Source organism: Mytilus californianus, unplaced genomic scaffold, assembly GCF_021869535.1.
Source record: "Mytilus californianus isolate M0D057914Y unplaced genomic scaffold, xbMytCali1.0.p SCAF_5, whole genome shotgun sequence".
NCBI classification, from domain to species: Eukaryota; Metazoa; Mollusca; class Bivalvia; order Mytilida; family Mytilidae; genus Mytilus; species Mytilus californianus.
This window is the reverse complement of record NW_026262701.1, coordinates 110,701,245-110,840,470: the sequence shown is the minus strand read 5'-3', so window position 1 is coordinate 110,840,470 and position 139,226 is coordinate 110,701,245. Positions and strand designations below refer to the sequence as shown.

The window sequence follows — 139,226 nt, the reverse complement described above, 5'->3', positions numbered from 1 at the left end:
TGTCACGTGCTCGTGTGTGTTAAAGCACACGAATGCACTCCATAAAAGTGTTTTCTGCGTGTATTATAAAAATATGAAAATGAGGGGGGGGAGTCTAATTGAAAATATTTCAGACTTCGAAATTACTTTCTCAAAAAAAGGCAGATTGTTTGTCTGTTCTTAATATTTCTTGAATTAATGTCTTTTCTTCCCCTGACGATATCTAAAAACAAATTTAAGGAGGGGGGGGGGGGGGGGGTAAATGTTTGATTCTAAATGTCTTTACAATCGTAAAATTTTCTTCAACGCGGATGAATCAATATTCAGCCAGAAATTTAAATAAAATGTTTGTTTTTTTTTTTATTTAAACTAATTTTCACCTGAGGAAAAAAAAGTGTCGGTGCTTTTACATAATTTTGATTTCGGGTACCAGGTAACACTGCATCCTCGTGTAAGCATTAATTTGATGAAAATCTTACAATTTTTGAAGATTTTTAAATTACAAAAATGTCAATGTCCTGTTTTTAATTATAGATATCAATAATACTGCATTGGAAAGCCCTTGAAACTTGAAAATGATCCTCCGCCTCCATTAAAAACAATGACTAAAGAATGTGATTTGGTGCAAGTCGTCCAAATATATGTTGGATATTAAAAAAGGGACTCCGTGTAGTGGTATTATAATATACTCATTGAAAGCTCTGAGAGTCTCATTAAATTATAGCCTCAGATAATAGCTAGCACTATAGCTGCAATATTATCAAGTCAAAACTTCTTTTTTTTTTACCACATTATTCACATCTTTCCGTATTTATTCTCTGTTCTTTTTAATTCACTAAATTGACAATTTAACAACTAGACGATTCCACAATGTATATAAATAATGCGAGTATAAAATACAGTGGTTGGATTTAATCGAAATTTCGTATTTCAATCATATTATCATCCTGCCCTTAAAACCTGTCCAATGTTTTTTAGAGAAGAACCTCTCATACATAGTGTTCATGCAAATTGGCTACTTCATCTTCAGCATTGTTCACTGAATCAGCATAGGCGGATCTAGGCCCCCTTTAGAGGGACAAATTTGGTTGGTTATATCATCAGTAGGGAATCACTGATCCATGACTGTAACGGACCCCCTAATAAAAACTTCTGGGTCCGCCACTAGCTGGAATGGCTAATTGTTATGCACAAACTTTGAGGAAAATATAAATATTTGGCAAGGATGCCACTTTTTCATTAGGAAGTATCCAATATTTCGTCAATGAAACAAATCCGGAAAAGGGTTGAATCATCATTATCAGAGACATATATACATGTATATATATATGTGTGTCTCTTGTTGAATAATTTGTATATTTATAAAATCTGTATTGCAGATCTTTGATGAAAAAAAATAACCTTTTTAATTAATGACGATTTGAAGCTTGACACAAGAAACAGGTAGGCACCGTTTATAAAATATTTTTCTTTAATACCTATAGATTTAGATTGTATGCCTTTTGGGAGTTTTAAAATATATGTACCCTTATTTGCTAACATCAAGAACAGAGCTCTCCATGGAAGTAAGTATCTATATAGACGCTGGTGTTACTCCAAAAAATGTTAGCGTTCGCTGCCGACGAAACACCTTTCAATATCGTGAATATTTTTTAAACAATACGGATACAGGAATTAGCTAGGAGTTTCCAATTTACTTGGATACCAAAAATTCACTCCCACGTCCATGCATTCAAGAAGAGGATATCTTAAAAACTCATAGGCGTGTTTAACGTTTTGTTTTTGTATTTCATCCAAAGATGCAGACACTCGAATTTTCATTTGGTCTCTGGTGAGAGTTGTCTTTTTCATGATTGGCGATCATACCACATATTTTTATTTATTATAAGGGTGACATTTCTGTGTGTCAACTAATTGTTCTTAATTAAATATTAAGCTGTTACACCGTCACAGGTTACAGGAGAATTTAGCACTTACAGTATGTGTAAGCCCACCACATTCTCATACTGTATGACCTTGTTCTAAGTAAGTAGTGGGAAACTGTGGTTGTTGTTGGTTGCTTTTTGTCATATTAACTTTTGTTTGATACTTGCATTTATAAATGTGTGAGGATCCTGATTTTACACCAACAAACTACACTACTTATAAAAACACCAAAATGTACAATGTGACAGGGATAAACCAGTTTTATCTGCATACAAACGGTATCCTTTGCCTTTCCTAGGACCATGTATCTTAAAGTAAATCAAACAAGTAAAACTGTGAGCTACTGCTCGCTGATGATACCCCCACCGATATATTTCGGTAAACAGGAAGTTGTTGAGTGATGAATCTGAAAACGCATCACACGGTGTAACTTACTTATATAAACCCTGAAACTAAATTTCAGAAATCCTTGTCAAGTAGTTCCTGAGAAAAATGTGACGAAAATATTCATGGGACGGACGGACTGACAGATGGACTGACGGAAGGACAGACAGAGGTAAAACAGTATACCCACACTTTTTTAAAGCGGGGTATAACAACAACAATAAAATGCTACGCTGAGCGCAGCTGGATACGACCGCAGAGGTCTAACCCTGAACTGTTGGGGAAAAATGGACTCAATATTCGCGCTTGATACAGGTCTGAATTTGGATTGTAAATAAATATTTGACACCTAATAGGTTTCTGACACCGAATAACTGTAGTCAAAGAACTCAGAATTGGTTATATGATTTGAATTTATATTCAATTTTTTGCTTTTGTGCAATACACTATGCTGCGAAATTGAACCCCCCAAAAATTTTTTTACCCCCCCCCCCTTTTTTTGGCAAAAAGAAATAATATTTGAAGAAATTTTCTTTTTAATTTCTGAAATCTGAAATGAAAAAAAATATTGCCCCCACAATTTCTTTTTTACCCCTCCCCCCTTTTCCAAAAAAAAATATTTCCCTCAACATATGGTCATAATCTCAATTCAAATTTCCAATGGAGGTTGCAACCATAATTACTAATTTTAATACATCATATAAGTCTTAAAATAGAAAAAAAAATCCCCTCCCCAAATTTTTTGAACCCCCTTATGATCCATCACCCCCAACTCAATTCCAGCCTTCCCTATGTGGAATGGTACCTTACAGTACAATTTCAGAGAGATCCATACACTTGAACACAAGTTATTGTCTGGAAACTAGGAAAATGCTTGTTTTTTGCCCCTTTTTTGGCCCCTAATTTCTAAAAATTTTGAGTCAATTACACCCAAAATCAATCCAAACATTCCCTTTGTGGTATGGAACCTTGTGGTACAATGTCAGAGAGATCCATACACTAACACACAAGTTATTGTCTGGAAGTTACAAAAATGCATATTTTTGGCCCCTAATTCCTTAACTGCTGGTATCATAACCCCCAAAATCAATCCCAACCTTCCTTTTGTGGTATTGAACCTTATGGTAAAATTTCATAGAGATCCATTCACTCAAACTAAAGTTATTGTGCTAAAACCAATGTATCTTCGGACGACAACATCATACCAATATATGACCGTAAAAATTTGTTGTGGTCGTATAAAAACTTCCAGCACTGGATACATTAACCAATATCTCAGGACCACCAAATTGAACAAAATTATAAAAGATTGCAAATAATTTGGAAAGAGGGTTTAAAAAATATTAGTCTAATTGGAGTGTGGTAATGTAGCTATTTATAGCTACTTACTAAAAAGTGTGAATAGAAAAAGAAAATAAAGTGTCTTTATTTACACTTATATCCATTTATCTCTCATACAATGATTATTTTTGTTGTTGTGTAAATAATTGAACATCTTTATAAAACACACTGTTTATTTATTTCCCTCTTTAGAACAAAATCTGCTTCAAACTAATCAATATGTAGATCACAATTGTAACCTTCATCTTCACCAGTTTTCCATCCTAACCTGAAATTATAATGTTATACATTTAGTGAAAAACAAAAGCATTTCAACCTAAAAATTTGAATTGAAATAATCAATGATTGTGTGTTCTTAAAAAGTGGCAGCCCTGTCAGTCTGGACCCCAAAAATCAAGAAGGTCAATGATGTTGTAGTCCTGATTGCAAACTATTAAACAGGTTGTGGTTGTTTTATTCTCTTATTTTAAACTGTCTGGTATTTTATATTGGTATACATGTAGCTGCTCAGTGGCAGATCCAGAACTTTTTGTAAGGGGGGCCCGCTGACTGACCTAAGAAATTTTTTCCCACAAAAGGGGGGGGGGGGGGTCAATCTTAATTACACCTACATGTACGAAAGTATGAAAAATCTGCAAATACATGACTGAATTTCACTGAGACCACACAATTTGTAGTCTGTGTTGTAAAAATGGTCAAAAGCTGTAGGCTATAAAAAATATTTTGAGAACTTGGCAATGTTAATTATAGACAATAATATTTTAATGTTTGTTTATGTACATGTGCACTTGTTTGTATTCTTAAATCTTTTAACTTCCAATTCATTTGAGACAGAGTTACATTTGTAAGTCAATAACAGGAAGAAGAAAGAATATTTTCCATGAAATATTACATGCAACTTTTCTCACAAGTAAAAATAACTATTTGAGTATAACTTTAATATCTTACCTTCTTCATTCATTTTTGTACATATAGTTGATGAAAAGTAATTTGTTACAACACTACAACATGTACAACGTTTTAAAGAACACTATACTCTATAGTAACTGTTTTCACAGTCTGTATGAAAAATTGCAAAAGCAGCTAGGATGTTGGATTCCATGTATTTCCATTGACTGAAATTATATGAAGACATAATATGAAATTCAATATGAACATAACTAGTACTGGATCATTCAAAGCAAAAATAAAATATTGTAGGCTAGCTAAAGGACACATATCTAGAGTGATATAATTTCATGAATGATGGATATTGTTTTGCAATGGTAAATCATTATATGCAAATACAGATATAAAAAAAACCAACACTATATATTAACTAGTTTATAGTTATACCATAGTGAGACTTTTTTACTTTCAATTAGAAATGTTAATTCCACATATTTTACATGATGGTGAACAAGATATATGCTTACTCTTCTTAGATCAAACTCATACAGTTTATCTAAATGGTTCTATCAAAGATATAGATATAAATATGGCTATCATATTATGGATATAATATGGATATGGCTATTATATTATAGAGCTACGGTTCCGCAGATAATTATAACTTAATGATTCTATGTAGTGTTTCAAAAATTTGTTTGTCTTTACATCATTCATTTGTCTTTTTTGTCTTATTGTGTTGTAGATTTTGTTTGACTTAGGTTTTACATGTCCTTTTGATGTCTTCTAGGTGTTTCTTGTTTCTACTATATTGTTTTCAATATATTAATAAGTTAATAAAATTTACATGTATTTAAACAATATCACTGTTGAGTCTACTATTTAAATAAAATTTAAAGACAAACATACATGTACAGACCCTTGATACAAGATGTATGTAGTTTATTATTTACATGTAAAATCATGTCATTTTTCCTAATGTAGTAATTAAACAGATATATTGAAATATTCATACCATACAATTCCTACACGTTTTCAATGATACATCATGTGTTGAAGTACACAAACAACTGGTTATATTATGGTCGCTCATTTGAATAACAATGAAGAGGCATAACATGTGCGTCAAAATGCATAATTTGCACCCGATCTGCAATGATGTTGTCATATAAACATTCGAAAACCTATTAAAGTTTTATCGGACCTTAAGTTTTAAGAAATATCTTATCCAAAAAGGAACAATTGTCAAAAATTCATAAAACCAAGACTTGGTTTTACCAGACATGTGTTTTCGCATCATTTTTAGAAACATTGCAGTTTTTCTCAAGAACCTAAGAAATTTCAATTATCAAAATATGATAACATCAAAATTTTCAACTCAGAGTACCATAAACACTAATCAAATATAAAATTGGGTTGCTCGATTTTCTAAATTCAGACTTTCAAATTGACCACTTACCTCTTTGACTATGACCGGTTTTTTCCAATATGGCGTCTATCCGGAAGTTAGGTAGGCCTGATTAAGATCAATTTAAATGCCATTTTAAAGAAAAAAATAATTACGCTTACTGTTACCTGGTTGATATTTATGCTTTAAATAAGCAAGCATTCTCTAATTAGACTTCAAAAAATTTACTACAAAGAATAGGCTTCCAATACATCCTATTTGGTTATACTTTATGACGATACTTATACCTTTGTATTGTTCAAGTTCATGTTTTTCTCTGATTGCTAATGACGTCTGTACACCAAATCAGTAAGAGTTGTGCTGATAGTTATTTACGTATTCTTAAATTGGCACTTTGTGTCACTTGTCTGTTTGTAAGTTGTTGTTGTGGATTTTACAGAACTGATGGGTTATTTTCTTTCTAACGGTTTTTACAGTTTGTTCTACAGATATATTTTACACCGCTGTCCCAGGTTGGGTGGATGAGTTCTTTACGTTCCTCTCCAAACCCAAGATCATGTACTCCATTAGTTGTCGTTGGGTGCCGTCAGTCGTAATTGTTTTTCGTTTTATGTTATTAAATGAATAAATAGGTAGTTAGTTTTTTTCATTTGTGTTGTTTCACATTTTGTTATCTGGAGTCTTGTAAATATGTTACTAAACAATAAAGGTTGTGCTCGTTGTTTTAAGTCATACAATGCATTCTGTTTGGTTTACGTTATTGTTCTTTGGTCTTTTGGTGCGTGGATAGCTGTTTCAATGGCAATCATACCACATTACCTTATACAAGTGACCGATGATCCATGATGATTATATTTAGAAGATTTGACTTCGAGTCACGAAGAATGTCCCTTTTCTATAATACAATTTTATAGTAACATTCAATGATTATATAAAAGACATGTCGAAAAGTTAACAATATTAGGAAGAGGTAAAACAAAATAATGACGAATCTACAGGTGCTCGAAAAGATTGATAATTATAACGTAATTTTACAGATAAATTTGTACAATATTGTATTGACAATTATTACACATGTCCATATGATATCAACGTAAACTTTATCATATACGATAAATTAAGGTTAAGTTTGATGTTTTATTGATAATTTCATGTTTGACAGCTACAAAAAGGAGAGGATGAGAGTTATAATAAGCATTGCGACGTTTTTAATTTGTGTTATAAAAGTCTCGTCACTTAAAAACTGTAAGTATCTACCGGAAAGGAAACATATGTATTATATTTTTGAGATATGACAAGAATAAAGGATACATAAATTAAGTAGATAGGTTGATTGATTGATGTTTGCTTCACAACGTATCAGCGCAAACAGGCTATAGCATGGCGAATAAATTAAGTAGAAATGCAATAATACGCACGGTCACTGTTGTTTCAAATATTAAAGCATATTATTTATCCAATGGCAAATATTTTCTGGTCACGATTCACTCATATCTTTATCAAATCCATTCATGTTTTTTTAAATATAATGTTTAAGTGACTTATTAAAAGAAATGTCTTTTTTCAGATAATTTTAAACTTGAGTGTGGTGGTAAACCTATACAGATAACAAATGGTGCTATTACGTTGTCATACTATACAACATCACCCATAGACCTCAACACAACATGTACTGTAAGAGTATTTAGTCCTATTTCAAAGTACCCGGCCAACGTTATAGCCTATTTTAGAACATTTGTCACGGATTATAGTCAGAATTGTGTAAATTCACGACTGGAGATATTTGATAGCCTGGAACCCACTGGTAGAGCTATTTCAGGTACCAACCATAAAGCTTTAAATAGAAATTTCAGTTTCAAATAATTTCAGTAAATTATGGGGTTATTATAAAATTTGATATTTACTAAAAATCGATGTGTTTTCTTTCTAGTTTATGAAATGTCCAATATCAAGAGCAAAATATCCATTTCCGTTTCTTTTTTTTTTAACTCTTAAACAATCTCCAAAACAATTTAAATTTCTATTTATTTAAAGTTTTTGTTTTGTCATTTAAGATCAATTTCCCTATATAACATTCTAGTAAATAATTGAATAAGGACCATGATATTTCTGGAATATAAGAGAGATTGCTTAAAAATCTGAATGTGATATGTATACATGCAGTATGAATAGTGAGTATATTCTTATGACATTTCCATATAAAATCATATGATTTATTCCAACAGTATAATAATAATAAGTATACAGTTATTGCATTATTTTTCTATGATTGTAGGACAAAATGGTTTGTGTGGAACAAAAACACGGTTAGCATTATACTATAATTCCTAACAGCCATACATGACCTTCAGGTTCAGAGATGTTAAAAGGATTTCACACTTCCAAATTACTATTACTGCAGCACATACGGGTATGTTTTGAGTTCCCATATGCGTATTTTTGAGATCACATACGGGTAGGTTTTGGGGTTTTATACAAGTAAGTTTTGGGGTCACATACGGGTAGGTTTTAAGGTCAAATACTGTGGTTCAGATAAGGTTTATGATGGTCGACAATAGACAACGGACGTTTAAGGATCACAATGCTGCATAATGGCCTTTGGGCTAGGTGAGCTATAATTAAAAGGTGCGAGTCAGCGAGACAGAAACTCACACCACATTTTAACTAAAATAGTCTTAATTATACGTATTGAGAAATATATTTGTGTTTCTTTGATTGCATTTTGCTATACAAGCATACAAACATACTATAAAAATTTACAATGTGTTTTGATATCTCATAACGTTTTACTTCAAAATTAGTGTTAAAGGTTTAGTTTTTATATAACAAAAATTAATTACATATTGCCTTGATATAGTTACACTTATTTAAACAAATTATTACTCTATCAATTCAACTTGACTGGGTCAGTACTACAACAATTAGATAAATTAGGTAGATAAGTTATGTATCTTTCCTCTCTGCTAACTCTACATACAAAAATACTACACAAAAAAATTGACCAATTGGCAGAAATTGCGCAGAGGTTACATGGACTGCTTTCTGACAAGCTCGACCTGGTGAATCTGATTAAATGATACCTTTTATATTGACAAAACTATCTTACAATCCACAGGTCCGTGTGAAAACAAAGAATTTAAATGCAATAATGGTTTCTGTATAGACAACAGTCTAGTCTGTAATGGGTATAACAACTGTGGAAATCGAGACGACCAGATAACGTGTGATGTATTGGTTCTAACAGCTGGAGCCATTGTTGGTATTGTTTTCGGTTCCTTGGTGACTGTTATAGCAATCCCCTGCTGTATCATATACCTAGTTTGTCGGCCACGACGGAGACGAATGATGTATAGACAAGTGTAATACTGGTAGACAAAGTCGAATTTAATTTTTCTACCTAATTCGTTAAAAGTTTTTAAGTGATATATGTTGTTTAATGCATGTAAACAAGGAATTAAAGATATATTTTAGGAAGTAAAACTGCCCTTTTTTGCCTAATATTTTACAAATTGTTTAAAAAGGGTTATTTTATGTAATATCCAGTATAATTGATTTGAACGAATTTGTGCAAAAGTTGTATCCATTAGCCAAATCGCAAATTCTTTTATTTGCGGATTAATTTATAATTCCACTATACTTTTAAGAATAAGAAAAATGTTTTGAACACTTGATTGTTGAATATAGTATGAACGAATTCTTTGTTGTTCCATGTTTTCAAAATTTAAAAAGATATATCTGGCAATAAATATGAAACTCTACAAGATGGTGGCTCCGTGGATGCTTTGTTGGAGTGTTATATTGACATATTACTTCCATGGTCGGATTCTCTGTGTCTATCTGATTATGTCTTATTCAAGTATATGAGATAATCGATAATGACATGGAATCACGATTTAGGCCTTGAAGGCCAAAATTGCAAAATTAAAGAGCATCGAAATAAAAAAAAATCTTAAAAGGACAGGAAATCTTCTCTGTAAACCGAATGGGTCGCAACCGATATTTCTAATATTTCCTATTAGGTTTGGTATATTTTTGCAAACACAAACCGAGGAGACGGTCGCACGTGTTATACTTTATCATAACATTACCGATACCAATTTTATTGCACCAGATGCACATTTCGACAATTTACGTCTCTTCAGTGATGTACGAGGTCCAAATATTTAGCAGTCCAAAACCTAATATACAAACGTTGAAGAGCTGATAAAACAAAAAAAAACCAAAGTAAAGCAAAACCAGGACAAGGAGTCAGGGCTATGCATGAGGGAGATACATTCCTTAATTTCAAATGATTTCGATATCACTTCTGTACAATATATTTTACAACGTCAAAGTGTTCCATTGTTCGTCAATTTTTAAAGATGTTTATTTCTTGTTATCAACATTATCATTAATTGGAACCAATAATTTCAGGTTTTAAATGTTTCAAGTAATTATACGTCTGGTACAAATAATAATCTAATTACAAAATTAAGGTTCAGGGAATCATTTTTTTTTTTTATAATAAAATTGTTTAAATAAGGGATTTTTTTAAATATAGCAGCTCCTAAAATGCGTCAGCTCTGCCCCACCAATTAGTTTTTATCTTGTGAAAAACACATTAGGAGCTGTCAATTTAATGAATCTTTCTCGTTAATTTGAAATGATATCTTAAAATCAGATTCACATTACAGCAACACTTCCTAAAATGTTGGTTGATTTTGGATTTTTAGAATATAAATTACTGTAACTGAATTTATTTTGATGAACCATGCACGCATTTCGAAAATTATGGAAAAACAGAATTTTAAAAAAAGTTCATAGTTATAGTTGAAAGCTTGCACACTTCTAAAATAGAGGTACAATAAAATATGAAAGACCAAGAAAAATTATACTCAATTAAACCATTGTGGTGACGTCAGCCTATTCATTTACCGTGGATTCTTTTTCTAGAATCAACGCTTCCTAAATCTGCCGCTGAAATTGACTCACCAAATTATATTCAATTGTTTCCTTTGTGTGCCTAATTTCATTAAGTTTAAATTGGCTAATTTACTGATTTCTGTTCACTAATGGAATTAATTTAAAAATTTACCTTTAATTTTTGTAATTGTTATATGCCTTCACTGGGAATCGAACCCTTCCTTGAAATATGTTATGTGCGACTGACATCAACACATCCACGAAACCTCTCGGCTACCAATGGGTTACACTATAGATGTCTATTTTATATATTTAAATAAACGTCTGATATACATCGGTTCATTGGACACACAGGGCTTGTACCTTTATATAGACACAATAGGCAGTCGTATAGTATGAGTTGGTAGCCGCGAGGTTAGCATGGTTAAAATCAATGAGTTAAAGATAGGGATTTGTCGGTTTAGGTTCAATTCCCTGTATTCTCTCTGTTGTTCCAATTCTTAAGTTACCCTGGTTTTTTTCTAATTTTGCATGTTATAGTGGATATTTTTGTAATAATAGCGAGTTTTACCGGTTTTTTTTATTATTATTGGCTATTTCACATGTTTAAAACAAAAATTATTACATTTTATTTGTCAATTTTTGTTTTATAAATATAGTATGATTTCATCTGTTTTACTACATAATTTTACAAAGGTTCGTTCACAAATTCCTATGCGAGAAAATCGTGATGTGCCTAGAGTGCTAGAAAAATTTCGATAACATACTTATTATATATACTTTATATATGCTTTTTGGTCGGGTTGTTGTCTCTTTGACACGTTCCCCATTTCCATTTTCAATTTTATTAGAATTATTTCGAATATGTCTTATTTTGTATAAACAGATAATATTCATATGCCTGGTAATATAAAGATCTTTAAAGGTAGAAGTGTTATATTTGTATTTTGTTAACCAATTAATTGTGATCTGAGATTTATCAATGCATCGTTGGACACGATAACATGGTTATTTAAACTCACTTACAATACCATCTAATTAAGAAAAGGCTTTAATTTTGAAAAGAAATTAACACAATAGTTTAAGTTATAGATACAATGGATAAGCGTAGATTCATGAAAAACAAACCATTCGCCCTCAGGGCTCATGGTTTCTTTTTCAAGAATCCACGCTTATCCATTGTATCATATAACATAAACCACATAAGCAATAAAGAAAGGGTTGTTTTACAAATATACACTTAAGGTTGTATACCCCCACGCACAGATGGCTCTAGCTATATTTGGCAAAACTTTTCTCAAAATTTGTTTTTCAATGCTGTTCAAATTTGTATTTAGTTTTGCCTTCCAACTGTTTTGACTCGAATACTACTGATAAGTAAGCCGTTTGGCGTACAAAATCTTTGATGAGTGTTTATAGATAAATAACAATCAAATAATTATAATTAAACATGTTTAAGCATCATGAAAACAATGTGATAAATTTAAATCAACCTGAGATTATAACATTTTGAATCATCATTAGATAACGCCATCTCACTAGTGTTTTGTTAGATGGTTGATATCAAATATGTGCTACATACTGCTACTTGAATATATATTTATATATCACCATGGTACAGATTGCCCACTATAATCTATAAATATGTCAGATGTCTCTCCATTCATTTTAGACATAACATCTAATATTCCTGCAATTGATGTTTCTTTAACCACAGCTGCATTGGGTCCACCCATGTCTGTCTGTACCCAGCCTGGATGCATGCAGAAACATAGAATTCCTTCTGATTTAAGATCCACATTCATATTTTTTGTCAACATATTCAGAGCTGCCTAAAAGAAATTAAGGAAACAATCTTAAAATATGATTTTTCAATATTTCTGTTCATACAACTTTCATTTGGTTGACCTAGTTGCTATTCATATTACTATCTTAAGCAAGTTAAAACTATCCAGTTATACCCAATTATTCAAATAATGGTCAATGTCCAATGTACAAGAGAGGCGAATGATACCAAAGGGACATTCAAAATTACAAGTCGAAAACAATCTGACAATGTCATGGAAAAAACGAAAAATTATCCGAAAAGACCAACAACAGTATAGTACAGAATACAACATAGAAAACTAAATACCGAACAAATGTATATAAGTTAACTTAAGGATGTACACCTCTGAGGAGCCAAAAATTTCTAGAATTAAACTTTTTTTCTTAACCTAATTTTTGGGTTTATATGACTGTAAAAAAATAATTGGTGAAGAAAAAATCTTATGGTGGTGCACTTCTTTTTTTGCTACGGCCCTTTGAAAGTACACAATTTTGATGAATTTCCCATTTTCATCAATTTTACCTATTTTTTGGCTATTATCGTGAAAAAAATCACAGTTCCACAATTAAACTTTTTTCATACTTTCAATAAAGATGAAGTGGACCAATCTGAATAAATTTAACTAAAAAAAACTATAGGTAGGTGTTAATATAAAAAAGTTTTATCATATTTTGATGCTTTTTTGTGTCAAATTTACCATGCTGACAATTTTGTAAATTTGTGATTTTTCTCAGTTTTAAGAACAAAATGCATATTATTTCAACTTTTTTGTTATAAATGATTGAAAAAATACATATCAAAGAAAACATTATATGGGATGTACATGATTCCGGTAAAATCATTTTTTGTAACCCTCACCCATTTTCTCAAAATTTTGGATAAAAAGACCGACTTGATTGGTCGTAAAATTTGAAAAATTTATTACTCAAAAACTGCTCTTGTAAATACACAATTTTTTCACAGAGTTAAGTTTAATTATAACATTTATAAAATTCATTGATATTTTCAACTTGTATCACATGTTTTGGAAATAATTCCAGAACGAGATTTCAACGAGACTGAAACGTCAGAAGAATACATCCTTAATAAAGGGAGAAAAAAAATTGTCAACATAATTATTCTTCTGTACCTTTAAAGTTACCATTTATCTTTCCTTTACATAAATTAATAAGCTGTAATCTGATGCCTGTACTATGAAATATAATACGACGGGAAAACATCATTACACTCTCTCTCAATATATCTTTTCTATAAAAAATTGAAAACAACACGTTATAAATTTCATGCGTCCGAAGCGCTTTTTTGGATTTAGCTTCACCAGGAACGCTCAAAGCCGAATATTTGAAAGCCATTTGATTATCAAGACCGGCTTGGTTGTATCTACGGTAAGTGAATGAATTCTAATACAAACATGTTTACAATTATGACATCTACAAAATTGAAAATGAATCTCTCGGTGATTAAGAGAATCAAAGATGACAGTTGATAACTGTAAAAAATATATAAAAAGGGAGAGAATGGTCAATATCTAAATTGAACGGTCTTGGTTGGGACTAATCCATAGAAGTAAAGTATGGATAAAGTCGTCATCTTTGATTTTCAACAAAAGATATTTGTATCGTCTTAGTTGGAACAAACCTAAGATGTAAGGTATGGATAAAGGTCTCATCTTTATTGTCAGCAATAGAAATTTGGTGGGTTTTCGTGGCTAAAAAACGTTAGATGTCCGGTATAGATCCTTCACTTTGATAGTAAGCAATAGAAATTTGTAATGTTTTAGTTGGAACACACTTTCGATGACTGATATGGATAAAGTCCCCCACTTTGATTGTCAGCAAAAAAAGTCTATTGTCTTCGTTGGAACACACCGAAGATCACCGGTATTAATAAGTCTTCCACTTAGTCAGCTATTGAAATATTCATGGTCTTGGTTGGAAGAAACCTTAGATATCCGGTATGGATGAATCCCACCATTTTGATTGTCAGCAAAACAAATTTGTATCACCTTAGTTAGAACGAAACTAAAATGTATTGGAGGGATACAATCACCACTTTGTCCGCTATAGAATTTTTAATCGTCTTAGTTGGAGCAAACCTTAGATGCCCTATATGGATAAATTTCGCCAACTTAATGTTAGCAATAGAAATATGTAACGTCTCAGTTGGAACAAACCTTAGATGTCCGGGATGGACAAAGACCTCCTCTTTGATTGTCGGTAATAGAAATTTGTATTGTTAGAACAAACCTTAGATATCTGGTATGGATAAAGTTAACCACTTTGATCTTCAGCAATTGAAATTTGTATCCTCTTAATTGGAACAAACCTTAGATGTTCAGGATGGATAAAGTCAACCACTTTGTCAGCAATAGAAAATTGTAAATTCTTAGTTGCAACATCTTTAGATGTCTGGTATAGATAGTCCGCCTCTTTGTAACTTTTTTTTATTAGAGCGCCACTGATGAGTCTTTTGTAGACGAAACGCGTGTCTAGCATACATTTTAATCCTTGTATTTATGATGAGCGTTTTTATTGTTAGCAATAGAAACTTTATTGATTTAGAGGCAACAAACCTTTAATATTCGGTACGGATAAAGTCAACCACTTTGTCAGCTATAGAAAGAAATTTGTATCGCCATGGTTGGACAAACCTTAGATGTCCGGTATGGATAAAGTCCACCACTTTGATTTTCAGCTATAGAACCCAGTATACTTGACATATTGACAATAGCTGCCCTATTACAGTTCAAACTGGTATATGTTGAGGACTTCGCTGCCTGTTTTATGTATGGTAATAATGCCTACAACAAAATATAAAATGTCACCATTGTTTGCTATAGTAAGATGTTTTTAAATTTCATTTTATTTCAATAAGTTATTTGGCATTCAAGAAATAATTACATTTAATTATTGTAAAATTGACTCCGTTGGTACGTTAGCGGGGTCATCGCAAACAATTTGAAAGTCGATTATCTTATGCTTACCCTTCTAGAGCACCCGAGGTCATCCCCGGTTTTTAATGGGGTTCGTGTTGCTCAGTCTTTAGTTTTTTTTGCTGTGCTTTGTGAACTACTGTTTGTTTTTTGGTCGTTTTTCGTTTTTTTCCATGGTATGGTCAGGTTTTTCCGACTTTGGTATCTTCCATCTCTATTTTAATGACAATTCAGCACATAGTGGTGAAATAATTGAATTAGAATCTATTGATACACCAGCAGGATGATCGCAAATTATTTGAAAGTCTACCGAATTATAATTAAGCATCTTACTGTTCCATTTTTTTAAAAAACATCAATACTAGTGATCAAAAACGATATATTTAGTGACTATAGTAGTGACTTTAACGCAAAATAATATGAAAACTTCACCTGTGACACTAGGATAGGACCAAAGATGTTAACGTCAAATTGTTCTATAAGGGTTTGTTTTTCCAAATTCCCTAAAAACTGTTTCTTGTAGGCAATGCCTGCATTGTTGATCAGCAAGTTAAGTCCCTCCTTAGCTAGATAACCAGCTAATTTTGTTGTGCTTTCTCCACTATCAGCAGGTTTCGTTACGTCTGTTATGAACAGATACAATAATAATTTAATAAAAAGATAAATTACTTCCAAACCAAGACAACAGTTATATGATTGTTGGCAAGTGTTCAATAATGTTCAGATTGTTTGAAGAGCTCTTTTTAAAATTGCCACCTTTTGTAATTAAAATTGCTCTAATACGAGTTACCTGAATTTTTGCATTAGTTAAAAAAACAGGTGAATTCATTTACAAACAAACAAACACGTTCAAATCACCAGCATTTCATTTGATCTTTTGCTTTTGATATTTGAAATGGAATTGACATGAAATAAATAAATCTTGTGGGAAAATGACTGCACTCATATTTGATTCAAAAACTTTACAGCACGAGAAAGGAAGAATTGTCTATAAATAAGAAATTTATTCATTTATGTTTTTCAAAGCTACATTCCCCATCAGGGAAATGAACTCTAATTTCTTTGTAAGACATGAATTAAGATAAAAGGAAAACGTAGTTAAACAATACAGGTTTTTAAGTTTTAAAATGTAAAATAACAAAAATATCGAACTTTGTTGAAAATTCAAAACGGATAGTCCCTTATCAAACGGCAAAGTCAAAAGCTCAAAAACATCAAACAAAAGGAAAACAACTGTCACATTCCCGACCTGGCACAGGCATTTCCCCATGCAGAAAATGTTGGACCAAACCTGGCCCCATAGCCAGCCAAATCTCTCACTCGCATGACAGTCGCATATAATTCCATTATATTGACAACAATGTGTGAGCAAAACAAACAAGACATATTAGGTAAACATGTCAAAAATTGGGGAACAGCAGTCAACATTGTGTTATAAACTGTGTTAATATGAACAAATGAGATGTGGGGTTAACGTCAATGAACATCAACTCAACGACACTAATAAGTAATAGCAAATAGACAAGACTTTAATGCATTTTAGATCTATTATATTTCAAGTTTTAAATAACGTTCATAACAAAAAAAAAACGTTTTTATTCATGCTCAAATACAAGAAAAATAATATTACAAATATTCCTGTTAGTACAATCAAAATAGGCAGACAATTTTGTTTAGGCATTGAACAAGATCATGTCTGTCTGTACTGTTTATGATGTTGATATATAAAATCTTTTATGAAGTACAGTAAACGATATTAAGTGTAGGACGGCGTGATTTTTTATCAGAAGGTTCTGTTTTAACTTTTATTATTCAATACCGTATTATATATTTTTTATTCATATTAATTTTTGTTTAATTTTATACCATTATTTTAAAATGGAGTGCTTTCCTTGTACTGGTCTTTATTGTATTCCATGTGTCGTTAATCTATTGTTCGATATTAAAAAAGGAGAGGGTTGAGATCTCAAAAATTTAAGTTAACCCCGCTACATTTGCATATACCTGTCTAAACTCTCAAGAACCTCGATATAATAGTTATTATTATAATAATATTAAACGCATACATTATAATCGTTATTGGTGCCTCAATCCGAAAACTTTACTCAGTACTCGGGGTACAAAAATGGTGCGCGAAACACCAAATCCTGCATTTTGATTGGTTGAATTTTTAGTCAGAGAACGATAATCGTATTCGAAATTTTTATGACCGAAAGCCCTGATTTCCTAGAACGTGTCAGATATAAGTAATTCTAGATTAGAACGTAGATCTCTAGTAAAATGAAGGAATATAAATAAATTGTAACGGCGACCTATTCTTATAAACATAGAATCATTTTAGGTTGTAATATGCAGGTTGTATACCGATCTCTGTTGACAGGTATAACTAGACAAAAAAGAAGTTACTTAAAGTTTTATGGGATTTGCTCATTGTTGAAGGCCGTACGGTGACCTAAAGTTGTTAATTTCTGTGTCAATTGGTCTATTGTCTCATTGGCAATCATACCACATCTTCTTTTTATATTTACTGAAGAAATTAAAACGGAGTGATACCAGGTACTTCGTTCGGGAAAGCATCTCCTCCTTCGAATGCACAAATCTTCATGTGAATCCGAAATCCTAACGATCAACTGATTTCATCTACGCATTATTGCTGATTTCATGTTGTTTAGTAGTATATGATATGGTTTTCACTTTCAGATTCTGTAGGACTACTGAGGAATACAAAATTGACCTCAGATGTGACGTCATCCGTTAAAGACACCGTTTCAGTGTTGGAGTTTAAGTCATCTATAATTTCATCATGTGTATGAATGAAAATGAATTCTGCCCGAGTAATTTTGGAAAATTATAATGTCAAGGGAATAATTGTTGATGTCTAGGTAAAATCATATTAGCTTTCAAATGGATTTTTTTTTTGTGGCGCATTGTCTTTTCGTTATTTGTTGTCATGGTAATGTGTGTCCTTCTTTTAAATTTTAAGTCTGGTATCTATGATCTTGTATTAATATCTGACTCAAAAGAAGGGCTTCAGAAGAGACTTGATACTTTGTGCACATTCTGCAAAGATAGGTGTATGGAAATAAATGTGAAGAAAACAAAGATTATTATATTCAATAGGAGTGGTAGACTCCTTAATGAAGATTTAAAGACAGGAAATAATTCTATCGAATGTGCTAAACAATACAAATATCTTGGCATAGTCATCCAAAATACTGGAAACTTTAATGAAGCCAGGAAACAATTATTCCAAAAAGGTCAAAAGGCGAGTCTTAAACTGTATAAAGATTTGAAATCATCAAATCCTCCTATTAAAACTCTTTTGCATTTATTTGATCATTGTATACAGCCAATTGTAACGTATGGTTGTGAAAATTGGGGTGTTATTAACATTACTCCTAAAAGGAAAAAAATTATCCCTTTATGACATATTTAAAGATTGGGAGTTTGAGAAATTTAAAATTTTGCAATTATATTATAGGTATAAAAAAGATGTGCACAAACGTAGCAGTCCTGTCTGAACTGGGTAGATATCCTCTTTATATAAATTTGCTAACACATATGTTTATGTATTGGCATAGACTAGAGAATTCCCCATCTGATTTATTGAAAAGTGCTTATGCTGAGTTAAAAATGATTGAGAGTAAAGCTCAAACTATCTCAAATAATTCATGGCTCTCTAATATCATTTTCTACAGCGAAAAATTGGGTATTGACTTAAATATATGTAAAAATTTAGGCAAAAATAAATTAAAAAATTTACTGAAAAAACAGCTCAAATTAAATTTTCAAAATGATTGGGAGAAAATGCGAGATTTTTATTTACAGAATCAAGGCAAATTGGACACTTATTTTTCATTCAAGAGGTCAGTTGACTATGAAAATTATTTAGATTTAAAGCACCCACAAAAACATTTGTTAACAAAATACAGACTCAGCAATCACTGTTTAAGAATAGAAACTGGCAGACATGAACGTTTTATCAATGTATGTGGTAAATATGAAATATTACCTCAACATGAGAGGATATGTTTATATTGTAATTCATATTCTATTGAAAATGAAATGCACTTTCTTCTGGAATGCCCTCTTTACAATAACCTCAGAAGAGATATGACTGATTATATCACAAAATACCCCAGTTCAGTTAATTTAAACAGAAATGATCTTTTTACATGGATCACGAGTAATGAAGATAGCAGTTTTTTATCTATTGTATGTGCATACCTTAATAAAGGCCTGCAACTTAGAAAATCAGAAAATTAGTTAAATACTCTAATAGATAGCAAAATTATCTCCCCTTGACCACTGACCCTTTCCTCATGCATTTGAACTATTATTTTATGTTTCTTTAATCACTCTGTAATGTTTATGTCATGTTGTTATTAATGTTATGCTCTTATTGGGCCCTTTAATTTGGAAAAATAAAAATATTGTGTTGTATTGTATTGTATTGTATGATGAGTGAATCTTCAACTTTTTTTCCTAATTGACTTTTTCTCATATCCATGTTGTATGAGTTAAGTAAAATAATCACAATGTAAGAAAGAAACCAACAGATTGCTTGATAGTTTATGAGTGAAGGATGTTTGACCGATATTTAATAAAAAATAAAAAAATCTCAGGTTTCACCTTTACCGCATGATCAAAATGTCTTTTTCACCTATCAGTTTAATATAAAGATCTTTTAACAATCTGAACAGCTGGAAACTTGCTAGAAAGATGGTTTAAACCATATGGGTCTGGTTGTAAGATCTATTGATCTCTTATTACCTGAACCATTCGCAATGGACCAATGACATTAGTTGTGTATGTTTCCATCATACTTTCACTGTCTGCTTCCTCTAAACCATGTCTTATATTAATGCCAGCGTTGTTTATTAGTAGGTTTAACCCCTCTCCTTCAATGAATGATTCTACCAATTTCGGAAAATTCTCAAATGAAGTAGGCTGTGTCACATCTGTGAAATCGCAGAAAGGAATTTGTGAGAGTCCTCAATATTAAGCAACAAAAATGTATAAAGACTTAATTTTCATATGACAGTTGTTGTCCATTCGTTTGATGTGTTTGTGCTTTTGATTTTGCCATTTGATTAGGGACTTTCCGTTATGAATTTTCCTCGAAGTTCAGTATTTTTGTGATTTAACTTTTTTCTAATCTTTTTAATTTATCTTGCAGAGTCTAAGATTATCCCGTCTGGTCAATATATGCGGTCATATTGACAGGTTAATTTGGCCCTTTAAAAATAACTCCTTCATTTTAACAGCCTTTGACTTATAACTTAAAAGACATTCTGTAATAGTCTCTTATATTTTAAGTTGCCAAGTCTCTTATTATATGACAGAAGATTAAAGTTCCAAAGCGCTGAATCATAATTCGTCTATCCGATATTTAGCATTGTTAACTTTCAGAGATTTAAAATCAAATATTACAATACGATAACTAATTATTTTCCATAGTCTTTGAGCAACATGACTTTTAAAGAGAAATTACACTTTTAGATGTTGTGTCGACTCGAGAAACGTTAACAAGGAAGCCACAATAGATATATAACTTTCTCACTTATATTTTTTACAGTGCAGCCTGTGCATCGTCTGAATAATCTTAAATTCTACGATTAAACATGAAATAGCTATAAGATAATGTTGTCCCGTAAAAGGTTTTCCAATTTTAAAGTTTTAAAGTACAATGTATTAAAAATTAAATGCAAAATGTATGATAATTTGTGACATTGCTGAAAAAGTCCTTTAATATATCAATCGGTTTACATGTGTTTTCTTTTTATCAGGATAGGACATACCTCGTTGAAGCACAAAAGGATTCAAGAAAAAAAACTTTTCCAAAGTTCTGGGTTTTTAAACTTTTCAGACATTTACAAAATAATGAATAACAAAATGCTAATAATTGAAATCAGCAAAATTCAAGAGTGTAACACATTGACTCACAAATCCCCTGAATGTTAAGACAGAATGGTTGGCATTCAAATATACACAGTTCTAATAACAATCAAAGATTTTAAATATATTACATGTTACATATCATCAAACTCAAGTATTTACCTTTCTTGTGTGACGTGTTAGAATATGATCATGAAAATCTTTTTAAAAATGTTTTTACTTTCATTCCTCCTTAATGTGGCCTTTTCTATCGCTTTAAAACCAATCTTATAATTTAAATACACCATTCTACACTTTTCTAAATAAGACTCATCGGTGGAGCTAGAATAAAAATAGTTCAAATATCAAATCAGTCTTTTGAAATCAAAATATTTCCCAAAACATAGTGTTAAATGAAGCCAACCTTCGTGATTTGATTGAATATAATTAGCAAATTTACATCAATGATATTAAATGATAGCACAGGAGTGCTGACTTCTAAACTGGTGACATCTTTCTGGGCGAAACTTCCATCAGTAATGGTATCGACCCAGTGGTTGTAAGAAGTCATCAGAGATATCAAGCTTATAGTTTAAGTACGCCGGAAACGCATTTCGTCTACACAAGACGGTCTATCAAAATAGTTAGAAAACCAAATCAACTATGAAGTTGTGCCAAATTTAGCATATTCCAACTGTGTCTGAGGCTAGACAAACCTTCGCGTTTCGTCGACACACGACATCAGAAGTCATACGTGTCATATTTTAACTTAAAAAATATTTTATATCAGTATTATGTAGTATTTAAAATCAAGTTGGATTATATTGAAACAATAGTAATATGCCAAGGGGTATAAGGGGCAATACAAAATCATTATCAAAGAAGAACATACAAGGGGCCGTCTTAAACTTGCAGTGAGGTGAGAGTATTTTTGCTCCGTGTTGAAAGCCTCACTGTGACTTTGAGATGAATAACAGCAATAAAACCGCTGTTCCTTTGATTTTTGTGTGGTTTTTTTTTATTTTGCTTGCATGTACTGATTTTTTGTCATGGATGGATACCCCATATCCTTTGTTTTTCTATAATACAAAACCATGATCATAAAATAAAAAACCGAAAAAGATAAAAGCTTTCCAAAACACAGGTCAAAATTAACTGACGATTGAACAACGTGAATTGAGTAGTGCAATATGTATATAATAATCATCAAATTGGTGGTTTAAAATCATTTCTTTTTCTTTGGTTCAACTGCTCCCCCTATTTCTGTACTTTATCGATATATAAATCAGTGATTAACAAGGTGACAATTAAACAGAAGTTAATTGTTTTCTACAAAAAAATATATATGAATATAAAAACATCATATATTTTAATTGGCTGTTTTTTTTTTGTCCTTCTTGGTTTATCAGCTCTTCGTTTTTGAATAAGGTTTGGCTTTTCAAATATTTTGGCCTCTGGCATCACTGAAGAGATGTTAATTGTCGACATGCGCATCTGGTGCAGTAAAATCGGTACCGTTAGTGTCAGTATTAATGCTGTAAGTAATAAGTATCACAACTCACCAAGCTTCAAAATTTTTACATTGCTGTGTTTAGAAGCCAGGTCATTTAGATCCTAAAACAAACAATAATGTAATAAACTATAATAAAATATCTTTGTAAGGCTTGTATATGAAATAAATATCCTTCTTGTCTCATATTCAACATTAAACAACACCTATTTACATGTCTAAATTATTTCACGAACAGATTTTAACGAGAATATCATGACAGGAGTTACTATGGAAACTGGAACTGCTAACCCTTCCAGAGCACATGAGTTCATCATTCGTTGAGGTTTGGGTTGCTCCATCTTTAGTTGTTTGTTTGTTGTTTTTCATTTGTTATTTATCTTTTCTCCTTTTGTTTCATTTTTGCCATGATTTTGTCTTTTTTCGTAATCTTATGGTTTTTGGCGGCCTCCTTTGGTATCTTCTTCGTCTTTTTGGATATATTGCATTCAGAGAATTGTTCCTACCTTGAGAACTGAAAAATTAAGTGAATAACTAGTGGATAGCATCTATATTACAATCTGTTATTTATATAAATAATAGAATAAGTTGTGTGGTATACTTCAATAAAAATGAAAACAACAAAGATATACACCAAAAGACATGTAGATGGCAAATGTAGTCTTTCACAACAGACATGTTTTATACATAATGTCAAATTATAAATCATTCAATGTTTTTAAATGTGAATAAATAAACAAAATCAAACAAAGATATGCCATCAACATCAAATTCTCAAAATAACAAACAACTATAACAATAATACTATACAGATACAACACAAAACCGCAAATGCCGAGGTTTCGGACTTGGGACAGGCATATGGATATGTTACGAGGTTAACCAGGTTTTAGTCTCAACCCTCTTGTTTGAACTTTGATCAGTGGATTAACAAAACGTACATTAGAAAACATACAATATAAGCAGTTCAATAGATAATAAAAATACAGTCATCGAAAGTTTCATACAGGAGCGACATACACAGTACGGAAAACGAGAACTTGTATACATGTCCAGAAAAAAACTGAACAGAATTTCAGTGCAGAAAAACCAAAGAAACTTTCAAAAGTGCTTCAAACTATAAATAAGCGAATTGATTTTTATTTTAAAAAATACCAGACTCAGTGATTGAACAACAGCAATAATATGATAAATCAATGCATATATAATCTTAATTTTCATGATACAAAAACAAAAAAATTATTCCAACCTTTATGGGCGTAACTCCTATAAACATGAATAGAATGAATGATGCTTCTCCAAAAAAATCATTATTGCAACGTGAGCTTTTGTCGTCACATTGTGTCCGTCGTTATACAATTCACAATTGAATATTTCCTCTTAAGCCACTGTGCCAACTCAAACCAAACTTGGCAGCGATAATGTACGGAAAGTCCTTCATAAAATTCCTCTTTTCATTCATGTGGACTGGAAAATAAATTTTGCCGCCCGAGTCAATTCTTGAATCTGATTGACCAATTTTCCAATTTCTGGGCAACCCTCCATAAAGATTCTCATTTCCTGGTGATGTGGACACCATGGTGACACGTGCGTTTTAATTAAAGCCTATGCTTTATCCCAGTTTCATCATTGAATCTCATCTAAAACCAAATGGCCAATCCTAACTACTTCTTTGTATGAATTAGTTACGGTAAATTTCCTTTATAAAATATCTTAGTTTCGTTCTGATAGGCTGAAAAACATGGATGCAGGAGGCAATTCCTCGTCACACTCTCGTCCAGAATGCATAATAATTTCAAATTTTGTAAGAAAGCTAATTAAGAGGCCCTCTACAAAATTTCTCACTTCGTACCAATATAGCGGATACATTCAAATCATTCCAAGATTACAGACGTAATCAGCTCTAAAGTATTCAAAGACCAGAACCATAAAGACTAAATAGAAAACTCTAAACTAATCTAGAGCAAACCAAGACGTACCAAATCAAAACAAAATGCAAAGAAACCAACACAAGGAATATACAAAAAAAACTATGTACATATTTTCAAATCTTTAACACCAAAACAATAATAAAGCATTGGTGGTGTCAGCCAGGCAAGCTTTTTGAAATGATGTGAACAAGGTCTGTTAAAAACGCCACAAAAATCACGACATGACGCTAGCGTGGTAAAGGATTCATAATTCAAATCCTACGTGTACAAGTTATATTTTTTCCTTACGTTTCGTTATTTTCTTTATTTGCTTTTTAACTTTTTTTTATTCGAGCGTCGCTGGTGAGCATTCTGTAGACGAACCGCGCGTCTGGCGTACAAAATTTAATCCTGATACCTATGGTGAGTTTATTTGCACTTTTCTGCAATTGCTCAATTATTCCATCTTTTCACTTATGCCACTAATAAATATACTGTATACTGACCTTTGCATTTTCTGGACTTCTGCATGTTGCAAGTAACGTCTTAGGTGGTGACGGCAATCTTAAAAACTGCTTAACAAGTTCTAGTCCTAAACCTCTATTGGCACCCGTGATAAGAACATTTTTCGGCTGAAGTCCCATCTTGTGTAGGTTGTTAAAGTTAAGCGCTATCGGTATTTAACACAGGTGTGAGAATGGTGCGTTCGGATAAAGCACCTTAGAACACATTGGTTATACATAAGTATAAAATGGAAAATTAGGATAACTGATTTGACCATTAGTGGTGTCGTAGGAACCGGTGGGCAAGGGGGAGGTGCCCCTCCACATTCCTCCACAATGTTTGGAATTATTAAAAATGAAAAATGAAAATGAAAGACGACACTGCTATATAAGACTACAGAAAAAAAACAGAAAAGTTTATTTTCAGAATTTTGCCCTACTCTCCTGACTTTTAAATCTACTCCCAATCCACTGAAAGGCCATTTGAACTAAGAGTTCATCACACCTTTTTCACCTTTATTTTCTACTCCTAAGAAATCAATCATACCATTTATGAAAAACATACGCAGCCACTTGTCTGTGGAAAAATAATTTCCTATATAACTTAATATAACACAAGGTACTTAAATCTCATTTTTTTTAAATGACAATCGGTCGCGAACTTTAGTTATATTTCGATTCCTCGGTTGTCTTCCCCACTTACACTTGTCATGCTGTAAATCTACATTGATTATCTACACAATGGTTGTGAGAAGACGAAATAATTACGGTTGACATATTTGAAGGCCTATTTCGAATGATTCCAATAATAGAAATAGGTGTGTTATACACCATTTTGTAGATAATTCAAAGTAGATTTACGGGATGACAAGTTTCAGTGGGATAAAACAACCGCAAAATCGAAATATAACGGAATTTCGCGACCGGGTGACATTTCTCAAATATACAAGTTAGGTACCTTGTGTTATATTAGGTATATAGGAAAATATTTTTTCAGAGACAAGTGCCTGTGAAAACATATATATATATATATATATATATATATATGAAAAACATCGTTTTGAGGATTAGTTACGAAAATCTGTTATTGTCGCGCTGGCACATTTTTGTCGCAAAAGTGAGACATAGCGATCATAGATTACGTCGTCGGCAGCAGCGTCGGCGTCGTCAACATTTAGGTTCAGTCTATGGTTAACGCTTTTCAGTCATCAATAACTTTGTCAAACCTTCAAGGAATTTTATTAAAAAAATTAGACAGCAGCTTGTTTATAACCAAAAGACAGTTTCCAGAGCAAAATTTTGAAAATATTTATTTTCATTTTTCCGTATTTTATTGATAAATGGACTTTTTTACAGTTAACAAGTAGATACAGTCTGAGGTTAAAGTTTGTTACACGTCAATTACTGTGTCAAACCTTCGTAGCATTTTATTAAACTTTCAAATTGGCAGAAGCTTATTTTATGATTAAGAGATGTCTAGAGCAAACTTTTGAAAATGTATGGTGTTTTTTTTTTTCATTTTCAGTATTTTTCTAATAGATGGACTTTGTAAACATTTACAGACATTCTCGGATTAATTTTTTTGACATGACAAATTTGTAAACCTTCGTGGATTGTTATGAAACTTGGACAGAAGCTTATCTTCAAGATAAAAAAATAGCATTCAAAGAAAAAGTTTGCTTTTTTTAAATTTTGTATTTTACTGATAACTTTTACACTGACAGCAACAATCGCAGGCGATACCACAGGGTTTAGCGTAACCTTTATGAATCTTTGAAAAGTTCGAGCTTTAATGTGCCAGTGGCGTAGAAGTAGACTGAACAGTGGGGCAAACAAAAAATTGCCAAAAAGTGGGGGCAAACACATTCCACCTACGCCAGTGTGTGCATCAAATAGTTTTTTAATAAAAGCCATGTCTAGTGTTTTCATTTATAGATAAAACAACTGTTTTGTGGGATACACAATTCTGTTTAAATTTTAACTTTTTGGTATGTTCTATTAACCTTTTGTTTGACCATTGATCGAAAGATGAGATATAAATAAAAACCCATCTAAGCCCCTTTACATGCATATGTGTGCTCGCATCCACAACCTTTTTCCACTAGGGACGATTTACATGTACGGGTTGTCATATTGATAGAGACCAGTCTATTGTTGAAAACTGTGTGGTGATCTCAAGAGATATTTTGGTTATTTGTGTCGTTGGGGCTACTTCGTCGTAAACTCTACGTCCTCATTTATTAATATATGTTGAAACCCCGTTATATGCTTACTATGATTGTCTCAAGTCAGCACGTACGTAGTACATTGCATAGTCATCGTTGCCATCCTACCAAAAAGATAAAGGATACCAAAAGACAATTGACTCACAAGTCGAAGAAAAACAGACAATACAATGGTTACCTAAAAATAACGAACAGATTAACAAAACTTCACAAATCACTACACACTAAACATAAAAGTTGAGAAAAACGAACTCCACATAAAACTCGGGTTGACCCCAGGTGCATGAGTTGAAGGGAAAGCAGTTTCTGCTCCACTTGTGACACACGTCATGTTGCTTATAATAAGTGGCAATCGGGGTTTCATAAGGGAAGAAAATATTTGCATATGTTCTTCGAATTGAGTATCATAAGAATAGCTTAGCTTATATTAGACAACGATGAATGCCATGCATTGATCTGGAAAAAAAAACAACGAACATCATATGGTCCAGATAGCCTAACTTAGTGCAGGCACATAATGTATTGGGGTTAAACCAGTTGTACGTAAGCACAAATTACGTGTACGTTTATGTACTAGTACACATTTTATGTGTTTGTGAAATCTTTGGTTTTGTTAGCGGTAAAAGAATGAAAAAAATTGACCGGTATTAACATTGTCGGCAGTCGTTACTATAAGGAAAAATATGTCTCTAATTCTGATTATATTTAACCAAATGACACGAAGTTCTAGTGAAGGCATTTGTATTCCCAAAGTTTCCAATGTACATAGATCTGCATTTGTGTATGGTTATTTAAAGGTAAATATCAAAACGCACCTTAGCTTAAATGCATATTTACATAATCTAATAATAATGTACAAAACCTGCATTTGCCTGTAGACAAACTTGTTATAGGAAAAATTAACGTGGTCGATAACAATTAACATGTTTAAATGTTCAGGTTTTTAAAGAACATTATAGGATGTTCATATATTAAAAATAGAAATTATTAGCTGTACTAATTCGAAACTGGCATGGACGTAAGAGAGATAACTCTATTACTTTATAAAACGTTTTTGTGATATTTTCTGCGGCACCATCCCTTGATGACCAATTGCTGTTTTATCATAGATTCCATTATCTTGGAATGATATGATGAATATGTTATCTTTCAAAAGTGTGTAATTTATTCTTTTACTTTTTTCTTTGTGTTTGACTGATCTTATTTATAAAAAAAAGTTCAATATACAATAAGGAGGTGTGATGAGTGATTGCGAATGAGACAACTGCATGATCCAACCGAGTCCGTATAACATGGATTTCAGCAACTTTGGGTCACAGTACAACCTTCAATATGAGGAAACTCTAAAGATATAAGATAAAAGGTCCTGAAATGACAACATGGGATATAATTCAAACGAAAAAAAAATAATCAACGACCTGATTTATGGACAAATCATGAACGAAAAACGAATATAACAGACAATATTCAACGACAACCACTGAATTACAGCCTCCTGACTTGGGGCAGGCACATATTGAATGTAGACAGTGCATGGTGTAACAGCAAAATATAAAAAACAAACTGTAAAAATCAGTTGGAACTGGCTTGGCTCATTAGACTGGCCGGAAGCTTAAAAACAACTAACATAAAAGCAAAAGACAAAAAGTACCGATCCAAGAGTACTCACAGTTAGTGAAAGCTAGTTCAAAGCCAATAACAAATAAAAGATTAACCAAGTTTCCCAAACTTAAGTGTCCACCAGTACACATCCAACAGATGTGTGTTAAAGACGTCATGAACGTCTTAGAAAAGAATGACCTTGTGTATAAAGCCATAATGTAAGTACACAGGATGCAGGGCCATAAGTTTTCATAATTCAAAGCAGTACATATAATATATAAAAAAAAAAATAGTAATCTTGTTCAATATAAAAACAAGAAGAAGTGATATGATTGCCATTGAGACAACTCTCCACCACAGACCAAATTACGTAAAAGTAAGCAACACTAATGAGCAAAACCCATACTGCCGCACAGCAAGCGATAAAAGGTCCCGAAAAGGCAATTTCGCGCATTGTTTTTGAACAATATATATATATATATATATATATATATACAACTTGTCTAAACATCAGCCCAACAATGTTAGATCTGTAAATTTGCTTTCGCAAATTTTTAGTTCTTCCCTCGCCGGGATTCGAACTCATGCTACTGAGATATTGTGACACCAAATCGCCTGAACTGAATCCGACGCGCTAGACCTCTCGACCACCTAGGCTTAAAAAAATAAAGCTTTCGATGGCCGGGTGTTACCTTTCCTCGTCAGTTTTAATCTAGCATCGTAATACAGTACATGATATATAAGGCATGAAGATGGAATTGTTACAGATCAGCTGAAATATCTATTGTAAAGGATCCTACAAATTAATGCAAGATACAGTCACAGAAATAATTATATTTATAAGTACGTCTGAACCAGTGACAACTCTACAATCCGATCGATAAATCTGTTGTAGAGTTGTCACTGGTTCAGACGTACTTATAAATATAATTATTTCTGTGACTGTATCTTGCATTATTTTGAGGGATGCTTTACAATAGATATTTCAGCTGATCTGTAACAATTCCATCTTCATGCCTTATATATCATGTACTGTATTACGACGCTAGATTAAAACTGACGAGGAAAGGTAACACCCGGCCACCGAAAGCTATATTTTTTTAAGCCTAGGTAGTCGAGAGGCCTAGCGCGTCGGATACAGTGAAGGCGATTTGGTGTCATGATATCTCAGTAGCATGAGTTCGAATCCCGGCGAGGGAAGAACTAAAAATTTGCGAAAGCAAATTTACAGATCTAACATTGTTGGGCTGATGTTTAGACAAGTTGTATATACAGAATGTACACAGCCATGTATCACCATCACTGCTGGTGATCCGATGGATAAATATGTTGTAGAGTTGTCACTGGTTCAGACGTACTTATATATATATATATATATATATATAAGTCTGAAAATTACATCCAACAGTGTTAGAATTAGACTTTTATGCTGACAAATTTTTGTCCCTCAACGGGATTCGAACTCACACCTTTGATACACTACAGCACCAATCGCTTAGCCTCATGTCCAGCGCTCTAGACCACACGACCACACCCGCTATATAAAAATATAACTTCAATAGTCGTAGTGTTACCTTGTCACGTAAGGCGAATCTAGAGATAGACATAAGACATATATATAGTTGTCACTGGTTCAGACGTACTTATATATATATATATATATATATATGAGCAACAGCTTTACCCCCAAAAAGGTATTTTACACATATAAACATCCTTGTAAACTGATACATTTTGTAGCAGAATATCTTTTTGAGTTAAGATGTTGCTCCGGCATATCTAAAGATTCATTGAAAATTCATAATGAGGATATTTTGGCAGTTTTTGGTGTTTTGCACTAGAAGAAAAAAGTTTGAAACCCTTGTTCTAATATATATAACGAAATATAAAAATATAAATACTAGTACTGCTGTCCGACGGATTAATGACTTATGAACGTCTTACGGAAAGATGTTAAATCGGTCGATAGATTTATATAAAGATTTATATATCGAGACCAAAAAATTGATCAAAGAGGCAAAGAAGTTTTGGATTTTTGCATTAGTAAACAAATAAGAATTTTAAATGGCAGAGTTCTTGGTGATACATTTGGTAATTTTACTTGCTATACCCCCAATGGTGCAAGTGTGGTTGATTATGTTGCTGTGTCGGAAGAAATTCTTGAAAATGTACTGTATTTTAAAGTATCCAGATTTCTTCCCACATTATCTGATTGTCATTGTAAACTTGAGTGGGAATTATCTGCAAAATATTGTGTTCCTGGAGAAAATGATATTCCAATCCAGTTGAAAAATATGACACCTAATTATATCTGGACTGACTGTTCAGCAATAAAATTTCAAGAAACACTTTCTTCAGATACACTACAAAACTACATACTAGAATTCAACAACAGCACAATTCAATTTACTCAGACATCAGTAGATGAAGCATCATCAAAACTTTCAAACATCTTTTTATCAGCAGCAAATCTATCACTTAAACGACCTTTAAAAAAACACACAAACAAACAAAAAAACAAAAAGTGGTTTGACGCAAGTTTACAACAAGCTCGAACTAACTTGCTTAATTATGGAAAAATTTATTCAAGATTTCCATATGATCCAATTATCAAAAACCACTTTTATAAACTGAATCGTGAATACTCCAAACTAAGGAAATATAAATACAAACAATACAAACAATCATTGATTAGTCAGCTGGACTCCTTGCACGAAGAGAATCCAAAACTGTATTGGAACTTAATAAATGAACTACAGGAAAAAAATGAAACTAAAAAAAAATGTGGAGTACAACCATCAACTTTGATATCACATTTCCAAAAGTTGTCACAACTGAAAGGTGAATTTCAAAGTAGATATACAGAGCTATGTGAAAAACTGAAACAGTTAGAAAACTCAAAATGTTTCAACGAGTTGGACTCCGTTATCACTGAGTCTGAAATATCCAAAGCCATTTCACACTTAAAATGCAATAAATCATCAGGCTTGGATAACATTAGTAATAATATGATAAAGAATGGACAGACTTTCCTTTTAAAAAGTTTTCAACAGATGTTTAATACTTGTCTGTCTTCAGGTATATACCCAACATCTTGGGCTGAAGGTTATATTACACCAATTTTTAAAAGCAACGATACAAGTGACCCTAACAATTATAGAGGAATAACAATAACAAGTGCAATTGGAAAGCTTTTTAATAGAATATTAAGTCTAAGACTGGACAAATTTCTTCAGGAACATAATATTATACATGATAGTCAAATTGGATTCACAAGGAAAGCCAGAACTGCAGATCATATGTTTATTTTAAACTGTCTTATTAACAAATACTGTAATTCAAAAGAAGGTAGACTGTTTGCCTGTTTTGTTGATTTTCAGAAGGCTTTTGGTACTGTTATACATACAGGGATCAAGATTAAACTACTAGATATTGGGGCTGGGTCTTATTTTTATAACATTATTAAAAGTATGTATGAAATTAGCAAATCATGTGTCAAAATTCAAAATCAAGTAAGTGATTTTTTCCCATTAGATATTGGAGTCAAACAAGGTGACAACCTCAGTCCGAATTTATTCAAGATATTCATAAATGATTTGCCCAGATATTTGTCAGATACTAGAGACCCAGTTAATGTCAATGACAAAGATCTACATTGTTTAATGTATGCTGATGATATTGTTTTATTATCTACATCAGCTGAAGGACTACGAGAAAAGCTGGGAATGCTTGATAAATTTTGCAAAGATTGGTGTCTCAATGTGAATACTAATAAGACAAAGGTGCTGATTTTCAACAAGGCAGGCAGACATGTAAAACAGATATTCACATTTCAGAATATAAATCTGGAATGTGTTTCAAAATACAAATACCTAGGTTTATATTTAAGCTCATCTGGTTCATTCAGTTATGCTCAAAATGAACTATACAAAAAATCCCTGAAAGCTCATTTCAAATTAAGGAAAGATCTTTTATCACTTAATCCTGATGTAAAAACAAGTATTCATGTTTTTGACCACACTGTAAAACCTATTTTATTATATGGTAGCGAAATATGGGGGATGTTGAATTCTCTTTCCTCTAAATGTAAGAAGGAAGATATATCTTTTGAAAAATTATATTCAGGTTTACCCTGTGAGAAACTTCATATAAAATTTTGTAAATTTATACTTGGGGTACACAAGAAAACAACAAATGCTGCAGTGTTATCTGAACTTGGAAGATTTCCAATATATTTTAATATTATAAAAGGAATGTTATTGTACTGGTATAGATTAGAGAATTTAGGTAATAATTTTCCTCTATTAAAAGAGGCATATACACAATCAAAGACACTACATCACATGAATATAACATCATGGTATGGTTCAATAAATGTTGTTTTTAAAATACTTGGTATTGACTATACAAATGCCATAAATGCTCCATTTTGTGAATCCTTATAAAAATTTAAGAAATATATACAAACCAAGCTATCAATATTGTTTATTAGCTGTTGGAAAAAACAAATAGATAAATTTTCAGACAGTAAACTGAAAACCTACCTTTTATATAAAACAAATTTTGGTTTTGAAAAATATCTAACATTGATCAAGAATTTTGAACTTAGAAGAAGTTTTACTAAATTACGTGTATCTTCTCATAGATTACAAATAGAATTAGGTAGATATCAGGGTATTCCCCGAATTAACAGAATATGTAATAAATGTTCTTCCAATACTGTCGAAGATGAGGCTCATTTTCTATTTGATTGTAACAAATTTGAGGATGATAGAAATTGTATGTTAGCTAGTATTGCACAATATAATTCTTATTTTAATCATATGAACAGTCAAAGCAAAATTATCTGGTTATTTAGTGTAGAAAATGTTGAGTTACTTAAAATAATATGTAATTTTATATACAAACATCTTCCTTAGTGAAGATTAGTTAAAGGAAATCTATGTGTGTATATACATTTGATTGGACATAGAAAATTATATTCATCTGAATATCACAAACATACTAGCCGATTAAAAAAAAAAATAATTGTTAAGATATATTATTTATTCAAATGTTCTCTTATATCCTTGAGGCATCGTCCCCTGGCATCAACTGCATTCAAGTTACCTATGATGCTTCCTTGTTTGCTTTTGATACAGGTAGGAAAGAGACATTTACACACATTTTACATGCCTATGGCCCATAAGGTATCGCCCCCTGGTGTCAGCTGCCTTTAGGAAACCATAATGCTTTCCTATTTGCTGCTGACACAGGATGAGTCATGGACATGTTTAATTTCTACTTTCTTTTTGGCTAATTATTATATATTTAATTGATCCAACTTTTTGTGTACTATACATATGTGGATATCTATTTTTCTTTTTTTCTTTTTGGGCTGCTTGTTTGTTATCTATATCAACCACACTTGCAATAAAATGCATTAGTATTAAAAAAAAACAACATACTATAGATTCTTTATCTACGTATTCTTTAAGAACTTAAATAGTTCTCGTTTAACTTTTTTTTTTTTTTTTATCTCATTGTTTGTATTGTATTATGAAAAAATTATTGATGTTGTAATGTTTATGCCCTTTGGGGCCCATAATTGGAAATAAAAAAAAAAAAAATATCTTATCTTATAATACTTTTTTATTTTCGAATTCAAGGGGGAGAAAATGGCCTTATCATACCTTGTCCTTTTGTACGGTCGATGTGCTTTTCTGATTTACTTTCATAAAAACGCTCAAACCAAGAAATTTGAAAGAAAAGGATGTATGATTACTTGAATATTTTTTGACTGAAGCTACATGCCCTTAAAGAATTTCCAAATGCTCCTACGGTCAACAAGGCGTTATTAAGCTTTTTAAAAATTTTAATGGAAGCAGATTAATTTATCAATAATACAATGCAATATTTTGTCAGAGACATATATTGAATGGATCAGTATTATATATATCTGATTTTGCAGAGACATATGTCTCTGATGACATGAATGGATATATATTGAATTACCAAAAATATTTAAAACCTCTGAATTAACCTATACCAGAAACATATAATACATGTGTATTATATGTTTCTGCCTATACAAAATTTCTTTGAATAGTCCTCTGATTATGCTAGCGCTTGGATATTTATTTCTGAACGCTCAGTAAAAATACGGACGTCGCAGAGGACACCTGTATTTTTTGTAGAATATCTTACCTTACCGCTGAATCTTTCTCCGTCCTTCAGGACAACCTCTTAGTAGAGTGCATTAGTACATACGACCCTCCACCATCCAGAATATCATACAAATATATATATACAGTTTATATACAGGTCCGCAATTGTTTGTTTAATTGCTGTCACTAGTTCTGTTGAATCAGTTAATACTCAATCAGTATACACTTATTTTGAGTGTTTCTTCTGCATACTTATGGTTCTAGCTCTTATACTATGCAGTGCATAGCACAACTTTCTGGAAATTAGTTCACATAGTTGTTCTGTTTTTCTATCCAATAATAAATCTGGTTTCTGATGTCTAAGTTTAGTACAGTCCATAATTAATTGTGTCTGAGTATTTGCAGACAATTTGTAAAAGGAAATGGACGCATCTTTAAGTATATTATCTTCAATTTGATTTATGAAGGGACTTCTTATAGGTTCTAGAACCTTACATTTTAATAGTAGATGTTCAATATCTTCATCTTCATCGTCACAGAGTTTACATAAAGGAGATTCACTTTTTGTAAAGCTAGCACGTTTGATTTGTGTCATAAAAGTTCCAGTGACTAATTTAAGTTTAATCGCAATCGATAGCGCACCTTTTGACGGATTGTTGTCAATATTGAGATCAATAATTGGATGATTTTTTCTTGGTAAAAATATATCACAATTTAAATATGTCAACGTTGGATATGATCTACTGTTTTGAATTATTTTATGGATCCAATACAGATCTACTTTTTTCTGTATGATATTTTTCCATTCAAGTTTCTTCGGTGGATTATCAAGGAATTGAATGATATCAGAAAAGTCATATTTATATAATAATTTCTTGATGGCTATATACCAACTATTGCTATTGTCTGGTTTGATAAGCAGCTGTCTATATGCAAGTTGTTTTTCTTTTGATCTATCATTTTGTCTGCATATGTTATTAAATAAGGTTAGACTTTTTGTGTCAATTTGTGCTTCTATAGGAAGTAAACCTGAGATAACGTAGATTGCTGGATCTGGGGTATTTGGAGGTAATGACAAAATTTTCTTCAATATTGTTTTTTGAAACAGCTCTAATTTTTGCATATTTGTTGAGTTCGGAAGTACTACTTCTAGACCGTACGTTAAGACAGGTTGGATGTATGTCTTATATATTGATACAGATGTTATCGGATCTAGACCGTTATTCCCATGAAAACCGGCTGATAGTAAACTGTATGCTGTTCTGCGAGCTTTTGTGATATTTTGTTCTATATTGTGATTATCTGATTTTGACTTAGTTGTTGAACGAATTATTCCTAAATGTGTGGATTTGTCCAAATTTGGCATTTCTTTGTTATCAAGATTAAAATTCCAATTATGATTAGCTGTTTTCTTTGCTTTGTTCTCTACTTGGATAATGACACTTTTTTGAGGTTGTAGAGTATAATGATGGAGTTGACTGTATTGTAAGGCATGGTTAACCAAAATTTGTAGGTCATAAGGATTATCACTGAGTAGTGCAATGTCATCTGCGCATGCAACAGCATTGATATTGATGTTACCTATCTTACAGCCTAGTGTTGAGTTTTCATATAATGATAACAAGTCTTCTATGTATAGTTTATACAGGTCAGCACTTAACAATCCACCTTGTTTGACCCCTTGATATACTTTGAATTCCTGGGATAGTTGATTCTTCCATTTGATACTACAGCTTGTATTTTTATGAAGTTCGTCAATTATGGACCAAGTTGCTGGGTCTATATCTAGTAAAAATAACTTTCTCATCAGCATATTTATGATGACGACATCAAATGCCGACTTAGCATCGAGTAGCGCAATGTAAAAAGGACTATTACAGTCGGTGTACTCTCTGTATATTTCTTCAAATATAATTGCTGCATTTAATGGGGAAGTATTTGGTGTAAATCCTCTTTGTAGTGGGGATTGTTTTTCAAGTAATATTGGTCTAAAGTCTATTCTGGCGATATATTCAATGATTTTACATAGAATGGGTAACACAACAATTCCTCTATAGTTCTTAGAGTCATTCTTACTTCCTTTGTTTTTAAATATAGGAGATAATAGTCCTAATTTAATTATTTCAGGTAATAATTTATCATGAATAATGTTATTAACCAGACAAAGTAGATAATCTGTGAAGTCATCTCCTGCATTTAGAATATGCTCAATTGACAGACCAAAGATATCTTCTGATTTTCCTGTATTTATAGATTTAATTGCCTCAAGGAGTTCTGATTTTGTTACTATTCTAGGTGAAGTTTGACTGCATAGGTATTTTATTGCTTGATAATCTACATCACATAATTTCTGATGTTTGGAATCATATGTACTATTCTGGATTGGTTCAGCAAGGGTTTTAAAATGATTGTGCCATCCATTAATCACCCCCTCATTTTCATATGTTTTATCTGATACATGTAAATCATTAATAAAGATGTTTTTGTTATTTCTTTGTTTTTTAATAAGTTGGTAAAACAGTCTTTTATTCTGCGTATTTGCAGTTATAATTCTGTCTCTTTCTATATGTTTGCGCTTATTTTCTTCCTTTCTCAGTTCAGTTCTAAATAGTTTTCTAGTTTCCTTTTTTTCTATAACCAGTGGATGTTCAGGGTCATTCGGTCTATCCGCATTTTTCCAATTCTTGTATGCTATTTTATTTTGATGTAAAGTATGTTTAATCTCCTGATTCCATAATTTTAATTTCAGTTTGTTTTTCCCATACGTTTTTTGAGCGGAGCATTTCTTAGCCGTACTTGAAAGCATTTCCATGGTTTGTTCTATTGTGGTCGTAACTGAATTTTGTTGATTCTGTAATTTTTCCTTTAACATAGGAATTTCTTGTGCTATAATATTAGTATATTGATTAATATCAACTTTGTCCCATCTAATTCTTGATTGTACATTACTCTCTAATATGTCATCTTTCTTTAAAAATTTACATGGAAGTGTGATCATGATCGGATGATGATCAGATACATTGGATGCTACATCAGTTAATCTTGAGGTTTTGTGAATGACTTCTGTCTTGTATATGAAGTAGTCGATTTCAGAGATTTCTTCTCCTTTAACATTGATGAAGGTTGGCCCTTTAAAATCTACTTTCATGTTACATTCATCTATCAATTTTTTCAATTTTAATGCTCTTCTTGAGTTATTTATTTTTGAAATATCCTCATTGAAATCTCCTCCAATTACGAGGTTATGTGTAAGCTCATATTTTTGAGTAATCTCAAATAGTTGGTCTATACATTCACTGAACTCTTCAAATTTGTCATTTTCTGCTTTTGTTGGCAGATATGCAGAGACTAATAAAATCGGATTTTTTAGGGCTAGTTCAATACATTGAATTCTATTGTTTCCATCAATTATGGGTTTTACATACTGATCAATTGAGCGGTCCCATATTATGGCCACACCTCCATATCCCCTGACTGATTTTATCAATAAATCACATGTGTTTTTCCCAGAGTTAATCGACTTTCCTTTGCCACAAAAATGTGAATTTAATTCATCTAAGAGATTAAGCTCATGATCGAATAACCAATGCTCTTGAAGTAATATAATATCTACTTGATTTCTCATGTTCTCAATAAATGGGGCTATAGTCTTTACATTTTTACAATTAAAAGATAAAATTCGTAGTTCACTCTGCTGTGGAGTCGTCTTAATAGGAGTTGGGCAAGTTATAGTTGATTTTGACGTATCCCTAAAAAATGATTCTGGTTTTGCTGAGGTGGTTGATCAAACATATTATGGAAGGAATTTGGAGCAGTCAAATGGGACTTTCTTTCCATGTAGCTATTCTGTGACAAATGCTGGGGATTGTTGTAGTATGGATCTCTGTTGATTGTAGTTGTTTGAGGAATTTGGTTTATGTATCCATTGTGTAGAGGTTGATGTATAGGTATTGACTGTTGTTCATTAAAATATATAGGTTGTCCCCATAGTGGAGTCGGTGGTATACTAGTGTTAACTATTTGGGGTTTCGTGCAACGTTTGCTTTGATTTTGAGTTTGTAAATTGTAGCTAGAATGATTACTCGTAGTCGCTGTTTTTGACCTCGGTACTGCAGTGTTACTTGTAGGAACAGAACCAGTCATTGGTGATCCTTGGATGATTGGTGTACTATTTTGTAAATCAGAGTTGTCAGTACATGTTGTTTTCCTTTGATTAGTTGGCTGCGAGTTACAGGTATTATTGACATTTTCATTAAATTGGTTGATAATATTGTCAAATTGGGTATCCATCTGTTTGAGGATAAATCCCGAGACTTTCTCATGTAGCTTCGTAACTGTTTGTTCAATATATTTGCTTGAGGAGCCATGATCATGAGGAGTATGTTGATATTGTTTATCATCTGTAAGATTGATCAGCTCACATTTTTTCTGTAATATTTTATTTGAGTTTTCTAACTCATTAATTTTCATTTCGAGTTTTGTGACGTAGGATTGTAACCATATTCTTTCCGTTTGCATTTCTTCATTTAGTTTTTCTCTTATCTTTAGTTCTTCCTCTCTTTTCTTTAGTTTTTGTTCTCTCTGCCTTAAGTCACTCATTTTGAGTTCTTTTGTTTTCTTGGATAGATCTCCATCTGTGTTTGGATGTTGAGTAGTTTGATTAATGTTCTCAGGATCTACATAGTTGTTTTGACTAATTGTCCCATTGTTACACTGTAAGGAGTCGTCTTGAGCAGAAACATTGGTACATGTTGTGGGTATCTGCGTTATAGGGTTTGATAGTATACAGTTCTCTTGACTTAAGTCAAACCCTGGATTTTTTGTAGTATAATGTGAGGCACTTGCCTGCGTTGGAGACGTTAATGTCATTACTTTTGTTTGTTCATCTGGATCAATGTTTATTTCACAATTTACACACGTGTACTCGAAACCATTATATGACGCACAGTAAATATGACATGGTTGAGTACAGATTGAGCAACGTATAACTTGTGTATCAATAATGTTATTGCATATATTGCATACGTTGTGTACTTCTTCGTCTAATAGAGCCTGTATTCTATCATGACAGTTGTGATTCTTATCTGATTGATTAGAGTCCATAATTGCATTAGCTATGGACTTTACTGTGTTTGATCCCATTATGTTGTTTGTCTGATTATCTGTTAAGCATAGCTTACATGTGTAATAGTCTATTTCAGATAATTTTTCAACAGTTTGTATTTCAGATTCAGACAGTTTTATGCATCTATAGTGAATCCAGTGTTGCCCTTTGTCGCAAAAAATTGCCCTTGTTTGTACATTTCGCTTGCATTTGCTACATTTAGCACCATTTTGATCTTGTATGATTTTGCAGGGTTGGTCCATTATAGCTTGTTGAGTCGGTAACTTTGTGTCATCTTGAGGTGTTTGTTCTAAACCAGATAGTTTATATAGTTCTTTTTCTAGTTTCTCGTTTAGTGATTTTAGATTCACTTTATTGCCATTTAGGACTACCTCTTTTATGATTTTATGTATTTCTGGTATGTCTTCTTTCGTGAAGATATGGACTGCTCTTCCATTGACCAAAAATTTGCAGTTCGTGTAATATAGTGTGATAGTATATTGATGTTGTTCTTTCTCATATACTTTAATTACCTTACTAACAGTAAGACCCCTTGTATCCTGATCTTCTGTTACCTTCACATGTCGATTATTTGCTATTGTTGTATTAAAGTAATGAGGGATGGCATTTTTTATGAGTTCAAATGTAACTGCATCTGCAGTGCCCACTACTCCACCTTTTGTTTGTTCGTAAATAATATGAACTTCTCTTTTCGTAGCCAGAATTTTTTTGGAGACTGCTTTATCCAAATTTAAAGTGAAAGTTTTTTGTCTACATACATCCGAACTAGTTGTTTTGTTCAATGAGTGGTTTGCTATTGATATATCAGGTATGTCAGATCTATCATTCATGATTGAGTCCATTTTCCCTTCTTTAGTTTGTTTTATGTATATGTCCTTTTCTTTATATGAGTTTCTAGCTTGATGTTTAGAAAAACTCTCTCGGATTTGGTAAAAGTGTTTGTGGTGAAACCGCTAAAATGTATCTATATTTACAATAATTCTATAAGCATATCTAAAACTAAACCAATGATTAAAATCTATGCTCACTGTATAGAGATTAAGTATCCTTAGAGTGTTGTTTGTGAATAGGGCTTCCCTTTTTCACATATAATAGCTCGTTTGTTGATATAAAATGTTAAAATTTTAAGAAATAAAATAATTCTCGTTACTCATATGTTGTCTCTATGTGACCAGTAATATCCTTATTAGAAATGAAATATCAGATTAAGTGGTCTTCGTGTTGTCCAATATGGTACACTATGTATTGAACAGGGCTTCCCTTATTCATATAGTATTGTACCTTTTGTTTTTGATTAGTATGTTGTAGGTAAAAATAGGTTAATTACAGCGGAAATTGTATGAACTAAAAATATTTCATGTAAAAATGGATTATACAGCTATTAAAATATTTTGTGATGGGTTTCGATCCTTTAAAAGATTCCAAATATTAAAATCTTACTGTAAATCAGATACTTGTGTGATTGTAGTACTTATTCATGGGAATATCCTCTTCATATATGCAACAGGTAGAGCATGAGAGACAGTGAATAGGGCTTCCCTTGTTCACTGGTTGTTTCTGAGGTTTCTTGCTAACTTGACCAATCGGTGTAGCCAGAGGCGAGAGATAGGACGTTTAGGATGTATACCGTCAAATAATGATTTGAAGCTGATTTTATATTGAGTTCTGGAGCGTCGACGTTGTTTTGATGAGATGACTTGGTCTTGGGCAATATGTGGCACCAATGCGTTTCTATTGAGATGAGTTAACTGTTGGTTGAAATAATCGATAGCAGATTTTAACTTGGTATCCGTATCTTTGTATCGGATTGTACTTTCAGTATTGAATTGATAACCTCTAGATTGATTCCAGATATATATTGAGAAATATGGGCAATCAATTGCTATAACAGTGGCGGATGGATTGGCAAGGAGTATTTTGTTTTTCACTGTTCTATATTCTGTTAATATTTGTTCAATAGATTGATAGGGATGATTGATGATGTCTGAAAATCTACCAGTTTTTTTTGATATCTCACATGTACCAAACCAAAGAAATACTATAGGATTTGTGGCTGTTTGTATGTTTCGTACAGCTGTGTTGACTATGTTTGAATGTATAGTCGCACCTTTTTCAGAGAATATATGTATAGAGGATCTAAATCGCCCTGGTATCACAGGTTTTATATAGTTGCCTTTACTGTCTGTGATAAGATATATTTCCGGTTGATAAAGATTTGGGTCTAGATTGGATTCTTCAGCTATGAGTTTGCTTGTCTGTTTTTTAATTTGCAGTATAGACATGTATGTATATCAGTTTTAGTAGAGGTATACGATTTGTCAGTGACAGCAAACACAAAATAGATATTCAAAATTTCTGTTCGTAGTAATATTGTTAAAATGTTATTTACACAACCAATATATATATACACATAAAAGTTTACGCTATATCACACTATTCTACATTAGTCTACATAGCCAAGCAGGAAATATCAGATTCACTAGTACGTGTCAAAGCAAATGTTAATATGATGACTATGATGATTATATGAAGCGGTTACAAGGTTATTACTGCAATCCGTTCATAAAAAGTATGAAGGTACAAAGCACGCTATGTTTGAGTGGTTTTATACTTGTTAAACTACCTTTTGGTTAGCTTGATTTTCGGAAATTATTGTATAAACTATTTTGGAAGAAAGCCAAATGTACTTTCAAATAGATAGATAAATGTTTATATGCTTATAGTTGTCTGGAAATACTCTTCTATCAAATTAAATAGCTGCCATATTTAATGGCCGCCGTCCGGCGTTGTGAGTAGTTTTCAGCTACTTTCAAGTGAAGTTGAATTTCTATTTAAATCGTTTGTCACCTTGAAAAGTTTTTACTTCAATAATAATATGATTGAGGTAGGACAGTGCGTGTATGTAATATTCCTGTTTACACCTAAAATATATCTGTACAACGATAAAAGTATAAATTTATCCGCTCCCAAAATAAAAGACATCCACCATCACCGGAAGTCACGTGTAACCCCCAATAGTCAAAAAATATCATAAAGATCTAAGAGCTACGGTTCTGCAGCTACCTTACCATCGAGTTCGCAATTTACAGCGCGCCTCCGGAGATTGACACATTCCCGCACCTCACACTGGATTTGAATGAGTGGATTTTGACAGATAAGAAAAACCAAACCGGGTCCCAGGTGATAAATAACAACAAACGTTTAATCAGTGTTCAGTTAAATGAATTTATCAATATGTGACATTCAAATTGTGTAAAACTTCAAAGAATCCTTCGGTATGATCAACTGTTGAAAGTGAATGGATCGGTAATGTTATCGGAATTTTTGCTTTTACGATCGTTTTCAGTCAGTTTTAGAGGTAGATGGTTTGGATATGTGATTACATCGGAGAAATTTCTTATGTGTCTAAGATGTTCATCTTAAATCAATGATTGATCGGCAAGAAAACATTTGAATATTTTTGAAATCGAAAAGATGAGCAAGATGGCGGCTCCCAGTAGTTTGTGGTGTCTGGGATCATATTTTATTCTGTTAGCTTTAGATATTGTAATATGTGATTGTGTCAGTAAACTTCATGTTCCTCATTTAACTCCACCAGATTCTGTCATTATTACAATATCATCATTAGGTGACACACCATCATTAGTTAATCAACAGGAGATATCAGGAATATTTGACTTATCCAACACAGAATTCAAATCAAAAGGTGATCTTTCTGGATTTTTAGGAGGAACATTTGATATCATTATTAAAAGTGATGTGCATACTTCTGAACAACACCATCTCCTTGTTAAAGTTGACAATTCTTCAGAATTATTTTCATTCTCACATCATCAATATTTTGCATCAGTGCAAGAAAATTCAGCTCGACATACTAAATTAGATGTCATTGGAGATCTCTTTGTGAATTGTGATACAGATGTATCCTTAAGATTTGTTTTAGGTACTAGCGATAAATTTTATGTGAAACGTCACAAAAAAGGTGCTAAGCAATGTGTAGAAATATACACAAATGGACCACTGGACAGAGAAAAAAAAGATACATATTCATTACTGCTACAAGCAAAATCAAAGGATGGAAAAATTGCACAAACAGTCATTCATGTGTATATACAAGATGAAAATGACGAAATTCCCAAATTTAATCAAACAAAATATACCACAAATATACCCACTAGTTTGTTAGTTGGGAGTTCTGTTTTAAAGGTTCAGGCCATTGACAAGGACATTGGAACAGTTTCATATCATTTAGAGGGAACAACAGATTTCAGTATTAACTCAATGTCTGGAGATATAGTACTGTCTTCAAGTTCATATTCCGTTAAAGATCATAAATTCAGAGTAGTGGCTACTGATCAAGGTGGCCTTAAGTCATCAGCAAACGTTCAAATAAATATTTTGTCTGGAAATTTAAAGTTTATTCCACATCATCATTTGTCAAAACGGGCAGTAAATAGATTAGAGAGAAGTTTTGAAATTTTTGAAAATGAGGGTAAAAGCAAACCACTTTTCTCCATTGCTTCCCAGCTTACACCTTCAACAGGCATTGAACAGTACCACCTCATAGAGTCAACTGTTGACCTGTTTCAAGTAGATACAAGAGGAAATGTATTTGTTAAAGAAGGTCATACTTTGGATTATGAAGAAGTCGGTCACAGATCCATCATCATGAATTTTAATATAACTAATACTAACAGTCAGACAGGTAAGATATTAAGTTCAATACAATATACTTAAACACTCAAAATGTATATACATTATAGGAAATATTGTCAATCTGAATACATTTACAAGATCAGGAGATAATAAGATGACTAGAAATTTTCAGATCCAGATCCAGGATTTTGAAAAGGGGGGCCCACGACCCCCAAAGTAGACAAAATATGTAGTGGAACCGGTAAAAAGTCTGGATTGACCATAAATGAAGCTCCAAAAGGGGGGGGGGGGGGGGGGGGGGGGGCACGGGCTCCCCCTAAATCTGCCTCTGATGTTGCCCACATGGCAAGGCAAACATATTAAGATGACTAGAAATGTTGCCCACATGGTAAGGCAAACGTATTAAGATGACTAGAAATGTTGCCCACATGGTAAGGCAAACATATTAAGATGACTAGAAATGTTGCCCACATGGTAAGGCATACGTATAAGAAGACTAGAACTCTTGCCAATGAGGGTGTCCAAATTTTCCCAAACTCGCCTTTTGCCAAGTGTAAATTTTTTTCCATCTATTCAAATGGATTTAAAAAGTTTGATCTTGCAGGAAAATTGCCATAAGCATTGTCTTCCATGTACATTTGAACCCAGGAGGTTGGGTAAGACAGGAATATTTTTGTCTGTGAAGTGAACAGTGGAGGTAGACATCTGTGTGCCACAACAACCAAACTAAAAAGAAATCATTTAAAGGGGGTCTCACAGAGATAGGGCCTTTTTGTGCTAAGGCGTCATATAGCAAACATCAATCTAGGCATGTTAGAGGTGATCACCTTATGGTTATATGGGTATTAGCATTCACAAACTTTCATACCCATGTTTGAGTTGGGATTTCGCAAATACGAAAATGTTCCGGGCTATTTAACTTATCCTTTATATATTTCATACATACATTTATAACATACATGTAAAGTAATTTGTTTTTACACTGTTCATTTGTGTACAAACATGACACATGGCATACAAAAACACCTAAATAATTCTTGAATTTAAACAGACCTACATTTTTTAATGCAATGATTGTTCTGTACATGTATATAATTTATTTTATGATTGTTGAATTATCTATTCCTTTAACAAGTTATTAACTTTTTGTGCACTGCTTTACATGTATGTGTACATTATCGTCTACACCTAACTTGTATATAATGAATTATGATTGACATTTGAACCATTGTTTTTACTTTGGTAAATTAGTTATACACCTTGAATAGATTGTATAGTTAAGTCATTTCATGGTCAGATGGAAAGGCTTTGATTATAGTATAAATATTTGGATAATTACATCAGGCTTTACTTTGGGTTTTTACAGGGAAAATATTTTTATTATTTATATACAATGAATTTAAACAATGACATACATGATATAGCTAACAAATCAGCAAACTTTAATAGGCAAGAATTCATTTTGGATTTCACAACCATCTTCCATATATACAAAAGTACATTAATTTGTACATGTATATCTGTGTCTATAATTATTTTATTTAAGACGAACAGTTCCAAAAAGAATTCTTTCTTCTTGCATCTGGCTGTACAATATATGTACAATACTACATGAATGCATATATATATAGTTAAAAGTACCTGTAATTTTTATACGGCCGCAAAAAAATTTTGTGGTCGTATATTGGTATGGCGTCGTCGTTGTCCGAAGACACATTAGTTTTCGCACTCTAACTTTAGTTTAAGTGAATGGATCTCAATGAAATTTTACCATAAGGTTCAATACCACAAAAGGAAGATGGGGATTGATTTTGGGGGTTATGGTACCAACAGTAAAGGAATTAGGGGCCAAAAAGGGGCCAAAAATACGCATTTTTGTAACTTCCAGACATAACTTGTGTGTAAGTGTATGGATCTCTCTGACATTGTACCACAAGGTTCCATATCACAAAGGGAATGCTGGGATTGATTTTGGGGGTAATTGCCTCCAAATTTTAGGAATTAGGGGCCAAAAAGGGGCAAAAAACAAGCATTTTTCTAGTTTCATGACAATAACTTGTGTGTAAGTGTATGGATCTCTCTGACATTGTATCACAAGGTTCCATATCACAAAGGGAATGCTGGGTTTGATTTTGGGGGTAAATGCCTCCAAACTTTAGAAATTAGGGCCAAAAAAGGGCAAAAAACAAGCATTTTTCTAGTTTCATGACAATTACTTGTGTGTAAGTGTATGGATCTCTATGAAATTGTACTGCAAGGTTCCATATCACAAAGGGAAAGCTGGGTTTGAGTTTGGGGGTAATTGCCCTAAATGTTTAGGAATTTGGGGCCAAAAAGGGGCCAAAAAACAAGCATTTTTCTAGTTTCCAGACGATAACTTGTGTTGAAGTGTATGGATCTCTCTGAAATTGTACTGCAAGGTACCATACCACAAAGGGAAAGCTGGGATTGAGTTTGGGGGTGATGAATCATAAGGGGGTTCAAAAAATTTGGGGGGGGGATTTTTTTTTCTTTAAAATTTTCCATTTTAATTGGTTATTTCTGATTTATATATGAAAGCAAATAATAATGATATGGTTTGAATAGGTAAATTAAAAATTTTTAAGTTCTTAGACCACTTTCATTCTGTGTCAGAAACCTATGCTGTGTCAAATATTTAATTACAATCCAAATTCAGTGCTGCATCAAGCTTGAATGTTGTGTCCATACTTGCCCCAACTGTTCAGGGTTCGACCTCTGCGGTCGTAATTCAAGCTGCTCCCCAGCGGAGCATTTTATTAAATGTAACGTTGGAGTACTAATGACCATTTAAAATATCAGATTATACATGTACATGTACAGAAATTAGGCATCTGGTCAGAAGAAACTGCTGTAGAAAACTACAGTCTAGTCGTGAAAGTGCAAGGCGATAAAATAAAGCATACTTACAATCCTGTAAGACTTTAATTCCACTTCAATGTTATTATGAAAAATCAGTCTAACAGTTTGTATAGAAATTTTTTATTGTTATTGTCATGCTAAACATGCTAAACATTCTAAAGGAGATAGGTAGTAACTTTGAATTGCTATAAAAATGTCCAAACTAAGCTTTCATACAATTTTTTCTTTTTAAAAGTCTTCTTTATTCATAAGAATCAGACATCATTTGAATTAAAACATCGTATATTCAGTAAAATATATGTGAAATTACAATACATTGTTAATAAGTTTCCATAATAACATTCATGACATTGAAGTGGAATTAAAGTCTTACAGGATTGTAAGTATGCTTTATTTTATCACCTTGCACTTTCACACTTGACTGTGGTTTTCTACAGCAGTTTGTTCAAATTTCTGACCAGTTGAACAGTTTGGTTTTATAAAACAAATTGCAATTTGGTCAGAATTTTTAATAAGTTGCAATAGGTGGAGAGCAACATTAACAGTCAAGTCACAGTAATAGACCATTTCAGGGCAAATACATGTTGATTTGATGTTGCCAAAGCAACTTATTTTAATTTACACCAATAATTTTCCTGAATTCAGTTTGAGTTCTTTTACATGAGTATTATAAAAATGCTTGAAATGAATTATGTAACCATATTAAAGACTGTTTTTAAACTTTGTATTGATTTAAAAAATGCAGCCATGCACTTGATGACTCAATTATTTCTTTTTTTAAATTTCTTTAAATTAAAAAGTAAATATCACAAGACTCCCACTATTTGTCATGAAAATTGACAGAAGATAAAAAAAGGTGCAGTCATAAATGTCAAAGGCTAAAACAACACCATTGCCAAAGAAAAAGATGAAGAGACAAACAATGTCAAGTCCACTAGTTAAAACACAGGCAATCTTATAATTAACAAGCCATATAATTTACCCAGCTAAAAAGGGTGGAGGGGTATGAACTAAAGAGCCCTATTTAACCCAACTAAGAGATGGTGGTGTTGAACTCAAGAGCCATGATTGTAAAGGTTATTTGTCCTTTATGACTTCCACTATACTGGTACATGTACGTAGAAGTAGATTTTGTAGAAGTACCTTTAATATTGTACTTTGATACTATCAATGAGTCATTCACACTTTTTATGATGTAAATTTTAACATTATCAGAAAACTGAGTGAGATATGAAAATTCTTCCGTGCAATGTTGTCTGAAATCACCAGACCTTCATGTATCGATCTATCCTGTTGGGCATGTAACTTAAATATTAGATCAATCGAGTCTAGCACAAGTTTTGTTGGTCTATACATTACCAATCTTGCTTGTTTGAGTATCTGAAAGTTTAAAAATCTACAGCCTTAAAGAAGTGGAGAAATTAAGAATTGGATATTTTGTATAGACGCTTTTTGCTATTTAGCTGAAGACCATACATTCATGTTGACCTTTAGAACCATGTCTTCTGAATTCCAACCCTGTCTTATTGACATTTATAAAGATAAGATAAGATAAGATAAATTTTATTTCCAATAGAGGACCCATTATGGGCATAATCAGTACAGTGATTTTTGTCGAGCCTTCGACTTTTGTCGAAAAAGCGAGACATAGCGATCCTACATTCCGTCGGCGTCGTCGTTGTCGTCGGCGGCGTCCACAAATATTCACTCTGTGGTTAAAGTTTTTGAAATTTTAATAACTTTCTTAAACTATCCTGGATTTCTACCAAACTTGGACAGAAGCTTGTTTATGATCATAAGATTATATTCAAAAGTAAATTTTGTAAAAAAAAAATTCCATTTTTTCCGTATTTTACTTATAAATGGACTTAGTTTTTCTGCCAGGAAACATTACATTCACTCTGTGGTTAAAGTTTTTGAAATTTTAATAACTTTCTTAAACTATCCTGGATTTCTACCAAACTTGGAAAGAAGTTTGTTTATGATCATAAGATAGTATCCAGAGGTAAATTTTGTAAAAAAAAAATTCCATTTTTTCCGTACTTTACTTATAAATGGACTTAGTTTTTCTGCCAGTTAACATTACATTCACTCTGTGGTTAAAGTTTTTAAAACTTTAACAACTTTCTTAAACTATCCTGGATTTGTACCACACTTGGACAGAAGCTTGTTTATGATCAAAAGCTAGTATCTAGAAGGAAATTTTGATAAAATTTTGTTCCATTTTTTTCCGTATTTTACTTATAAATGGACTTAGTTTTTCTTCCAGTTAACTTTACACACAGTCTGCAGTTAAAGTTTTAAAAACATTTATTAGATTCAAAAACCATCCTGAATTTTTACCAAACTTGGACAGAAGCTACTTACAATCAAAAGATAGTATAGAGAGGAATATTTTTATTAATTTTTTTCCTCATTTTTGTTGAGCCTGCGATTAACAGCAAAAGTAGGCGAGACACTGGGTTCCGCGGAACCCTTACGAATTTTTATATTAAACAATTGCAATATAGACAATACACAAGAAAAACAGCTCTAAAATGTATTTATATAATATACTCTTCATTATTTAAAATTTCACTGAACTTTATCAATTACATTCGTATTTGATAACCATGTTCTGAGTGAGGTGTTAGCCCAATAGGTTTTAGATCATTTATTATTATTAAACAAACAAAATTTGCTGGTCTTAAGTTTTATTGATCCATCAAGAATTATTACATGTACAAGTATCCTCAGTCTTTGAATTTTTCAGCTCTATCCTTAATTTTCTTCTAATAATAAGCCATTTCAGGCATTTGAATTTCTAGAAACTGCCCTTCATTTTTGTCAATCACCCTTGACTGTTTTTTATTTTAGTTTGATTATAAAACATACAGGGTGGTGTAAATTTAATTTTTATTTTGAAAGTTCTTTACATGTATATTACTAATGTACATGTAATTAGCTTAGAATAAACAGTTCTTTGTATGATAAATGTAATTAGCATAATAAATCAGTTTATTTGTTTATTGAGATAGTAATAAATATAAGATTGTGTTATTATGACTATCTTTACCCTCCTCAGTAAGATTTGTGTTATTGTGACCAATATAGATAAAGGTACTTTCTCTATTAGTTTTGAGTATATATTGGTTTTGTCAATCAGCATTTCTGTGGATGTACACAATTATGTAAATGTAGCATGCACTGAACATTTATTATACCTGTATGTTAACTAAATTGAATGTCACCTTTGTTTACATGTGTATGTGTCATGTAAGATTTTGAAGCAGTGGAAAATCAGGTATTTAAAATGTGATTTTCGTGAATTATTGTAAGATTACATTTATGTAATTATGGACACATGTAAACCAGTAACATAATAAAACCTAAGGTGACAATACTGATATAAAGACTGCTCTTGTTTTACATGTATAGTATTACATGTATATTTGCATAATATGTATCTAGTAATTGTTTGCTGTGCATAATACATCTACCTTGATTTTTTTTTAATTTTTGTGAGGTTACTTAGATAGTCAATCTAAGGTTCACTTGAAGATATTCTTTTGGAAATATACATGTTATTAACACACAATAAATAAATTGAAACATTAAAGACAAAATTGATGTGTGCATAGGGGGGGGGGGGGGGGGGGGGGGTGTGTGGTGGTATACACAAATCGCATAGTGTTAGTAAATAATTTGCTGGGGTTACTTTATATGTGCAGTCACCAAAACAGGCAGCCTGTTTGTTTAGAATATTTACTAATAAGCGATACAGCTGATTTGAGTGTTTGAGGTTTGAAGAGTTTTCTTGACATTGACATATTGATTTCACAGACAGTTGTGGGAATTGGTTTCAGATAAAAGGCTTCAGACATGACTCAGAGAAGAGGGGACCTTGTAATGACCCTGATGATAAAAGGGGGGACCTTGTCTGACCTTCCAGTACATCACACTAGTGTGATAGGATCAGATTGTAAATATTTGCTGTCCTTTATCATTGATACCCCAGCTGGTCTTTGTCTTTATCTCTACCATTAAGATTCTGGTTTCACTTGATTTCAGTTTAATTACATACTTGTTGGACATTTGGTATGCATCATGCAGTTTTATTAAGATATAATCAAAGAAGTATGTATGGCCCTTAACTATTAATTACATGTATATATATATTTATCTGAAGATGATTATTTATTTACTGGCCAAGCAAAAGAAAACACAATTATGCATGTAACTTTAATGCTACTTTTAAGCCATTTGAATTGAATTAAAAGAATCATTTTAAAGCCTTATAAATGTATATTTGAATGAAAGCTGAATACATGTAGCAGAACAAACATGATATTGTACTAGACTCCTTAAGTACTGTTACAGTAGTCTTTTCCTCATTTGAAAGCTTGTGTTTCCTACCATGATAAAAACTCTTGGTATTTCAATTTCTTTTCTTCTGTCTGCCAAAAACCTCCCCTATTTAAAATATCCTGATGGGCATACATTAGGACTGTTGAGTAAAAGACCACATTTCTATTTTGATTGAAGTCTTAGCTCAGTCAATGCTACCATGGTCAAAACTATCATTTACACCAAGATTTTTATGCCCCTGCCGTAACAGACAGGGCATTAAGTTTTACCCTTGTCTGTCTGTACGTACGTCTGTCCGTACGTCCCAAAATTGGTTTCTGTTCTCTAACTTTAGTTTGCCTCAACCAAATCTTATGAAACTTAAACACAATGCTTATTACCACAAAACACAGATCAAGTTTAAATTTTGGTGGCGTCACTTCAACCGTTCTAGAGTTATGCCCTTTACAAATGGAAAAATTGCTGAATTTCTCGTTTCCGTTCTCTAACTTTAGTTTGACTCAACCAAATGTTATGAAACTTATACACAATGCTTATTATCACAAAACACAGGTCAAGTTTGAATTTTGGTGGCGTCACTTATAACATTTAAGAGTTATGGCCCTTTACAAATGAAAAAATTGCTGAATGTTTCGTTTCCGTTCTCTAACTTTAGTTTGCCTCAACCAAATGTTATGAAACTTATACAGAAATGCTTATTATCACAAACACAGTTCAAGTTTGAATTTTGGTGGCGTCACTTTTACCGTTCTAGAGTTGTGCCCCTTTACAAATGGAAAAATTCCTGAAATATTTGTTACTGTTCTCTAACTTTAGTTTGCCTCAACCAAATGTTATGAAACTTATACACAATGCTTATTACCACAAACACAGTTCAAGTTTGAATTTTTGTGGCTTCACTTTTACAGTTCTTGAGTTTTACCCTTTATAATGTTATATGCAAGCGGGGGCATCATCTGTGTCCCATGGACACATTCCCGATTTATTTCATGTTTAATGAAATTAGATACCCTGCATTTATCATGCTTTTGAATAACATACGGTCAAATCCAAATCTCTGAAAGATCCTCCTATTATTGAAAACTATCATTTTGCATAAACCATATATAATATCTTGGTGTTAATAAGATACACCTTATTCGGTTAATGCACTCATAGGTGTATCTAATACTTACCAAAGGAACAAATTTTGCCAAAATAGTCATTTTAAACTTTTGTTGTCCAAACCAAATTTTAAATACATGTAGGATGCTTTATGGTCCTTCTGAGTATTTTGTTTTTATCAAAATGTAAGCATAAAGAAACAAGCAAGTATATGTAGGGTTTGAAAATAACATGATTTTATTACAACTTACTGGTACACCTGGTAATCAGACATGTTTGATGTGTTGTCTGCCAGCAAGCTTTTATTGTTATTGTCAGTGTTTATTTCTCCACTATAAAGGAGAAAATAAATGGTAGCATATTTATGTTAGGACACTATTGGTCAGCTTAACATAACATTGTCACACATCATAAATGTGTCATAATTCTAAAGATTTTATTCTTTTCTTCAGGTCATAAAATATCATAAAAGTAGTAAGTTCCTTGAATTGTCTACAATGAAATTTATAAAAAGATCTGATGTCCATATTAGTTTTAATGAAGCTTATCAGATTTCACACTTTGTTCATTGAAATGTAAAATTAAAAGTTGAAAGGTCAATTTGAAGAACTCCATCCCTACTGGTTTCATTTGAAATATTCTTAGATGGAATCGTGCATCTTGTACCATTTGAATAAAGCTTAAGAAAAGAGGATTTTTTTGGTAAATGAGTATTTGAAGTGATGGATCAGTTTATAAGAACATTAGAGAAATCTTTTTTCTATGTAATGTAAAGAAGATAAAGATGGTCCAGTGGACCCAATAAATCATTCATTAAAGCGTGTAATTAGGGTCGGAGACAGTTCACTGCTATTACCAGTAATTGACTTTATTTGTTGCTTCCTGAAGCTCATTGGACCATGTTTACAATAATAGTGGTCCATAATCCTTGATCAGGAATTTGATTTGGTAGTGATTAAATTTGTAATGGTAGCTTTCACCGAAATTCTGATCCAATAATAATGTGTAGATACATTGTAATATGGAGATAGATAATTATCCCTGTTTATGTCTTCCTCTTTCAGGGAAGGAGTTAAGACTGTCAAATCTGATTTGTAACTTTCTTAATTTAATTGTGTCCAGAGAAATCAATACAATTTTATTGGTCATTTTACCAAATATGGACAATTGAAAGGCCATAAAGCTGTCCAGGGGGCCATGTCATCTTTGTCATATGGTGTTAAATTTCACACTGTCTTTGACATCCATTTAATTAGTTTGATTTACATTTCACAAGGGGGAGATTCTTCCCTGATACATCATGTACATATAAGGTCTGAAGTGTTTTATTTGGGAGAAATATCAAATTAGGTCTTACTGAAATTGTATTAAATGGATAAATTACAGACATATATGTTTTCAGTTTGTGGTTCACCATTGTCCATGTTATATTTTTTTTTCCTTAAAAATATTTTCAAAATCTGTGCTCATCTTTCAATGTATTTCATGCTATATTTGAAAAATATATTCGTCTCAGACAAAATATTAACAAATTCTTGTTACATTGTAATTCTTCATCAATTTTCATGCAGGTTAATATTGAATACTTCCCTTACGTTTAATGATAAAACAAGATATAGTTAGATGCTTGTATCACAAAAAGAAATTGCTGAGGTTTATCTTTATTTTTTGTAATTTTGATGTATTAAACATTCTCTGTTTAAAATGACTTCATTCATAAAACTTTTGTTACTGTTCATTCAGAAAATAATGCATGCATTTATTATTGCGAATCCTTTACCACTGGCAAAAATGTGAAATGTAACTAATGCGATTGCAAGAATTGTATGAGGCAAAATCACTACTGAAATTATAAATGCAAGTTTTTATGATTGCGAAACTGATGTTGTTGCATTTTTTGCATCATAAAAACATCGCAATAATTTCTGAATTTACAGTATTTGAAATTTCAACAGTGGGCCTCTTAAAATGTGCAATTGAAAATATTGTTACACAAATTTACATAATATCAAGTGTATGTAAGCTTATATTGTAAATTGAAGGTTACAGAATTTACATATTCGGACCACTTTTTGAGGTAATTACACTCAAATAGTGAAGAGGTTAAAACTATACACAGAATTGATTTTTGAAGTTCTGAGTGATGACCAGGCTTCATACATTATTAATTAATCCCATGTTAATTAAGTTTCCAAATTTATAATCTCATACATTATGACTGTCTGTCCATGCCAAATAGAATATTCAAATATTTTGTCAATCAAGTGTTTAATGATATTGAGTCTGTAGAAGAATTTTCTTTGTGTGCATTGCCATGTCAAAATTAATTAGTGTGCTATTGGAAAGTCTGCTGTCCAAAGAAACCAAATCATTAATGATAGCTCTCATTATTTCCTTTTAAGAAAAAATGGTATGGTGTAAAGCATGGATTCAACCAAATTTGTTATCAACTTGGAAATTAAAGTAAATTTGCATCGAAATAAATGAAAGAATTGTAAAAAAAAATAAGGATGTGCAAAAAAAAACAATTCCGATAAAATTTGTGCTTATCAAATTTTTTCTTTGGATGTATCATTACTACAGTATTGTCTTCATGGTTTCTTTCAACCATTGTTGTTAACTTCTGAATGTGTGTTTTAATACATGTCGATAAAAATCCCACCTAATAGTAATTATTTTGCTAAGTGCATGATGCTTGAAAAAAATATGTTTCTCTCTACAGTAGACTGTTACATGCTGACATCTAGATGTGTTTGGGTTTTTGTCAAGCCTACGGCATATCATGAATTACAATCCGGCAGCAGTGACAGCATAAACTATTTGTATAAAGCTTTATATTTCAGAAGGCAGAAGACCTAGATGCTTCATACCTTGTATGCAGATACCTCATGTTACGTAGTTTCCGTCTGTCATATGTCCATTGTCCTTGACCTCATTTTCATGGTTCAGAGATTGCTTGAAAACAAAATTAGTTTTTTTGTCATGTGAATTTCTCACTTATTATCAGTAATAGGATAACTTTATTTGGTATATGGGTTCCTTGCAATGTCTAGATTTCCATCACACAGGGTTCACCTGACTTCAACCTCATTTCATGGATCATTGATCAAGGTTAAAATTTGGTGGTCAAGTCCATATCTCAGATACTATAGGCAGTAGGTCAACCAGATTAGTTTATGGAATGATTGTAAGGTGTACATGACTCTGGCAGGGATCCTCTGACCTTGACCTCATTTTCATTGTTTATTGGTCAATGTTAATTTTTCATGGTTTTGCCAGCTTATCAGATACATTAAGCAATATGTCAACTATATAAGGTGTATGGAATGATTGTAAGGTGAACATGTCTGTCATGGAGAGTTCATTTGACCTTGACCTCATCATTATAATTCAATTATGTCAGATTTTAAAAAATAAGCAGGCGTGACATTTCAGCATGTGCACTCTTGTGTTGTTAAGTTGCTGTTTCACTTAGGTTTACCCCTCATCTCTATTTATCCATAACAGATGATACAATTTAGCCTTTGTTCTTAAATTATCTAGCAATTATTTAAAAGGCATTAAAGTAAATATTCTCACCTTGGTTATGGCTGGGAGAAGTTTTCCATATTACTTATTACTCAGTTTGATTACATATAGGTTTACAAATGGAGAGAAAAAGTTTAGTAATATGAAAACTTGTGATTAAAGATTATATTTAATTGAAACAGATTAGTTTGTGATTACTCCCAGACTTACATAAAGCCTCTCTCCCCAATGTAATATCTTACAGCATGCCATTTAACAAGTCTGATACCCTTGATCTTCATTGATTGATTTCTTGTGAAGAAGTGATGACAGACTATAATTATACCTGCAAATGGGGGAAAAAATTGGTAGGGATTAATGAACATGGAATTGAGAAATCATAATCAACACTGGGTGATAAATCAGGAAACACAGAATAAATGGGATATTCCTGTCCAACCCAAAATAAGTCTAAGATAAGAACACAACTATTTATTGTTCCAATTAAGGGCCCTTGATGGGCAGAATGACATTCACATGCAAAATATTACGCTGATATTTTCAAACATTTTCACATTGAAAATTTTTGAGATATATGATATGAAAAACAAAATCAAATCATGCAAACAAATGCAACACTTGAATAATAATCAAAATTGACAACAACACTTCAAATGGCCTGCAATTTTAGTTACTATGGTCTACATACAATGTATGCAGGCGTCATCAGGACATTTTATATAAGAATTAATGTGTATGAAGTACTCAATTAATGTGTATGAAGTACATCTAAATTGAAAAACAAATATGATATACAGCAACAAACAATGAATTACAGGCTCCTGACTTGGGACAGGCACATACAGAATGTGGCAGGGTTAAACTAGTTTGAAGGCGCGTCAATCCTCCCCCTAACCTTGGACAGTTTCATAACAGTACAACATAAGAACAAATTATGAAAATCAGTTGAAAAGGGCTTAACTCATCAGATTGATACATAAGCAGAAATTCATCTAACAAAAAAACAGAGTGGACGTGGCAAGGTACTTATACATGCCCACAACAAAAAGACACTAAGTACAGATCTGAGAGTACTCTCAGTTACTGACAGCTAGTTCAAAGCCAATAACAACTAATAAAAAAAAATCATGCATCTAAGACTAAAATATCAATGAGTACACATGTTTGTGACTGAAAAATATAGGTTATAATGTAGGTTTAGGCTACTGAATGATTGACCATATACTTGGCTTCATCATGGATGCTCATCAAAATGCCACTTATGCCTCTAATGAATGAAACTGAGGCTGGGTTTAAGGGGTGAAGATAAAAGATGCTAATGACAAATCTTCCCTGAAGAACAATTAAAAATTGTGTGTGTGAAAGTCATTAAGAATCTGTCATGAATGCCTTTCTGAGAAATCTTGTTAAACAGTATTGATTCTAGAGAGTCAATCAAACATTTGAAGTGGACACTATATATAGCTATCAATGATTTATTTAACATGTCCAGAAATCCACTATACAAATGTATTTTTTATATTCATCATCCTACATGTAAATTAAAAATTTTCTATCAAGAATAATTTTTTAATAAAATTTGTTGAGATATAGAAACTCAATTTATTATTTTAATTATATAGAAAGTTGACATATTACAGAAGTTAAAACAGTGAAGACATCCATTTACATTGTAGTAGATTGAAAGTCAATCGACATCATCATCATCATCATCAATTGATTAGGCATATGAATAGAAGTTTACCTGAAAGTCTGTGTAGTAGAAATTTCTTTAGAATTTGACAGAAGCATCTTTAAAGTGATAAACTGGAGTCAGTTTGACTATTCTCTATGATTTGAAACCCAATGTTTTTTTTTATAACTAGACAGGATCTACTTGGGTTATATGTGAATTGAATTTCATAGAATTTGAATGAGACTTCTATGAAAAGTGTAAAACAATTCTCAATCATTTGAATACAAATATTTTACTTCTTCATGTAGTACAATGTAAATGTCTTACTGAATCACAGAGATATGAAAAAAAAACCTTTAGAAACATCAACTTAATGCATGAAACATCATGTATAAAATTCTTAAAATGTATGACAACAATGAGGGCAGGCAAGACCTACTGGGTTAACTGAATCCCTCAGGAATTTTAAAATCCACCACTAAGTGTATACATGTGTTACATGTAGCTGCAAAATTTTTTAAAGTCCCTTTTTTTCCTATAAGAATATTATCTTGGGTTCAGCTGATTAGACAAAAGTTACAGATGTGGGTAAATAAGACAAAAGATAAAATGTAGACATGGTAGAAGATAATAAAACTAATGATTTATAATAGCAGTGATGAGGATACACACAAACATATATAAATATATAAATAAATAATTTGTAAACAAATCAATGTATTCATAACATAAAAGACAAATGATGTGCAGATATAAAGTACAAGATGCACAACTGATTGGTATATTTTCTGTTGATGTAGATATTATTTAGGGTTTACCTATTGACTGTTAAAACATCTGCCAGTGAAGTGCATGCAAGATATTTTAGGATCATAAGATGAGTTTATTGTGTCAGTCTACTGTGTGATATATAGAATTAATTCCTGATCATCAGAGAACTGTTCTACAAAAACTGAGTAGGAGTTTAAACAGAGTTTTTGTTGTTATGTAACCAGCATGTACATTATGTAGTTTACATTTTCCAAAATCAGGTGGTTTTATATTAACTACTAGTACACATCATATGATGTCAGAGCAAAGAGAATTAACTTGGTCCATGTAGACCAGTTTATATTAGAAGTCTCCATTGTGAAAGGAAAAATCTTTAACTTTTACTTTTATATTAAATAAAATAAAATGAGCCCAGGCCTTCATTTCATTAAAATTTTGCAACAAAAATTACCTGTTAGTCATGAACAACTTAGTATACTTATGATAAAGTTTAGCTGTAAGGTATTTTTTGGAACATAAACCAGTTACAGTAAATATAAAGGTTTCTGCTATAAAATACAAGTACATATAGAATTTTTATGCCCCCACCATAGCGGAGGGGGCATTAAGTTTTACCCTTGTCCGTCCGTACGTCCCGAAGTTGGTTTCCGTTCTCTAACTTTAGATTGCCTCAACCAAATGTTATGAAACTTATACACAATGCTTATTACCACAAAATACAGATCAAGTTTGAATTTTGGTGGCATCACTTTAACCGTTCTAGAGTTATCCCCCTTTACAAATTGAAAAATTGCAGAATTTTTCGTTTCCGTTCTATTAACTTAAGTTTGCCTCAACCAAATGCTATGAATCTTATACAGAATGCTTAATACCACAAAATACAGATCAAGTCGGAATTTTGGTGGTGTCACTTAAAAGTTCTAGAGTTATGCCCCTTTACAAGTGGAAAAATTTCTAAATTTTTCGTTTCCGTTCTCTAACTTAAGTTAGCCTCAACCAAATGTTATGAAACTTATACACAATTGTTATAACTACTAAATACAGATCAAGTTTGTTTTTTGGGGGTGTTACTCTTATTATTCTAGAGTTATGCCCCTTTACAAATGGAAAAATTGCTGAATTTTTTGTTTCCCTTATCTAACTTAAGTTTGCCTCAACCAAATGTTATGAAACTTATACACAATTGTTATTCCCACAAAACTCAGATCAAGTACAAGTTTTGGTAGCGTCACTTTTACCGTTTTTCAGTTATGTCCCTTTATAACTTTATATGATAGACAAGCGGGGGCATCATCTGTGTCCCATGGACACATTCCCCATTAATTTTTACAATGAGTTGGTGGAAATCTGGACAAGAATTACTATCAACATTTACACATTAGATATACATTTGTACACATTGTTAACATTTACACATTAGATATACATTTGTACACATTGTTAACATTTACACATTAGATATACATTTGTACACATTAGATATACATTTGTACAGGTTGAAACTCTTATGTGCATGATGTGGTAATGAAGTACTTAATCTACTGTTTAATCCTTTAATTCCCAGACCTTTATATAAGATGAGGTTTATGATGAGGTTTTATACAGAACAAACAAGATTCTGCCTTTTGTATATTTTCTTTTCATTACAAAGTCTTGATATCAATACCATTAGGTCATTTTATACATTTTTTTGTTATTATGACTAATTGAGTATAGACACCAGGTTTTTAGTATGTTATTAATCAGACAAAACATGCCTTACAACTTCTATGAGTGTTTTTATAATCCAGTAATCATATAGAGATCATTATATGATTGAACATATTTTCTTACAATATTTTTAGAATATTTACAATAAAAACGAGAAAGAATAGGATGTTCTAAGACTAAGCAATATTGATTTTTTACAGAATTTATTGGAGAAAACCATCTATTTAAGGTACTCCCTGGGGTCAAATTTATAAAAATGTTAATGGGTTTCAGTCTGGTACACACAATGAAATGAAATTGTAGAATGAAAAAAATGTTACTCCCCATTATTATTCATATTTAATGAAGTTACGAGTTGCCTTTGTTCTGTTGCATATATTGCAACAAGATAATTTGTTTAAGTTAATTGCATCTCAGATTTTCATTTGTCATAGACATGTTACTACATTAATTTCAACATGTGTTTTCATAAAACAATGTGATGTTAGCTAATGGAAATTAAAAAGAGAAAAATAGGAAATGTGTTTATAAAAGCAAATACAAGACTAGACTTAAATTTTCATGTTTATGAAACTCATGATATGAAAATTCTCATAAAGTCTAAAAAAATTTAAGATGGTTTTGATAGACTAAAAAATTGCCTTACTATATATTTATTTATCCTAAAAAATTGCCTTTCTATATATTTATTTATCCTTGATGGGTTTATGTCATTAAATAAAACATTAGTCTACTCCACCTCGACAGTTGTTTCTTTTTATCAGATCACTTGTCAAAAAATGGAAAAGTAAGTGAAATAAATATTTTTAGAAATTTTTTATCAGATAAGTTTTTCTGTAGTAAATTCATTGAACTGATTTTAAAAGATGTTATCTTACATTCTTGTGTAATTTCTGCCAAACTATTCGTAAAGCTGTATAGGTTTATTGTAGGGGAGAAATTGAAAGAATTATTAGGGAATACTGATTTTGTGATAATAATAGTTACAGTGATGCACCATTAAACACTTACTTTTTTGTGGTTAATGCAATAAAATAGCTACATGTCAGTAAATTGGTATGTTTTACAGCTATTTATGAAGTAAATTGTTACATAATAGTATAGTAGATTAGTATCGAGGAATAAAAGCAGAACTTAAACTTTAAATATCTTGTAAGGGTCTTTGGGAATGTAGACAATGTAGATACATGTAATTTAATTGATAAAACTGTATCAAATTTTTAAGTCATTTTTAGTTGTGTTTTTTTTTTTCAATAAATGTTTGGTAATCTTTATTTACATTTGTGAGAAAGTACATGTATACTGTAAATGTTATAAGTTATATATAATGCCTCTAGTACACAAAAGTGTTTATTTTGTTTGAAAGAATTTTTTTTTTTAATAAACCTTGCTTCTTTGCAAGTTTGAAGTTCTGGCTGTAAACCAAGTTCTGTTAGCTATGAAAGTTGAAAAAGTATGGAGCACATATGGGCCAAAAATGAATGGCTGTTGACATCATGCCTTAAATTGGGAGACCAGGGCAAATGTGTTAATTATCTCTCCTGGAATTTAACACATTTGTGCAAATGCTACTTCCCCATGCATACTTTGATTAGAGAATAAATCTAGATTTGTTGTGTATTTCTGCAATAAATATTTCTTGAAGAAACAATAACATGCTTCATACATAATATTGTTTGTCTTAGAAAATGTTAATTATTTTTGTGTTCTTACATACTGCTTGCAACTATTAAGAAAGATACCCAAGATGGCAGTCCACTTTAATATATGCTGAGTTTTATAACAATGCATGTCTATTTTAAAACAATATGTAGTAGGTATGATTTTGTAATGTTGAATTCTTAAAGGGGCTTATATTTTGACAAATGTCAAAACATTGAACTTATAATAATTTGAAAATACTTTACATGTAGACGATGATGTAGTATATATTTCATAGTTATATATATAGGGTATAGTATTTCATTGCAGGACAGGAGTGTCAATGTATACTATATATATAGGGTATAGTATTTCATTGCAGGACAGGAGTGTCAATGTATACTATATATATAGGATATAGTATTTCATTGCAGGACAGGAGTGTCAATGTATACTATATATATAGGGTATAGTATTTCATTGCAGGACAGGAGTGTCAATGTATACTATATATATAGGATATAGTATTTCATTGCAGGACAAGAGTGTAAGTGTATACTATATATATAGGGTATAGTATTTCAATGCAGGACAGGAGGGTAAGTGTATACTGTCACTTTCTATTCATTCCTACAAATTACTGGTAAAAATTGTGATGAATGTTTTAGTTCCTGTGATGTATAATCTGTATACTAATATTCTAATGCAATATTATTTTATATATTATAGACTATACATTGGTGAAAGTGACATTAACTGTAAAGGATGTCAATGACGAGAAACCAAGGTTTATCAATGAGCCTCGACCTTTCCTGGCTACAGTGTCCACCAATCCAAGTGCCGGAGAGCTGGTGTATGAACTTATGGCTGATGACGCAGACACAGGATCTAGTATTACATATATACTGGAGTCTGGTGAGTAAAATAGTCTCCAAACATAGGATCTAGTATAACATGTATATCCTGGAGTCTGGTGATCTAATACATTATATATATTGGATATCAAAATAGGAGATGTAGGGTCTATGTCAGTGAGACAGTAACCCAATAACAAAAAAACACCAAAGAAATGTTTATAGGTGATCTTACAATATATGGTTTTCAACATTTTATGCAAAGCTACTAAATCAGCCAATGTCTAGACAAGGTTTTGAAAATAACGGAAATTGATGATTTGCCTTCAGCAGAGATTCCAATGATTTGCCATTATAAGAGATGTTTAATATTATCCCTTGACATAGGAATTATTAAATGTAGGTTGGAGTCAGTAAAAAATAGTACTGTTCTATGTTTAAGGCCATGTACAGAAGGTTTTCATTTTGTTACATCAGTTTTATATTCTTACATTCTAGTATATTCTTGCTGCTGTTATTTTTTAGCTGGGGAAGGGAAGTTTGCCATCCAAAACATCATTGCTGCTGGCCGCCATATTGGTAGGATTGTAACCACAAAGACAGGACATGGACAATATGAGAAAGGACGAGAATTTTCATTGGTTGTATCAGCTCAGGACACATCAGTAACACCAACAGTTATACAGAAATCTAATTTTGAGATTGTAAAAGTTTTAGTTGGATCCAGACCTCCACAATTCTTTGAAGACCCCTATATTGGATATGTGATGGAAAATAATCAAGCTGGCTACAAGTATGTAAATTTATTACATTTCTGTTAGTATTAGATACAACCATGAGGGCATAAGTCTGATTGTGTGTATCTTATTTACACCAAGATATGGTCAATGCAAAAGGATAGATTTCAGTAATTTAGGAGGAGGGTTCTTTCAGCAATTTGATCTTATGTTACAGATAAATAATTACTTTTCAATACATCTTGAGCATAAATAACCTTTACAGCAGTGATATTATTATTTTTTATGTTGTATTGTATGGTTGCTGTCTCATTGACATGAACACGTTTCCGTGATTTTCAATCCATGATGCTTTAGGAAGAACTAATGCATATCTAGGAGATTCAATCTTTAAAAGGAAAAGGTTTTAGTAGATGCTAACAGTTTGTCAATACACTACCATACATTACTTCTTACATACAAAGAAAACCAAGTTCTCTAATTTTAAGAGGGTCATTCATTTTAGAACATAAAATAAAGACAGAATTCACTCTTGTGCATTTGTGACATTATGACCTGAAATATAATCTTGCAAACATGTTACACATAAAATAACATTAGTCACTACATGGAAGTCAGAATATATTGATAAATCTATAAAATTTGTTCTTTATATCTTGAAAAAAATACTAATAGAAATATCAGTCACTCTTTCATAAGTTCAAAGGACTTGGCCTTTTGATAGTGGAATGACCCTCTTATCGGAACAAGGTAAGACAATCAGTGTGGTTCAAAGGTTTCAAAATGGTCAAAATAAATATTCAAATATTGGATTATCAGAATTATGAAGCTGGCATGAATACGATCAGCCAGTTACCCATTCCAAAACCTGTCTAGTAATAAAATTTACATTATTGTAGTATCTTGGGATACACACATCCCTTCTACTCATCAGTGTTTTGCTTGAGGGTTCATTTAATACATTTGGCTGGCTATTTTACTTATGTTTTTTACACCTGGAAAGCAGTAAGTTACATATAGACAATTCAGGTTGTGGTTAGCTAATTTATGAGCAAATTGTAAATAATCAATAGTATATCAGAATTATTGCTTTATAAAACTCATTTACATATTTCTGAAAGTGTATTTTCACATTGGATGACATATGATGTATAATTACACCTACATACACATGCAAAAAACTGTCTCATATGACAGAAACATTGATATTTAAGTTATATATAATTCCTTGACAAAATATAGTATTGCAGTAACTGTATATTCATCTGTTACCTTAAAAAATTGAAAGTAAACATAATGTTTTTTTCTTGATAGGCCTTGTGAAGAAAACTGGCTTATAGGTCCAAATTTGTACCAATTGTATAAATCATTGTACATTTATCTTAGCAGTATGAATTTTTTCACCAAGAACATTTAGTTACTAAGGATAACACTGATTGAATGTGAGCTGTTGCATCACTAACAAAGAAAGCTTTCACTCAATATATATTGTTTTATTTTGACAACATTTCAAAGTCATTAAAACATTAGTTTGTACTCTATATTTGGTTGTCTCAATTTGGAAAAGGACCTAAATTACATAAACAATTTCTTGACTTTTGGTACTGTCTCTTGTATGACAGTATGCTAGGAGTTTTAAAACCATGTAAATGTATTTGTATCTTTGTAAAGTAAGAATTTCATAACTTGACAATAATGTTTTTGAACCTTTTTGATAGACTGACAAATGATGATGGCAGCCCTTTAAGCATCAAAGCCAAACCATTCCAATCCAAAACTCCAGATGAAAATACAGATTATGATGGCACCATTAAATTTTCACTGTTAGATGAGAGGAGTCAAACATCAACATTATTTACTATGAGTGATGATGGAGAGGTAGCTACTTTACAGAGTATGGACTACGAGGCTTCCACGGCACATCAGTTTGTCCTCACTCTCAGGGCTGTAGAAGAATCAACAGGACTACAGAGTACCACACAGGTATTGTAAGATAGTTAAATCGGGGTATGGCTAAGATAAGTATCTTCTGAATATAAAATGTCAGGGAAATTGGGGGAAGTTTTCGCAGTTCATCAGTATAAAAATAAGTAGATGTTGTATGATTGCCCAAGAGACAACTCTCCACCAGAGAACAAATGAAGTAGTTAGCAACTACAGGTCACAGTACGTCCTTCAACTAGGAGTAAAACCCATACCACATAGGTAGGTTTAAAAGGCATATATAGATATACAAGGTCAAGGGACGTCAATACATTTTCAGTTGATATATAAAGGATAACAACTTAAAAAGTGCAAGACAGGAAAATCTTAGACATCCTAGGGAAAGATTCCCCCTTCTTGCAAGGCTTGTTTGAGTCATGACCTTTTAAGTAGTACACACTATAGCATATAAGACAAACTGCAAGGCATTTGTTACACCTATTCAATTAAAAACATTCCAAGATTAATGGTAAACATCTATGTTTTTGCAGTTTGTTTTAATTTGCTGAGCTTAGAGAGGATTTCAATTTTTACAGATTAAAAATTTTAAACCCAAATTTCAGAAATAATCAAACAGATGGCTTTAAAGTTGTCTAAGGCTTATTAGCTGTAGAAAGTCAAGTGAGAGAAAAAAATATGACAGAAGTCATTAAGACAACTAATTGGCAATTAGAAACTTTACAATTTCTGATAGTAGTAGTTTTGTTTTACCTGTGAAACATCAAATCTGATGATTATTGTATATATAGATGTAAACTGATAAGGCCTAACAACAGTGAAATATAGCACTGCTAAAATAAATAGAGTACAATCAAAATGTGAAATGTGAAGTACTTATATTTTACCTCACTTGTCATGTTCTTTTCATAATTTATTGCTGTTTGGTACATTTTAACAATAAAATAACTTCCATAAAAATTTGATTTCCATGGCCAACTTCAGAAAAAACCAATAGTTATTTACACTAAAGAAGAATACCCATATCAGTGTTCCCGCCTGCCCTAAATAGAAGGGCGGCCTGCCCTAGGTGCCCTTACCCCGCCCTTCTGCCCTCCAAAGTAAAAGAATGATCATCTCCTGTCTCACCTGTTATATTTATAAAACTCCTTACTGAGGAGCACTTTGGTGTGCACTTAAAAATACTTTTTTGTAACAATTCAGATGATAATAAATAACTCTCAATAACATATATACTATATGTTTGAACAAGTAATTTAAATGTAGATAATTTAATTACATTAAAACTTCAATTTTGCATGTATAACTCCATCTTTCAAAGCTACTTGTTTATTTTGGTATAAGTTATAAAACATTGAAATTTCTGATGATTATTTTCCTTACCAAATGTACAAGTTTGTTTAGATTAACATCAAAATGATATGCTTTGCTTCATGGTATGATAATTTGATAAAAAAAATTCTTACTGGAACCAACATCAAGAACACATTAATTTCTGAATATGGTTTAAATACAACTAATGTTCTCCAGCTGAGCCTAGCAATATTCAAGGTAATTTATACACTGTCCAACATTGCCCTTAAAATCTGGGTTATAACGCTAAAGTGCTCTTTCAGACAACTAGCTCCCTTCTGCCCTGAGATTCAAGCTGGAACACTTCATATTAATGAGTTAGCATAAAATTTCCCTTTTTTAGTGATATCCATCAATTCAAAATACTGAAATGTTAGTTTTCATCAATGTAGTAAGGATATGCTCTTTAAAAGTACCTATATACATTTATGCAAAATGATCTAATATATATATGGTATCTGATTTCAGCTGAGAGTCAATTTGATAGATGTTAATGACAATGACCCGACCTTTGAACTATCAACCTATACAAATACCACCTCGGAAGGGACACCTGTCAACACCACATTGTTTTCTGGTAAGGTCATAAATGATTTAGATTACATTCTAAATATATAAATTACATTCTTGGTGGTATATTCATTTATTAACAATTGAGTCAGAGCCTGAGAGGTGTCCTGTTTTGGAACACCTTTACTCTTTTAGTAGTTATGTAAACACATCAGTTCTATGAGAAAGCATATAATGTATGGTAAATTGAGTCTGTAATGATGCATCAATTAATTTGAACTAGATTACTAGATTCAGGGGTGTTGCGGAGACGATTTGAATTGTGCAGTGGAATAAATTGTTCATATAAAGTTCGACGATTTGGGATTTGGGAGTTCGACGATAATGTTATACCAATAGCATTATTATATCCATAACATATAACTAACTCGAATGTTTGCTAATAACTACGTTTTAATCCAATATTTACAATATTTACAATCATTGCGCATTACAATTTCACAACATTGTTTTCGATGTTAACTTATCGCATGATAAAGACGATCTGTTTACGTCTGAACATTTGACATAAAATTTCACACTAATTTAACCTGATTCCCAGAAATGATCAAAACAAAGTAATTAAATCGCCACAGCTGCATTTGCAGACGACTATTATTTGAACTCTAACTGACTAGACTGACCTACTGAAGGTGTCATAAAATTTAGGAATCCCGTTAAGATTAACAATTAACTTTCTACACTGTAATAAATTCTTTGGAAAATACTATTATCTTTAACTGATCTTAGCAGACGAAAATGTAACTTTATTTCAACATAATTGTATTGAAAATTAACGATAAAATTAAACTTGCAAAAATATAAGTGCAATTAATAAAAAACAATTTCTACTCTATTAAAAATCATAGCTAAAAAACAATCATACTAATAAAAACTAAAAACTATTGTCTTCAATCCATTCTCCCCCTCTTGATTGCTCTAAGCTAATCAAACAAAACAATTATTAAACGATATAAAACTGTCTCTGATCTAAGTTCAAATTATCAAATCTAAAACTATTTCAAAATATTTAACTGTCTAGATTAAAATGAAACTATATGTCCACATTACTTCAATTATTTATCACTGTCATTTTCGGAGGTTTCGATGTTTAACGGACACAGTTTTGTTATCGGTCTTATTAATACAGTTTGTCCAAGTGAAACTTTTGCAACTCGAACATGTCCATCTTTTCCGGGGAAAACTTCGATTATTCTGCCAAGCGGCCAATGTCCTCTCGGAACGTTCGGGTTCATGACAAGCACAATATCATCGGTTTTCATGTCCCTTTTCGTTTTAGTCCACTTGTCACGTTTGTTTAGTCCCGGCAACCATTCTCTAATCCAACGTTTCCAGAAATGTCTAATTAATTCCTGTATTCTTCTCCAGCGTTTTCTCGGGTTAAAATCAGTAATATCAACTGATTCTGGAGCGAAATGACCACCTAATTGTCCGTGTAAGAAGTGATTTGGTGTTAAAGGTGTATCATCTTTCGGATCGGCTGACTGGTACGTAAGCGGTCTCGAATTGATCAGCGCTTCAGCTCCGGTAAATGCTGTTAAAAGTTCTTCATCATTAATATCTGCATTTCCTAATATTGCATAAATAGCCCTTTTTGCGGATTTTATCATTGTTTCGTGAATACCACCAAAATGCGGTGCAAGCGGTGGATTAAAATGCCACTTAATCCCTTGGTTACTTATTGAATTCTGTATTTTATCATTGTCTAAAAGCGCAACTAGTTCTTTCAGTTCTCTATTTGCTCCAACAAAATTAGTTCCATTGTCTGAAATTATCTCTTTAGGAAGACCTCTCCTATTCACCATCCGATAAAATGCGTTAAGAAATGAGTCCGTATCTAATCCAAATGCTACTTCCAAATGCACTGCGCGTGACGCTAAACATGTAAATAGACATAAGTATCTTTTCTGACGTCGTTTTCCTCTCCCCTGAACTGTTATGAACGGACCTCCAAAATCAACTGCAGTACGAGCGAAAGCATGTAACGGTGTTTTGAAACGAATTTCCGGTAACGGAGCCATAACTTGCTCGGCAACTTTAGCTTTCCTCTTACGGCACGTAAAACACTCATGTTCATATTCTCTTATTTCTTCTCTCCCTGAAATAATCCAAAAGCGTGACGATAATGCTGAAAATATTTGATTTGTCCCACTAACATGTTTACCAAGTTCATGATAGCGTTTCACAATAAGCTTCGTGACCCAATGTTTTCGTGGTAATATAATCGGATACCGAGCATCGAATGATAGAAAATCGGCGTACTCTAAACGTCCATCACATCTGATTAATCCATTTTCATCAATTCGCGGTTGTAATCCTAATAATTTGCTAGTTTTCGGTAAATCTTTACTTTTTATTAGAGCGTTATATTCGTCTGAAAATGCCTCCCTTTGTGCATTTTTAATTATTTCCAGTTCGGCATCTGCATATTCGACGGTAGATAAACTTCCTTGACGACGTTGTTCTTGCTTTAGTCTGCAATTGTCAATAAATCTGTATACATACGCATGTACACGAACTAGTCTTACAAAACTTGAATAACGTACGGGATCTAAACGCCAATCTGAATCACTAGTGTGAATACTTTTCAGTGTAGTACAGTTAGTTAATTTATCGCTTGTTTTCTTTTTACACTTAAGTTCGGTATCACGTACGTTTTCTATGTGAATGTTAGTTTCCGGCCATTGCGGTTCCTTTTCTTGAAGAAATTCCGGTCCATTCCACCAAATTACGTCCGACTGTAATTGTTCAATTTTCCTACCTCTAGATACTAAATCTGCTGGGTTAACCTTTGTTGGCACATGTCGCCATTGTTTAGGGTGCGATGAAGTGTGAATTTCTCCGATTCGATTCGCTACAAACGGCTTGTACTCTCTACTCCTACCTCTTATCCAATACAAAACGTTCATACTGTCTGACCAGAATGTCATGTTATCCTCAGGTACTTCTAATGCGTGTTTAACTGAAAGTGCTAATCTTAAACCCAAAACTGCAGCCATCAACTCAAGTCGTGGAATGCTAACTGAAGTTAACGGAGCAACTCTCGATTTCGCTGCTATTAATCTCGTAGATATCGTGCCACTCTTATACTCGTGTCTAGCATATATCACTGAACCATAAGCCTCCTGAGAAGCGTCGCTGAATGTGTGAAGACTCGTTGAAACAATGTCATCGTCTAACTGCAAACATCTCGGTATTTTAATACAACATAGTTCATCAAGTTCACGGAACCACTCTCTTGATTTCTCAACAAGTATTTCGTCTAACTGGTCGTCCCAGTCTAGTCCTGCTGTCCACATCTCTTGTAGTAGTAGTTTTCCTCTTATTGTGTACGGCGCAATAAATCCCAACGGGTCGAATAACGTAGCAACTTTGCTTAGAATGTTTCGTTTAGTAAATTTGAAATCATCTGCCGGTGGGTTCGCTTTAAATGTGAATATGTCATTGTCTGCCTGCCATATAACTCCTAGAGTTTTCACGGACGGTAAATATCCCTCATCGAGATCGACTTGTGACGCACGATCTTCTTCTGGAATACATTGCAAAACTGCCTTTGAATTTGAAAGCCATTTTCGTGCATACATTCCTGCTTTTTCCCATAACTGTGATAGCTGATTATAAAGTTCGATGCCTTGTTCATCGTTGATTACAGAGTCCATACTGTCGTCCATGTATGTAGATTTGAGAACTGTTTCGGCGGCTCGCGGATATGAATCTTTCGTCATTTCGGCATGTTTTCTAGAAACAAACTGAGCTTGAAATGGAGACGAATTTACTCCAAAAACAACACTATTGAATTCATATTCCTCTGGTACATGTTCAGTTTTCATTGCACGCCATAAAAATCTGTGAAACGGTCTGTCGTCTGGTGCAATTTTAATTCTCAAATACATTTCGGCTATGTCACAAACAAGTGCAACTGGATTCTTTCTGAAGCGTAATAGTACATCAAATAAATCCTGTTGTAACTTTGGTCCTTGATGAATAGTGTCATTTAGCGAAATCCCCTGAAACTTTGCAGACGCATCAAATACAATCCTCGTTTTAGTAGTTTCCTTGTCCGGTCTAATCACCGGGAAATGCGGCAAATACCATTTTCCTGCTACGGTCTCCTCCTTTGCCGACACTTTTCGAACATATCCTTTTTTAATGTATTTCTCTATGGTTTGTGTGTAATCTTTTGCAATACTCGGGTCTTTCTTTAATCTTTTTTCTGTGTTTTCTAATCTATGCAAAGCCATGTTGTAATTGTTCGGTAACAATGGTGTGTCGTCTTTCCACGGTACTTTAACTTCGTAGTGTCCGTCCTTAAATTCCAAAGATTGCTCTACAATAGACAATGCCTTTCGCTCATCACTATTTAGAAATACGTTATCGCTTGGTGTTTTGACATTTTCGATTTCCCAAAACTTCCTTACAATGTTATCTAAATCATTTCGATTCTCATGTCCACGAGCAAAATACGTTCGGTTAAATAGTGTCTGCTCCTGTCCGCTATTCGGATCTCCGATGCACGTCCAACCTAACGGTGTTAGTCTAGCAATTGGTTCTCCAGGTTTACCACGTATATCTCTATAAGAATAATGTAGATCCGGATAGTCCAGCCCAATCAACATATCAACGGTAGGTCTTTGTCCTAGATTCGGAAATTTAATCCCTGCAAGATGCTCCCATTTCCGAGCGTGTTGTTTCCAATCAACTGGTTGTAAACTTCCGGTTACACGGTTAGTAGTGAATGCGACTATCTTGGCGTCTGTTTGACCATTATGACTTTGAAGTCTAACCTCGACTGGCATAGTTTCAAATGTTTCGACATTGTCATTTAACACATTAACTGTCACTTTCTGAACTTGTCCCTGAAGTCCTAATTCAGCGGCAACATCAGCGTTGATATACGTTTTCGTACTTGCGTCATCCAGTAATGCATTAACGCTTACGGTACGGTTTCCATTTTTCAATATTACGGGTACTGTTCTAAGCGTAACGAAGTTTGATTTTCTGTCTCGGCCGATCATTGTGCGATTCTGACTCTCCCCCTCAGTGGCGGCGGCTGTATCTTCCTTCTTTTCAGTAGCATAGTTCTGTTTTGTTTTCGATTCGGTTCTCACTGGAACCTTTGGCTCACTGAACGATTGTTTATCCCTATGTAAAAGTCTGTTATGCACTTCTTTGCATCCACCCAAGTTACACGCTCTACTTCTCGGACACTGTCTGCCAACGTGATCATGTCCTAAGCAACGATAACACAACTGAAGTCGTTTTGCGGTTTCCCATCTCTTGTGAACGGTTAATTTCCGAAATTCATTACATCTCCAGACTCCATGATGACCGTTACAACACTTGCACAAATGTTTTATTGATTCCCTATTTCCGATGTTCTCTTTATTTTGCGATTCTCCAAAAAATGTTCTAAATCCATCCCTACGATTTCCTTTATAATTCCGCTGTGAATTGCTGCTGGTGTTCGCACTTAATCCGTGTATAGTTTCTGATGCTATAGTTTGAAACTCTGCTTCCTGTAAAATCCATTCACGTAGACATTCAACTGACTCTATTTTTCCGCTTTCAAATATCCAACGATGATACCTCGACAACATAGATTCTGTCATCTTTCGCTGCAATTTGTTGTATAAAGAACCATTCTTTAACTCCTCAAAACGACCTGCTTCTTTCAAGTTCACAACTGCTATATCCAGTAAATCTGCAAAATTTTCTATGTCTTTAGCGAATCCTTCTCTCATAGGTTTAAAGTTTTCAAGTTCTTCGATATACAATGTTATTTGTCTTCTTTGTCCTCCATACTTTCTTTCTAAACGCTCCTTTGCAGCATCGTAAGCAACTGCTGAATGTCCTAAATTTTCTATAACTTGCAAAGCTTCACCTTCCACATATTGTCTCAGTTGTAATAATTTATATTCCTTTGTTGCCGGTGCTTGGTCAATACATGCTAAGAATGCAGCTTTCCAGCTCTGATAATTCCTTTTATTTCCTGTGAAAACCGGTATTGAAACTCTTTTCAACTGTTTCCACATATCCTGTCCTAATTCTGAACTAAATTTCGTTTCATTTAATTGCTTGTCGTTATTTTCTTCTTTCGTAGTTTGTTCAAATTCTGGTTTAACTTCCTTTTCTTTATTTATAGGTTTACTTTCCACTTTATTTCCGGAATTCACATTAGCCCGTTTCGATATTCTCGATACACTAGAACCAACGCTTGACCCAACCTTACTCTCGATCAAATAATCACGACACTCATTTTCTGCGTCCGTAAATTCCTCTTCCATTTTTTCCATCTCTTTTGTTGTTTTCTTCATATTTAGTATATCATTCCTGTGCTTATATTCATCACAAATATTCCCCATAATATCCATCGCTTTTTCTTCCGCATTTATCAGTTTCTCTTGAAATACTTTTATTTCTTCACGATCCGGAAAATCTTCTTCAAGAATTTGTAGTAATGAATGTCTAGTTTTTGTGAATGTCGATTTTGCTTTCGCTTTTTCCTTCTTTAGATCTTCTAATCGTACACTTTCGTCCGGTTTAGCAATTACGGTTTCGTCCATTTTGTCTCCTTCGCTTGCCTCTGCTTCTATTTCCAAATCCCAATTACTCATTTTCTCACAATACGATTACGATTACAGTTCATTGAACCACGCTCTGCTACCAAAATGTTGCGGAGACGATTTGAATTGTGCAGTGGAATAAATTGTTCATATAAAGTTCGACGATTTGGGATTTGGGAGTTCGACGATAATGTTATACCAATAGCATTATTATATCCATAACATATAACTAACTCGAATGTTTGCTAATAACTACGTTTTAATCCAATATTTACAATATTTACAATCATTGCGCATTACAATTTCACAACATTGTTTTCGATGTTAACTTATCGCATGATAAAGACGATCTGTTTACGTCTGAACATTTGACATAAAATTTCACACTAATTTAACCTGATTCCCAGAAATGATCAAAACAAAGTAATTAAATCGCCACAGCTGCATTTGCAGACGACTATTATTTGAACTCTAACTGACTAGACTGACCTACTGAAGGTGTCATAAAATTTAGGAATCCCGTTAAGATTAACAATTAACTTTCTACACTGTAATAAATTCTTTGGAAAATACTATTATCTTTAACTGATCTTAGCAGACGAAAATGTAACTTTATTTCAACATAATTGTATTGAAAATTAACGATAAAATTAAACTTGCAAAAATATAAGTGCAATTAATAAAAAACAATTTCTACTCTATTAAAAATCATAGCTAAAAAACAATCATACTAATAAAAACTAAAAACTATTGTCTTCAATCCAAGGGGCTTTATATCAAGGAATCAATATTGAGTTTTACCCCCTAAAAAATGACCATCCACCATGCCTACCCCAAAAAATGGGTTTGCTCATCGTTAGAATTGTCAGCATGAGGCTTTTAAAGTAGTCCACAAAAATTAAATCCTACAAATTAGGAAAGGTCTTTTGAAAAATTCAATTTGCAAATAACTTTAATCAGTTTTTGAATAAGAACTTATTAAAATTTTAAAGTTACCATTGTTTGTTTGTGGACATGCAAGTTTAAGAGATACAATATATGAGCATAATTCAACTATATTATTATACATCCAAATTACCTGAAAAAAATGATTAATAATGAAAATTAAACACTCACTGTTTGGTTGAATTCCAGTTTAGAAATAAGAACTCAAAAGAAGCATACACCATTATCGGTAAAATACAATAATTACTCTTTTTGTTGCCAGTACAGAAATTTGACTGAAAACCACTTTTCAGGTAATAAGGGACACACAGCAGATTATTTACTTTAACATGTTGTTTTCTTCTACAGTGGCTGCCACAGACAGAGATTCCGGGGACAATGCCAAACTGACCTACTCTGTTAGTGATGATCATTTCTATGTGGTTACCAGACAGGATAAGAGGGGACGATACATTGGAGATATCAAAGTAGCAAAGTTAGTTTATGTTCAAATTATATAGAAAATTTTAGGATGTAAAAAGTCTTATAACGACAACACTTGAGTGATTGCTGCATTTTATTCATTGACATGTTTCGTTGCCTAGGGCACCATCATCAGGTACCATTTCTTATATAGAATTTTAGGATGTTTTAGGGAAATGGTTTTAAGGAATCTCATTTTTTTCAAATGAAGCATGTGGATATTTGATTGATACATACAAAAATGAAATACTTTGCACTTTGTGAGCAAGATTTATAAGTATACTCTAAGTTTGGATGCAAATAGTTGAATTTTTATATTCAATTCAATGAAACTTGAATAAGATTACCTTAAAATACTTTGTCTTTTTCATGATTTATAATGCCAACTTTTTGTTTTTAGGAGACTCGATTATGACTTCCGACCTGATCGTTTGTACAAGTTCAATGTAACAGCCACAGATGCTGGACCATTTAAGAAATCAGGTCTAGCCAATGTTGTCATATATGTTACAAATATTAATGATGAGCCCCCAGAGTTTGGTAAAACTAAGGAGGATATTCATACCTTTATACGTGAGGACCAAAATGCTGGAAGCTATGTCAAAACTGTACAGGCAATCGACCCAGATGGTGATAATGTGGAATATTACTTTACAGGTAAGCTTTAAGTCTCTTGAGTTTAAGGTATGACATACTTAGCAATGTTTTCATTTTGTTAGGAAAACAGCCTGTATTCACATTTGATGTATGGATTTATTGCCAGCAACAAAGTAGAGTCTAACGTTAAAGATGTTCTGAATTATTTTAAGGGCCTCATATATAGAAGCTTTGAAAGTCTTGCACTTTCCTGTACATTCCAATGTCACAATACTTATGTTATAACGTCACAGTAAGTACCAATTGTTCAATGATATCATTTTCGCTGGTTGACCTTGGGTCAACTGGGGTAACTCATTCATAAAAAAAAAGGGCTAGAAGATGGTCTTTAGCAAAATGATACATGTAGTTGAAAAAGATAGATGATTTCATTATTTATATTCTAAGTTCTTTGTAGTCATGTGACATGACGACTGAATATAATCAGCAATATTGCCAACATAAGGGTATGTCATTAAAGTTGCTGTATTCGTAATTTGTTAATTCTGCATATTCAGAAGAAATCACAATAGATACATTGGGAATATATAGAAATATTTCAAAAATACCAATTATAATTTTTTTTTATAAAAATGTTTTGTCTCTTTTAGATAAATTGTCAGTTGCACCAAATGGACCATTCAGAATTGATGCAAGATCTGGTCTCATAACATTAACAAACATAATACCAGCTCATATCCCTTCATACACATTAAATATCACAGCTTATGATGATGGTAGCTGTTGTGGAGGTTTTCCTAAACTTAGGAGTGATTCCTATGTTGTGGTAGAAATAAAGGATATCAACAACAACAATCCAAGATTTCCTAGTTGTAGCTATGCTCCTCATATCATGGAAAATATGGCTCCTGGAACCTTTGTTGTCAGGGTATAATAGATATTTCTTGTTTAAATAAATGTACAATAAGGAATAGAATTACATGTGCATTACAGTTTTCATATTATGATATCAGTTTATAACTTTGCTTATCTACTTATAAAATTTGATAGAGCTTTATAGTCAAAGTTAATGTAAAGTCAATTAAAATGTTAGAAAAAAGCTTTTTATGCCCCATTTATGGGCATTATGTTTTTTGGTCTGTGCGTCCGTCCATTCGTTTGTTCGTCCTTCTGTTCGTCCGTCCGTTTGTCTGTCCCGCTTCAGGTTAAAGTTGTTGGTCAAGGTAGTTTTTGATGAAGTTGAAGTCCAATCAACTTGAAACTTAGTACACATGTTCCCTATGATATGATCTTTCTAATTTTAATGCCAAATTAGAGTTTTGACCCCAATTTCATGGTCCACTGTACATAGAAAATAATAATGCGAGTGGGTCATCCATGTACTATGGGCACATTCTTGTTTATCTATATTTTAAAAGATTTTTATTTATCCGACTGAAAATTGTCTCATCTTATTAAGATCAGGGTTAGATAGTTTGTGTACATTCTTGATTACAAGATGTGCATCCAATTCGATAACCGATCTCAACAAGATATTTCTACATATGCAAACCACAATACCAATATCATTACTGTTTACTAGTTCTTCCTTTTGATTTTTGTATGAATAAGATGAGTTATGGTTTTATCAATGAAACAGCAACCCAACAACACAAAAAAAACCAAGTGACATCTAATGGGTCACACACAGTCTTCATCAGAAGACAGGTGTCTTATATAATAAGTCAAACACAAAAACTCTAGAAGCTGAGATTAAGTAATTAGTATATCAAACAATTGGTTTCTGTTTCATGGACGATTCTCCACACATTTCGTATTTATAAAATGACGTATTTGCAGTAAAGTAGTTTGATCTTAATGGGTTGAAGTAAAATATGTTATACATTGTATTTGATTTTCAGGTACAAGCAGAAGATGATGATAGAGGTTTTAATGGTAAAATAAAATACCATGTTGTAACTCCAGCTGGTAAGACACAGAGCTTCAATGTAGATCCTGACAATGGTACTGTCACATCCAGGGTAATGTTTGATCGGGAATCTGAACAGGGCATGAGAGGTTATCCTCTTACCATCATGGCTGAGGATCAGGGACAGACCAGGAAGTTAAATAGTTTGTGTACATTCTGGGTCACGATTGACGATCTGAATGACAATCCACCAAAGTTTGATTCGTCAGTTTACACACCAACAATCGTGCGAAGTTTAGATGTGAACAAAGTTGTGACATCATTATTAGCAACAGATCAGGATATGGGTACAAATGCTGAAGTCCAATACTCACTTATAGAGAACCCAGAAGACAGGTTTAGAATCGATCCTGATACTGGTACAATCTTCCTCACCAAGAGTTTGTCTGATGTAAGTATTTAATGTAGATATAAGAATCAGGATTGATCCTGATGCTGGTACAATCTTCCTCACCAAGAGTTTGTCTGATGTAAGTATTAAGTATAAAAATAATGAAATGTGATGTGATTGCCAATGAGGCAGCAATCCAACAAAGATCACAGAACATAACAATGAATATTATCTTATGGAGAGGTAATTTTTCCAACTTTAAAATGATGGACAGACCCATACCTTAAAGAAAGCTATTAGAAGACAATGATTAGTGATCTCTGCATACTTCAAAAGGGACAGTAAAAATGGCTTTTAATATTTCTTCAGTCAATAAATTAAGAATTAGTACAAAAAATCCAAGTTTTAAATTGGATTGAAGGCACTAGTAAACCATTTTGATCTGAACAGCTCTTAAAAGACTGAACAATTATTTATTCAGTCTTTCAGTATAATTTTAAACTTCTCCATTGCCGTAAATTCAGTACTGTTTAGATAATTAGCTTGAAGTAAATTAAAATATGTTCCTTCTATGTTAAAACTTTTCAGTAGTTTTTATTTACCTGTATACATCAACATCATACTGAATTGTCTGAAAAGCTACTGAACAGTACTGAATTAACAGAAGTAGATAAGTCTGAAAATTGACTCAAAGACTTAACATCACTGAATAGTTTATGGTTCAGACTTTTCAGATGATGTAAAGATCGAAATGACCATTTCAGACTTAAATTCGTCTACTAGTGAGGGAAAGTGCCAAGCATGACAGAATTGCTTCACATACAGGGAGACTTATGTTTGTATGTCAAAAACCAAATAAACCTCTACAGCGTGGATTTCATTAACAGCAGCCCCTGGTTAATATTAACTGTTCCACATAGTATGTATGAAAATCCATATATTTTGCAGGAATAATGTTTATCCTGTTAAAACAAAACTTATTGAAATCACTAATATAGTTGACTGTTTTCTTTTCCAGTTTTTGGATAGTTCAATAAGATTACAAGTAAAGACAGAAGACAAAGGAATTCCCCCACTTCACAGCACAGTACTTGTCAACATTGATGTTACGACAGGTGATCAGCCTGCCCCAACATGGGATGACAACTATAATGGTCAAAGTTTTAATGTAAATGAAACAGAACAAGTGGGATACAAAATAGCTACATTTTATGCTTCTTCTAATGTACCACCACCACTAGATGGAGTTTCATTTGCAATAGTCGACTCCAATGGACAACCTAGGCAATCTGCAGGAAACTTCCGTGTTGAAGGCAGGGACAATTACATGTATTTACGACTAAATGGACCATTGAATTACAAGATCAACAATACTTATACACTACGTCTCAGAGTAACTGTAAGTTTAAAGAAATGTCTATATTAAATTGAAGAAGTTATTTAGATAGGACTATTTAGAGAAATCAATTAAACGACAGAAGATTAATATATGGCAAAAACAATCAAAAATTAAAAGTAACACTCAAATAAATTCCAGTCCAGTATAGTTTGATAGTTTATAGATAACAAGTTCTACTTTTTATGCCCCATTTATGGGTATTATGTTATTCGGTCTGTGCGTCCGTTCGTTCGTTCGTTCGTCCGTCCGTCTGTCTGTCCCGATTCAGGTTAAAGTTTTTGGTAAAAAAAAAAAAGTAGTTTTTGATGAAGTTGAAGTCCAATCAACTTGAAACTTAGTACACATGTTCCCTATGATATGATCTTTCTAATTTTAGTGCCAAATTATAGTTTTGATTCCAATTTCACTGTCCACTGAACATAGAAAATGATAGTGCGAGTGGTGCATCCGTGTACTATGGACAAATTCTTGTTTGAAATTTAATGATAGATAAAAAAAAAAAAATGTAGGTGCACACAACACATGTTTTGAATTGACCAGTCACCTTCATCAAGTATAAAAGCTTTAGGAACAAGTTTGAAACTTTTTAACCGATATTTTCTTTTTCAGAATCAAGGCCTGACACCACTTTCACAGGAAATGCGTGTAACTATCAGTGTCCGTGACATGAATAATGAAGTACCACAGTTTGAAGGACTTGACCCCAAACTTGCTAACTTGTTCCGTGGTAGTGTCCCAGAAAATGAACCTTCTGGTGTGTCAGTGTTTACAGTGAAAGCTGTAGATGCTGATGCAGATCTTCCAAATAATCTGGTGAGTTATTTCCCATTGTATTGATTTGAATATTATAACAGATACTTGTTCAGTTCTTTGAGAACTATTTTTTAATACCATATTTTTGTTTCTTTGCAAAAAATATGTGAATTAATGAATAATTTCAGTGAATGAAACACTCATTGGAAACTGTCAAAGATGTTAATGTCATTTTGACATAGGAAAACTTTTTTAAATTAAATTTTTTTCATGATAAAGTACATTTTCTAACTTGTGACTTTTGAATTGAAAACATATTATTTCTTTATAAAATCTAAAATTTTATTTTATTTTACTAGGTATACTATAGCTTGGTAGCAGATAAGAATAATGCCTATCTGAAGTTCAGAATTGACCAGCAGACAGGTCTAATTACCACAAATACAACTTTTGATAGAGAGGAAGAGAATGTCTACTTTATAACTGTAATGGCTAAAGATGGTATTAACTCTGATATCCCATATCATGAACCACCTAATTCACCTAATAGTGGTAAGTGGTTAAAAAATATAAGACAAAGGCCTGTTAAAGAACAATGATTTGTAAGGTACCAGTTGTCATGGATTAAAGGTTAATCCAAGCCAGGAATATAAATCTTAGATTGATCTTTTATTAAGGATGTACTTTAATAGGTGAAATTAAAAAAATCTAGAATTTAAAATTGGTACTATAAGTCAGAAGAGCATTAGTTAAGGAACAAAATAAGCTAAAAATATTTATAGGTTATGAAGCACCTTTTCGTGATATTTAATTTTAAAAAAATGGCGGGAAAAGGCTGACTCGGACTTTTACCTTGTATTTGCATTGGTATTATTTGGGTCTCAAATCAAAATAAAGGAAATCTAGAATCTGCTTAAATGTTGGTAAATGACCTTTTATGAGCTATTGAAGTTTTATATCAAAAGAAAAATGGGTGTTATGGGGCAAAATATTTTACCATGTATTGTAGGAAAAAAACCAAGGAGTCCGAACAGTTGACAAAAAATTCCTAAACCTCACCTAAGTACATCCTTTTCCGGAACAAAAAGTGGACTTTGTCATTTCTATACAAATGTGGTAGCAGGGTGTGAATTTCTGAATGCTATTCACATGTTTATGTCCTGCCTACAATATTACTGAGCATTGTGTCCTATGGACACGTATTCTTGTTACTAGTTTCATATGACAATTTGGGGCTTTGATGAACCAACAAAATCCATAAAAGTTTGTGCCTCATTTATTCACAATAATTGAAGTTCAAGAACTGTTTTATAATGTTACATTGTGAAGAAGAAATAGACCTGTTTCTTTCATTTTATTGCTTTAATGATGATAAAAATTTACACTGAGGTAAGTTTTGTGAGAAGAAAACAAAGCTAAAAATCTGATGTTATAAATTCAGTTAGGTTAAAGAAAGATAAATGTTTGGTCAAGAGATTTCAGTCAAATCAGATGTATAAAATTTAAAAAGATTGGATGCATGAGAAGATAGATACTAGGCTCTATTCCTGTCCCGGTGAATTATTACATTTGGAGCAAGAATAAAAGTTTACGATTTTTTTGCAGCCCAAGCTCAAGTCCAGGTTATAATTGGAGATAAGAATGACAACCCACCAGTGTTTGAGAAGCCTCTTTATGAGACAAATGTATTTGAACAACCCCCAGACAGTAGTAAATCCATAATCAGAGTACAGGCCACTGATAAAGATATAGGTAAGTTAAGATAAGAATTGTCATAAAGGGATGATGGCCTAAGGGCAGTTGGTTGTTGAAACTAATGGTTCTAGCACTAACACCCCATGTGTAAGCTGTTACTTAAAATTTATTCATTTTGAAGTTTTGTGCTTCTATCTTAATTTTTGAAATGTATTTTTCATCAAAAACCACTTATTGACATTAGTGGAACATACAGTAGAAAAATTCTGAATGATCTTAAATCCACAGTAAAGCTTTTATAAATGATATAGGTTCTGACAATTAATATTTGTATAGTGGAGATTGACATCCAGAATAATTACTGATACTATTAAAAGGCATAAGAAGTAAAGCTGTACTATTTCATCTTGAAGTGACAATAACTGTCATCCTGAATAGTATAAATAACTACTTTATATTGTAGCTGATACCTTGACATACTCCATAACCAGTGGTAATACTGATGGTGTATTTAGTATACGAGGGAAGACTGGAGATATCTATGTAGCCAGAGATCTGGATTATGAAACCATGTCACATGTAAGCTTTATACATGGGATTGCTTGGTTATTAAATGGTTAATGAACAATTTTGATATTGTCAATAAAATAAAATGATACCAGAGTCAGTACAGTATAGTCTACACATGTTTCTATGATAATCTTTGTCATTGAGTTCACCTAGCAACTCTTAGGCCAAGCATAAAATACAATACTGTTATCTACATTCTATTGCAAAACTAACAGATATTCAATTTAAGACCTTATTTAAAAGTAAAATCATGCAAGTCATTCTTCTCATCTTTGGAACCTTACAAGTATTACTTAACAGGATAATTTCTGGTAAGACATCTGCTCTCTTTGTTTATTATTAAACAAATCACATACCAATATATTCTGGAATTTAAAATGATGGATCATTCCCCTCAGTTACAGACTGGTAGAACGTGGAATCTAGCCCCTCAAAATGTATGATGTTGACCAATCAATATAATTAAAATTGCATTAGAATTACAAAGTTTTTAAAGGAAAATCTTGAGAAAAAGTCATTAGTGGTTAATGTTGAAACATACTTAAAGTAAAAAGTATGGCAGGACTGCTCATTCTGATGTAATCAAATGAAGTTTCAAAATATTTCAAAAAGGTTTTTTTTTTTTTTTTTTTTTTATATATTTAGACTGGTGTTGTTATTTGTCACTGTAATACGTATAGCATTAAGTGACAGATTCCACTCTGTTTTTTTCAGACCTTTACCCTAACTATAACAGTGAGTGACAGTTTCTATACCAACATGACAACAGTGATACTCCATGTACAAGATGTCAATGATAATGCACCAGAATTTACAAAATCAGAGTATGTTATAACATCAGTCGTGGAAGAGGAAACCCCACCCCAGGGAGGACAATTTCTTGTTCAGGTAAATATATAGTGTGCTCATTAACTCAAATGATTTTGAAGAAATATATTTTATCATTGTAGTACTCGTACAATTCCAATGTATAATATTACAGTGTTGACAAATTGTACCATATGTAGTAATGGCAATATCCATATTTCCTATTGGAACCACATAAAACAATTTAATAAATAATCAAACATAAGGTGCACAAATGCACATGAAATGAAACTATTCTTGTAATGTTTCATCCTATTCCAATGTTAACTTATAACAGATTTCTGTGGACAAGCTAATTGTGACAGGCAGGCAAGTGGACAGTTAGGACAAAAACAATATTATTTGGAAATTATTTCATGACTTAATGGGCTAAATGTTTGTTCTTAGGTTGGTGCAACAGATAAGGACACGGCCAGAACCACAGATTTTGTATACAGCATTAGTAGTGACGACAACAAACCTAATGATCCAACATTCTCTATAGAGCCTAAAACTGGTAGGATCTATTTACTGAAGTCCTTGGATAGAGACTTGCCAAAGGGACGAGCAGAGTTCCAGTTTAATGTTCTGGTTGTGGATGAACCGAACTCAGCACAGTCTCTGATAGGTTATGCTTATGTCAAGGTCAAACCTATTGACATTAATGATAATCGACCAGAGTTCACCACAAACTTGACAGGTTATGTTCCAGAAAATTCTGCTAAAGGTAAGTGGCTGTATATCTTTGGTTAAGTAAATCTTTATTAAGCTTAACTTACATTAGTAAATCAAGATTATAATGGAGATATTTTGGGTTATAATATATCTATCTGAATAACATTCTTGATCAACTTCTATAGCCAGAGCACATTATAGCCCTGAATATTAATGTTGCATTCAAAAACTATAGTGAATGTCAAACACAAATATATCATCACCATATAAATTATAGAATAAATGTCATATCATAAATGCATATAAACATCAAACCATCATTTATATCTGCTGTTTGCTGCTTGTTGTTCATGCATTTCTGTGTAGGAATATTACATCTGTTGTGTCAGGTGGCTTTAGACATTTTGAATTTTTAGATTTTAGAGACAAAGTGTACGGTATGTATGGTGTTGTGTGCTTTTCAAGGTCAAGGCAGATATTTTTACTTATCAATTGATTTTGATTTTTTGTACAAAGAAAGTGCATTGATTTTTTTCATCCCTTATGTTTATTTGACTCCGTCCTGATTTTGCTTATTGTCATCTTTAACTCGCCATAAATTTTTCATCCAACTTTATTATTTGTTGAAAGAAATGTTAATGAAATGCTTGTACATTTTAATTTTACTAAGTAAATTAATTTTTGTGAATGTTGCTTTTATTTATTCATTTATCTAAGATAAGATCTTTCCAATATGCCATCATCTGTTTCACTAATATGTCAATTTAGCCAAAATAAAATTTTGATTGCTTGATGTTGCCTATCTACCCACCTAAAAAGCATCAAACCCCAAAATATTTATGACACAAATTGTTCAAATTTTATTTTAAAGGATTTTTCCTGCTAACACGTTGTTTTCTTGTCTACAACATGTAACTTATGCTGTTGGCCAAAAAAAAAAATCCCTACCTACCTCCCCAACCCTAGATGGCATGGGTAAGCAACATCAAACAAAGAATTTCTTAAGGGTGGCCTTAAATATTACTCATATGCAATATATATATATATATATATATATATCATCTAAAACACATCACTTCATATCAGTTTTACACAATGTATTTGTGCACATTGGTTTTAATGGTTTATTTGATTGTCACAAAAAGTACCTATACAACACTTACTTTTTTTAATTCATAGTAATTTAATCAGAGATCCTAAATTTAATCAGAGATCCTAAATTCCAACAGTTCTCTAAATGCAACAGGCCTATATTTTTTCCAAATGGCTGTTTATCATTCAAAAATATGATGGAAAGACCAAGATTTCTGTAAAATATTTATCTTAAGTGAGTAACCCACTTCCAACATAAGGAAAATCTAATTATGATTTTTTTAGTTTTTCATGCAAAGATTACTGACAGTATCTGTTGATTAGTACGGCTCAACATTATCAATGAATCTATAACTATAAATGTTTGCATAAAATGTCTAATTGTAGGTAAGAATGTGATGACAGTGCGTGCTAATGATGTGGATTATGGTAGAAATGGTACGGTACATTATATGATCGGGGACAATCGTCCCGTGGATCCAGAAACTTCCATGAGTCTGTTTCTAATTGATAGAGAAACTGGTCTGATTACGTCTAACACTAACAAACTGGACAGAGAAACGTTAGATCGTTATTATCTCCCCATTGTGGCATATGACAATGGTGTCAATCCACAAAGCTCAACAGCTACAGTGACAGTAGTGGTTACAGATGAAAACGATGAAAGGCCCAAATTTCTACAGAAGATTTACCGTGTTGATTTGTCTGAAAGTCAGTTAAGTGGTCCTGTTGTTTCTGTCGTGGCAACTGATGATGATGTTGATGACAATGCTAAGCTGACATACTCAATTGTGACACAGAACGATCTGAATTTCTTCTCAATTATAACTTTACCCTCCAATGATGGAGTAATAACAGTCTATAATGTAAGTTGACATTATATATTCTGATGAAGTTAAACTCAATTTTTTCTGCATCATAATTTCAACTTTCCGTGATGTGGATAAAATACCATAAATAAACCTTCCTGAAGTCTATTTCCAAAAAATCTTACAATAAGAATCCATTTATCAATCAGCACAATTCAGTTTAAATTTTTATGATGCTAATATTATTGAAAAAATTATGATGAAAAAAAGTATCATATGAATTAATACTCTTTATTTTTAATTCTGAGCCTGTTATTTGTGTGCAACATTTCCTAAAATGACATGTTTTAACTCTTGGATCATGAATACAATGTTTATATAAACCAACTTTTCTCAGAATAAGAAGATATTAAAATTAAGATAAAAAATAACAATTACATACATACTACAACTTTATCAAAGACACATATTTTAGGAAAAAAAGGTTTGTTTAATAATTTGATTGTATGAAGAAACGCACAATTGAATTAATACTGTTAATGTGTTTTAGCCTGTTGATTATGAAAACAGAACCCAACGTTTCTTCAACCTGACAGTAAAAGCCAGAGATGCCAATCCTAATCATTTTGATATTGCCCATGTTGAGATTACAGTAACTGATGCTAATGATGAAAAACCAGAATTCCTGAAGAAAGTAGAAGTCATCACAAGGGATGAAAATATCCCAGAGAATTCATTGTTACACACCTTCTCAGCACATGATAAAGATAGCCCGCCAAATAATGAATTTACGTAAGTTAAAAATATATCGGGGAATTCACTGCTACATACCTTCCTATTGCATGAGAAAGATAGAATGATTTACCGGTATGTAAGATTGACTAGTAACTGAACGTTTTCAACATAAGGCCTCTAAGGCCCAAATTTTTGGTATAAGGTTAATATCATTATTTTGACTAGTAGCTGAACATTTTCAACAAATGGCCAGTAAAGCCCAGACTTTAAGGGTAAGGTTAATAACTATTGATTTATTTTGACTATAGATTTTCAATAGCTGACCATGCAGACAGGTTTTATGTAGAACAGCATGGAGACTATTGTATGGTCAAGATACAGAATGGACTTGATGGTCAGACATTGGACAGAGAGACTAGTGACCAGTATACAGTTAAAGTTCTAGCAATCGATAAAGGTCAGAGTTCCTTTCATTGAACCAATAATAATACTACTGTACTTCAGTACATGTGCATAAAGTACTTAATGATAGAAATTACTTCAGTACATGTGCATAAAGTACTTAATGATAGAAATTACTTCAGTACATGTGCATAAAGTACTTAATGATAGAAATTACATGAAATTTTATCTTAAATGTAAATTCTGAATTAGTTTCCATATGGAAAACAGGCTTTAAAATAAAGCAATCAAAAACAATGGTTCAATGTAAATATTTAATCTGCAAGAAAATCATCACAAAAGTTTAAATTATGTGACCAATCAGAATTTTCTTTTTAGGAATTCCAGCACAGACAGGAACTGCAACATTGTATATTAAGGTAACAGATCTAAACGACGAGGCACCAACCTTTGCCAAACAGTATCGTCCAATTGTAATGGAAGATGAGGACCCGTCCCATGAACCAGTCATTACTTTCAGTGCCATAGATAGGGATACCAAAAAATATGGTCCTCCCTTCAAGTTTGAATTACCAGTCTGTAAAAATCCTACTTGCAACGAGAACATCAATCATATGTTTAGTTTGGAATTTGATCCAAGTAAGTTTTAACTATTGTTGTTTACCATATAATTTTTATACCCAGATCACTTCACTTGAAAAGAACTATAAGTATATGAATAGAGGGAGATATGGCTATACATCAATGAGACAGAAACCAAATGACACCAATAAACAAAGATCATTTACAATTGAAGAGAGTCTTCTACAATAGACCCGTGTCTATAACATTTGTCAAGCTCTAAATCAACCCTAGTCGAAAAAGATGTGAATAGTTTAAACAGAGATGATCAAAGATCTGCCATAAATACATAAGGATCCAATAAAGAAAACTGACCACTGAATTAACATAAATATTTCTTGTCAAATTTAAGGTTAGAAAACAATGGCGTTTCATTAGCAGAGTAGAGTTTATGCTCAAATTTAATGTATTGACTTAAATGATGAAAGGAGATGTTAGGTAATGCAGATGAGAAATTAGATGGACAATTACCGATTCCATGTTACAAACCTGCCTGCCTTAACGGTCACCTCGTTTCAGTGGTCACCTGCCTCTAGTGGTCACTTTCAGACCTTCCCAAACAATTTCTCTATATAATTTAACTCGTTTCAGCATTCACCTGATTTCGTCACAAAATCATCATTTCAACTTTAAATAACACGCAATAGAAGGTGAATTCGGGAATTCCCCGTGTTCCTGTCCTTTCAGTTTCCATTGAAAACCTTACCAACGACTTATTTCTCCACGAAAATTAATATCTTTCAAAGTTTTCTTCATATTTACAGCACCTGAATCTGCTATTTTTGATTTTACTCCTCGCAAGTACAATAACTCTACCGATTGAAAACACTAAAGCAATTTGCCCCCATCCCAGGAATGGGCGAGGTTGGAATTAGAATTTATTGGAACCTCGTTTAAAAGGTCGCCTCCCTTGGGCAGTCAATTTTGATACTTCCAAAAGTGGTTGCTTAATACAGGTTTGACTGTACATGTATACTTATTATTCATTATTATTTATGGGGTACCAATTTTTTTTTTATTTCGTGGGTATAGGGAAAGCACCAATTGAAACGTTCAACAAAGTGTAAATTGTCAATAGGCTTACAAACTTTTGCATAACCATGAAATTGAAGCCCTCTAGTCTGCTACAGCTGCTGTCAACTCACTCAACTGCAGACTAATTTTATATGCAGTAAATTGGTTTATGGACAGCTTGAAATTGCAATTTCAAAATGTTTTGAAAGCCCTGATACAGTCTAAGATCAAAAATTACAATGTAAAAAAATAATTATTTCTTCAAAATTTCCACAAAATAAGCTTCAAATTAAAATAATTGACTGCTTAGAAAATTGTATTAAAACATTGAATATGAGAATTAACTTTTAGGACTTATGTCGTAAGCTTTTCTTTACCAGTTTTATAAATTTTGACATTGTTTTGTTACTTATTTCTTTACTCTATTTGTTCTTTATTTATTATATTAGCTGGCGATGGGGGAAATGGAACAGGCAAAGTAATGGCCCTTGGAAAATTTTTCCGTGAAGAACAGAAATTTTATTATTTACCAATTATAATGAAGGACATGGGAGGTAACAACCGATTGTCCCAGACAGGAACCAGTACACTGACCATAGAGATTGGAGATAAAAACAATAATCAACATTATGATGGATTCAAAGAGATATTTGTATATAATTATAAAGGTAAGTAATGCCTTTTGTTATTAAAACTGTCGTCTGTAGTTGTAGAATTTTAATACACTATCTCATAAAAAAACATTTTTGAATTGTTAAACACTGATATTAAACGCTGTATCATGGACATTGTAAAATATTTCAGAAATGAATTGTTAACACTTTAAAAGAAAGTTTAACAATAAGAAAATGTCATTTGACACATACCATAAAGGCATATACTGGTACTTTTTATGCCAAATCTACTTTTAATTGTTGAATTGATAAAGAACCTAAACCATATTTTGTGTTCAGAACCAAGGCAAGCTATCTAGCAGATATAGATATGAGAAGATGTGGTATGAGTGCCAATGAGACAACTCTCCATCCAAGTCAAAATTTATAAAAGTAAACCAATATAGGTCAAAGTACGGTCTGTAAAAATAGATATAAGAAGATGTGGTATGAGTGCCAATGAGACAACTCTCCATCCAAGTCAAAATTTATAAAAGTAAACTTATATAGGTCAAAGTACAGTCTTCAATACTTATTTACCTCCTTGTCCATCCGTTTTATGAATCTTTTGTTGCATTTTTCTCAGGAACTATAAATCAGAGCTTTTGGTACCAAGCTTCGTTTAAGCATTTAATACTGTGTAATACATTCTCACATTTCATTTATCGCTCATCAACTTTCTATTTACCAAAGTATTAATTATTTGTTTTATATAGCCGGTTTGTTTGGAGACATAGACATAGTCCGAAATTAATGCTGAAGACCTCGATGATTGGGGTCACTAAAGTGTTAATTATTTGTTTTATATTGTAGGTTTGTTTGGAGACATAGAAATAGGCAGAGCTAATGCAGAGGATCTTGATGATTGGGATCATAAAGATAAACTCTACGTATTCAAAGGACCAAAAGCAATGACACAGTTCTTCAGGTAATAATATATTTACTAGGGAACACTATTCTTAAACAAATTTTAACAAAAGATTGTGTTCATAACTTTTTATGCCTCCGCCACGGCGGAGAGGTCATTTAGTGTTACCCTTGTCCGTCCATACATCTATTTGTCCATCCGTCCGTACATACTTCCCAAAATTAGTTTCCGTTCTCTAACTTAAGTTTGCCTCAACCAAATGTTATAAAACTTAAACACAATGCTGTCTCATGGACACATTCTCCATTTATTTTATTCAATCAGAAAAAAAAATTGTGATGAAAAGAATGTATAATGAAGAATAGTTTAAAACAGTGATGCTTTATTTGTATGTTTAAAACATACACATATAACTATCATATTTTGTTATGCTAAAAAGAAAATGCTGACATAAATTTGGAAGTGAAAAAAGTATCCAACATGAAACTGGCAAGCTAACCAATGAATAAGTTTCATAAGAAGAACTCTTTCAAGACCTTGTGCCATGCAACATATTTCCATACAGTGCATGCAAACTGTCCAGGAGATCCCAATCCTTACCATTAAAATCCTTGGTATGAATGATAAAATGAATGAGAAACCAAAAACCAAAACCCTCAACCAAAATGAATGAGAAACCAAAAACCAAAACCCTCAACCAAACAGAGAACAAACTCTTTCCTAACTAATGATGAAACTACTAGTGAATTTATTTTGTGGATTGATGAAAAATTGTATTTTCGAGGATATTTGATTTCGTGGTTTTTAGGCCCCACCGTAGCGGAGGGGGCATTAAGTTTTACCCTTGTTTAAAGTTTCCATTACCAGCCTATAGAAAATATGTACTTCGTTGATCATTTAAATTTGTGGTTAACCTATTCTCACGAAATCCGTTAACATTAGTGTCCTACAAATAATAATGAATCCACAGTAACATTTAAGAAAGGGGAAGAAGCATGAACATCTAACTGGAACAGTTACTTTTTTCTTTCAGTGTAAATGGAGAAACTGGTATGATTACCATGAAAAAAGGGGTACCAGGAGGGGTATTTGATTTTAAGGTGACAGTGTATGATCATGTGGTGTTTAATAAGAAGAATGCAACAGCCTCCATTAAAGTAACTGTAAAGGAAATATCAGATAACGCTGTGTACAGCTCTGGCTCTATTAGATTGACAGGTAATTGTAATGAACTATCAGAAAATGCTGTGTACAGCTCTGGCTCTATTAAAATGACAGGTAATTGTAATGAACTATCAGATTAGATTGACAGGAAATTGTAATGAACTATCAGAAAATGTTGTGTACAGCTCTGGCTCCATTAGATTGACAGGTAATTGTAATGAAATATCAGAAAATGCTGTGTACAGCTCTTGGTCTATTAGATTGACAGGTAATTGTAATGAAGTTGAACTATCAGAAAATGCTGTGTACAGCTCTGGCTCCTTTAGATTGACAGGTAATTGTAATGAACTATCAGATACTGCTGTGTACAGCTCTTGGTCTATTAGATTGACAGGTAATTGTAATGAACTATCAGATAATGCTGAGTACAGCTCTGGCACTATTAGATTGACAGGTAATTGTTATATCATTAGAAAATTAGGTTAATTTGCCATTATGCTAGTTTAAATTTCTGGACAGAACTTTGTACTCCTGTCAAAATGTTATTTATGTATGTAAACTTAAATTATGCCAGAGTTTTATCGCATTTATTAAGCGATAATTTTCAATTTGCAGCTATATTGTTTAGACAAGACTGAATGTCTTTGTATGCAGTTAACAAATTTCCAGCTAAGAAATTCAACTCTAGCTGAAAATCTACATACAAGTGTTGAGAGTTCTTTATTTATTACATTATGTTTTTGTAGCTCATTGACATATTCCCCACATCTGTTTTTACTGTATGTACAAATCTTAAAAAAGAGCAAACAAAGAACTTTACAAAATCCTGTTCGTTTTAGGTATAACAGCAGAGCAGTTTATGGAAAAATCCTCCTACATGGACTCGGCAGGTAATACACAACATTCAGAAAGTAATTACGAGAAGTTTCAGAAGAAGTTAGCAGAGAAATTAGGGGTACCAGTAGAGAATGTTGATATATTCAGTGTGATGGACAATAAGACAATGCAGTATTTAGATGTAAGATATGCAGCTCATGGTTCTCCTTGGTACCCTCCCAGTAAAATAAATGGCATTGTTACACAGTATAAGACAGAGGTAAGTTCTGTAAATTTAGAAATTATTGCGTGCATTTATTATTGCAATTTTTGAAGAATGAACGAAAATACGAGTTAAATTATTGCTATTTTATGAAAAGCTACATACAGATATATATATATCAGATATCAGAGTGCAAGTTCTTATTATTGTGATACTCAAGGTGTGGCATTATTCGCATTAATAAACCTCAGAATGATTTGTGAATTTATAGAAGTTTATAAAATATCTACTTGTTAGAGTTCAGTAATCTGTGACACAGTAAGACCTATACTATGAATGTTTGCTTATGAACAGTTATAAGATCTCTTGTATCATTATAGAGAGTTTGTTTCAAGATTATTCTGTAGCCATAAATAAAATTTGTCTTAAGAATTGTAAGAACATAAGAGAAACAATATACTATGGATTTGTAAACGAAATACAAATTTTCTATAGGCATACATGCAGACTTCATCAAAATCAAATATCCATGAAAAAACAGTTTTACCCCTCAATCCATGAAAATTGGTATCCTCGTAAAATAAATGAATCAGCAGTACCATGATACAACAAAGAAAAGGCTTGATCCTTATTTAATTTTTAAGCAAAATATTTTTAATTGGGTAATATCTGCCATCAAATCCATAGTAATTGTCATACTACAGTTTTATTTTGAATGAGCAGCTGTATTCAATAATATGATGGAAAAAATAACAAGCCACCTTCGTCAAACACAGTTTTAATGAGAAATTATAAAAGTTATGTTTCTACTGGGAAAATAAATTGAATTGAACATGTTAATCTATATGATATTGTGTTTTTCCTCGACTATAAAGCTGCAAAACATTAAATACTTTGTGGAACATTATTCTATAAGGACTTTATATCCCATTTAAAGATTATTGAAATTATTTATCTCATAATGTATTGGAATAGGAATAACAATACTGCATTTGAAGGGTTGACAAAATTTTCAAAAATAATTTTGCTGTTTTTTAATTTTAATTTTTTATAAGGATGCTACAATAAATCACCTAACACTTTGTTTTTTTTTATTCCATTCTATAGTTTGAAACGGAATCTGGAGGTAATGTTGCCATGGTGAATATAGACGAATGTCTGAAAGAGATATGTGACAGCGGAGGGTGTGCCAATATTCTGTATGTGGATGAGCATGCTCCAGTGATGATCAACACTAAAGGCAAATCATTTGTTGGCATAGGAACAAAGATCGTAGCTGAATGTCAATGTCTGGCCAAAAACTTCTCTAAGCCATTGTCATGTACAGCTGGTTATTGTTTCAATGGAGGAACTTGTTTTAAAGATGACTTTGGTGATCTGAGGTATTCAATGCTGTAATTTTTTCCTAAATTGTAATGCAATCTACAAATATTCTGTGTACAAATTACTAAAATTTTGTTGCTGATTTGGAACAAGAAATATTCATAAGCAGTTTAAAAAATGAGTAATGGTCAGTTATAAGCACCAATTTGGAGTTGGAGGCTTTGAACTTGTTTACAAAAGAATCACTTTTAGTCTTGTGACATTAAATATTTTCTGATATGATTTGCCAAAATAATACAGGAAAACACTGATTCCTGCAATGGCTGACAATCTCAAACATGTTGAATTTACTAGGGACATTTCTCTATGTTCAGTTGACTTTTAATGGGCAAGTGAAAATATTTAAAATTTTTGACAATATATTTGCCAGGAGATATGGCTCGTTTCATATTGACTATTGAGAAAATTTTATCCCCTATGTATTACAGATTTGATAGAAAGCTAAAAATGAAATACTGTGGATTCATTATTATTTCAGGGATACCAATTTTTGTTGAATCGCAAATTTGAATGTTCAACGAACAACAATTTTCTATGGGCTTGTATGCAGACTTTTGCAAAACCATGAAATCAAATATCCATGAAAACACAATTTTCCCTTAATCCACAAAAATAAATGAATCCACAGTAGTCAAAATAGTTTATATGGTTAACTCAGAAAGAATCTATATACTTATAGCTGTTCGTGTCATAGTGAATTTAATGGTAAACGCTGTCAACAGACCCACCATAGTTTTAACAGTGGTTATACAGTATACCAGCCATTGGCCCAGTGTGAGGACAGCACAACTAGTATAGAATTTGTCACCAAAGAAAAAAATGGACTATTGTTTTATAATGGTCCTGTGGATAAAATCAGTCCAGATCATCCTAAAGATTTCATATCCTTGGAGTTACGAGATGGTTACCCTGTGTTGTACATAAATCATGGAACTGGTACCTTAAAATTACAGTTGGATGGGAAAGGAAAAGATGGTATAACAAGAATGAAAGGGTTAGATGATGGAACCTGGCGTCGTATCGATCTTATTAGGAAAGGACAGGTCAGATTTGTATTCATTTCAGATGTTTTATCTTTTGAAATACATATGAGTTTGAATTTTAGTTTAATGCAAATTGTGGTTCTTAATATCTATTTGGGACTTTTTTCTAGTAGAAAAATTTACAAAAAGACATGAATACTTTTGTGTTAGATTGGAATGGAATTGAGTCAATCAATGTTTTTCTATGAACAAATGTAAAAGGGAGTAGAGATTTATAATTTTGTTGTCAAAATTCATTAAAGACACTAAAACTATATCAAACTATGAAACCATTTGGATAGAAAGGGCATCAGGGATGGTGGTTAAAAAGTAATTTGAAAGAAAATAATGTAGAACAGGAATACAGTCACATAAACAAACTGGTAAATAACAGAAAGACTGTATCATTTGATAAGTGAAACTTTTAAAAGAAACAGATTGTCGTAAAAACAGGATACATCACTGATCTATAATTCAAAAAACCTTACAATGTTAAAATATTTTTTTGTAGCATGTAACTATGATTGTGGACCATTGTGCATCAGCCACCACAGGAAGTAGCCCATCTCAAGACAGGAAGTCATGTGAGATCAGTGGTAAGACACTGGGACGTAACAAATACCTGAACGTGAACACAGTATTACAGATGGGTGGACGATACAGTGTACCAGCCTTTCCTACGGGGATTACAAACCACAGATTTAATGGATGTATAAAGAACTTCTACCACAATGGAGAGGTAAATACTAAAGAATAAAAAAAAACAAAAAACATCACTTTATAAATTTCATGTGTCCAAAGCACTTTTCTGGATTCACCTTCATCAGGAACGCTCAAAGCTGAATATTTGAAAGCCGAGGTTGTATGAGAACCAAAACTGTTGAAGAGCTGTATGACCATAAAGGACCTAAAATATTAGCCAAAATCCATCTATGGTCAACTTTGCCTGAGGGAGAACTCAGATTACTTGTAACAAACCATAGAATGATCTTCTGATAACTGATGTGAATAAAACACTTGATTACAAACACAGTGAAGCAAGGAAACTTTTATAATTCATAATAGACTTAGATATATTATTGTAGTTCTACTAGATACAAAGAGACCATATAAAAAGTGAGAAAGATTTAAAAATAAAATTTCATTAAAATGTGAAGAATTTAGATCCACTTTTTGAAGGAACAGGAGCTTAAATTGTTGCTGATCAAGAGATGTTCTTCAGTTGATTTAAAATAAATTATTATTTTCAGTATTATGATATTATACATATAACATTTTTAGTATTATGATATGCATATTACATTTTCAGCTATATGACTTACATACAAGTAAGAATCACCCTGGAGAAAATCACCAGAATGGATGTCAGAGAGAGGATGCTATATGTGGTCGTGCTTCTATCAATAGTATATCTAAATGTGGACAACATGGAACTTGTGAGATGGTCAACTGGTACGACAATGATGTCAAATGTGTTTGTCATCCTGGATATAGGCCTGCAGATAAAAACTCGATTAGATGTCAGCTTGGTAAGTGTGAACTCTGTTGAAAGTATTCTATCAAAAATTTAATACTGTGGATGCATTTATTTTTGTGGGTACCAATTTTCGTGAATTAAAGAAAAAAATTATTTTCGTTGATACTTGATTTCATGGTTTTGCCAAATATTGCATACATTCCTATAAGAAATTTATACTTTGTTGAACATTTAAATTTGTGGTCCACATTTACCCACGAAATCAATGAAATTAGTTATGCAAGGAATGATAATTGTTGGAGGAAGCCAGAGTGCCCAGAGAGAAACCATCCACCTTCAGCAGGAAAACTGACAATACTAGTCAATTAAGATTGGAGTGGAGCACAACTGCCACTTGCAGGGTTCGAACTTGCAACCTCAGTGTTGTCATGGGCTAGTGATACAGTTGATGATATACTTTGACCAAACTGCAACTGAGACCCCTCATCAACTTGAAGTATGATATCAGATATAAAGTCTTTCATTACTTTGTTTCTCTATTCTTTTATGAAATCTCTGTTTATAGATGAATTGGACAGTTTATCTATCTAGCTGGTCTTGTTCCCTGCCATTAAAATACAATCTCGAATTAGTCACTGTGGGTTCATATGGCTTAAGTTGTTAACGGCAACAAGTATAGTTCATTTATTGTTTTCATTTAATTGACTGGGAATGCTATGAATATTTGTATACCTTTTTTAGAAACCACTGTGAGAGATTTCAATACATCAGCTTTCATGGTATGGGACTTGAAGGACCAGTTTTTAACGAGTAGACATCCACAGAAGTTAAGTCTACAGCTGCGATTCAGGACTAGAGATTTTGATGGAGGAGTATTATTACATCTTCCTTCTAATGGAAATGAATTTATTACGCTTGAGGTAAGATCTTGCTCTTCTTAATATTCAAAAGGGATTAGCTAACGTCCTTAGTCAAAATTATTTCAGTCTTAATGCTGTTACATGTTCAGATATTGAAGAATTACATGTAGAAAAAAATTAGTACACTGACAACCAGCTTTTAACTTGCATGTAAATTCGATGATATATTGGTATGGATAGAAAAGACTTATTTTGCAGTAAAAACCATTCCTGTGTTAACCAATTTTCTTACATTTGGTCATTTTCAATATAGACTTTATCAAGACATATTTGAACATTTGTTAGTTGTAGAAATTAGTTTTATTATTCAGATGACTGTACACGTTATTGAATTGAATAGCAGTAAATTAATTTTTGTTTTAATACCCAAATACTTATGCCCCCCCCATAGCGTCCATACGTCCCGAAATTGGTTTCTGTTCTCTAACTTTAGTTTGCCTCAACCAAATGTCATAAAACTTATACACAATGCTCATTACCACAAAACACAGATCAAGTTTGAATTTTGGTGGCGTCACTTTTACCATTCCAGAGTTATGCCCCTTTACAAATGGAAAAATTGCTGACTTTTTCATTCTGTTCTCTAACTTAAGTTTGCCTCAATAAAATGTTATGAAACTTTTACACACTGCTTATTACCACAAAACACAGATCAAGTTCGAATTTTGGTGGCGTCACTTTTACCATTCCAGAGTTATGCCCCTTTACAAATGGAAAAATTGCTGAATTTTTCGTTTCCGTTCTCTAACTTAAGTTAGCAGCAACCAAATGTTATTTATGAAACTTATACACAATGCTTATTACCACAAAACTCAGATCAAGTACGAATTTGGGTAGCTTCAATTTTACCGTTCTTGAGTTATGTCCCTTTATAAAGTTGTATGCAAGTGGGGGCATCATCTGTGTCCCATGGACACACTCCCAATTTATTTTTCAAAAGCTCCTTGTGAAAATCAAAATAAAGTGTTTCCAAGAACATTGGTTAGTCCTTCAATGACTTTTAGTGTAATAATATTTTTTGAAACAGCAACTAGAAAAGAACAATCTCCACGCTTGGCCACATGTTACCAGACATGTGGAATTTCTATAGGGCTTGTAAGAATTTGGAATCCGTACACGATTTTCCAAAAAATAAGCATAGGGCATGTGGCTGCAAAAGGTATGTTGTGACGACTGAAAGAGTCTATGATAATCAACTTTTACAAGACAAACGTAAGTAGCATTAATGATTCAGATCTTAAATGTATATACACCTTTTTTCAGATTGTAAATAACCATGTTCAAGGTAGATATAACCTAGGAAGCCATGATAGTTCTGTTAGTAATGTTATAGCATTGTCAGAAGCCGTAGCTAACAATGGACAGTGGCATACTGTTACACTGACAAGGTCTGGACAGTGGATTCAACTCAAAATGGACAATGGTGAAGGCCGCTTCTTCAATGAGACATTTGACAACACATATAATGGAAACTTTTTTGTGCTAAGTAGAGACCGAATTGTGTCTGGATCCAGAGTAGTGTGGGATCCCAATGCAAGATTTGAAGCTAAAGGTCTTAGTGATAGTAAGTTTAAGTTTTGATATATGATTTCAGGTGAAAAGAAAATGTTTAGGTCTTTGAAGTATTTTTTCTAGAAATTTTGGGAAAGGTCATTTCTGTTAAAATTAAAAAAAACAAAGCTTTGTTGTAGAAAAATCCCTTAATTAGATAATAGATTTGATGAAAAGAATCTTTGTTAATTTTAATCAGCATTGAAATCCTGTGATTTCATTATGTTGCTACACCAGAAGTTGGGAGATTTGCAATCTTAAAATGAGGCATTGATTGAACTTCATTAGACTGAAAAATACTGTTGTGCATGGTCAATCAAATTTCATATGTATACAATACTTTGTTTCCTTCAGGATAGAATTATATTTCTTGTCAGATTCCCTTCAAATTAGATTTAAAGTTTGCTCTTCTTCTAACCTCAGATAAGTTTTTTTGTAAGAATTATCTTATCATATCATATATTTGTTTCTTTCAACACAGCCTGTGTAACTGACATTCGAGTAGACAACAAATGGTTCCCTATGAAGATGGAAGAGAGTACCGAAAGTCCTGCAGCTGTGATGACAATTAGTTCTAATGTGAGAATGGGATGTTATCGACCTGACTGCAATGGTGTTGTATGTCAAGCGGGCAAACCAATAAGAAAAGAATGTTACCCATTGTGGGGCACCTATGAGTGCAGGTAATAATACTTTAAAATACTACATAGACATTTATATAGATGTATACTCATGTTTAATAAGCAGTTGTCATTGGTTTTTACCTCATTTTACTCATGGACACAGAAAGGTGCTCCATAATTTAACGAGTGTTTGTATTGTGGAGTCACTTTTTAAAGTTCTGAACTACCGATAATTTAAGATGTTCTGTTATATAAAAGATTTCTTTGGGAAAATGAACCCACCCACCAAATTGCATTTTTAAGTTCACTCAAAACACCAACCATTTCCTATAAGCTATAAGCTGTTCAAAGTGGTTTTCAAATGGTCTTAACAGACAGAATTGTATTGAACTGTATTGCTGGATCAAAGAAATAGATATCCATATTAATTTTATTCGTGGGTACTTATTTTCATGGATTGAGGAACACTTGCATTTTGATGGACATTTAATTTTGTGGTTTTGCCTCACTGCATACAAGCCTACTGAAAATGTGAAACTGGTTGTGAACATTTAAATTTGTGGTTCACCTGTACCCATGAAATCTACAATGCATAATAATGAATCCACAGTAGATGAAGAGAAAGACATTATTAAATAAACATAACACCATACAGAATGAATTTGTAAACAGTAAGACGATATCATTGCATCAGCACTATTGTTAAGACCATATGTTGACTTGTAGATGTCTTTTGATTTTTGTGTCATTGGGTTGCTGTCTAATTGACATACACCAACGTCTTTTTTTAATATCATTAAAAAAAATACAAATCTTCAAAAAACGTTTGGTTTGTTTTACTGGATGTATTTTTACTTTGGTTTTTTTTTTATCTTTAGATGTCCAAATCACAGTACACCAATATCTAGTGTTGCCTGTGATAAGATTCTTTATTGTAAAGGAAAGAATCCCTGTTATTCAGGAGGAAAGTGTATAGAGCTTCCATTCCCTAAGACATTCCGTTGTAAGTGTCCACCTGGATGGACGGGAGAATTATGTAATCAACAAGCCATTGCAGAAGTAGCACAAGGAGGGGTCACAACAGAACTACTGGTCATTATATTTGTCAGCATATTTGCAGTATCATGTAAGTATAATATACCTCTATTACGCAATAATACTCTTTATCCTAGCATATATAAGGCATTCTCATCCACCAGGTTGTAGCATCATAGATCTACTGGTCATTAAACACAGACTTCGAAAGGACAGTATATTCTTGTTTACCACTGTCTGGTTATGTGACCTTAGTCTGTCCTTCCTGTTAGTATCGCAATAATAAGAACAATCTGATATCTGATACATATCTTCATGCAGATTTAGCCGAAACTGCAATAATTGATCTACCATTCCATTCTTCAAAAATCACAATAATTTATGCATGCAAACCAATAATTTCTGAATTTACTGTTTCTTGAATTTCCATCTCCATTGCTCGTCAACCTCCTGTTAATTCAAATACTATAGGAGGGTATCATTAGTGAGCAACTTCTCAAGGTTCGTCTTGTTATATTTATCAGAATTATTGCAGTCATGTGTAAATATAATATAATACATCCTATTTACTATGGATTGAAGAACTCAATCTAAGTATTGTGTTTTTTTAAACTATACTAGGCAGTTTATTTCTTGATATAAATATCTCACTGTCTTCTACCAATATATTGACAAGTTGATTGTTGTTAGTATTATTGTATGAAAACAATGCATTAAACTTATTTATTTCTGTGATAATGATAAATTGTTAAGAGTTCTATTGCCAGTGATAGGTTTAATAGCCTTCAGTTTATAACAAACTTAAATTTATATTTTCAGTGATAGCTTTTATAGCAGTCCTGTTTATAACAAATTTAACTTTATATTTTTAGTGATAGCTTTAATAGCATTCCTGTTAATAACTCGGTGTAACAAGAGAGAAGGAGACAAGTCTATACTGTACGATGATCAATATGATGACATCAGAGAAAATGTTATTGATCATGATGAGGAAGGAGCAGGTAAATCTAATTTGTTCACCTTCCATTTTTGTCTCAATTATCTTTTACTGTGGAGTGTTTTGTTGACTTATTTCAGCAATGGTGTCTGATTTTCTTCGCCTTGTGGTTTTTCAGTGCCCCTTTTTTGGTATCTTCTGCCCCTTTTTGATTAAAGGATCATTAATTCAACTCTAAAATTTGAAGCAAGTTATTGCCCTCTTTTATTTCATTAAAACAAAATAACCAATTACAAATTCTTAGTATATATGAAATTTTAAGACTCCATAACTATAGAATTACTTGTCAAATATGTTTTGTCTTTGGTTCTGACCGTGGTCTCTTGGTAGCATGCTTGCATCAAGTGGGAGAGGTCGTGGGTTCTATCCCTAGCCAGATCAAACCAAAGACTTAAAAATGGTATTTCATAATTGTTGTTTCTCTGCTAAGCATGCATAATTTAGAAGTAAGAGCAAAGACTGGTCAGCTCAAGAGTCAGAATATGTGTCTTGGTAGGGCGGTCTGTTACTGTTTGAACAAGCATGTTAAAAACCTGGCTCTGTGTGTTAGTCTTGTACAAAGCAGGGTCTATATTCCTATCACATTATTATGCTCTCACCCTGAATAGACATGTATTTGCCAATGGACATTAAACAGGCATCTATCATCTTATTTTCTGTTATCAAAACTTTTATTTAAATCTGATGATCACATTTTAGACAGTATTACATAACTTCGCTTTAATTGTTCTTAAGGTTTTGTGTTTCACTTTTATTTTAGTGTTTGTATCTATGATCATTTATAAAATGTTTTATTTGTTTTACTTTTTGCTACATTGAATATTATTTTGATTTTTATAGGTGAAGAGGATAAAGATATTTATGATGTTTCTAGATTACGTAGAGCAGATATGCCGTACATGGACAAAGGTTACATGTTACTACCTAATGGGAAAGGTAAAATCAGATCCTGGTGTCGGATAAATAGGTCAAAATAATGGTCAGCTTTATGTAGTTCTTGAAAAATTTTCTATGGATGTACTTTCAGTTAATCTATAAAAGCAGTTCACTTGTGCCATGTTTGTTAAGGTCACGTTGAAAATTAGATGTACCTTTACAAAAAAAAAAAGAAGGAAAACCACATACTTAGAAATTGTCATGCTATAATGTGGAATATATTCACTTTTCATTAACAACATCTGCATCCTATTCTATACCTTAAAGCGTATTTATATATTTGTTTTTCAATAGTATGAATGACAAAAAACTGATAAAAAGAATGGCTGATTTTGTTGATTGTTAACTTTCTATATGAGTCAATTGACAAAAAATGTTGAATAATTTCATATGCAATCAATCTTTGGTTTAAATCTGGTACTGTTTGTGTTGTAAGAGTTTCTTGGTAACCGTTATACATGATATACAGTGGTATGAAAATAAAATGTACCGCTTTTTCACAGAAACTACAACAGTGCAAATGTTGATATTTCTAAAAGAAATTATATGTTCAGTTGCTTAAAAGTTGATTTTATTTTGTTTTAGGACCTTATGGAGAGGGCGTGGAGCACTTTATTCATGACAGACTAGACAAAGCAGATGAAGATGGTCCTCCACATGATAATGTTATGGAGTTTGCTTACGAGGGTGGGGACACTGATGTTGGTTCTCTTAGTTCTCTAAACACATCTACTGATGGAGACCAAGACTATAACTATTTAGAAGACTGGGGTCCAAAGTTTTCTAAGTTAGCAGATATGTATGGAGGGGGAGAGGAAGATTTGTAGCATGAGATGACCAAAGACAGTAGCATCCCCTAATCATTACATTGTATCTAGAAGAGATTTAATCTCGGACCATCTTTAATCATTTGTATTCAACTTGTGTCTAAGGACATAGTTGGCGTTTACACACGAGATCAAATCTCACTAAAAAAACTTTTATGTCATAATCAACCAGTTCATACATGTTAAACTTCAGGTGTGACTTTAATATAGAAATACACCTTTCACTTTTTTTACATGAAAAATTCCTTTGTAAATATGTGATGCAAGAAGATAAACTGTTCTTATGTAAAGAAATGTACAAGCAACATTAGATCTATGATACTAGATATACCAAAAAGATGATAGAAAAGTATGTCTTCTTGTATCTTAATATTTAGTCATTGTTACATAAAGTGGGAAATTTTGATAACATTCCGAAGTAAATGACAAGGGAGGCAATGGATGCCATATCTGTTACGACATTAATTACAGCTTTTCTGTAAAAGCATGCAAAGCAAACCTTTGATCAATTTGCTTGCTATGTTTGTTTGGATGTTTGTAAACAACAGGTAGGTAGTCTATTTCAGTCTGTTTACTATATACTGGAATTTGATTGGACAATAAACATTAATTCATTTAAATGTTAAGTTTCACATTGTATATCAATGTTTATTGTCCAATCAAATACCAGTATATATTAAACAGACTGAAACTCCGCCTACCCTTTTGTTTACAAACATCCAAGCAAACATAGCAAGCAAGTCGATCAAAGATTTGCTTTGCATGCTTTTATAGAAAAGCTGTAAAGATAATCTCAGTTCAATACTATGGGTATTTTATATCCTATCATGTTATATTTATTATATGTAAAACAATACTGATTTATAGTCATTTAAATCCTGTGAAAAATCAGTCTCTGATAAATCAAAGCAGTAATATAACACTTAGTGTTTTAGAATATTTAACTCATTATATGACGTCCACTTGTGTAATGACATTTATACAAATGAATTAAATACTTGAAAGTTTTTGTGCAGAGAAGGGTTGAAATGTATATTATTTGGCATACAAAGGAAGTCTTAAGAAGCAAAGTTATAATTAATCATAAATCTTTATACCATTTGTTATATGTGATAAAAGATTTTTGGTTAAGATAAGTAATTTTTTTTACATCAGTTATGTTTGTTAGAAACATAATATACCACACCAAAAATAATCACATATATTTGAAATCAAATTAATTGTGATGCTGTGTTACAACATATAGTTAATCATTATTATTATCATGTCCAAATGTTTTCTATTTTTGATACCATCATATCATACATCGAATGAGACATTTATGCCTTCCATAACTTGTTATATGACACCTGATTAACTATCCTGTTTCATGTTCAGATTGATGGGTATTTTAGCCAAATGTATATGGGTTGCAAGGATTTTTTTCACATGAAAATTTGATAAAAATACTAAGTATTAGTTTTCAAAAAAGTGATATAAAACCTTAACTATGGATACGTTATTCAATTTAAAGCCCTGCAACCCTTCCATGCATTGTTTTTTGGAAATAGCCAAGTTTGATAACAATCAGAGAATATGTCTCCTTTTTGATTATTATATCCCACCTAGCCATTGACTAAAGAGCCTGATAATTTCTTGCCTATGATTACCATGGTTTCTATATATGTCGTACAAGTAGTAATGCCTTTATCTGAATGTTTTTAGCCAAAATGTTACTAAAAATAGCATTACAAAAAAGTGCTGTCATTTAGCTAACTATTGCTGTATGATTTTTTTTTATATCAGTAAAAGTTATTTATGAAAATGCTCTTCAGATAATATTATTTTTCTGCTTGGCAACAATTGAAAATTTTTTATTGCCGAAATAGTGTAGGTTGTGAGAATAGTGCAATATCACATAGTCGTGTTGTGTTGTATATTTATTATTGTAGATTTTTAGTTGCAATAACTCAGCAATGTCAGATGTCTCTTTAAGTCAGTATTATTTTCAAGGTTGTGGCAATATTTTACATTTTTTTCTAAACAACTTTTTTTACAGATTTTCATATGGTTTATAAATGCTAGATCTGTTTGCCTTGGAATAGCTGAAGCAGCATTAAACCTTCGTCAATCAATCTGTTTTTAATATTTTGTTCTTTAAATTTATGTTAAAGTTGTAGTTAGCTTTTATAGGTACATGTTATAATCTCTAATGTAAACCATGATAAAAAATCTGTATTTATAGAAAATAAAATATAGTATGTAATCATGCTTGAATACCAAAAACGAGTACATGTGTCAAGAATTTCATTTGCTGTTTGAAATTATCTGATTCATATAGGGATATTTAGCATTCTTCATATACATATCAAGCTGTCAATTGCCAAAATGTTTAGAATTTTTGTCACTGAGATATCATTGGTTGTTGTATTTTATGATGTATGTATAGTTCTGAAATTCTAGACTCTGCGGTTCTTTACTGGGAGAATATATCAATATATGTACCATGAGAATGTATACATGTGGGAAAAAAAGGTTGTGAAAAGTTTGAATTGTTAGCATCATGTTTTTTTTCTTCAGATTGTATTATTGTAGTTAAACCTTGGCTTTTTCTATATTTTTAGATTTTTTCATCTGTCCTTGAACCTCATATCATAAGTTGTCATTTTAGCAAGTACCTGAAACTAAATTTCATATTTTTACATTAAATTAACATAAATGTACTTTTGAATTGTTTAAGACTGTATCATGATCTCTACATGTCTTTTGGGTATTTTGTCATTTGGTTGTCATCTTCATTTATTCATAGTTGTACTTGAATTAAATGAACTTAAATTTTGTTCAGGAAAGTCAAAATATTTTGTCTTAGATTTTTAGTGCTGAAAGTTATTACAGAACATTTGACTGTTCCATTAATTAGGCTTTTAAAATAGCAAAATTCCAATGCACATGTTAAGGTTTGAAAACAGTATTGGATTTTTTCTTTGTATACTTGCTGTGTGGTTAAAAACAAATTTATATATTATCAGAATTGGGAGCAAGTTAAGTATGAAAGAAGTTATTAATATAAACAGTGTGTGTTTGTGTAATTGTGTGCTTTTGTACATAGGAAAGGAAATATTTTGTGAGCCAATCAAAATTATCTCTGTTTTCATTAAAACAAAACTCTCTTATTCAGATTGAATTTCTATCTTTTGAATTTAAATGTTTTTTCCATCAATAAAGAAGACTGAGCACAATTTTTGTATGATGATAATTTTTGTGAAAACAGAGATATTCTTGATGTAAACATGTTGAGCTAGATATTGTGCAAGTTATTGTTAAATCATTTTTCATATCTTATTAATAATTTATTCGTTTTAATTATGATTTGCATGTTGTTACTTAAAATCATCTTGCATTCCACTTTGTAGTTTAAAAAAAACATGTCCTCTCCTACTTTACTTTTAACTTCTGGGTCTATTTTGAACATTATTTTTGTTATTAACTGGATTGGTATTAGACTAGTTGTGTGAACATTTAAGGCTATTTTAATTAAATTATTTATATTGCAGAAGAATTAATTTCTAAAATAGAATAATGGAAAAATGTTTGTGAAGATAACTTTTTTTCCTTTTAAATTTAAGGAAGGTACACATTTAGTGAATGATGAACTATTGCTGACTGAATTAGTCTTCCAAGTAATTCTATAAAGAGAAGAAACTTTTCAAATTATCTAAGTGTGTAATAATCGAGTTATCTCCCCTGTACTGTGTATCATTTATCATCTTCCATAATCCTTTCAGTATAGAGGGTAATAATCCAGTTATCTCCCCTGTACTAGGTATCATTTATCATCTTCCATAATCCTTTCAGTATAGAGGGTAATAATTCATTACAATCTAGTCATGTACAAACTTGTGCTTATTTTACCGTAGCCTAAATGGTGCTTCCATGTTGATTGTGTTTACATGTTCAGTGCACATTGTACAGCACACATATCACATTTACATTTTGTATACATCATCACGACTTTATATCAACACCCCCATGACAAAAAAATCAGTATTTCATACTTTTGTAGTGATAAATTTACAATTATTCCATTTTCTAATTTTAGTTTTTTTCACAGAATATTTTTCCATTTTATATACGTATTAATGAAAATGCATAATTTATTCAAAGTATTATTCCATTGTTTTCATTAACAACTCAATTGTCTTAAAATGTATATGCTTGAAATTAAAAAAAAACCTTGTCGCTAATGTCCATTTCAAAATATTGCATTACAGAACCAAAGTTCTATCATTTATAATATTTGTAAATATAAAATATTTAATAAAGCTGTTATAGTTTCATTCATTTGAAGAGGCAATATTCATTTTTTGTAAAGTGGGGTTTTTTTTAATATGACATGACATAAAAAATTCCTATAAGAAATAAATTGTGTGTGTGTGTGATTACCAGCTTAACTCAAGATCATTTCTGTTGTCATGGGGATGTTGATATGTAAATTAAGTTAGGACCTATTTTTAGTATCTTAATTTTTCCACATTTGGAGTAAAATAAAGTGATGAAATAACATATTTGACTTGTTTTTTGCTTCAGTGAAATGTATTTCTAGTGTAAATCAGTGAGGCTGAGGGTGGTTACAAGGAATACTGCATCTGTTTTAGCCCACCAGGACCAAAGGTCCATGTTAACTATGTTAACTACACATGGTGACATTTCAGACATTTTCACCAATATGTACTGATGTGTATGTTTTCATTTACCTACATGTACTTCGTCAATTCTGGAAATCAATCTTTATTTTTTAGAAGTAATCATGAATTATAAATAAACTGTTAGCACAGAGATATGTCTTGCCTCTGTGTAATTTTGATATAAATTGGTGGTAATGTAGGCTCAACTATACATGATGGCAAGCAGTCCTATCAAGTATGGTCAACTATACATGATGGCAAGCAGTCCTATAAAGTATGGTCAACTATACATGATGGCAAGCAGTCCTATAAAGTATGAAAACTGTCAGACATATGTTATCAGAGGAGTAGAATTCAGGTGTCATACTAAAATAGGACAAAAATAGACCCAAAGCCAACAAAATTATCCAATCAAAATAATGGTTAAGTATGGACAACAACACATGATGACATAACATAACCCTACCAAGTATGAGAGCTCTTTGTTAACCAATCACTGAAGTGGGATTAGTGTTTAACAAAGTTTAACTGACTAAACAAGACTATTACTACCAATGGGACAGGAGACAATTCATGTTGTAGAGGTTTTACAGTTGTAGCTGCAATATGAACAAGGAGTAGATGTGGAGTATATATCAATGAAACAGCAACCCAACAAAATATAAAATAGCACATCTAGAGATTGATATACAGTCTTAAAAAATACACAAATTCTTTACCAAAATGAATTGAAGACTATTATACAATAATTTTACCATAAGTATTATTTCCTGGTTAGAATCAATGAAAGGGGTCTCGTTTTTTCAACCTTGGGATTCACCAGACCGTTTCTTTTCCAATTTTTGTCTTGCCTTTGAGACAGGGATTACAATCCAGCGGCAGGAGCAGCATAAACTATTTGTAAAAAGCTTTATATTTCAGAAAGTAGAATACCTGGATGCATTTCTTTTGAGATGTGAAATACTCACTTATTATGCGTAATAGGATAACTATCTGGCCTTGACCTCATTTCGATGGATCATAGATAATGTCAAGTTTATGTGATACTTGGTAGTAAAACATTCATATAACAGACTTTCAACATAAATTCAATCATTAGTAAAGCAGGTGACACATTTCAGCCTGTGTACTCTTATATCAAAAGACTTTTAAATATTTTCAATTTGTAGTGAACATATAAGCATGTCTAATTTTTATACGCCCGTTTACGGGATGTATTATGGTATACCGTTGTCCTTCTGCCTGTCGTCAACATGTCGGACAATAACTCAAAAACACTTTAACCAATTTGCATGAAACTTTGGTGAATTGTTTATATCTATTGACGTGAGCTCCCTTTCGATTTTTATAAATTTTAGATTTTACGTTTCCGAGTTATGGGGTTTTATTTATTAAAAAAGGGGGATTTTCCAGTTTTCGGACAATAACTCAAAAATGCTTTGAACAGTTTTCATGAAACTTTTGTGAATTGTTTATATCTATATTGGTGTGAGCTCCCTTTCGATTTTTATAAATTTTAGATTTTACGTTTCCGAGTTATGGGGTTTTATTCATTAAAAAAGTGAGATTTTCTAGTTTTCGGACAATTACTCAAAAATGCCTTGAGCAGTTTTCATGAAACTTTGGTGAATTGTTTGTGTCTATCGATGTGAGCTCCCTTTCGAATTCAATAAATTTTAGATTTTATGCTTCCTAGTTATGGGGTTTTATTCATTAAAAAAGGAGGATTTTTCAGTTTTCGGACAATTACTCAAAAATGCCTTGAGCAATTTCATGAAACTTTGGTGACTGGTTTATATCTATTGAAAAAGTGACGGCGTATCATGCGCTCATGGCGCAGCTGTTTATTAAAAATATTCAAGGAAAACTCATTATTTTCTGACAATCAGTTCAAAGGCTCTTTTATACTGAAAAAAACGGCCATCGTTCATAAAAATCCAATTCTATTAGAAATATTTATTTTTCTTTTTCTGATTCAATTTCAGATTTGAACTTCCATTTCATTGGTTTGTCATATCCCAACATATGTATAAACACATCATAGTCTAAGAAATGTTCATCAAACGCCATATATGGTTTTCCTTTGATCTTTATGGTTGTAAAAATTCCAGCAACATCTGGAACAACAACATCTTTAGTAGTGTACTCGATTTCTTTTGTCCGTAGAAAGAATGTAAACCGACCAGCTGTAAATATCTTAGTTTTGGGGTTGAAGTATATGTATGTAAAGTATCTTTTGGTTACGAAATGCATGAGTCCTGTTGTTACAAACATAAAAAATCCTAATGACCCCATTCCTGCCACTAACAATGGTACGGGTAGAGTATCACCAATCATGTACAAATACGGCTGAAGTGCGGCACTTAAGACACATGTTCCAAGTGAAACAGCTTTACATACAAACACAGTTGTGTTGCTTGGTCCTGCATAAATTAAGTCTCCTTTCTTGGGATGATATATAGGTTTCTTACACATTGGATCTATTGGAATTTGTGTTGCCATGGTTCTACAAGTGAGGGAGATAACTCTACACAAAGATGGCTGTAATTGAGAGGAAACATTCTGGTTGGTGGCAAGTTTGTATAAGACCCTTGTACCATTTGATATCAGTCGTTGGACCTGCATATTTGTTTATATGAAAATCTGAAATGACAACATTATAAGTGTACATTTTTTACATATAATTAAAAAATAAGAACATTATCAATGAGACAGCATACCAACAACAGACTTTTTACAGAGTTATAACCAAACTAACACCAAGAGGTCAGTTAACAGTATAAAATAGCAATGATTTGCAAGTGTGGACACCATATGACAAAATAAATCCCTTATCACTCTTCTAACCTTAAGTTTACAAATGTAGATCCATTACTTTGTATTCATAGTGACCTTCCAAGACAAGATATTTTTGTCTTAATAAGGTATCTGATATGTTAAGATAAGATATATTATTTACTAAATCAGGTAAGTATCCTGATTATAAGGCTGGTCTTTTAGAAATGTTTCTTGATACAATAGGATCTTAGACATCTTGTCTTGAATCATTATTAACCCATCCATTTTTGTGCTGTGGGATCGTTGCTTTTTATAATCATAGGCAGGTATTACATTTTTTGTTCTTTGTGTTCATCCATCTGTTTGTCTATTGGTTCCGTATTAGATTAAAGCTTTTGGTTAAGGTAGTTTACCATAAAGCTTTGTTTACATCAAGGCTATTCTTTAGGTTCCATTTTTTCATATAGCTCCAAACGTGATTACGCATTTTTTTTACATCCCTGGCTTTCAAATTTTCAGGTTTGAGCATTCCTGATAAAAGTAAATTCAGAAAAGCCCTTCAACTAAACATGGAATATGTGATAGTGTGAAATCAGTCCATTCTCAGGTAAAAGTTTTTTTTTAAAGTAGTTTTAAAAACCATGATGTTGTGATCACATCAACTTGAAATTTATTACACATATGCATGATAGTGTGAATTTTTAAGTTACATTGTATATATGTCAAATTATTGGTAAAGTTTTAACTCTGATTTTATACATTTAAACAACTGGCAAGTGGAAGAATTGTAATTGAGAAATTGACTGAGTTTTCCATGACTTTTTTTCCTACATTTGTCAGTCCATACTAACCCCTTTTGGGATTCTGAGTCCAGAGCAATTTTTCTCATTTCTCCTCTGAGGTGGCGAAATCAGAAAATCGCTCCTGACACAGAATCCCAAAAGAGATTAAGTCCATACATGTACATGCCATATATATGTATCGGGTCCATTCGCTCTCAATACACGTTCGCCCCTTAGGTTCCTTCGCACCCAATTTTTCTTCAAATACTGGGTGAATTATTAGTTATTTTTTAGATGTATTTATCAAAATATTTAAATTTTTATTATAATAATAATCATGATAATTGAAAATTTTTAAATATTGTATACTATATTTTGAAATCATTTTTTTTTGTGACTTGATGATGAATTATTAAATGTAAATTATGTATGATTACTAGTTGTTAATTTGTATTTACTAAATTCAAAGCCAAATTTGGTATAATTGTTCTGTGTTTGAAAATCATGATTGTTATTATAACTAGCTAAGCTTTGATGTAAATACTGCATGTAGTTATCCTTGTATGAGTAAACTCAATGAAGATTTGGTATCTGCTGCCTTTCCTTTTTATACAAGTCTTAGATGAATGAACTTTGCCTTAATCTTCATGATAATCTTTTATTCATGATTCATTTCGTCAAAATTATTAAAAAAAACACAAAACGACACCTGTTTCCATTTTAAGAATGTCACTTTATTTTGAGGAAACAATAAAATAAAACTTATTTATAGCAATACACTAACTTAAACACGATTAAAAATGTAGTCAACATAAAACCAATAAAGGGTGCGAATGTGTGGGATGCAAAAGTGAAAGGGGGCGACCGTGAATGGGAGGGAATGTGATTTGGGCAAACTGACCCAGATTCCAATATATACATCTATATAACCTGTATGTCCTTAAGTTCACTTGATTAAACTAATGTCAATGAATTTACGTCACTTCTTAGGTTCCATGGTTGTCAATTGTCAGTGCATCAAGAAATACTGAAAAATTACTTATCAATTTGAAAGATATCGATCAACAGATAGTGCCAATTTTGGCTAATTAACACCAATTGGTGAATTGTGCCATGAGTGACAAAATTTCAGTGTATATCATCTGCTTTTAGTGTGGGGTAAATACTTTATCTATGGGTTTATACATCTTTGGTGTACCTTATCCTAACGTTAGCAAAAGAAAACCTAACCCTTACCTAAATCAAAAAACTCAAAAATAAAAGAATGCCAAAGCCCAAACTTTTTATCAGTGAAGAAACGACTCGAAAGAAACATACTCAGAGAACTGTTGTTTTTTAAAGTAAACTAACCTCCTCTACAGTACAGTACAGACCGTTAAAAATCTTATTTACAATATAACACGGTCTGGCTACTAGGTCTGACCTCATATGAAACAGTTCAATATTTAGCCCGGAAGTGTCAAATATAATAATCTGCCTCGCATTCGGTGTGGATACGATATATATTTTTTTAATATATTTTTTCTTTAGAGCAAATATAATGTGACGGAAATGCATATTTATGCTTTGGTATTATTTTAAAAATAATAATTTTGTAGAATTGTTTTCTCAATAATAGTTTAGAATATTTGTTCTTCCTGAAAATATAAGTAAAAAATACTGCTTCCACGTAATAGCATTACCCTGAAAAAAATTTCTTGGCGGATGCGTGGAATCTTGAGTAAAACCGCTAAAAATTGGCATCAATTCAACATTTGACCAGGAGAAGTATCTTGTTACACGTATTCCTTACACTCTACCAACATGCCTAGGATCGACAACGACATAAAATTGGATTTTAAAGATGTATTGGTTCGTCCAAAGAGAAGTACACTCAAATCAAGGTCTGAGGTAAATAAAATAAATATATGCATATCAAATGAGCATTGTAGTGGTTTAATATAAAGACTAAATATTGAAATACATTGTTTTTAATTATGAATATACAGTAGAAACAGTATTTTTTATAAATTCTTAAAAAAAAAGTTGCATATAAATATCTGATATGGCTCTATAAGGACCTATTTTAAGGATTTTGAAGGTCATTTTTGCACAAGAATTTCCACGGGAAATAAACCATTTTGTAGTAAACTCTTTTCCAAAGGAGAAAATGTTTGATATCAAAGATTAAAAATAATTGTTTTCTTGTAATCACTTAGGTCTTAAATAAGGGCATAACCTGATAAATTAACCTGTCTCAGTACCCTAATTGCACAGATTACCCAATTTGTCCCCATTTATATTAGTTAAAAAAAGCAGCAGAAATCTTATATGTTTTTTTACAGACTGAACAATTCTTACTTGACATTATGTTTGTCTTTAATTATAGCTAAATCTACATGTACATAGATATACACAAAAAGGTCACATAACATCAATAGATGAAAGTAGCCTGTTAAAAAAGAAAAAAATACAGAAATCCACAAAAATTCACATTTTATAATGTGCAATTAAGATATGTCACATGCATCCATTTCTTATAAAATTCATAGAAAGCATGAACTATTGTCAATTTGTTTTAAAAATGAGGAGAAATGAAACAAAACATCAGTTGTTTAATTTTTACAGAACATGCAGAAGTGAAGTTAAGCATGGGAGCAATTTAGGTACTCCTCATTACAGAATATTGGGCCATTTGGAGGTCGGTTCAAAACCAATTTTTCTATGATTTAGTATGGATTAAAAATTAAATTTGTGGAACTATATATGTGTAGTAAATAATCTTCAAAATAAAAAAAGAACTAAAATTGTTTCTTAAATAATTGTAGGTGAAAAAAACTGGGTACCCTCATGTTACCTTCCCAAATGCCCAACTGTCTTTGAAAATGTCAAATTTTCCAGTGCATTTTTAATCAATTCTTTATGTTTGAAATTGCACAAACATGATATAGGACTAGAATATAGGTCAACTTCTCAAAACTTCAAAGAAGGAGATCTCCCTGACAAAACATTTAAGCAATTATCAGTGCCATTAGCAAAACATTTTGTGAATGATATTAACTTAGTTGAAAGTTTTCTTATTAATTATCTCAGATTTACTTCAGATTTAGAACCACAGATTTTGAAATATTTCTTTTATTTTTAAGTCAAAAAGTAAATTTGATTAACATATGTTCATTTGATGGGGTTAAACATCACTACATACATTGCATGTACCAATTTTTGGTGGTTAGTTTTATGAATAGACATAGAACTACATGTAGTGGACATGTTCATGATGTTAAAGAGTTTGAAGGAGTACATGTACTTGTATAAACTTAATTCATCAGAAGTCTTTTTCATCTGATTGTAATTGTGTCAATAATTAAAGCATTGTGTTCATTCCTGTATTACATTTGTATTACATCAGAAACTACAATTACTATTCATGTTGATAATGGACTACTGATTGCATGTATTATATAACAAATCTAGAGTTGCCATGTAAACATCAGGAGATACGATTAATAATAAGAAATGATAAATGATACTCATTAGATTAATCTATAATTTAAAATCTTCATGAACATTCCTTTAAAAATATGGAAGCAGAGTTGCTAATGCCCAGAAAAGGTGTTGTACCATGCAACCATTTAAAATCTATTATTTGCTGATACATGTATTTAGTTATTATTCCCCCTGCAAACAAAATTCGGGGGATGTATATGTATCACCATGTCCTTCTTTCTATCCATCTGTCTGTCTGTCCGTCCTTCCTGCTTCCTAAAACTTAGCTATAGGTGAACCAAACTTGGTATGCAGTTGCATAATGGGGGGGTGTCATTCACCAAAGTCAGGTAACTCTGACCTTAACTTTGACCTTTGACCCTTATGATGGGATGGGGAAGTGTCACCTACTAAAGTCGGGTCACTATGACCTTGACTTTGACCTTTGACCACTATGATAGTAAAACCTTCTCCAATTGGTGTCTGGCTCATAACTTTTGTTCCTTTTAACTTAGGTTAACCAAACTTAGTATTCAGTTGCATCATGGGCTTGGGGTGTGTCATATACCAAAGTCATATCACTCTGACCTTTGACCCATATGAAAGTAAAACCTTATCCAATTCATGTCCTGCTCATATCTTTATACTGTAAAAATTAGGTTAACCAAACTTGGTATGCAGTTGTATCATGGGCTTTGGGTGTGTCATATACCAGAGTCAGGTCACTTTGACCTTTGACCCCTATGATAGTTATACCTTGTGTCCTGCTTATAACTTTATTTTTGTTCCATAGAACTTATATTTAGGTTGACCAAACTTAGTATACTGATACATCATGGGATGGGGTGTGTCATATATCAAATTCAGGTCACTCTGAACTTGAATTTGACCTTTGACCTTTATGTTAGTTAAACATTGTCTGATTTGTGTTGGTACATACATTTTGTACTGTAGCACAAAGATTGACAAAACTTTGTATGCAGAAGCATCATCTTGACCTTGAACTTTTATTTTTGAATTCACAGTAAACAAACCTGACTTTGTTCCTAGGTCAGTATAATTCTTTTAGATTGAATGATCAGTAACCATGTGTCAATCTAACCCAGGCAGTGATTATATAAAATGAATAGCTGAAAACCAAAAATCTCAAAAATCATTGCCCCAATACTGAATTGCACAATCATGACAGTAGCATCTAAAATAAAAGTACGGGGCCTATAAATGGCTCTATTCAGACAGTTCTGATTTATTCATAGATATTTACAAATACAAAATAATTGGTTTGCACAAAAAAATGCATGTGGAGCCGGAGGTCAGTTAAAAATGATATCAAACAGTATCAATGAAAAAAATGAAATGTTCTATAGATATCTAAGGTTGTTGCCATATGGGGATATATAATCTATGATAGTGATGGATTGGTGCTGAACGTCCTCAAACAATGTTTATTTGCATTAATAAAGAGTAAACATGAATTATACAAATATACAACCTATTCTTGATATTATTTACAAGACAAAACTGATCAGAATCTTTTCAGAATAAAATTATACATTTTGAATTATCAACGTACATACATGTACATTGTACCACTACCGTAATAAATACATTCTGGGATTGGTCTTGTAATTATTATGGTGTTGAATAACTTCCATATTTAGTTATACAATTAGTACATGTACATCCAGCAGCGTTTCAAACTGGGAGAAAGTCTCCCAGTTTTTGTTTCGCATTGACGAAGTCGAAAAAGCAAGACTTAGGGGTGCTGTTTCAGGCAGGCAGTGGCGTCAACAATGTATTAGTTTGTGATTAGATCAGTTTAAGAGGAACCACTAGTGGTAGGTCAATGATATTTGGTATGCAGTTGTTTTATCATTGGCACATCTCATTTCAATGAAGATTATTTGGCCCGCTTCCTCAGTCATGGTCTATTAACTTTAATATATCTGTGAAATGTCTTATTCCTTGTTGCTTTAATTTGTGTTTTATTTAATTTACACCTAATTAAGTAAATGTTTATGTTCGTATGAGCATAGCCAAGTAGAACATTACTCTAATCCCCTTAAACAATGTGGTGAAATTCTAGATTAGCAATTCCTGGCTGTGTAATTTGATATATATTATTTGGTTGAAGCAAAAATATAGAATATTTAAATATTTTATGTCTATTTGGTTACAGATGGATCAATATAGATATATCAATAGAGAATATCTAAAATATGCCATGACTTATTTTAACCATCTGTTCTCCAGCAAAATAAATAGTCAAAGAAAAGAGATGCCACTAAAGGATTGTCAGTATTAATAAAAATGATTGTTCTTTCATTCTACTAAATTAAACATGATCTCTTTTAGAACCTACAATGTAAGGTGGTTTGTAAACTATTGCCGAGGGAGTGATTTATTTGTTGCTCAGAAATGGAATTACAAACTGTCTGCTTAGCCACCAATGATTCCAAATACAGCATACTTTTTAAGAGAAAGTATGTGAGTCTTCCAAAGGCTGGGTCTAGATCAAACTGAAAACAAACAATAATTATAGCGAATAGAAAGAGAAGATCATAAACAAAATCTTTAAAACTGCATACATTTGTAATGGACATAAAACTGGAATACCGCTGTAAGTGTATTTGTAAAGATACTATTGTTACTAAATGTATATAGAATAAAAAAAAATGATAATATTATTATACATGTTATACGGACATGACAAGAAGATTTTTTATTTCCAATCATGGGCCCACTAAGGATATAAATATTCAACATGACAAATGACTTCAATTAGATATATATATATCAATCAATTAATAATTTCAAACTGAACATTCTCTCAAATCTATGTATAAACCTTACTTGTTATTGTTTTTAATTAGAGGTGATTTCTTTTTTAAAGTTTATTTGAGGGAAGAAATATAAAAATAAGAGAAAAATGGGCCAAATACAAATTTACTGTTTGCAATTCTTTTGGTTTTCAATTTCAAAGTTCATTTGAATGGTAATGACACTTGTATTTGTTATGGTGATCTGTTTATGGTACATGTACCTTTCATCATCATTACGGAGTCGATATTTTTATGCCCCCGCCGTAGTGGTGGGGGCATTAAGTTTTACCCTTGTCTGTATGGTACGTACATAATTGGTTTCTGTTCACTAACTTGAGTTTGCCTCAACCAAATGTTATGAAACTTATACACAATGCTTATTACCACAAAACACAGATCAAGTTTGAATTTTGGTGGCGTCACTTTAACTGTTCTAGAGTTATGACCCTTTATAAAAGGAAAAATTGCAAAATTTTTAGTTTCCGTTCTCGAACTTAAGTTTGCCTCAACCAAATGTTAATAAACTTATACACAATGCTTATTATCACAAAACACAGATCAAGGTTTAATTTTGGTTGCGTCACTTTAACCGTTCTAGAGTTATGCCCCTTTATAAATGGAAAAATTGCAAAATTTTTATTTTCTTTTAGTATCAAGTAATTTTTTGAATTGGAGTTATCTTCTTTTGTCCATGATTATAGTTGAATCAACTACAATCAATGCTTTATACAATGCAATGTTTAATTTTGACTTCCACTGATAAAACACAGATCAAGTTGAATTTGGGTAGTGTCACTTTAACCATTATTGAGTTATGCCCCTTTATAAATCGAAAGATTGCAAAATTTTAAGTTTCTATTCTGTAACTTAAGTTTGCCCCAACCAAACATTATGAAACCTATACACAATACTCGAGACACAATATTCATAACCACAAAACTAAGATCAAGTACAAATTTTTTGTTTCTGTTCTCTAACTTTAGTTTGTCTCAACCAAATGTTATAAAACTTATACACAACCGTTCTAGAGTTATGCATGTTTACAAATAGAAAAATTTCTGAATTTTTAGTTTCTATTCTCTACTTAAGTTAGCCTCAACCAAATGTTATGAGACTTACACACAATGCTTATTACCACAAAACTCAGATCAAGTTCAAATTTGGGTAGCGTCACTTTTACCGTTCTTCAGTTATGTCCCTTTATAACTATATGATATGCAAGCGGGGGCATCATCTGTGTTCACATGTGGACACTATCCACATTTATTTTAACATGACAAGCTAGTCAGATGACCAATGCATGCTTCTGACAGTTTCAACATGGAGTTGTGTTGAAAAAAATGCAGATAATATATTCACAGAATTAAATTCTAGTAAACATTGTTACATGACAAAGGATTGAATATTCATATGAAGTGATTTCTGTTATTATTTGGATGAGAATAGCTAATACACTATGTCTTAGAGGTTTTAGGTGTTGTGTTATGCATGCATGATTATAAATATTTCTTTTTTAATGAAAAAATTGAATGAAATATCTTTTTAAATGAAAAGTAAGTTATGTCAATGAGAGATCATGAAACCAGGAAAGATGTGTGAATTACAGTTGTAAGGTTAGACTTCCATTTAATGAGTCAAATATTGAATTAATTAGTTCATTTTAGATCAAACCTTCTCATTGAAAGTAAAAAAGGGTGGTCAAACAAAGGCAGTTAGCAACTGCCAAATTTGAATATTTTAAAATTATTACAGAACCGAGTTAGTTATGCTACAGCAAGTTCTTCAACAACATCTTTTACGGTATGTTGTTTGTTGTGCGGTGTGCTCCTGCATTTTTCAACCATATTTGTGGCTGTCATTTTTCATCGTCTTCCATGTAAAAGTTAAAATATTAACTGTATGTTTCATTTGTAAATTTGTTGAATTTTTTAAAAGTAAATATCCAACACAAAAGTATTGTGTTATACAGTATACACATAACAAATAATGGATTGTTAGATGTAGAAGGTGTGCAGTGCTAAATCTTGATGTAGGAGGAACAACAAATGTATGCTAAATCTTGTAAGATGTAGATAAAAACAATAGATATGGGGTATACATTGTGCTGAGAATTTAAAATAGCCATTATCACTCAGTTGTAAACATTTGTTAACTATTTTAGGACAATATTTCCAAGACACTTCAACCAACTTGTAAAATACTTTAAAAATAGACATGAGGTGGAAAATATATTGTATAAAGCATGTTCTTTGTTGGTTACTGACATCAAGTAGTCCCTTTGACTGCACCCTAGATTTGACCTAGTTACTTGGTTTATTTTGCACGCATCTGTTATTGGTGTAAAGTTATTCTCATCAACATTCAGAGACTAAAGAAAATCTTTTCATGTGAAGTTTGCTAAATCTGAAATTATATATAAAACTAATACATATACAATGTATATATATATTTATGTGTTTTATCACCAATGAAATGGACAGTGAGGATAAAAATAAGAATAAATTAAGATTTCGTTCATTTAAACCTTTTCTAGCGATTTGATAAGGTTTGAGAGAATATGATGTAACAGAGACTCATAATTTTGAAAAAAAGAGTGAAAAAGAATTGAATGTGGCCTGCATTGTGACATAAGATGATTAATCTTAATGTTTTCAGCCACCAAATGCATGAAAACTATGAAAGAAAAGGCATATACATGTATAAGACAATCATTACGTAAGCATTAATCCCCATCAATTTGGTAGAAATGGTTTGAATAGTGTATAAATCTTCTCTTGTTTATTTTTGAAAGTCCTTGCTGTCCATTTTGTTGGTACCCAATCTCTAGTGGCTGTGATACACATATTTATCACTTAAAAAGGTCTTTCATGTATTTTTTGAGGGACAGAATGCATTAAATTGAAAATCTGAAAAAGAAGCATCTTAACATTGCAATGTTTTCTTATTAGAAATCATATGTAGTAACATATAAAAGTTTCCTTTGGGATTTTTAAAGAAACCTATTTTAAAAAATTTAGGACTGAAGGTCACATATTACTGGACAATACCAATTTCAGCTGGACTTGAACCAAGTCTGACCATGGAAGTAAATGACTAGATACTACTTCCATGGTCTGACAGACCGTTGATATAACTGTACAGATATACCTTCAGTTTCCTGACAAAATTTAAAAGTGCATTTTCACATATGGCAATGTAGCACATCCTTACTGGACGTAAACCACTGTGTAAAATCTTAATAAAGTCTGCATGCATCACTTTAACAAGGTATTTTGTTGTTTAAAATAACATTTATATATTCAAATACAAATGTACCTAGAAGCAGTGAAAGCTAAACATGCAATAATGTTGTAGTCAGGAGATTTAATGATTTAGTACACTGTAGAATTCGTGCTGAATAGATATTAAATAGAGCAATGAGTTGACATACTTGTTGAAAAGATATTAAATAGAGCAATGCGTTGTCACACTTGTCAAAATTGATTTCTTTGGGTTACGCCACAGAATTTGTTTTGATCTTTGAACCCATGAGTTTTTCATTTAATAGATCCAAAAAGACCTGATTTTATAATACAAATTCAGTCATGTTAATCGGGATAAAGACAATTTCTTTTCAAGGGACAAGCAAGCTAATGATGAGTCACTTAATTGAGCAAGACACATTGGTTTACTACATGTATGAAGTGAAGATATTAATATGGTTTCCACAGCATTACTTTCACATATAGCAGTAACTAATCTATATAATATATTATCAAAATTCATCCTTTTCCTATGCCCACTTAAAGGAGCTGAAGGTTAGAAAAATTCCAAAAGTTTAAGGCTAAAATAACTGTTGAATCATTTTCCAAACAGATAAAATTATTGAGATTTTCAAGTAAGGCAGTTGTATTATGCACTAACAATTAGGATAAATTTATCAGAGTAACTTATGAGATGTAAGTTAAACACTATCTTTTTTATCTTTCAGGTTGACCTTATGCGGTCATATAACTTCAGAAACTCCAAACAGGAATATACTGGGATACCAGTTATGGCTGCTAACATGGATACAGTAGGCACATTTGAAATGGCAAAAACACTTGGAAGTGTAAGTTTAGGATTTAATGTTGACAAAATTTATCAGTCCTGACCAGGGCTTCCAAAACGGTCATATATTCCGGACATTTGTATAATGTCCGGTAAAAGTCCGGCTGGGCAAAGCATGAAACATTCATCTACTTTTTAGTTTTCAAGGCTTTAAGAGACGGTCATTTTAACATAATTCACGATCTTTTTGACCCAACCTTTTGCCTTTAACAGCCACACATTTCCAGTCATAAAAGTGACATGATCATTAAGTACTATCAAAACAACCCTTTCTTTAATACCTTCTCATTTTAATCAAGGCTTATTAGGCCTGTTCAGGTGACAGGTAAACTATTTTGAAACGGACATTGATCGGTCCATTCAAAGTTATTTTCTTACATTACAGCGGTTTGCATCTAATTTATTTAGTCAAAAAGATTTAAATTATCAGAAATCGTTTACAAATATGATTTGATGAAAAAATTAAAAAGATGAAAATGAAAAATCGTCATAACCACGTTGTTTGAACCAGAGACATGTCTCTGTTTGAACTAGTACATGTGTGCACATGTGCGCAGGTGTGAAATTTAATTATGCACCCTAATTTCTTCAAAAAATGCTTAAATTGTCATTGATACCTTTATCTCACATTTATTTCGAATATTTTCTTGAAGAAATAAAGTAGAAAGAGCTACTTACACTCATTCATGCTTTGCAAATGTTCACGGAATTTACGTCCATGGTCCATGTTTTACCATTGTCAAGATAACATCCGGTATTAGATTTAAAAATGAAAGTAAAGTTTTTGACAACGTTATTTTGCACAAATAAAGAGTCTAAGGCAGATATAAGTACGCTGATGTTGCACACCTCGAATGATGCACTGCCAATTTAACAGTTTACGTCAGAACTTCGAATTTGAATCAAAGAAAGTTTATATCGTTTTTTTTTTTAATGTCAATGGCCAACTCGGCATCTGATTACCATATTTGCCTTTTGTTTATTTAGTCTTAAGGGATTAAAATCGGGATAATATATAAAATGTCCGGCTGGCTATAAATAATTTTGGAAGCCCTGGTCCTGACTCATTAACAGAAAGCAGCCATCTCATTTTATTTCATCATAAATAGAAATTAAGAAATGAATGGATATAACTACTATTCCCGGGTGCAGGATTTTCTCGCTGCATTGAAGACCCATTGGTGGCCTTCGGCTGTTGTCTGCTCTTTGGTCGTGTTGTTGTCTCTTTGACATATTCCCCATTTCCATTCTCAATTTTATTACATCAAATTTTAAACAGGCTTGAAATAGAACAGGACAGAAGTATGTTCAATGTTCAGATCATAAAAGAATATATAGATCTACAGGTTTTCCAATAATTGTTTAATTTATTTTGCAGTGTTGTACTTGACTACCAGCTTTAATTTAGAATACAAATGATTGAAATTTTCAATGGATAATTATGGTTATTTTTTTTTTTTACAGTTTTGCGTGTTTACATGTATACATAAACATTACTCTATAGAAGCCTGGAAAGAGTTCGCTGTAAAAAATCCAGATGTACTGAAGGTATGTTCATATAATTGCGTCATAACAGTTTCAGTTTGAACAATTCATGTTATTAAATGCATATGGCAATGAATGAAATGCAATAACAATTTACTTAATTTTAAAACAGTAACAAAAGATTTGAAAAATAAAATACAAAAAAAAACCCATAAAAACTTGAAGAAACATGAAAACTGATGGAAAATCTGACAAACAGCTGTTACATCCCTAACCTAGTACAGACACAGTGCACTGATATTAAAAAGAGTAAAAAGCTATAAACTAAGATTGATTAAAGGCATAATGACAAATATTGCATGGCCACTTGAGTAAAATTTCACATTCTGTCATATTAATGGATAAACAAATGGTTAAAAAATCTTGTTTATCTGAGTTTTATATGTAATACAATGATGTTATTCTTGTAATTTAAAATATAATGTATTTGAATAGAAGGAGATATGGGATACATGTCAATAAGACAACACACAAATAACCAAAAGCCACATTCATTCAAATCTTAGAAATTACTGTACAAAGCTCTCAAGAGCTAATGTTTGTACTGTTAACCGAATGAAAAAAAAACTTTCATATTGATATTCATATGCTGAAAAGATGCTCATTTCGATATGAATAAAAAGAGATGTTGGATAAACATCAATGAGACAACAATCAGATGACACAAATGAGAAAAAGACATCTAGAAGTCAACACACAATCTTCAACAATGGATAGGTGTCTATACAATATGATGAACATTCTCTGGTTATATTTTTGAAAACACAAGAAGAGGAATTATATCTCTATGGGTATCCACTATAAACTGTGTTAACAATTGGTTCTATGTTTTTCTGTATGCACATGTAGAAGCATGTATATCTTTGTAGATGTCAACTGTAGACAGGTTCATACTGTTTTTATTTATCCATTGTAAATAGAACTTATTATTGTATACGGTTGTTAGTCCATCCTTCTGAACATTGTACAAAACTAGAGAATGCTAGTGAATTTATGGAAGAAAGCTGTTTTTTTGAGATAAAGAGAAACTGACACACATACCATTGGTGCTATTACATATGTCCTCTGTAGACAGGTTAACATTTCTTGTTGTTTTTTCAGTATGTAGCAGCCAGTACAGGGACAGGAAAAGCTGACTTAGAGAAACTAAAACAAATCATTGAAGCTGTACCAGGTTTAAAATACATTTGTGTAGATGTTGCTAATGGTTACTCTGAACATTTTGTACAGTTTGTTAGAGATGTCAGAAAAGAGTTCCCTACTCATACTATCATGGTAAATAGACAAGTTTGATCATCATGAAATGCATGTAAAAAAAGGTTAAGGATCAATTGATGCCATAAAGGTATAGATCCACTCATTTAAGCCTATTCAGGAAGAACATATAAGAAAGGAGGAAATATTTCAAACTAATGGTTCCTACGCATAGCTGTAACTTCAAAATATGTAAAACATTCAGTGTATTTTGGTATAAAATGAAAGCTTAAGGACCTGGGATCACTGTTGAACCCTTGTTAAATATATTTTTTTTGACAGATGAAAAATTGCATGAAATTGAAATTGAAGGGCATATTCTGCCTGTTTCTATGATCTGAAGTACATGTTTCACTCTGGAATTTCCAGGAACTAGTGCGCTTTTACATTTAATGAAAGGCCTGTTGAATTTTTCAGCACAAGCCAGGCTAATGAATTGTTTTGACATGAAATGATTATCACATTATTTTAAACACAGCAAAATGAGTATGAATATTGGAAATTGCAGAATAAGTGGTTTTATTTGTACTAACTAAATGAATTTCTAAAACATGGTATTTCATCCTTTTTTTTTTGGTTATACATCATGTATACAATTATGCAATATTTTGGATTTTGATCAATGAAACAATGACTTGTTTATATTTAAATAAAGAGTAAATACCAAAAATACTGAACTCCAAGAAAAATTCAAAACGGAAATTCTCTTATCAAATTTATATTTAAAAGATAGCTTTTGGTCAAATTGTTGTTTGAACTGTCAAGTTTTAGTTGTTTCTTATTGTAGCATTTTATTACTTTTGTAAATGGTATATACTTATATCAGAATAAACAAAATGTCACTTAAAAAGCAATTTTCAAGCATTTAGGCAAGTTGTTCAGCATGTTCAGCTACAAGATATATAAATTGTTATTGTTTGTTTATCAGATACCACAGAAGTATGGTTTATACCCAAAAATGACCCTTTTCAAACTTCATAAAAAAGGTGGGAGCAAAATTCCTAATATATTTTATGTTGTGTAAGACTACTGTATTTTTATTTAATGAATACTCTCTGATAAAAAAAACAATGATTAATAGGTAAGACCATTGTTATTTGAGTAGAAATTAACAGATAAGATAAGAAATGATCATATTTAAAAATCATATGTTTACCAGTAATGTCCATGGCAGAAACGTAGTTAAATGTCATACAATTGCTGGTTGCATTTTATTCGGTGCAGGGAAAGTAGTGACATCATAAACATGTGATATTATTGTCGATGGTATTTTATTTCAGGCAGGAAACGTAGTTACTGGTGAGATGGTTGAAGAACTGATTCTGTCTGGTGCTGATATAATCAAGGTTGGCATTGGCCCAGGTAGTGTGTGTACTACGAGGAAGAAGACTGGTGTTGGATACCCACAGTTAAGTGCTGTGATAGAGTGTGCTGATGCTGCTCATGGTCTGGGAGGACATATTATATCAGTATGTATTTATAATCAGATGGTGGCTCAGTGGGGTATAGATCATGGCCTTTGTTGATCTATCTTATAATGATGTATTGATTATGAAATAATTAATGCAAGCCATAGATTTGTTGGAAATTTTCACATGGCGTGGGTGGTTCTATTCGAATTTTGTCTTGAGAGTTATTGAGGGATAAAGTTAACGAATATAACAGCCCAGGGCATGTGAAAATGATAACAAGTCTATGGCTTGCATGAATTATTTCAATTCTAATAGGACAAATAAGGGGTGTTCAATCCTTATAATTCTTAACCCAAACATTTTTTTTCGTTGGCTACTATTTACTGTCAAATCAACAGTTGACATGTCGTAACTAAGGAGTGAGCCGCAATGTTGACTTGCTGAAATCCATGAATGTGCGAATGATGCAATAAAATAGAAAATAAAACAACACCTACCTAAAAACTCCATTTGAATGCGATATTATCCGAATTTAGAGGGTACACGTAATGGAATAATCTTCAGCTTTAGAGTTTTCATTCGTATGACGTCACGTTTTGACATCGTCAATGCGCCAAGATCATTCATGAAATTTCGCAGAATTTTATTTTATTTTGATTTTATACATTTTTTAAGATCTTATACATTGATTCTTTTTGTTATTCATTTGAATAGGAATAACGGTTCTGTGGTTTCTTTTTCTATTTCAATTTGAACACTACAAAATCCAAATAGTGTTTGCACATAGGTTACAATTCATGTGGATTTACGTGGGAGGTAAATAGTAACAGCCATTAATATGTACATCTCTGAGTCTGCTTTAAGTATAGATATTTCAAGAATTTTATCACGCTGTTGTTTACAAAGTGAAAGAAGCACATCCTATTAGAATCAAATTTTTGGAACACATTTCATGGTCTATCTTGAAATATTATATTTGTATGTATTAACTTCCCTTAAATGGCTCTGTGGCACATAATTTGTTGTTGATGTTGATGTTCATTTAATTTGATCCAGACATACTGGATGGTAAAGGAAGTTGAGGTTTTATGCACTGGAGAACATAATATTAAAAAGGTGGTTCAAGATGAATGTACAATAATTTTAGGCTTGAACACTGAATTTCTACCCAATAGCACAGAAAAAGGCCATACAGTGAAAAATTGAGAAACTCTTTACACGTTAATAACCCTTTACTACCTTACTCATTGAATGATTAGATATTTCCAGGATGTTGGTTATACATGTATTATTCTGATGAAGGTAAATCCAGAAAAGTTCTTTGGACGCATAAAATTTATAATGTGTTGTTTTCATTTTTTATAGCACTGGGTCGATACCTCTGGCCTCTTCTGGTGGACTATCAGTCTCCAAGGGTATCATCAGCTCAGTAGTCAGTACTTCGGTACTGACATGATTTATAACAATCCTTTCTAAAACTATCCCTTTATAAATTTGAAATTAAAAAGAAACTAAGGTTTCAACTCCCTCAGGCATTTTTTACGGTTCTTTTCGGTCATATAGCTCTTTAACTGTTTCGATTCTTATACATTCCTGACTTTTAAGTATTCGGCTTTGAGCGTTCCTGATGAAGGTAAATCCAGAAAAGCATTTCGGACTCGTGTTGTTTTCATTTTTTACTGATGTAGTCTGGACATAGACAGCTTGATCTGACTTATTGTTAGCACTACTGTATGTCAATTGGACTGAATAATTTTACAGGATGGAGGTTGTACATGTCCAGGTGATGTAGCCAAAGCATTTGGAGCAGGAGCTGACTATGTTATGTTAGGAGGAATGTTGGCAGGCCATACTGAGTCTGGTGGAGAGATGATAGAACAGAATGGAAAGAAGTTTAAGCTATTTTATGGAATGAGTTCTGCTACAGCAATGAAAAAACATGCGGGAGGTGTTGCTGAATATAGGTATAGAAGCATTATATTCTCAGTATGCAAAACTTTTTATTTATTTAAAATTTAGAAATTTACATGCATATGCACATGCATCATTACAAATTTCTGACATCTGGTAAAATACAACTAGATTTGTTTATTATCCAATTGCTTTAAGAAGTTGGCTAGGGGGCATAATGTTTTGTTGGTCATACATTAATTTGAGTGTCCAGTCCAGATCTAAGCAACTACAAATCATAAAGGAATGATCTTTTGTCACTTAACACATTGGTGGTCTTGTGGTGTTTAGCTCACCTTCAGTGCTGGAGGTCCTGGGTTTGAACATTGACCTGGTCAAACAAGAGCCTAAAAATTGGTATGGTAAATTGTCTGGGTAGGGTGGCATATCTTCATGTGGACTGTTACCTTATGAACTAGCTCATTAAAAAGTGCTTAGAGTGTTGGTCTAGTACAAAGCATCATAGTTTGTGACAAAGGTCACCACTTGCTATTAACATTATTTCATCTTGACCTTCATTTTTGTGTATGAATGGCATTATTGCATTAGTTAAATTCTAGATTTAATTTACAAATCATTGACCTTCATTATTGATTTTGAACAGAAAAGAACAAAAAATATAAGGCAAGGGGATTTGCTGTCATCTACAATGGCTCCATTCCTTTATTTCCTTTTCAGGGCTTCTGAAGGTAAGACTGTTCAGATAGAATACAGAGGAGATGTGGAGAATACTATACAAGATGTACTTGGAGGTATCAGATCTACATGTACCTATGTTGGTGCTGGAAAGTTGAAGGAACTCAGTCGTAGGACAACATTTATAAGAGTCACACAACAGTTGAATGAAGTCTATGCTGCAAATACCAAAGAACATTGATAATTTCTTATGCTTACTCCATTCCAGTTACCAGAAATCCAAACGCTCTCTGCCTAAAATGTCTCTTGTCTCTGATCCCGGTTTACTTTTATTTTTTTATTAAGTCTTGTGAATCTCATCTATCAATAATTTCTTTGCACTGTAAAGATATTTATAATCAAAAATATTTTCTGATTTTCACTTCAGATCAAATTGATGTGAGGGGATATTGTCACATGTTTACTTAATTGCAAAATATGGGAAAATAAACCCCTTGAAAACATTACCCTCTTAACAGTACTGAACTTGGATTTACACATTTATTTATTTGATTTTGTTGCAGTCCTTGTTTAATGTTTTATCTGAGTTTTATTTGTTGTTAATTTCTTAGTAATACTTGAAAGAAGCTTAGTCTTCCCATCTTTTATGACAAGAAAAATAATGGAAAAAATAAAACGTAATTGTATTTTGTGATTTCTTTCATAATCATTTGTATAATTTTCATGGTGTAAATTGTTAAAAATTGTTATCGTTTATTGTAATCTGGTGAACCCAGAATGTCATATATTAACAAACAAAGATTGTTTTTATTTGTTAAAGATCATTTTGACATTGTTGTGAAAAATTGCCTGTTGAAGGTAAGTGACGGCAACCTGACTAGTTCTATAAAATCTTATGGAAAAGGTACTTTTTGACCTATACAAGTTCAGTCTTGAAGTTTATCCTTTCCTTTCAAATTTTATTTTTATTTTAAAAAGAATCTCCTTTTATGCTTGATCATCAACTATGGGTACCTTTGTTTCCTCATATGAATAAAAGTTTTGTAGATTCAGTGATTTAAATTTTAAAGATGAATTTTGAGATAAAACAGCAACTCTCGCACAGATATTTACAATGTAATGTAATCTTATAAATAAAGGCAACAGTAGTATACTGCTGTTCGAAATTCATAAATCTATTGAGAAAAAAACAAATCCGGGTTACAAAAAAGTTTTCACCTGTTTATGGACGGCAACTGATGTACACTGTGTAAAATATTCAGGCAATTTATTATTGAAAACTTTTGTTTTCATTGTTTTCGTCAGATTTTATTTATTTTTTCTGTTAAAATGTAAAATGATTATGGCATTGTAAAGTGAAATGTTGAAAACAGCTTTGAAGTTAGTGGGTAAAATTAAGGTTTAGATATTTTAACTGTCATTTCACAACTGAAAAAAAAATTAAAAAAATTCTAAGTTATCTTTGTGTAGATATTATACAACACTCAATTGACATACTGTAAGTTCAGAAATTATTGCGTGCATTTATTACTGCCATTTTTAAGATATGTTATTGTCATTTCAGGAAAATCTTCATTCAGATATGTATCAGGTATCAGAATGCGAGTTCTTACTATTGAGATACTAACCCAGTTGCTTTATTTGCATTAATGAAAACCTCATAATTATTTCTGAATTTACAGTATTGTTTAAACATTTTATTACTACCTGAATAAAATATCAGATCACTATAAGACTAGCAGAGTAAATATTTTTGTATTAGGGAAGTTAATCATATTTTGTGATCTTATGGTGGACAAATCTGTTTTATTTATTGCAGTATTTTTAATCAGTGTTCGCTTTTTATACAGCATTGTCAAAGGGTATTCATTTTAGTTGCAGCATATAAATTTCATTGTATACAATGGGTAAATGAATTTAAGTTTGCTAATATTAACTATGTTTACAACCTACTTTAAGATTAGCAGTTGTTATTGTTACCCAATTAAATGGATCAGGGATCACACAGGATGAACAAAAACCTGTTAGACAAGTTTGTAACTGTTTTTGCAATACTGTGGATTAATTTATTTTCGTGGATTGGGGTGGATATTTGATTTCGGGGATTTGTCTTTATAGAAGCTTTTAGTAAATGTGTACTTTTTAAGTATTTAAACGTGTGGACATATACCCATATAATCCACAAAAATTGGTGTCCCACAAATAAAAAATGAATCCACAGTATAACTCATAGAGAATTTATTAACTTACAAACAAACTTTAATTTTGTTTGAGTTCCCTGAGTAAACAATCAAGTATATTAGCAATAACAAGTTTTATCAACTGAGTTTCATAAAAATGTAGGTTAATCAACATTTTGATAAACCAATTATCATGATATAGCATTAAGTTGAATTATGTTACTATGAAAACTATCAATCTTGTATTATGTAATAATTCATGAATGTCCAGACTTGTGTGGTATGTTTTACACCTTAATGCTAAAATAAAAGGACAATTTGAATCAGAATTTATCGCACAAGAGAAATTATTTTACAGAAGATTATTTTTGGTAGCCATATTTTTTCATAGTACATTGGTTTTATTTACCAGGGATTCACTTATGTTGGTTGGTATCAATTTTCATTCTTGGAGGGGAAAGAAAATGTGCTATTTCGAGTGGTTTTATTGTTTGTTCCTATCAAAGAAACTAAAAAAAAATTGTTTTGGTAACCTAAGAATGTTATTGATTCTACAGAACATGTTACTTTTAAATTTAGTTATGTTGAAATGTAAATGAGAAATGTTTCAGAACTATTGATTTTTCTACCTCTTTTAAAAATCATATGAGAAACTGATGGCTAGTCCTTTTATTTTTGTGGATAATATTAATATTTTAATAAAAATTGCTGTTATTATGCTATTTTGCCTTATTTCTTTATTTGATTCAGAGCGTAATTATTTGATTACTCTTTGTAGCTGGTCTACTTTTTGTCTTGTTTATTCGTTGCAAAATGCAAGATGAGGGGTGGGCTAATCCCAAGGGTGCGTAATGAAACATACTCTCAAATCAGTGTAAGCAGGTCTATAGATATTTATGCCATATATATTTATATGGACCATATATTGCCAAACACCTGTCTTACCTCCAAGACAATATGTTGTCATCACAGACAAAGCCCCAATGAAAATTGTTTATAATTGAATTAAAAATGATTTTTCTATGCTTTACACTACTATTCTCCATGTTTAATTGAAAGATTGAATACATTGTCTAATAAAAAGAGCTTTTTCTACACGAATGGGAATCATAAATACACATTTCTTGTTTAGGTCATGAAAAACTAATTTTTTGAAGAACCACTCTTGATTCCAAAAACAAATACACCAAAGGTTATATCAACAAAATGCTAAGAATTTTAGATTCACAACATATTTGGTAAGTCAAGTATATTGATATCCCAACAAATAGTTGGTTTTCCAACAGGTACTAATTGTGCACCCCAATTGGCTAACTTGTTTGTTTTACTCGTGTGAAGCAGAATTCATACAAAATCTTTGAAGACAAAAAGACAAACATATTGCAAAGTTCTTTATTTTCACTTTCAGATATAATGATAATGTGGTGTGACTCAATAACCCACATTTCAGTGAGTGCTTTGAATTTAAATATTCCAGTGAACTTGAGATTAAGGATACTACTGAAACTACAACTTGATCTTTTCCTCCATGTTGACACGGACGACTTTAACCTAGAATCTATAACAAATGGGATGATTTTCAACTTTCCAATTGTTAACTCTCATTTCTTAGAAGTAACTTATTCTTGCCTTATTGTATGGCATCTACAGTTCAAAATTGACATGTTATGCTTTTGTATGTTCACACTATATGGACTTCATTAGTGTTTGCATATATCTCAATTGATAGTTTATGCTTGCATATGTTCACACTATATGGACTTCATTAGTGTTTGTATATATCTCAATTGATATGTTATGCTTACATATGTTCACACTATATGGACTTCATTAGTGTTTATATATCTCAATTGATATGGTATGCTTGTGCCTGTTTATATTATATGAGCTTTATTTCAAGGATATGGCCCTTATATAAAACCTGTTCCAAAAGAGCTGAAATCGACCCTACATAAGTTTTAAAGTCGCCATCATGAATTGGTTTACCAATAAGATATGTCTTAACTCATTGGCAATGTGTCTTCAAAGTCTTTAATTCATTAGACTGAGTGTGGATTCACGTGGCAGGTGATGAGTGCATAGTAGAGAACGTTCTCCCTGTCGATGTACCCGGTCTGACTCCTTTTGGAGTTCATGCAATTCCCGCAGTTTGTGTTTGTGTCCTTGATTTGTCTTTTTAATCGATTTAAGAGATTTGACCTCTGGTAAACTACTGTTACCTAAATCTATATTTCTTTGTAACTACATACAGAAGGAAACTTGATCTAGCGGATGTTTATATGAGACAGAATTTATACAAAATCAAGAAATTAGAGGATCCAATGAACCTAATTTGCTTATCTTGGACTCTAAAGGAATATTAAGACTAATTTCATTCTATGCAATCCTATCCAAGTTTTCAAGATAAAAGCCCAAAATGCAAAACTGGATAACAACTATGCTTAGTTGATTAATGATTTTGATTATGTTTGACCATCATAGATATTGTATTGCTGGTCACTTTTCTGTTACTGTTTATATATTCTTATAATGGGTCATATTGACTTATAAGTTGGTCTTGTCTTGCTGATCACTATTGCTTGTCAAAATTTGTACTATAGATTTCAAAATAGCAACCTAAACACCAAAATTTATTTTACTTTGTTGTTTTTGTAGCTTTTTAGAGTTTATCTCGATCCACTAGTTTCGCAAAAAAACAAAAAAAAAAGGATAAATAAAGGCAACAGTAGTATACCGGTATTCAAAAGTCATAAATCGATTGAGAGAAAACAAATCCGGGTTACAAACCAAAACCGAGGGAAACACATCAACTATAAGAGGAAAACAAATGAACAACAGGAACACCAAAGTGCAACAAAAACAAACGCCAACACACATAGAAACGAACTATTTGATAACAACTGCCATATTCCTGACTTGGTACAGGACATTTTAAGAAAAAATAGTAAGATTTGTCATTGAAAGGCGGTCACTTCTATTAGAAGTCGGTTGAAGATTTCGGCAACGTTAACTAATTTGTAGATCTTGTCTAGATAATAGACCAATGGAAATATGCACGGTAACCTCCATGCAGTACTTGATTATGGCTAGACTTATTGATCTTCTCAATTGCTGCAATCCAGAAGTGAAGAACTGGATCTCCTTACTGTTTCCTATGAAGATCTAATTTATCCATCTGTTGAACATTAGGAATGCTGTCGCGGACTTGTGTTTATATATAGCCCGAGTGTCTACATATGTTTGAATGATGATCATATTCAAAAACAACTTTCTATTGATTTATTCTGTACATATATGTCCAGTGTGCCGTGGTTCCTTTATTTTTTTTTGTATCTTGATAAAGCATTCGAATCACCGTTTCCCTTTCAAGTCCTGTACTTAATATAAGAATTGAAGACAAGACAGAAGTAATCCAACGATGATCAGAAACATCTTATCCTGTGGATGTCAGAACATATGTAAACGGATTATTAGTAATATCTGTCAAAACAGTAAATGAATTTCTATATCAACAGTCATGAATCTTTTTTGCTGTTTGTACACTTTAATTCCAAAAAATAACGTCTGTAAATGGGATAATTACACACTGTCTTATTGAGACCTCTACTAGCATTGGCTAGGACTGTATTTCTTTCGTCTTGTACTTGATAGAGAACAGTACCAATTCCTTTCGATCTTGCATCTTAGTACATTTTGAACGGTTTCTTTAAAGCAAGATAAGCTTAAATTTGAGGCGACGCTAATCATTTTCCCATAAGTTCATCAATTGATTTGTCTTCTTGTTCTCCCAATTTTCAATCCGTGATATCTTTCTCGACTTCTAATTTTCGTTGAAGCTGGCATTAGATCGTTTGATGGTCTAATTATTTTTGACAAACTCATTACAAATCTCCCATTTTATCACACTAATCCTAAAAAAAAATCCCAAATGGTCAGGTGTTTGTAGTGTAGGCCAGTTGGTGACTTATTTGTAGTACATTTGTCAAAATGAACAGAAATGTAGAACTGGGTCTTCTGGCTGTTTCCTTATCTATTCATCTATTGGACATTATAAATACTGTTTACGACCTGTGTTGATAAATCAAGAGTGTCTATATCTGTTTGAAAGGTTACCAAATGTAAATCAACGAATATGTCTTCAAAAAGTCGCTAGTGAATTAATGAGTCCAACAGGCAAACGGTAAATCAGTAAAATACTGGTGGTCTAATCGATCGTCCATTTAGTTCTGTCCTCATAGCATTCTTCACTCTCGATCTGGTGTCCAAAACTTTATTTGGCCTTTTTAACTTTTTTTATTCGAGCGCCACTGATGAGTCTTTTGTAGACGAAACGCGAGTCTAACGTACAAAATTTTAATCCTGGTATCTATGATAAGTTTATTTACAGTAAAGTACCGGTTTCATCCAAGGGTCCAACAACTCTTGGTAGTGCATTAGAAATTCGATTTGTTTGTGATTGAGTTGGCGGAAATTTAAACACATGCGTATCTTATTTTATGCGTTGAGCGTGATGATGTGGAGTTGTTTTTATACGATTCTCTCATTTTTTTATTTGTTATCTTGGTTTATATTTCTTAATCGATTTATGAGATTTAAATACCGGTAAACTTCTGTTGCCATGGCGTTGTCATTTTATTTTCGACTTATGAGTTTTAAAAGTCCATTTGGTATCTTTCGCCTCTCCTTTGCCTTAATATATCTTGAAATTAATGTTATGATATATCGAAACAAACTATTTAAAGATATTTATTGTTATAACAACTGGTGCGACATTTATTGTACCATCCAATGTAGCTATCACCTAAGTTATGACTTACAGTAAAGATTGAACTTATAGATGACCTTTGTTAAGTTTTGTAAAATAAAATGTAGTTATATTATAGTTTACAAGGTTTATAATTTCTTTTAGGGTTTATAAGCTCTTAATTCTTTTAATAAGTTTTGGATTTTGAAATATTTTGACCTGAGCATCACTGAAGATACATTTTCACATTTCACTTTTTTTTTTACACTTTTACCTATTATGTCTGTTTGTTTTGTTCACACATTGTTGTCAATATAATGGAATTTTATGCGACTGTCACACAAGTGAGAGGTTTAGCTAGCTTTAAAACCATGTTTCATCCACTATTTTCTACATAAGGAAATGCCTGTACCAAGTCAGAAATATGACAGTTGTTTTCCATTCGTTTGATGTGTTTGAGCTTTTCATTTTGCCATTTTATAAGGGAATTTCCGACTTGAATTTTTCTTGAAGTTCGTTTTTTTTTGGTATTGTACTTTTTATTGTCGAAATGTGCATCTTGTGCAGAAAAATTAGTATCGTTAATGTTATTCAAAATTATAGCCAAAAACGTAAAAACGACATAACAAAATGTAAAACAATTCAAACAAAAAAAAAACAAATACAACGGTCTGATTTATGACAACTATAAACGAACAACATATATATATGATAAACAGCTACAACTATAGGCTCTATAATTGACTTTGAAAGAGAGGCGAAAGATACACCAAAGGGACATTCAAACTCAAAAGTCGAAACTAAACTGACAATGCCATGACAAACAAACATTCTGTGAGTATTGTTTGGCAATACATAGTCCCCTACCGATTAAAAAGTATTGTATTAGAACAAAATTCTAACTTGATCTATAATTCGTCATGGTGTAAACTATATAACAAATATCAAGTCAATATCTTCAAGCATGACGAAAAAAAAGTGCGGAAAACTGATTATTTAAGTGAAATTTCTAAGTCCAAGGACCATATCTCTGCACAAAATCATTAGACCGAAACAAAATTCGAACTTGATCTGTAACTTGTCATGACAAAACTATATACCAATTTTCAAATCAATATCTTCAAGCGTGACGAAAAAAAGTGCGGAAAACTGATTATTTAAGTGAATTTTCTAAGTCCAAGGACCATAACTCTGCACAAAATCATCAGACCGGAACACAATTCAAACTTTAACTGTAACTTGCCATGATAAAACTATATACCAATTATCAAATCATTATCTTCAAGAATGACAAAAAAAAGTGCGGAAAACTGATTATTTTAGTGAATTTTCTAAGTCCAAGGACCATAACTCTGCACAAAATTATCAGACTGGAACAAAATTCGAACTTGATCTGTAACTGGTCATGACAAAACAATATACCAAATATCAAATTAATATCTTCAAGCGCGAAAAAAAAAAGTGTGGAAAACTGATTTGCCGGACTGACGGATGGACAGACAGACGGACGGAGTGCAAACCTCTAGTCCCCTCCCCAAATCCTGGATAGTGGTGTAAAAGCACAATATAAGAACAAATAGTTAAAACAGTTTAAAATAAAACTGACTCGTCAGATCGGCACAAATAAAAAAAACAATAATTTAAAGACAAAATTTAGACACATATAGTGCCGATTTAAAAAGACTCGTTGTTACTGAAGGCAAGCTCAAAGCCCATAACAACTAATAAATAAATCCTGTTCTCACAGACTATGTTTTGTTGTTAAAAAAAGTAATAATGTCCACATTAGGCGTGTGATTTTTAGGTTTCCAATGCCATTTAATTTTACGTTTTACACAACGTCACATTTCCTTTTTATCGTTTTGGATAATCGACTGTCCACACCTTGAAATAGAAATATACTGTCATTCAAATAAATTAAAACACTTTCAATTATGAAAGACATATTTATTTCTAGAGGTATATAATACAATCATAGCTCTTGTTCTAAATAATTGTACACCTGAGTTCATTCGTTACACGTCGAGATCAATAATAACAGAACAATGACCCGGAAATATTGTCTGGTGAACTAACATTCCACCGTCTGACCGATATATTCATACGCCTTAGAGTTGTAAACAAACAAGTGTTATATGTAAACATGACACAGCATGCTATTTATACATTTAGTTGGAAAGTTTTTCATATGCTGTATTATTTTATTTCCATTTTTATTACGCAGTACTAATTAAATTCAATATATTTAATAAAGATTAGAAGTGTGAGTCTGCAACAAACGGTTGAACTCGTTACTCTTTCAGTTTCGATTTCTCAAACTGAATACAAAATGTCATAATAAACCGGGAAGTCAAGAAAATATATCAAATTGTATCATAGTAACAAAAGTCTAGAAATTATATCAAATAGTCAAGTATAAAGTTTATAAATCAAACTTATTAAAATCCTTTTCCAGGAAGCTGCTCATCATGGTAGGAGGCCGGTAAAAACCAGATTGCAAATTGTTCTGCGTTTTTTTTTATACCAAATGGACTGCCAAACTTAGTCCAGGTCTGAATCACTATCATAACTAGTATAATGACTCAAACATTCACTGTTTCCATCTTCAGACTTATAATGATCCACACTTTTAGATTTTAATAAAGATTTGAATTGGAGCCGCCTAACAGCTTCCTGTAT

At 32.1% G+C, this 139,226-nt stretch overlaps 3 protein-coding genes and 2 long non-coding RNA genes across 9 annotated transcripts in view; 2 read left to right on the top strand and 3 right to left on the bottom strand.

Moving 5' to 3' along the window:
• Positions 1 to 3,699: 3,699 nt before the first annotated feature.
• On the bottom strand, positions 3,700 to 6,045 carry LOC127700616 (uncharacterized). 2 transcript variants are annotated; one of them, XR_007981660.1, is made up of 3 exons: positions 5,978 to 6,045; positions 4,579 to 4,745; positions 3,700 to 3,898 (listed from the first exon to the last, which is right to left on the bottom strand). It is a non-coding gene; the product is annotated as an uncharacterized LOC127700616 (long non-coding RNA). The 2 variants fall into 2 exon arrangements; XR_007981661.1 differs by lacking the exon at positions 5,978 to 6,045 and adding an exon at positions 5,534 to 5,958.
• Positions 6,046 to 12,252: 6,207 nt separating this feature from the next.
• On the bottom strand, positions 12,253 to 25,582 carry LOC127700615 (C-factor-like). 2 transcript variants are annotated; one of them, XM_052204166.1, is made up of 5 exons: positions 25,392 to 25,582; positions 23,028 to 23,079; positions 20,362 to 20,549; positions 15,307 to 15,456; positions 12,253 to 12,660 (listed from the first exon to the last, which is right to left on the bottom strand). In XM_052204166.1, the coding sequence occupies exons 1-5, from the start codon at positions 25,527 to 25,529 to the stop codon at positions 12,436 to 12,438; spliced, it is 753 nt and encodes a 250-aa protein (XP_052060126.1). In that variant the 5' UTR covers positions 25,530 to 25,582; the 3' UTR covers positions 12,253 to 12,435. The 2 variants fall into 2 exon arrangements, with proteins under 2 accessions (XP_052060126.1, XP_052060125.1); XM_052204165.1 differs by lacking the exon at positions 20,362 to 20,549 and adding an exon at positions 16,021 to 16,211.
• Positions 25,583 to 43,581: 17,999 nt separating this feature from the next.
• Positions 43,582 to 104,972, top strand: LOC127700614 (neural-cadherin-like). Of its 2 annotated transcripts, XM_052204163.1 has the most exons (36): positions 43,582 to 45,191; positions 63,528 to 63,713; positions 64,178 to 64,445; positions 66,108 to 66,372; positions 68,152 to 68,260; positions 76,110 to 76,236; positions 76,624 to 76,880; positions 77,471 to 77,748; positions 78,722 to 79,180; positions 80,139 to 80,519; positions 81,129 to 81,332; positions 81,632 to 81,824; positions 82,878 to 83,024; positions 83,431 to 83,546; positions 84,252 to 84,425; positions 84,792 to 85,110; positions 85,475 to 85,495; positions 86,538 to 87,016; positions 87,510 to 87,751; positions 88,003 to 88,151; positions 88,475 to 88,735; positions 90,181 to 90,399; positions 91,198 to 91,312; positions 92,286 to 92,470; positions 93,256 to 93,512; positions 94,563 to 94,837; positions 95,518 to 95,881; positions 96,372 to 96,599; positions 97,170 to 97,389; positions 98,079 to 98,257; positions 99,521 to 99,821; positions 100,290 to 100,491; positions 101,310 to 101,557; positions 102,339 to 102,467; positions 103,304 to 103,399; positions 103,985 to 104,972. In XM_052204163.1, the coding sequence occupies exons 1-36, from the start codon at positions 43,961 to 43,963 to the stop codon at positions 104,224 to 104,226; spliced, it is 9,126 nt and encodes a 3,041-aa protein (XP_052060123.1). In that variant the 5' UTR covers positions 43,582 to 43,960; the 3' UTR covers positions 104,227 to 104,972. The 2 variants fall into 2 exon arrangements, with proteins under 2 accessions (XP_052060123.1, XP_052060124.1); XM_052204164.1 differs by lacking the exon at positions 85,475 to 85,495.
• A 9,025-nt stretch (positions 104,973 to 113,997) lies between these two features.
• LOC127700613 (GMP reductase 2-like) lies at positions 113,998 to 132,525 on the top strand. 2 transcript variants are annotated; one of them, XM_052204161.1, is made up of 8 exons: positions 113,998 to 114,340; positions 120,490 to 120,537; positions 122,708 to 122,827; positions 124,291 to 124,374; positions 125,473 to 125,646; positions 126,906 to 127,094; positions 128,799 to 129,001; positions 129,666 to 132,525. In XM_052204161.1, the coding sequence occupies exons 1-8, from the start codon at positions 114,254 to 114,256 to the stop codon at positions 129,862 to 129,864; spliced, it is 1,104 nt and encodes a 367-aa protein (XP_052060121.1). In that variant the 5' UTR covers positions 113,998 to 114,253; the 3' UTR covers positions 129,865 to 132,525. The 2 variants fall into 2 exon arrangements, with proteins under 2 accessions (XP_052060121.1, XP_052060122.1); XM_052204162.1 differs by lacking the exon at positions 120,490 to 120,537 and having other exon boundaries at positions 114,001 to 114,340.
• Positions 132,526 to 138,479: 5,954 nt separating this feature from the next.
• Positions 138,480 to 139,226, bottom strand: part of LOC127700611 (uncharacterized) — a 2,058-nt gene continuing 1,311 nt past the window's right edge. Inside the window, exon 2 of the long non-coding RNA XR_007981658.1 lies at positions 138,480 to 139,226. This exon is cut by the window's right edge and continues 689 nt beyond it. This is a non-coding gene — a long non-coding RNA (uncharacterized LOC127700611).

Bases quoted from the DNA above. Each gene is read 5' to 3' on its own strand.
- LOC127700615 (XM_052204165.1), bottom strand. From the start codon at position 25,529: ATGGGACTTCAGCCGAAAAATGTTCTTATCACGGGTGCCAATAGAGGT. The intron at 16,212-23,027 runs GTGAGTTGTGAT...TGTTCATAACAG, and splicing joins TGTAAAAATTTTGAAGCTTG to ACGTAACGAAACCTGCTGAT. The intron at 15,457-16,020 runs GTGAAGTTTTCA...ATTTTGTTGTAG, and splicing joins GTCCTATCCTAGTGTCACAG to GCATTATTACCATACATAAA.
- LOC127700614 (XM_052204163.1), top strand. From the start codon at position 43,961: ATGAGCAAGATGGCGGCTCCCAGTAGTTTGTGGTGTCTGGGATCATAT. The intron at 85,496-86,537 runs GTATGTATGGTG...GTCTAATTGTAG, and splicing joins TTTTAGAGACAAAGTGTACG to GTAAGAATGTGATGACAGTG. The intron at 99,822-100,289 runs GTAAGTTTAAGT...CTTTCAACACAG, and splicing joins AGCTAAAGGTCTTAGTGATA to CCTGTGTAACTGACATTCGA.
- LOC127700613 (XM_052204161.1), top strand. From the start codon at position 114,254: ATGCCTAGGATCGACAACGACATAAAATTGGATTTTAAAGATGTATTG. The intron at 120,538-122,707 runs GTATGTTGTTTG...TTTATCTTTCAG, and splicing joins CTTCAACAACATCTTTTACG to GTTGACCTTATGCGGTCATA. The intron at 125,647-126,905 runs GTAAATAGACAA...ATTTTATTTCAG, and splicing joins TCCCTACTCATACTATCATG to GCAGGAAACGTAGTTACTGG.